At 45.1% G+C, this 143,836-nt stretch overlaps 2 protein-coding genes across 7 annotated transcripts; one reads left to right on the forward strand and one right to left on the reverse strand.

Moving 5' to 3' along the window:
• Positions 1 to 8,630: 8,630 nt before the first annotated feature.
• On the reverse strand, positions 8,631 to 60,213 carry ABCC6 (ATP binding cassette subfamily C member 6). Of its 6 annotated transcripts, none has more exons than XM_075899369.1 (31): positions 60,031 to 60,212; positions 52,835 to 53,011; positions 51,182 to 51,307; positions 48,682 to 48,819; positions 46,656 to 46,781; positions 44,881 to 44,942; positions 43,005 to 43,136; positions 41,308 to 41,520; positions 40,307 to 40,484; positions 37,309 to 37,470; positions 35,005 to 35,097; positions 34,278 to 34,481; positions 33,559 to 33,705; positions 31,214 to 31,301; positions 30,444 to 30,513; positions 28,676 to 28,802; positions 27,983 to 28,159; positions 27,411 to 27,578; positions 24,989 to 25,172; positions 24,452 to 24,515; positions 23,377 to 23,497; positions 22,155 to 22,362; positions 20,617 to 20,927; positions 18,985 to 19,184; positions 17,147 to 17,273; positions 15,514 to 15,615; positions 14,596 to 14,742; positions 12,906 to 13,064; positions 12,465 to 12,631; positions 11,487 to 11,681; positions 8,631 to 10,576 (listed from the first exon to the last, which is right to left on the reverse strand). In XM_075899369.1, exons 1-31 carry the CDS (start codon positions 60,082 to 60,084, stop codon positions 10,435 to 10,437), a joined length of 4,569 nt encoding a protein of 1,522 aa, XP_075755484.1. In that variant the 5' UTR covers positions 60,085 to 60,212; the 3' UTR covers positions 8,631 to 10,434. The 6 variants fall into 6 exon arrangements, with proteins under 6 accessions (XP_075755484.1, XP_075755486.1, XP_075755487.1 ...); XM_075899371.1 differs by having other exon boundaries at positions 52,987 to 53,011; positions 60,031 to 60,147; XM_075899372.1 differs by lacking the exon at positions 60,031 to 60,212 and having other exon boundaries at positions 51,182 to 51,242; positions 52,835 to 52,958.
• Positions 60,214 to 69,009: 8,796 nt separating this feature from the next.
• Positions 69,010 to 106,646, forward strand: NOMO2 (NODAL modulator 2). Its single transcript, XM_075899375.1, has 31 exons — positions 69,010 to 69,226; positions 70,264 to 70,353; positions 71,467 to 71,512; positions 72,501 to 72,601; positions 72,696 to 72,802; positions 72,991 to 73,063; positions 74,142 to 74,294; positions 75,229 to 75,366; positions 78,974 to 79,063; positions 80,277 to 80,382; positions 80,829 to 80,979; positions 81,689 to 81,866; positions 83,281 to 83,422; positions 83,866 to 83,997; positions 84,875 to 85,011; positions 87,675 to 87,762; positions 88,621 to 88,684; positions 89,978 to 90,073; positions 91,896 to 92,105; positions 93,004 to 93,086; positions 95,387 to 95,546; positions 95,696 to 95,822; positions 96,224 to 96,337; positions 97,084 to 97,211; positions 97,722 to 97,863; positions 98,883 to 98,966; positions 101,629 to 101,739; positions 103,801 to 103,902; positions 104,130 to 104,249; positions 105,286 to 105,378; positions 106,164 to 106,646. The coding sequence occupies exons 1-31, from the start codon at positions 69,095 to 69,097 to the stop codon at positions 106,293 to 106,295; spliced, it is 3,630 nt and encodes a 1,209-aa protein (XP_075755490.1). The 5' UTR covers positions 69,010 to 69,094; the 3' UTR covers positions 106,296 to 106,646.
• The last annotated feature ends 37,190 nt before the right edge of the window (positions 106,647 to 143,836 follow it).

Here is a 143,836-nt window from a genome sequence, read left to right on the forward strand (position 1 = left end):
TGATATTTGCTGCACTTTTCAGGTGGCACTGTCACTGCGTAGCTGTTCCATGAAAATAACGTTTGCAAATAAAGGTGATTCTTCTGGTTACCAAGTGCCTACTTTTAGACTAAGGGAAGTGGTTATTCACCACCAGGTATAGTCTCTAAGGTCTTCCCTGGATTTTTATGAGGGTACTTCTCCTGCCGGATTTTGCTGGTGAATTACATTCCAAGCACTCTCTGCAAATCTATAGTCATGGCTAAAATAAGTAGCCCTAATGAAGGGGCCACTGGGCAAAACAGTAGCGGCACTCCCATCCCATGTGCCAAGTCATTACACTACTGGCTAAAATTTGGCCCAGCTACCCATCTGTCATGAGGGAGGAGTGGACATGCCAAACCTGAATGGTGTTGTGACCCTCTGCCATATGGAAATAACATCTGAAGAGTCCAGGAAACCTCCAAATAACTGAAATATCTCAAAAAAGATCAAGAGTGGTAGGGTATGAAAGAGGTGAAGTGTGTCTAGTGGGAGAGGCCCTTTACCTTAATCTTTCTGGTCCCTACTGGTAATTGTTCCTTATCTGCATGAGTTAAAAATCATAGCATATTGCAAGCACCATTCCTTAAGCCACGGCTGGGCAAAATATGACCCGGGGACCACCCTGCCAAGACCCTCAGGCACATAGCTGCTAAGGGATTAAAGTGCAGTTTGGCGGCTCTCTGCTGTGGAGTGGGGAGATGCATTGTGTGACCTCCCCACCACCAGCCCAATCCTTACCTCCTGTTGGCCAGAAGCAACTGGCCAATAGGAATTGACCCCAGCCAATCTCTCAGCTCCTATTCGCTAGAAACAACCAGCCAATAGGAGCTGAGAGATTGGCCTGGGAGATGGGATGGGGGCAGCGTAAGCCTCTTTCCTCTCCCAGAGCTGAGAGCCACATGGAGGGAATAGCCTGCAGCTCTAAGTGATCTGGGGCTGCAGCTTGGCGGGAGCCCAACCTGCCTTGGGAGTGCTGGTCAGGAGATGCTTAGGTAAGCACCTCCTAGACAGAACCTGTCTCTGGCACCCCTGTCCCTCCTGCACCCCAACTCCTTCCCCAGGTCACCATCCAAACCCTCTACACCCCTGTGCCCCAGGTCACCGCTTCCTCCCATGATCTGTATCCCCTCCTACACTCTTCTCCCAGTTCAGAATCCTCTCCTGCACCCAAACACCCTCCCAGACCCTGCACCTCAATCCCCTGACCAGGTCACAACTGCTCCTTCACCCAAACTCCCTCTCAGACCTCACATAGTCTCCTGCACCCCAGTCTCTTGTAGGGTTGCTAGGTGTCTGGTTTTCACCAGGACTGTCTGTTGTTCGGTCCCCTGTCTGGTTTAAAAAAAAAACAAACAAAATACTGGACATATGAAATGTCCAGTATTTCCTGTTTCCCTCGGACGGAAGCCTGGCGGGGACCATTTTCCCCTGCTGCGTCTGGTGGAGACGGGGGAGTGAGGAGCTAGGGATAGGGGGCATTTAAAGGCGCAGTATCCCCACTTTTTTTTTTTTTTGCTTAACCACTTTGGTCATTTACATTCAGTGAAGGTGCAAACAGCTCTTTGTGTAGATTCCTATTATTGCCTTTAATTCTTATCTTCTTAACTACCCAATATTCAGGTGCTTACTATTCCCAGTTCTGTCTTCCTGTTTTTCCCTTTGATATTTCCATACCCTCTGCTCCTTGTTTCCCCACCCCCCTGCGTTCTCCCCTATTTATTTTGGGTCTGCACATCCTAAACTCAAAACTCCGGTCATCTGAAGAAGTGGGCTGTGCCCACGAAAGCTCATGATACCATCTACATGTTTTGTTAGTCTATAAAGTGATATATTAGTCATTTGTTGTTACTTAAGATTTAGTTACCTAATGCTGTGACCTGATCTTAATTATGACTAAAAGGAGTGCTGCATGATTCAACATTTACAACACTGCTTAAAAGTGATTTTAAGAAAGTTGTATTCCATATCATGTCTAGCTTTCTCTTATGTGTGTTTCCCTATTTTGAGTTTGCTGAATGCTTCTAAGTGTTGCATGCCCAAACCTTACCTGGGTGAAAGATGCATTCTCCCACTTCTCCACTTCTTTGTTTTGAAGTTGGTAAAAGAGCACAGACATGGCTTGAGGGTGGGGGATGAATTAGAGCACAGTTTGTTCTGTTCCCTTAATTCCAAACGCCCTCTGCTAACTTTTGTTCCTGTATAATACATATCGTGTTTGGGCACCTCCAGTGGGGCTGTTGCCTTGTAAAAGTCTCATCAAATCTTAACTCTGTTCTCTTCTTGCAGCATATAAATTCCACTACAGCCACTTCTCTTTTAGGCTTGGATTCTGTGCAGAAACAGTTGGCTCCGTGGAGAAAGAGACTATCTTGTATATGCAGTACTAAAAAGGCCCAATCTTGTTGTAAAGCTACTAATGTTAACTTAATGTTCTCCATTTCTAAGAGGGATTTTTCCTATTACTGTGCATGTTCATGGGGCTGGGAGCTCTGAATACTCACCCTTGCTCTGGAGAGCAGAGGGAATCATCTTTTTTAGGCAGAAAAGTGTGAGTCAGAGTGTCGAGAAGTGTGAGGTCTGAGGTGAGTTGCTACCTGAACCTGGAGTGTCATTTGGTGTATTGTACAGTGATAAGACAAATAAAAGACTGACTAAAACAGTTAATATCTTAGAGGTTGGGATTGGTACCTAATGAAGAAACTAAAAGACATGATGTTTCTGCATTGGTTGTTCCAAGAGTGAGACAACCCACATGGAAGTAATGTTTACAGTATACCCAAATTCACAGCATCTGTGCAGTGTAGTAAATCCCATCCCAGTCAGCCTTGGCAAGCCCTTTATAATCTTGCTTTGTAATTCCTTGTTTTATACACACAACTGCAGCAGGATATGGTGGCCTCTTCTGCAGAGCATGGATTGGGCTGCAATGTGTGTGGGGCAGCACTAGAGGCATTTTGTTCGGTGTGCTGTTCGTAAATTCTGCAGCAGTCAAGTACCATTCTTCGCTTTTGCTCTCCCGTACCATGTTAGTTGCACTTATCCGTGATCCACAACATTAAAGCAGTGTTACACACTGTCATCTATAAGGCCTGATCGTTGTATTGCTTGCATCCTGGGCATGAACCACTGTTTGTTCGCTTCTTTAACAGCTGAGATCAAATGGGATTACTTCTGATTTGAAAGTGGAAGCAGGAGTCTTGTCCCCTTGACCTGGCTTCTCATACAGCTCCAAGGAGCTTGTTATCAGACGTTTGAGGTACATGATTCAGACATCTGCTAGAAGGGATTGAGGAGTAATGTGCCAGGTAGGAGGCTTTCTGGTTCTAAACTTTTCTTGTTGGAATGGAGTAATCTGTTTAGTATGGACTCTTGGAACACGTACATCTAGAGGCCAGAGGCATCTGGTCTGATTTCTTGTAATAATGCCAACCATCCATGCTAGCTCTCCAGTCACCTTTAGTATTCCTCCCCAAACATCTCTAATGCAGCTGTGAAATTTGTAGTTTCACCTGCAGTGGGTTTTTTTACAAAAAATTAAAGGAATGCAGTATGCTAATTCAAATGGCCTCTTAAATGCAAGTTTAGAATAAGAACACTACATACTTTTCAGATCCACAGCAATATATAGGAATAATGTGAGATGGGATCATGTCAATGTAGATCTTTTTCTCTTGTTTTTAGAGTTCTTGTTAACCACTAACATGTAAACTGCAGACTAAAGACAAATAAGGCTTCCTTTGAAAAACAATCCTTCCAGATCTTGTCTGTACATGATTCAAAAAGCATTTTGCAAGTAGTGAATGGCAATTACGTTTCTTTTATGATGGCTTTGTAGCTTAAATGATTCAGAAAAAAGTGGGTAAGTCAATTATCTTTGTAGCTTAGTGTTGCCAAACTATGGAATTAATTTTTCCGGTTACTTAACTCTTTCAACAAGTTAGGAGTCTGACAAAGGCCCATAACTGTTTTTCTTCTGCACTGAATCCTTCTTTCTGCATCAGAATAACATGCATTGCTAAAAGAAATCTTTACATATAGTGAGGATTGACTTCATTTACTCTGTATATAGCTCATCCATGTCCGTGTTTCAGAGTTACTTACAGGTGGAATGCCTTGCTCTGTTTTGGTTGTATGTAATACTTTTGTGTACTGCTGAGTAGAGAAAGCAAAGCAGCTTCAGCCTTTCAATATTTTAACTTAAGCCTTATCTGCGTTGCCCCTGGGTCACTACTAGGCGTGTGAATAGAAGTGTGTGTGGAGACTCGATATGAACCAAAAGGTTCTTCGTTCATATTGGCTGCATCAGATCACGCTTCTGTGAATCTTTTAGTTTGTGCCCTGAGCTCAGGCACTTGGATTTGCACTGCATTTCACAGACCTACAGTCTGAACTCCAGGGCAGTGTAAAGCTAACCCTAGAGTGTAAGCTTCTGCTATGGAATGAAGGTGCACTGGGACAGAAGGGGGGGAAATTTCAATTGCATGAGTCTGTGCTGGCTCCCACAGGCCTTGCACACTTCCCAGCCATCCCATACATGTTCTCGTTTGAAAGTGTCCCATTCTGAGGTTTTGGGGTTTTTTTTTAAACATTTAGGTGGACAACTTCCTATCAGCATTTGCTCTTTAGAATTGGTCTTTTACTACTTTCATTCTTCAGTGGCCTGTCTCCAAGACTGACGGGTAAAATGCAAGGCTCTGCTCTTGGACCCACGTGCCTAACTGGGTTGGGGGAATGTAGCTGTTCAGTGCTAATAGGATGCCTGCTGCTACTGTTGTAAGAGTCACTGAAGGCATTTTGATTGATTCTTGCCCTAAAAGGTCAGAATGGGAGCTAATGAATGGTGTCAAGGCCTGTTTTCTGCACTTCCTAAAATACACGCAAGTATTTTATCTATTTCTTCAGAATTGTCCTGGCAGGTCTGAGGGGGTGATCTACATAGAACGTGCTTGGGATGGTTCCTTTCCACACAGGACTGTAAAAATCTGTCTCTGATGGGCCATTAATGAAAGCTAATTCCAGAGATTACTCCACCCCTCCCTTCCTGATTTCCGGTGAGAACACCCATCCTCCCTCTTAGGGATTGTGGACAAGTGAGTGTCCCTAGATCTCTATTCTCAGGATGGAGTGATAAGCATAGAGTTGGTCTCCACTTCAGCTTTGAAGTGATCTCTCTTTGTTTAATTCCCATGCCAAAACCCAGAGGAAGTGTTTTACCATGGCATGCAGGAAAGAAGTGGAGGAAGCACTCTTTCCCCAGCAATGCCAAAGGGTACAGCTGGGTCTGTTTTCACTCTTGCAGGCCCTATGTAGAGTGTTTGAAGCTCAGTATCTGCAGAGCTCGCTCGTTATGACCCAGCACATTGTGCTCACGTTTTGCAGCCTGTATTTGAGGATGTGATTCGCATAGGCCAGCAGACCACAAAAGAAACTCCGCTTTAAGGTAAAGGAAGTAAAAGGGGTTTACTTTTGAGTAAAACTCTCAAGCTTGGAGACACTGACCCCATTTCTCTTTTGTGGGGGGCAAGTATTGGGTCCGAGACGCTAATCCCCACCCTGTGAGGAAATGGGGCCCTATCTGTACAACGAATTCTGATTGTATTATGAAAAACGGTCAATGGAAGAAGTTGACATATGAGTGCCTACATGGATGTGACCTGTAGCATGTAAACTCCAGAGAAATACCAACCCAAAAATTGTACTTAAACTCAGTATATTCTTCGAAATATATTAAGCATAGCCCTTTATCAGTGGCAGCTTGTATTTTCATATGGTTTGGTCATTTTCTTTTGGGAAGTCTGTTCCCAGGCATACAGCATGAGTTCATTAATCCCTGGAAGAATGTCATTGGCCAGGTTGATTATGGCATGTTTTTGTCTCCCCTGTCATTCCTGGTGGCAGAACTCCTATTTCAGAAATAAACTGACCAGGCTGAGTTCTAGTTGTTGATCAATACTAAACTTAACACAGCCATTTAGTACAGCTGCGACTTGAATTAATCTTTCACTCTCAGTTCATATGAAACCCACTGCTAGTTGAAAGATCAACTTTTTACATGTTAAACCCTCTACCTAGCAACCCTTAAAAACTCAGTTGCACGGAGGCCGGAGGAACACACCTCACAAATCAGGCCCCCATGACTAGAGTTAGCCGCCTAAAGGAAATTGATTGTCTTTGCCTGCCGGAGCGCATAGATTGCTGCAGCGCTAATCAGAGGCACCACAAGAATTAATCAGTTTCTGCACAATGGTTTTATCATGTCCCCAGAACGTGGAATCTTTCTTGCAGCTTCTGTAATGACCAAGGACCACAGGAAAACAACTTGAAAGGCAAAGTGTAAAAAACAAAGCAGCAACCCTAAATGTATTCTTCATGCCTCAATCCAGTGCTCTTGTGCACAGGCTACAGAGCTATCCAGTGGATATCCATGGGTCATTCTTTACCCTGAAGGAGGAAGAAGGGTCAGCGAGCTATGCCCCTGCTGATTGGTCCTCCCTAAGCTCCTTAAGCACTTGGTGGGGCAGAGCAAGAGCACCATGGGCTAAGAGGGCAAAGGAACAACCTGTTGAATTTCTTTCTTTGCTGTCTTAGGAGTGCAGGGCAATAGCAGAACAGCATATCGGACACAGAGACGGCCTTCATTAGCCTGCTTGTTTGGTTCCCCCGGCACTTCGCTGCTGTTTACCAAGAGTTCTGTACAGGGGGTGCTGACAGTGTAAGGAATTCCTATTTCCATCATGTAAACTGCAAGCACAATTCTTTTCCCTCCTCAAGTCATTTTGGCTCCCTGATGCATTGGGTTGAATTGTTCTTGCAAGATGAATTATTACTGGATGTGGTGGATAAAGCTTTGATGTGGGCAGTGGGTATCAGAGTTAAATAGGAGGAAAGATGCTGTTTTAACCTTTCTTATTGGCCCGCCAGTCCAGCAAGGGTCTTATGCGCCTGCTTCACATTAAACAGCCCGACTTTTAGCATGTGAGTAGTTCCACTGAACTTAAGCACAGTCTTTGGAGCTTGGTAAGCAAATCTCTGAAAACCTATTTCAGCAGCATAAAAATTTGAGGACAAATACTGGAGAAATAACCGGATGGCACAAAAGGGTGACTGAATCTTGCACAGTTGACATGGAAGATTGTGGAATCTTTCAAAAGACACCTTAAAACAGGCAAGTGCTACTTTTGCATGCCCACAAGATGTTTTGGAAGAATATCCTTTCAACCTAGCATGCTTATTAAACACAAATCTACTTCCCTTGCTCTGCCTTTGAGCTGATGTTCTGCTGAACTTCCCTCGTTCATCCCAAAGATAATACATTTACTTAGTGCCCAGTCCAGTTTCTACCTTGCAATTTACAAGTGTTTTTTATTTTGAGGTAATCCTTCGTAAGGTGTTCGGGATACTGTGAGGTGAAAGGTATTGTATATTCATGTAAAAGCCACACTCAACTGGGAAAATAGCCACACGTGGCTAGCGTGTTGGACACCACGGTTGTTGCGTAAAAACCCACAAAAGACCAGTTTTCACTTGGAGGAGACCAGATTTCATGGTCTGTGATGCATTTTTTGTGGCCAAGATTAAGCAACCACAGCCTCTGTTCCAAATTACTCCACTCCACTTGCAGTAGGCACTGGAAAAGACAAAAGGGTCTGATTCAGGTGACAAGTGAAGGACTAATAAACTGAGTGCAGGTTGAAGAGAGTTGGGCAGCAGCTAAGTCAAATTAAGACTTCCTTGAATGACATCTGTTTTCTTATTAATATAATAATATCAAGCTCTTAATGCCTTTTTTCATATAATCAGATTGCAAAATGCTTTACAAAGGTCGGTATTTTACAGCTGAGGAAATTGAGGTAAAGTGATTTGTCCTGAGATACTCAGCAGGCCAGAGGTAAAGCCAGGAATATAAACCAGGTCTCCTGAATCCTAGTCCATTGTTTTTGCAACAAGGCAACCCTGCCTTCCAATTTAAGTGCATCTGGCTAGCTTGCTATGTAACCCTAAAACACAATGGAAGTTTTCCCCATTATAGAAATACTGTATTATTTAATGGAAAATATTGCTTGGTAATGGTTGGTATTTTTGTTGGGAGGCATGTATTTTATGATTTTGACATGTTGTTGGACTGGAGTGTTTCTTCGCACCATTCCAAGCCAGTGTGTACACTGGCAGATGTAAAGCACTGGCAGTTACAGCGCTGCTCAGAGAGTGAAGCAGTGACAATATTGTTGGGTGTCCATACTGTCAGCTCCTGCACAGTAGTGACATCACACTTGCAGTGCCTTTTGGAGCAGTGCAGTCTTGGGCAGCTATCCCACAATGCACCTCTTCCTTTTCTGTGCAGAGGTTTATGGGAAGGCAGAGGATAGATACGGAGCATCCTGTCCTGAGTGCTCCGTGGTACATCTCTTTGCATCCCAGCAACCTCTGCACTTCTGTCCGCATTTGGTGTCATCCTTCAATGGCTTTTGTGTTATGCACTCTGCCTCGTTGGTCTGTGGGAATGGATCCTCAGTTGCTGACGAAAATGCTGATAGATCTTGCTATACATCACACAAGGCAGTTGAACTATTTCTGAAGCTACAAAATGATGAGGAATTTATACAGCATTTGTTCAACACGAGCTTTCTTGTAGCACTCAGAGTAAAAGGTTAAGCAAAAATAAGCAATGCATTGAATTCAGAGTTTTGTGTGCCTAAGAATTAGGCCAGACTGGGGTTCAGCACAGGAAAACATTTTACTTAATCTTTTTAAAGAACCACTTCATTTGTGAAATCCTGTTGGTAATCCTGGTTAACTTAAGTTATTCTTTTTAGGGATGTTAACAAATGTTTATTTTTTTAAACGTGTAACTGCTGAAATTCAGTATTACCAGCTCCTGCCTGCCCCTCCCCCATGCTGGGTGTGTGTGCATGTAACTGTGTAGGTTAACCAATGAGCCAAGGTTTATCAGTTAACTGTATACACAAGTGCACATTAACATCCCTACTTCTTATTGCAATTTAGCACAGAAATCTGTACTTAAGATGGAAAATAACACTGAAAATTGAGTTGTGCTATATACAGATCTCTCTTAAATGCTTCCCTAAGACCTCTTTCTCAAGAAAAGGATACAGTCACACAACAGTCCTGTCCTCTAACCCTTACCTCCTGCTTTTACACCCAACCTTCAACTCATCATCAAATCTCAGTAGTACATCAGCTGCTTTATACACTGTTTAAATTTTGTATGCAGTAGATTTGACTCCTTTATTTATGCCTTTGGTAGTGATTTTTTTTCACATTATCAGTGGAGTCCTAAAATCACCTATTTATCTAAAAGGTGGTGTTTAATCACCATGATTAATCCTTTCTCCAAGTCCCTTCTTTTTCAGCCTTTCCTTACAACTTGACTTTTGAGACTTGGTGGCATTTTGTCCTGCTGGCCAAACCAGTTTAAAATATCTGTTGTTCTTTCAAAGGTCTGTTTGCCCTGGTGATTCACTGGGCTCCAATCCTGCACAGATGAAAAAATTAAAATAGAAACTAATCTTTCATTATTGTAACTCCTCCATCAGCTAGTTTGGAATCCATGTTCTCCATAAGAGTGCTAGGGGAGCATCTACATACATGAGTAAATACCTTACAGTAAAACGTGCATAGTACTGAAAATACTTGTGTATTCATTTGTTTCAATTTAAAATATTATTCACTTCATTAGAACATTACATATCTAGTATGATTTCTTTGGCATTCTAGAAATTTCCACAACACTCCGATAACTGTTGCACCATGTATTTTACCATTATTTACAGGGCTTGACTAACGGCAGCAAAATCTACTCACCAGCCCTGCATTGTGCATGCGGCATGCGTGTGCCGCTGGTGAACAGGGCGACCGGCTGAAATCTACTCGCCTGTGGCGAGTAGAAACAGCGATTTGTCGAGCCCTGATTATTTATATTCTTTAACAGAGCTCATTGGAAAGCTCAGTTATTTTGCCATAAATGTGTAAGATGTGAGTACATATTTGTATGCCTACTCCAGAATTCTAAGTGGCTCATCTGATTAATTGAATGTAACTGAGTTATTTCATTTTGAAAACTAAGCCAATTAATTTGGAGCTACGTTAAAATATTACACCGTGTTCACTGTCCCCTCGAGAGTGACAACAAACTTGGTAACTAATACACAATTGCAGCCATAGTTTAACATACTCCCATGAGTGTGTGAAAACAGGTCTCATTTTCCAGTCATCATCTCACCTAGCATGTGATAGGCACAGTATACCTGTATTATCTTCCAAGCACACCAATGCAGTTTCCCTTCATGTATCCAGTGTAGTTTGGGGCTCAATTTCAAGTCAGATTTTTTGGTAAATATCAGGCATTTTATAGCAAACCTATGTAGCTGAAGTAAGAACACATCTATTCTTTCAGACGGTGCTGGTACTATGGTATCTTGGGTAACAGACAAGTTCTGATTCTTCAGCCAGTCTATAGAATAGTCCCTTCTGTGCTATTAATTTCTCTGGAGTATCAAATTCAGCAACATGCCCATTTTCCAAGACCAAAATCCTGTGAATAGAGATATAAATATATAAAAGAAATTGAAGCCCTGGGATGCACAGCAGTCACACGAAATGCAAACAATACGAAAACTACCATTATTAGAGCATGCCTCAGTTCTGCACCTCCACCCTCATGGGTGTGTCTTGGAACCATTTGCAGGCTGGTAGTGGTCTGAGGAGAACTACTACTTATAGGATAGTCCCTTGGAGAGACTAGGAGTGGAGTAAATCTTGTCTTTGGTTTAATTCAGAGCCAGAGGTGGCCAACCCATTACAGACAAAGAGCCGAAATAGTGGTGGATACAGCTCAAAGAGCCAAGGGAAAGAAAGTTGAGGGGAAAAAAAAACACACCCAAAAACACTGCCCCTTTAAGAGCTGCATGTGGCACAAGCGGGCTTCTGTCAGCCACAACATCAGATCTCGCTGCCCCAAGCAGCGCCCTGACCAGGCAAGGAAAAAAGGTCAGAGCATGGGAATGCAGAACAGTTGCAGGTGAAGAAGCTGAGCCGTGGGTGCAGGAGCTGCAATTTTTCCTTTGAAGAACCGCATGTGGCTTGCGAGCTACGGGTTGGCCACCCCTGCTCTGAGCTCTATCTTGTTATATCTGAGCAGGGGAGAAGAGCTCCAGTGAGGGGACATGCAGATAAATCAGGACTGCTAAGAGTAAATCAAAAAGGGCAGTAGAGAGCGTGAAATGGACACAGATCTCACTTTCCTGCTGATTCACCCATGGTTAATGGTGAGAAGGCCCCTTCTAAGGCAGAGTGTGAGGTAAACAAGAAATGAGACCTAAGTGGCTCCAAGGAGAGGGCACTCTCTAAACGGCTCCAAGGCCTGTCCAGTTCATCAAGACTGCCTCTGTCTTCCTTGGGCCTTGTGAAAATGAATGTGAGCAAACACACTGGTGAAAGGTTACCTGTCGTAATCTAGGATGGTGTTGATACGGTGAGCGATTGTTAACACGGTCCACTCTTTGAACTGAGTCCTTATGGTCGACTGAATCTGAAGATCAGTTTCCAGATCTACTGCTGCGGTGGCCTCATCTAGCACCAGGATTTGGGCTTTCCGCAGGAGTGCTCTGGCCAGACACATGAGCTGCTTCTGACCAACACTGAAAGCAAGAAGGGCAGATGGCAAATAGGGATGTGAAATCCCATTTGATAAATTAACTGGTTAAAGATTAAGTTAAACTGATCAAATAGGGGTGGGCGGGGGGGCTCCAGCCATAGCTGACCTAGCACGGCCCCCACGCTGCAGGCAGGGGCTGCTCTAGCTGGGCTGCTGGCTCCCAGACTACAAGGTAGCCTTGTGTAGGGCCAAAAGTGGCAGGGGTGCGAAAGCAGCAGCAGGTGAGGCTTACTCAATAACCCCTTACCCATTCATATCCCTAATGGCAAATAAAAGTCAATTCACAGACGTCACTTTTCCTTTAGAAATGCTGAGTCTGGAAATGGCACAGCAGCTGCTTGCTGCCTTGCCCTATTGAGGCAGGAGTCTGGGAATGTTTGGAGAAGGCATCTGATCTGATTCTAGGAAGAAGCTTGAGGGGCCCCGGTGGTTCTGGTAATACTGCAGATGGCAGCATGAAGCATGCCTTTCTCTTTCTGCATTTCTAGTACCTAAAGTTATCCTAGTCATAGGCCAGGATCACATGGTGCTAGGTGCTGTACAAACACACAACAGATGGCCCCTAAGCCTGAAAAAGTGTACAATCTAAGTAATTCCACCGTGCTAAAGATTGCAGGGCTACAAGAAGTTTGTTCTGGGGTGACTATTGCTTTGTGCTTTACCACATTAGAGTGTTCTGTTTACATTTATTAATCTCATTTAAGAATGTTTACTAATTGTGCATCCTCCAAGTGGCACTGCCTTTCTCTTTCTGCATTTCTAGTACCTCAAGTTCTCCCCTCGCTCAGTGCACTCATGGTTTAATTGATCAGGGAGATCCAATACAAAGTTCCTGAGCTGAGTTAGTTCCAAAACTCTCCAGATGACTTCATCCGAGTACTTGTTTAAAGGATCTAGGTTCATTCGTAGAGAACCAGCAAACAAAACTGGATCCTGAGTATAAAGACAGCACAAAAAACTTCAGAACTGAGTGTTACAAAACAACATAGATTCTTAATTTCCTTCCACTGCAGGAATCATAGGGTGAAATGCTATGGCCAGTGTTATGTGGAAGATCAGACAATGTGATTACAGGGATGACTTTTACCTTTAAAATGATGAATTTACTTCTCACTGTGACCTTCTAAGCCTTCCTGCATGTCATGGACACTAATAGAAATACCCTGAATGAAGAACTGATAAATGCCTTTAGATATTAACTTCATACCTGGGGGACAAGAGTTATTTTGGTTCTAAGGTCATGGAGGCCTATTTGGGCAATATTCACTCCATCAATTAAGATCTCGCCTTCTGCAGCTTCTACTAATCTCAGAAGACCCATGGCAAAGGTTGATTTTCCAGCTCCTGTTCTTCCAGCTATGCCAATCTGAAAGATGCAATGAAGGTTTAGGATTTTTTTAACAAAATTTGGCTTACAGTTAAATTTTAGGACCATGGAATTGACAGGTAACACCAAATCACTGGTTCAATTTTTCCAGCCTTGGACTGTAAGTGGCATTAGATCTTAAGCAGCTATTCCTCTATTTCCATGCCTGGGTTCAGTGGTGGTGCTGACACATGGACTGATGCTCTTCATAACTCTCCTTTCCATTTTCAGCTACAGGCTATTCTCCCTTCATCTGCTGCTCTTTTGGGGCCTCTTTGAAAGTCATCCAATATCTTTCTTCAGATTACCAAGAGGAAAACTATTCCTTTGCTTAATGGTGGAGGAGATGAATAGATCTGTGGCTGACAAACAGCCAGTCCTTTGCTGCTCCTGGGTGCGATACTGGCTAGTCATTCATGTCTCAGGTCCCAGGATTTAATTCCTTTTCATTGCAGCTTCATGGGATAGTTGTTGGGGACTGGCATGAAGGGCCTTCCTTTTGGTTGCAGTTTGGTGATGCGCATGATCTGCCATGTGGATTCCAAATTCAATACATAATCATTAGCACCAGGACATGTGGCTTGAAGGGACCTGACTATTTTTTAATACTGCCCAGGAGCTTTAGCCTCACATCATCAAAATATTTCACCTAACAGTCTCAGAGCTGGGTAACAGCCCATAGGGAACTTTTAAATTGTTTTATTGGAGAGGGAACTCATTAAAAGCCTTAGATGGAGACAAACCAGAATAGCTGCCAAATATAAAGGAGCTTTGATATTACATTAGATTAAAACAAACATTAAATTCCTGTAAAGCTGCTCTGCTAACTTCCCATAAAATGACAGGATCTGACTCACTAGAATTCTTCACACAGTATCAGAACTGAAAACAAAGCCATATATTAAGAAGGGTTCCTCAGTGCGCTAGGAGACTATGAAGGCCAAACATGTTGACTGTGTCTACACTGGCATGAATTTCCGGAAATGCTTAAAACGGAATACTATTCCGTTTTCAGTTTTTCCGGAAAAGGAGCGTCTACCTTGGCAGGCTGCTTTTCCGGAAAAGCCCTTTTTCCGGAAAAGCGTCTGTGGCCAATGTAGACGCGCTTTTTCCGGAAAAGAGCCCCGATCGCCATTTTCGCGATCGGGGCTTTTTTCCGGAAAAGACTACTGGGCTATCTACACTGGCCCTTTTTCTGGAACAGTGTTCCGGAATAAGGACTTATGCCCGAGCGGGAGCAGAATAGTTTTTCCGGAATAGCAGCTGATTTTGTACAGTAGAGCATCGTTGCTTTTCCGGAAATTCAAGGGCCAGTGTAGACAGCTTGCAGCTTATTCCGGAAAATCAGCCGCTTTTCCGGAACAAGTGGCCCAGTGTAGACACAGCCCTTGTGTGTTTATCTCCCTGTAGCTTTTGCATCTTCAAACTTCTAGCTCTTTGAGACATGGATTGTTCTCCGTTTAACACCAGGTATCTATAGTAAAGCACTGTTCAAACTTGCCACTCCAAAGAAATAAATGGCCTTGCTTACCTTCTCTTGCCCGTTTATTTTTATATTGATGTTTTTCAGTGCAAATTCTAAATTTGGCCTGTACTGCAATCCAAAATTTCTAAATTCAATTGCTCCTTCAGTTGGCCAAGCCTGACTTGCAGAATTACTGCCTAAAATCCAAGGAGCCTGTGCAAAAAAGAAACAAACAGCACTTCCTTAAGCAGTTTGAAGTCTTCGTGTAACACGGATGTAGTCAAAATGGAAAACTTCTCAAAGCATGTGTGCAAAATTCTCTGTCTCTCTTTTAAAAGCTTCTTTAGAGGCCAAGTTATTCCTCATAAATTAATTTGTGAAGTTGAAATTCATTAAGTCATACAAAGATCTAGATTACTTTATTAAGGGAAGTTTGGGGATAAGCATTAGTATGCTTAATTACATTATCAGAAAACCATTCTGATCTAAATATACTCAGATTAATAGAGCCTCACAAATGCCCCTTTGTGAAAATCTGCTCTGCCACACACAGTTCAATTTATGTTGATATGATAAACATGAAGAGATATTACCTGTTAATCATTTTACTGCTATATAAACATTAAAAATGATGCTGAGATTCTCAGTCTTTAAAAAGCAAGCAACAGTCAACATAACTTCAGAGCTGAGATGCCATAACTAGCCCTGTTCTTAAGCCTGGAGAAAGCCTTTCAGTGCATTCCATGGCTGTGGTAACTGTTATACTCTTTAAAAATAACAACTACAGCTTCACTGTCCAAGGAACTAAACTGAGCAGAAGTTCTAAAGAACGCCTACTTATTTTAAAACAGTTCTTTAAAGTAACCTACCTGGGCCTCTGGAAATTAAAATGGGAAGGTACTGATCCATTTAAAATAGAAAAATTGCTGATCTGGTCTGAGACCTAGTCCAGTTCAAAGGGTGAGAACAATGGTTGTTAGTTACCTCTTTTGGAGTTTTTGAATACTCATTCACTTTCTCCACAGACACAATGTTGGTTTCTATTTCTGTCCAGGAGCGTACCATCCAGTTCAAAACGCCAGTTATCTAGCAAAAGGAGTGGCTAGAAATGAAGTCCAACTTTTGACCTTATTCTTTCAAACACCCTAGCACATAGTACTTTGTAGGATCAGGTCTGGTGTTTGCACAGGGGTATTCCTTGCTAGGGCCATCCTGAGGCATGTACAGCTGCATAGGACGCCACTGAATTTGGGACACTAATGGAGTTCCAAAATCAGTAGTGCCCTGTATGTCTAGGGCCACCACTAGCCGTGGGCAGTACTGGCTTCCTGGGCCCCTCCCTTGCTCTGACTCCCAGCTGAGTTGACACCAGTCCTGCATTTGTCCTCCACTCCACATCCTGGCCCAGTTGGTCCCAATGCCCCAGCCTCCTGCTCCGCATCCTGGCCCTGTTGAACTCAAACCCCTGGCCCCAGGTCTCCCTGCCCTACCTGTCCCGTTCCACTTGCCAGCCACAGTTCTAGCAGGCTGCTCTGTCTACCGGCCTGCAGCTCTAGCCAGCTGTGTCATTGTCTGCCTACTCCGCCACCAGCCTCCTTCCCTTCTTCCTGCTCCTGCTCCTGCCCGCACCCCACAGTTCCTGCTCCCAAAGCCCTGAGCACAGCTCTGCCCCATGGTATGGCCGCCCTACCCCCAGGCTGGGATGGAGGACATAGGTACTTGTGCTGAGTGGGGCACCAAAAATCTTAAGGATGGGCCTGCTCCCTGGCTAAGCTGTTATGAGATTTTCTGAAAATTCTTTTGCAAGACAAAATAAAATAAATCCTGATCCCACCAGGCCTTTCTAGAAAAGAGAGTTTCAAAGTTTGCCAGGCCATATTGGAGGAGCCTTGCCAGCTCACTGGGATACTACCTCAATGCTGATTTATCAAGAATGCTATGTTACTGCTGCCTGTCTCATTTTAAAAGTTCTTAAAAGTAACTCTAATTATTTTCATCTCAATATGCAACTAGGCACGAGAGCATGGGAAACAAATGCTGAAGAAAGCCATTTGGCTGTTAAACTACAGTGACCATGTAAGCTTAAATTTACATGAACAAGATTGATGCTGTATGTATTTGAGCCATTTTCTAATCTAATCCTATATTATATAACAATGATAGAGTTACTTAAGGTTAAAAAAATAAGGAAATCTATAAAAATAGCTTAGTCTAGAAATGAATAGAAATATTTCAAAGACTTTGTTACAAATAGTGGAAGGGCATTTTAATATTTTAAACTCAAATGTTGCATAATTGTGCTGGTACTTGAGAATCTGATATTGCCTACGAAATCATAAAAATAGGAAGCTGGCAAACTTCTTTTCATTGCCTAAAATGAGAAATGTCAAACATAAACAGCACAACTAGTGGAAAGGAAATTAGGATCTTTAAAATTCTATTTTTTTTAAATCAGTGGAGCCTGATGTTAGCAATCTTAGTGCTAAACAAGTGAGTAAGAGATGCAGGATGGCACCCTTAGAGCTATTTGCAACCTATGTAAGGATTAAAAAAATTGTTTGTACTCTCACAATCTTTTCTGATGAGATGGTAAAATCATGCAATGCTGCTTAGTTACCTGAAGAGCATACGAAATGGAAAAGCCAACAATCCCTGGACTAAGATGTGTTTTGCTAATCACAGCAAACAGGGCTGCAAACAACACGATACCATTACCCAGAAACTCTAGGTTTGTAGCAAGCCACCTGCAAGAAAAGGAGAGGATTTAGCCCACTTCCATTCTCTTTGGCTTTGTCTACCCTGCAGAAAATATGCTAATGAAGGACTCGTTAGCATGAGTTGCAATGTCATTAGCATATTTTCTGCCGATTCTTTATGCGCAAGGTTTTGGTGCAAAAAGTAGTGTAGCCGCTTCTGTTTTGCGCAAAAAAATTATTTTGCACAAGATCCTTATGCCACCCCTTGTACAAAAAAAAAATTGGCAGAAAATATGCTAATGACAGCGCAACTCATGCTAATGAGTTCCTCATTAGCATATTTTCTGACACAAAAACTTGCAGTGTAGGCAAAGCCTAAATGTTCTTGCTTCCCTCAATTTCATATACTTCTCTGTAAAAGGTCATTGTGATCATGGTATTGGCTTTTTACATAATCACTAGTAAGCATCTGGAATTGACAGCAGTGCAGTCTGTAAATGGTCCATGCTCTGTGTCACGGCTCTTCCACTGTAGCTGGACTCGATCATTTCCACCAGCAGAGCAGCTTTGGTTCAGAACCTGGAATTGTTGCTCTGAGTGGCTCTTCCCTTGGTAGGGGCTGAAGGAATCTCCCCCAACTCCTGTAAGCAGGGTTTGAAGGAGTTTTCCCCAACATCTAGTGATGCACTGGGGGGAAAGACTTCAAGAGCAGACCATGTTTGCATAGACACGCCTGCTGCTCTGTCTCGGTGCCCATCATGATGGGGCTGCTTTGCCAAAAAGATCAATTTTGGCAAGTTTGGATTACAAATCACTCTACTATTCAGCAGGAGGAATCATGCAATGTTATTATCCTTATTGCATGAGTAAAGGACAGCAGAACTTTTCTCAGTGTGCCTCGCTTGAGGGGGGTCACTCTAAACTGAACCTCTTGCAAAGCAAGGGGGTAGGGATGGACATATCAATGGTGAGTGGATGAGAACAAATGTTCCTAACCGGTAGAGTGACCACTGCTTAAAGAGTCCTAGATACTTTTTGACCATCCTTGTCCAGCATTTAATGATAGAGCTGCTTAGACTCAATTAAGAGGCCTTGGCTCCAGTTGGTGATTCCCAAAGCTGCTGTCATTGCTCAACAGGGCTAAGGTGCTGGATCTGGTGTGGGACTAGGTAAAGGCAACAGCAATGTCAGCAGCACTGAGAGGTGGAAGTGGTGGCAGAGAGACAGCAGTAGCAGAGGGGAGGTGACTAGCAGCGAGTGGTGAACCACACCCTCTCATGAATACACATGTGAACTCTGGGTTTTGGCTCACCGAGGACCACGGCCAGTGAGCGGAGGGAAAGGGCAGTGGGGTGTTCAGGGACATCAAAGGTGAGACATGAAGACAAAGAATGCTGCCCATCCACTTTGAGGTGGGTGTTTGCCTGGGGTCATCTGCTTTTGTATTGTGGTCCTGGTGTTTTCCCAAATTAATGTTGGACTCTTTTTCCCTTTTAATCAAAGTTGTATTTTGTTGTACTCCGATTCAGAGCTGGTGAGAGCAGAAGTACAGCCACTTAGAGGCTCCCAGGGGGAGGGTGTTTAGATTTCCCAGATTACTCACTGGGGCCCCCAGGCAGTTTTATTGTCTGTGAAGAGAAATCCTTAAATATAGAACTCAGCCCTTCTTGCTGCCAACTCCACCTGGCACAAGGGTTGCACTAATCTATAGCTTCATGTGAATAACACGATTGTATCCCCTGCATTTGCGGCTCCATACCGGTCAGCGACAACCCCAGGGAAGCATGTTCTCTGGTTCTCATCCACTTTGGAATCATTCTGTAAAATGAACTTCTGTTGCTCCTTGTAAGCACGAATCACACTGCTCCCTTGGAACGTCTCTGAAATGTGGGAATAGATCGGTGAACGACTAGCAGCTTCCAGGCGTCTCACTTGACAGGAGGTGGCAACATAGAAGTTCTGAGACACAGGGAAATGGAAAGGGTGGATGATTACCAGTATGTTTCCTAGACATGGCTAATTCATCAGGGGAACTGGCCACATTCATAAAATTTGAAATGCTGCAAAAAATACAGCAGTGCACATTAACCTGATGTTGTAAAACCTGGTGTGTGGGCAGCATGTGCTCTAATGCGTACGGGATGAAATAGTGCACCTTTATAAGGCCTGGTATGGAACTTCTAGTCTGGGTAAATGCAGGGCTGGACCGAGCCATTCCAGCACCCCGGCCAGACAGTTTAATTGCGCCTGGGTTGGGGGACGGCGCATGTGCGGCCCCGCCTCTGCGCCGGCAGCAAGGCGCATGCTCAGCCCAGTCCCTGTGATGGCAGCAGGACGCACCTGCCCGGCCCAGCCCAGCCTGGCTACTGCTGCTGGTGCACAGCCTGGGGCTGCCTGGGGCGGGCTGAGCCTGGCCGTGCAGGGCCCCATGGCTGCGGGGGGAAGGGCGAGCCTGGCCGGCACTGCGGAGGTTAATGTGGTCCCCGCCCCAAGCGGCCACTGCAGGGTGGACCTCACCTATCATTTCCATACTTCTCCCCTTTTAAAATCTCTCTCCTGATCTTTTAAACTTTGCCTCTAACTCAGGACTGTAGATTATTAACCTCTGGTCTATCAAACCCATTCACCCAATTCAACAAGCTGTGCTGGAGACCAGGATGTCTTGCTGCAGAACTGAGAACAGAGGGAACAGCTGTGCCAGGTCAAGCAGAGTTCTCCAGAAAGAACAGAGTCTTTGGGACTGGCGCATGGTGCCGTGAGAGGCCAGATTATTTCCTGCCCCATTTCACTGCAACCCATGTAATCAGTCCACTCAGATGGGATTTCACGAAGAATCCCTTGTTTACCTGCCTTACTTATTAAAGCAGCAAAGCAGACTGATCTTAATTTTCTGTAATAAGTAAAAAACCCTTTGATAGTCCCTCTGACCATCCACTTCCTGTGCCCCCAGCCTCACACTGGCAAAGTTATTTTTACTCGGTTATTTTATATTTACAAACCAGACTCGGGGACACAAAAAGTGCATTGAAAAGCACATGTCTCTGTGGTACATGCTGATGCTAAAAGGTAGCACAGGCAGACTGAAGAAGGGAAAAAACACTTTAGGCTTTAATCTGATCTCCTTTACACTGATGTCAATCAGGAGTTGCCACAGATGTGCTGCCATCATGATCTCTCAGGCCTTCTAGGGAGGCTTCGGAGGTAGCTACCGAGAGCCTGGATTCTTAAGATTAGTCACTGGTGGCTTTAGCTCAGGCATGAAATCAGAGGTGAAAAAAACAGTGACTGAAAATCTCAGACCCTGAAAGGTCTGGTTCAGATTAGTGTAAACAATGGGAGCAGGTTCCTGTAGGAGAGGGTGTGGGTTTATCCACGTGTATCAAAATCCTACCTGGAACACGGCATACAGCACTGTCAGTGGTACTATAGCCACTACTGCTACTGGCGTAGCCACTATCACAGCAATGTAGATCTCCAGTAAACTGAACAAGAATCCCAGCAAGGACTTCAGCTTGTCTGGGATGATGGTATCAATGGCATCCGTTTCTTTGGAGAATCGGTTCAGCAAGTTTCCGATGGGCGTCTGCTCAAAGAACATCATTGGGGATCTGGCAACATTCTCCAGTAACTGCCGGAAAAGCTTGTGTGACGCTATTACTCCTCCTAGCAGGACGGCTGCAGTCGACCCGAATTTGCCAATGGCTGCAATGTAAGGGAAGGCAAGTCATGCAGACTTTGATTTCTCAGCTGAAAGGGCGATGGATGTGATCATGGTGCTGGTGAAAGGGGCTGGTCTAATATTATTGCTATTTATTATTTCTGTTGCGCTGGTGCCTCTGAGCCCCAATCGTGAATCAGGAATCCTTTATACATGTGCAAACGCCGAACAAAGATACAAACCCTGCACCAAGGGATTTACAGTCTAATGGTCCAAGTAATCTTCAGAGCTGAGGGCTGTAGCTCCGGAATAGCCACAGAACAGGCATCAGCACATGTAAATGTAAATTTGATCTGACAGTTAATTCTGTCTCCTGCCAAATATTAGAAGCCTATGTTCTCCAATGTATGGGGCACATAAATGGAATTACTCTGAGTAAACTTTCTTGAGTCAGACTCCAGGTACCCAATTACATAATCAGTATTGCAGCAGGAGCTGTGCTATAAGTTAAGGTTGCCTAACAGCTTCCATTGTAAGCCCCTGTTCTAACTGGTTCAAAACTTTCACCATTTTGGTTTGCATTTTTCAGATTTAGTTTGTCTTAAATTGGTTTTTTTTTTCCCCTGGAAAGTTTCAGCAAAAAATTGTAGTTATTTTTTTGATTAGAAGAAGTTATAGAATAGACACATTTTGAATAATACAAATGATTGCAGCCTTTTAAAAACAGATTAAATCTGGCCCTCATTGAGAAATGATTTTAATTTGGTTAAGTTATGAGTTGAGTGAAGAGAGGATGGGAAGAGGGAGAGGGGAAGAGAGATAAATGGGAGTAGTGAATGAAACTGAGATAGAAAAGTGAAACTGAGGGCATCATCTCCCCCAGCCTGTGAAGTTGTCATGGGTACCGTATCATACAGTTCTGACAAAGAAAGGCCAGGGTGGCTAACGGCGGGGGAACTACTCATTAAGCTCTGTGCAATGTACACTAGAGAGAACACCAGTAAGCCAGAGTTGTAGGCAGTAATACTGGGAATATTGTTCAGATATCTTAACAAAAAACACACACCAAAAAATCAGTACACACTGGGCAAGTGTGCGTCAGAAGTTGTTTTTTTAGGACTTGTGCCAAGCCTCTTCAGTTGTTATCAAGAGCTCAGCAGACTAGGACACCAAGGACATGCCAAAGTTTGTATGATGGGAAAATGTCCTGGGAATGGCAAAGAGGGAGGCAAATGACATAGAGAAGAACTAGGTGACTGGGTCAAACAAACCTTGAAGGACTCCAAGAACAGCGAAGACTCCAACTCGCAGCTCTGTGTGCTGCTGCGTTCTGTTATGAACAGGGTCATCTGCCCACAAACTGAGCCAGTAACCACGACAAAACGAGGCAGCTTGCTGACACATGAACAAGAGCACGATGTACAAACAGATCAGAGGCCCTGTGGCCCTCAAGTAGTCCAGATAAATGGAAATATTGATCTGGAGGGAAGCAATCAAAGAGAAGAGAGGAATGGGGGGCAGAAGGGTCAGGCTTGTAAAGCTGTCAGTTCCTAAGCGAAGGAATGCTGCATCGTGTACGTTCTCTTGCACATCGCATGCCAGGAGAGCCTCATTAAACTCCTTTTCCTGTCAGCGAAGGATGAATTAACTACTTGTGTGAGTAACTGCTCACCAGCAGGAGTACATGGATCGCCATCTGGCCCATAATGTGAAACCATCTCTTTAATGTGATTCCCTTGGGCATAACTCTCCTTAAACACAATTGCATCCCCTTTAGGACTATGACTTGCCATTTGTCTCTGTTCTCTGTAACTGGGCTTGTACCTTTGACCTTGACTATTCTTTTCCCTCCCACATCTCCTAAGTCTCCTCATCAGCCTCCTACCCTGTGGCCTCTGTATGCGACACTTTGGCCTCCACTTCTGCTGAAACCCTCATCCATGCCTGCACCCTCTCACCTAGGTTAACGCACATCCCCTTCTCTTGACCACCACATGACCCAACTCCGCCTTCCCCCGCATGGAAGAGTAACATCAGCACTTCCAGCCTTACATTCCAGGATAGGGTCCATCTGCCCTCCACGAAACTTACCTGATCTTACCAGTCACTTGTCTCTGTCCCTTCACATCGCTGTGGCCCAAATGATTCAAAAGACTTTCCTTCTGCAGCACAAGCCACTGAAGCAGCTTTGTATCACTCCACCCATCAGAATGGAAAGACTTTCTTCCTCAGGCCTATAATTTTCTCTCCCTCTGTTGCTGTTTTATTCTAATTTTCTAGCCATGTTAATTCTCTAAAGCATTTTTGGCGAACAAGATGCTACACTAAATAAGGTTGAACAGGACCAGCCCACTCAGCTGGTGCAAATTGGCATCCCTCTGATTTACATGGTGTTATGCTGATTTGTAGCAGCTAAGAATCTTAGTAAGTCCCTGTTGCAATAATAGGGATATTGTACATTTCATTACTCTAACAAGGAATTGCTGTAGTTACCTTGCTGGTTTGAACTTTCTCCCCTTCTGTTAATCTTCCTGAATCTTTTTGGGCTGTAGCAGTTGGGCAGACTTGATTTATGGCTTTGGCATCATCTCTCAGAATAGAAGATCTACCTGATCTGTCAATTTATAAAAGCAAAACAAACACCATGATTTTGTATCTAAGACCATGAAGTTTTTGAGTCTTACTTCAAGGACTGTGGTTCATGAGATTACTTTGAGCATTCTTTGCATTCAGGGCACACCTCCAGCAATAGGAATCCGGATCTGACTGGTGATGAACAAAACTTCTTAGCATCCAACTGCGGATTGGATGAAATGTTTGGTCTCAGTCCATTTCCTGGTGCACAGATGTATAAATTCCCAGAACTGGCAACTATAATGGAATCTCAGCAAAGAGGCCAAGGATTAAATGGGTGCATGGACTAAAATGCCCTCTCGCAGCGGAAGTGCCACATTGGCAGACAGAGAAGTTTCCAGTACAGCTGCCAGTGCTTTTATAATTCTGAGGGTAACCCAACGGCTTTTAATGATGCCAATCCAGCCCCATCCAGAAGCAATGAAGGTTCACACTTAACTATGTGATGTACCACACAAGTGAATGCTTGTGGAATGAATCAAATATCTAAGCAAACTTTATTTATAGCAGTTAACTTGTTAATGGGATCTGAACATGCCTGTCAGTTACTGTGATTGACAATTCATCCATCAAAAATGTCTGTTCCTTGTTTACCTTGCCCTTTCTTATCCATTTTGTCTCTGTCCTGGCAGGATTGCTTACCTCCCTTTAACAGCCACCGGTTGATCTATGGTTTTAATACAAGAGAAGTGGCTCTATCAACATCATGATATCGAAGTGCCTAGCATCTGAACTCTGGTGAGGAAACTTTCAGCTCCTCGGGAAGTATAGAGAAAATATGATTATTAAAAGTGCTTAGATATGGTTGTACCTGTTCAGTCATGCATTTGGCCCATGGATACCACCTATTCATGGTCCAAACTCCACTGATCTCACTAAGCATCTTTCCATTGATCTGAATGGGCTTTGGTACCTAAGGCAGCTGTACACTCACCTGCAGAGCTTTCCTTGGGGCACAGTGTTTCTGGAAGTGATGATATCCTTGGTGCTCCCTGCAGCTGTGGAATAAATATTCTTGTATTACCTTACAGCTGCCGTTGTTCTGCTTAGCCTCTGAGAGACCGAGGGAACTTTGTAAAGAACTCCCTCTAAAGGTACATGTTTGTGAGTCACCTCAGCAAAGCTATGTGATGGCACAAGAACTAAATAACACCGTTAGTAGCTTTATCCTTGTCTACTGCGATAGTAGCATCCATGCATCATGCATAAATAGCTCCATTTATTGGGTGATAATTCAGTTAACTTGGCAGCAAGACCATTTTTTCCCAGGATAAATGGTCTGCTGGAATGCGTCACAGTATGAGACCTCATGGGAAAATGCCTGAGATTTCACGAATAGAAAAAAGCCAGTGGTTATTGATTGGATCTTCCCCTGTGCGAACAGTAGTGGATCCCACTGAGACAACATGCATTAATCAGAAAACAACATGTAACTCATGAAACTGAGAAGAGAGTTACACAGCCAGTGTACCTTGTAAGTCACAGTCCTCCTTTCCTTCTGCATTGTTAGCTGAACGGAGGAAGTCTGCAAAAGCCCCGTTTCTCTGTAAAAGTTCTTGGTAGGAGCCCATTTCAGAAATCTCTCCATCCACCATCAGAACAATATTGTCCACTTGGGGCAAAATGTTGATTGCGTGAGTCACCAGAACACGAGTCTACTTTAAATAAATATTGGTTTGAATAACTCCAACCATCTGCATATTGAAGGGATTGCACAGGTGAGCTCCCCGGTGCTGCTATTGTTCTAGTCAGTTTCACCATTGATATGACCATCACCTCTGAACTTCTCATCCTGGATGGCATTCCTTGGAATCTGTGTCAAATTTATTTGAATGGGCAAATACTGGCCTGCAGGCTGGATACTGTTAGCCAGGGTTAGCCTCAGGCTGGCCATCGCCACTGTATTTACCTGCGCCTCTGCAGGTATGGGCGATTGTAGCACCTGTTGGCCATGAGTCACCATTCCCAGCCAATGGGAGCTGATGGAAAGAGCGTACCCACCCTGTCCACACCACTTTCCATATCTCCCTTTCAGCAGGAACAGCAATCCCTGGCCAACTGGAGCTGTGATCGCCCATACTTGTGGAGGTGCAGATAAATATAGTGGCAGCAGCCCACCAGGGGCTAACCCTGGCGAACCTGTGCTGTTCTATTGCCCACCCCTGTCTTAGAGCCAGATTCATCCCCTTTTGCAACTCCATGAACTTCAGTGAACATACATAACATAAGAACGGCTGTACTGGGTCAGACCAAAGGTCCATCTAGCCCAGTATCCTGTCTGCCGACTGGCCAAAACCAGATGCACCAGAGAGGGTGGACCGAAGACAATGATCAAGCGATTTGTCTCCTGCCATCCCTCTCCAGCCTTTGACAAACAGAGGCCAAGGACACCAAGGCTAATAGCCTTTTATGGACCTAATCTCCATGAAATTATCTAGCTTCTCTTTAAACTCTATTATAGTCCTAGCCTTCACAGCCTCCTCTGGCAAGGAGTTCCACAGGTTGACTACACGCTGTGTGAAGAAGAACTTTCTTTTATTAGTTTTAAACCTGCTCCCCATTAATTTTATTTGGTGTCCTCTAGTTCTTCTATTTAGGGAACTAATAAATAACTTTTCTTTATCGGCCCTCTCCACACCACTCATGATTTTATAGACCTCTATCATATCCCCCCTCAGTTTCCTCTTTTCTAAACTGAAAAGTCCCAGTCACTTTAACCTCTCCTCATATGGGACCCTAATCATTTTAATTGCCCTTTTCTGAATCCTTTCCAAGGCCAAAATATCTTTTTTGAGGTGAGGAGACCACATCTGTACACAGTACTCAAGATGTGGGCGTACCATAGTTTTATACAGGGGCAGTAAGATATTTTGGGTCTTATTTTCTATCCCTTTCTTAATAATTCCTAGCATCCTATTTGCCTTTTTGACTGCCGCTGCACACTGTGTGGAAGTTTTCAGAGAACTATCCACGATAACTCCAAGATCTCTTTCCTGATTTGTCGTAGCCAAATTAGCCCCCATCATACTGTACATATAGTTGGGGTTATATTTCCCGATGTGCATTACTTTACACTTATCCAGGTGGAGTTACACCTGGTATAAAGTTATCTTTTGATTTTAATTTCCAAGGATATTTCCTCACACAATTGTATGTGGGAAAGAAGCCAGTAGAGATTTTTCATAATAAGACTTGAGCTACACAACATTCTGTGGGGGGAGGGGTGCGCCCTGAGCCACCCTCTCTCACCTGCCTGGTGATTGTCTCTTTTCTGTATGCCTTAACTCAAATCATTTGTGTTTCTTCATTTAAAATCATTGTTCTGGGGTGGGGCTGGGAATGAGGGGTTCAGTATGCAGGCTGCCCCATGGAGAGGGGACAACCCTCTTTCACTGCACCAGTCCCCTCTCACTGCAGCAGCTCGGGGCCAGGTGAGAAGCCCCTGTTCATTGCCACTGCAGCAGGCACAGCTGGGGGAGGGATGCATGTCCCCTGGCTGGGGGACAGACAGACATAGAGACAGACAAACTCTTGCAGATATATAGTAGATAAGCTATCCCTTTCTCCACTCCTGGCCCCTGCTGCCCCAATAGGATTATAGCTGTCCCAGTCCGCATTTCTGGTTCCTTGCTGCCCCCTGTGGTTATTATATAGTATAATTCTCCCTGCTAGCAGACCCTTCCCTTTCCATTTTATGAGATACTATCACATTCCAGGCACATCCCATTGTCCTGGCACTACCAACCCTGACCTTGCTTTAAGTTATAAGAGGAAGCTGCATACCAAATTTGGTGGTCCTAGCTTTTTCCATTTAGGAGGAGTTCTTGAATGGACAGGCAAACTCTCTCAAATATACAGTAGATAATGGGAGAAATACTAATTTGCTTACATACCGTGCCCTTCAGTAAACCATTGGGTCCAATGATGTGTTCAAAAATATGCTGTCCAACCTGGGCATCCACAGCTGAAAGGGGGTCATCCAGCAGGTAAACAGCTGCCTTCTTGTACACAGCACGAGCTAGACTCACTCTCTGTTTCTGCCCTCCAGATATGTTTCTTCCCTATTAAAATACAATGATGTATTTCACGTGCTCTGGGATGTGTTTTGACCCTTTTCACTATCTTACAATGAGACTTAATTAGTTTAATGGCATTTTATCATTTACCATGTAGACTATACCCTTTTCTGCCCAGAAGTGCTTTCATTACTAATGGGAGAATCAGCCAGCTCTGCAGCCATGCAGGAAGGGACCCTATAATGGCTTGGAGTTATTGATTTTGGCCTCCATTTTCAACCATTTCTCCTACTTGGGAGGTGCTGTAATTTTCAGGTAGCCAGTATGACTCCTTTAAATCCACTAATTTTTCAGCAAGTGCTGAGCAGCTGTTTCCAGTTAGTAGGCATCCCCAGGTGTTACTAGGCAGGCACAGAAAGCTTCTCTGGAGATAGTAACTCATCAAATACCTTCTCTCCTATTTCACTTTTACTTCCTGCAGGGAAGCTCTTGAGGTCTGGCTGCAGTGCACAAGCATCAATCACTCTGTTATACCAGCTTTCATCCATCTCTTCTCCAAAGACAATATTCTCTTCCACAGAAGCATTTTGTATCCAGTCTTGTTGGGGGACATAAGCTACCGTTCCCTAAATAAATTGGAAATGAGTAAAATCACTAGTAAGCCTGTCTCAGAGATAGGAAAAAAAAAAGGAGTCCCTAGAGCAGAAATCTGGTGTTTTCTGATCACCTCTCTAGATTTACCTTACTGCCATGGTGTAATGCAAAACTATGATCCCAAATAGCAATAAGTGCTATTTCCCCAGAGACCCTCCAAAGCACTTCAGAAAGTAAGGAAAGTGTCATTAGACCCTTTCTACAAATGGGGAAACCAAGGCACAGAAAATTGAAAGGACTCACCCAAGTTTTTACAGAATGTCATGCAGCTCCCCCTCCCCAGTCCCAGGTCATTGCCCAAATCACTGACACAGAACAAGAGATAAACTTGCATCCAGCTCAGAGCTCCTTGCTTAGCTGCCCGTCCTCCCTCAAAGTTTGGCAGAAGTGGGTTTTCACCAAATAGCAGGGACTCAAAGTGCAGTTTTGTCGGCATGGTAATGTCTCATATGCGCTAATCAGAAGCAAACACTCAGGGAGAGTGTTACCTTAATAGCTGCGTAGCCATCCAACTTCTGCAGCTCACCAAGTAACGCAGACAGCAGGGAAGATTTTCCAGCTCCCACCTGGCCAACCACAGCAAACAGGCAGCCTTGGGGTACAGTTAGATTTATCCTGCAAAGAGACAGTCCCATATCTCCCTAAGTTAGCGCCATCGGTACCTTTTTAGATTCAGTGTTTGCAAGAGAAACTAGCACCATTTTTGCTATTAAAGAAAGAAGAAAAAAGTTGCTCCCACTTCCTTCTGTCTGTCGTCTGTTATCCCTGTTATATGGGATAATAAAACTACTTCTTTCTGCTACACTTCCCTTTTTTCTGACAGCTCAAAGCTCATCCCATCAAATCTCCCTCTGCCCAGGACACCATTATCCAGTTCTCCTCCTCACTGTGGCTTTTTATCATCTAGAGGTGGGCTCTTCTAAACAAACCTCCAGATCTAAACCCTGTTCGTGGCTATTTGAAATCTAGATCTGAATGTTGAAACTGGCCCATCTATTTATGTTGGTCTAAGCCAAAGTATTGGATCTTAATATCCTTGGCTTCAGCATGCTCAAAACCAAGATGCTGATCCAAATTTGTGACTTGAGCCCATCACAGTGATTGTCAGATTCCTGTAGCCCCCTCTTCCACTGTGTACTCAACTTTTTGTACATGCGTTTTATAATCTCATCCATTTCTGGAACTGCTGTGGATTGTGAGGTCAGTACATGGAATGGCATAAAATGTAAAGGAAATATAGATTTGTTCCAATTTTCAAAGGAAGCTATCTTATTAAAGAGAAAAGATGATTGAGGAAATATCTTTTATTGGGCCAACTTCTGGTGGTGAGACACACACACACACACACACACACTCTCTCTCTCTCTCTCTCTCTCTCTCTCTCTCTCTCTCTCTCACTTTTTTTCCTCAGGTCTGGGAAAGAGTGCCAGGGCTAAATGCAAGGTGGAACAGATTGTTTAGCATGCAGTTTTATTAAGGCTACATCTAAACTGCAGGCTTCTTTTAGAAAAAGCTTTTCCAGAAGAGATCTTCCCAAAAAACTTCTTCTGAAAAAGAGTGTCCACACTGCCAAAGTGCATCGAAAAAGTGATCTGCTTTTTCGAAAGATAGCGTCCAAACTGAATGGACGCTGTCTCGCATGTAAGCTGTGATTAGTATGGATGGAGTGGCCTACCAGGGCACCTGTGCTTTTTTCTCTTACCTCTTCTTTCAAAAGAACTCCCTCTTCCCTGTCCACACATGCCTTTTTCCAAAACAGCTCTTTCAGAAAAAGGCTTCTTCCTCGTAGAATGAGGATTACCAATGTCGGAAAAACCCCTCTGTTCTTTTGATTGTCTTTCAAAAGAATGTGGTTGCAGTGTGAACATAAGTGAAGTTTTTTTCAGAAACACGGCTGTTTTTCTGAAAAACTCTGCAGTGTAGACATAACCTAAGATACCTGAAGTCAACATTTGGACAAGTGGGTGTTTGGCCAGACTGACGCGCAAATAAGAATCCAAATACAGAACTTGGACATCCTACGAGTGTGCTAACATTTGGATTCGACATGTACAATAAATGCCCTGCACTGTTTGATTTTGTAATTCAATCTGATTTATGTTTAGAAAAAACACAGTGTAGGAAATCTAGCTCAGAAATCCCTCTAACTCTCCTATCCTGATCTCACTGAAATCACTCAGCAGGGTTGCTGATCAGCACTGATAATGAGCTCTGAATCACTGTGAATACTTATCTATTTGAAATAAAAGCCTGTACCTTTTAAGGCAAGGAGATATTCCTCTGCACCAAGTGAATGTGCCATTCCTTACAGTGATACGATCCTGTACTAACACAGAAGGAGACACGAAAGGCACACAAGCTTATTTAGATGAGGACGTAGGTGTACCTTTTTAAAACATTGTGTTGGCAGCATTATTTACTGTAATGCAGTAAATCACTAGTGTTCTCCATGGCTTAAAAAGGATAAATATAATTTAATAACCACGACAATGCATGCACAAAGTAGAATGCATTTACACTAGCTACTAGAGCAGGATCACCAAACCAAAAGAGAAGGTGACTTTTGGCCAAGATCAGCTGGTAGCTAGATTTGTCTTAGTGACTTAAAGACAAGATTTTGTGGCCTGGTCCGAAGCTGGCTAGCTATCCTGATTTACGTTAGCTGAGAATGTGGCCTTCAGGTCCCTCACCAATTACTTGAGTTATTCTGTGATCCTTAGCTAACAGCTGCATTCTAGGAAATTATAATTAAGACTATTTTAATGTTAACACTATCACCTCTTCTCTTGATCTGCCTCTTAGAAATTTAACTGACAGCAGTGGGAGGAAGAAAATACACATGGAGGGTAACAATTTTCATCTGTCTAATCAGAGCCTGATAACCTACAGGTGGGAGAACTTAATGCAACTGGTGGTGATAATGGAAACACAGCTATGTTTCACATGGTGCATCCTCCCTGTGCTCTGTGTAGTTAATGCTAATGGAAGCTGAGTGCTAGGCACGTCTCGCCGAGGTCGATGCTTACAGTGGTCCAAGGTAGCTCTGCTCATGTTATTTGGATCCAATTCTTCAAGACTAAGAAAGGCAGCCAAACGGTTTAAGGAAACCTTGGCCTAAAATTAAAAACACACAAACCAGCCAAAAGATTTAATACAATAAATGGTTACAATTCAGGTAAATGCCTAGCTGAGGTCATCTCTATATAGCAACGGTGTTGACTGGATGTTTGCCGTTTTTGTTGTAAATGAAAGTGACAGACTAGCAATGGGAACTGGTGCCCTTTCCCCATAACGATTGTCTTTGTTTCCCTCCAGTTCCACAAGACCCAATCCTTCCTTCCTCTGAAAGGTGCCTCTATTTCTGTTCAGAGGTCTGCAGTTGGCATTCCCTTCCCAGATAGGCCCAAGAATCCCTTCTTCTTGGCTCTAGCGCTCCTTCAGCGAAGTGCCATGACAGTCTTGTGGGGGGGGGGGGGCAGGAGGAAAGCCCAGCTCCCCCCACTTCTGCTAGAAGCTGCAGATTTTCCCCTTTGTCTCCCTGGGTGAGCAGTGCTCCCTCACAGCTTCCTTCCTCCTCCCATGGGCTAGTACTAAGATCACCCCCCTTCTGTCTCAGTCTGCTTTAATCACCCTTCCTCTCCCGGCATAATGGAGCCTGGGGCAGCTCTGAGGCCTAATGGTGCCTGCTGCACAGAAAGGAGCAGAAATAAGGGAACATTTCTGAAGCAGGAGTTTGCAGCCCACCCTCTTCCTGGCTGAGGAGTGGATTGGAGTTGGCCCACTGCAGAGTCTGACCATTCTGGTGCTATTTCATCATCCAGTTACATGGGCTTCCTGGAGGATATGATCCCATCTTCTGAGATGGGATAGGTAGCAGCCTGCTTAACCTATCCCTAGGACTGCCATGATCTCAAACATAGAATCATAGAATAATAGGACTGGAAGGGACCTCAAGAGGTCATCGAGTCCAGCCCCCCGTCCTCAAGGCAGGACCAAGCTCCGTCTACACCATCCCTGACCGATGTCTATCTAACCTGTTCTTAAATATCTCCAGAGAGGGAGATTCTACCACCTTCCTTGGCAATTTATTCCAATATTTGACCACCCTGACAGTTAGGAATTTTTTCCTAATGTCCAATCTAAACCTCCCCTGCTGCACTTTAAGCCCATTACTCCTTGTCCTGTCCTCAGAAACCAAGAGGAACAAATTTTCTCCTTCCTCCTTGTGACACCCTTTTAGATATTTGAAAACCGCTATCATGTCCCCCCTTAATCTTCTTTTTTCCAAACTAAACAAGCCCAGTTCATGAAGCCTGGCTTCATAGGTCATGTTCTCTAGACCTTTAATCATTCTTGTCGCTCTTCTCTGTACCCTTTCCAATTTCTCCACATCTTTCTTGAAATGTGGTGCCCAGAACTGGACACAGTACTCCAGCTGAGGCCTAACTAGTGCAGAGTAGAGCGGCAGAATGACTTCACGAGTTTTGCTTACAACACACCTGTTGATACAACCTAGAATCATATTTGCTTTTTTTGCAACAGCATCAGACTGTTGACTCATATTCAACTTGTGGTCCACTATGACCCCTAGATTCCTTTCCGCCATGCTCCTTCCTAGACAGTCGCTTCCCATCTTGTATGTATGGAACTGATTGTTCCTTCCTAAGTGGAGCACTTTGCATTTCTCTTTATTAAACCTCATCCTGTTTACCTCTGACCATTTCTCTAACTTGCTAAGGTCATTTTGAATTATGTCCCTATCCTCCAAAGAAGTTGCAACCCCACCCAGTTTGGTGTCATCTGCAAACTTAATAAGCGTACTCTCTATCCCAATATCTACATCATTGATGAAGATATTGAACAGTACGGGTCCCAAAACAGACCCTTGCGGAACTCCACTTGTTATCCCTTTCCAGCAGGAGTTAGCACATCCTTGTTGTGCCATGTGGATGAATATTTGTTTGCAGAGTTGTTATCCCCAGCAGGGAGGAATGAAGACAAAGATATTGGGACTAAAAAGAGAGAGAATGTGATGTAGCCTCTCCATGCTGATCCCAACTCTGATGCCTCAGATCAAGGGAGGTTAACTTGGCCTATAACCTAAATCAGTAACAACCCAAACAGGCTGAAAAAACTGCTCTTACTAACCCATTCAATGCTCTATGGAACAGACTGCACAGCAGGACCCAGAAAGCTCCATGCACCTGGATGGCTGCATGCCCTATTGCTCCATTCCCCAATTCTCAATGTCTTCCCACATGAGCTAATCTAGGATCTTGCAGGTCCTTAAGAAACCCAACTTTCACCTTGGAACAGTGAGGTGCAAAAGAAAGTAATGACCAAGCAAATGAGAGCAAAGTCTGCAACTAACCTGTATAGCAGCATTGATGGAAAATGGCAGGAAAGAGTGAGCAGTGTTGAGAATGTTGATTAGTGTCAAAGAAACAAAGGCTTTCTGAGCATCTAGGACATGCTGCTCGTTCACCAGGGTGTAGACTGCAAACATAACAAATGAAATCTGCAAGGGAGAAAAGGGAAAGCAAATTATTGTTTATAGGCAGGCAAAGTGATGCTCAGATTGTGCATCATTTGACCAGGACTCATTTTGAAAAACCCCAGTAGAATCAGCCAAATCCATTTACACTATCCTGTGAGTTCTAGAAACAAAGCTTTTATAATCTGGTGACAATGCAGGTGCTCTGATTATATGCCACTTACAGTGCTTTTGAGATCATTACAGTAGTGTAAATACTATGAGACAATAATATGAACATTCCCCTTGAGAGAGGAGGCTGCTATAGATCATGTATGTTGCTGGGCATCAGCAAATGCAACAGTGCATTATCAAAATACAGAGGCCTTGATACTGCAGTGAGCTCCACATGGGTGGACCCCTGGACTTCCACAAAGCCTCATGCCCTCGTGAGTGCTGTGTGGGGATAGGAATCTTCCTGCAAGGAACTCATTGCCAAATCAGGTGAATAGATGATAAGCCTCTGTCTATTGGATTTGTCTATAGAGCACCATGCCCGGCTATGGTATTGAGAGAAGAACAGGCTGTGTGTGGGGGAAAAAGGGTGAACTGCTCACCAGGAATGTAGACGAGTGGAAGGAAGACAGTGACAACGAGAAGAGGATCTGAGAGTTTTTTAAAGCTTGAAGCTCTTGCTTTCGGATACCAAGCACTTTCTCCATAAAGCCTTTCTCCCAGGCATAGAGTTTGATGATCTTAATGTCACTGAGGATGGCATTGGTCAGTCTGGCTCGATTATCTTTATGGTTCATCTGGTCCTCCTATAAAAACAGCCCATCAAGGCTGTCATTAGGAATGCTGAAAATGTTACTATTCCATTTTTGTGAACACCTACCTGGAAATTTGGAATGGATTTCTAGGTAATTAAGTAACATGCAGGCCCTTTGCTTGTAGCACTGGAATGCTGGATATTTACTTTTGTAGCTTTAGGCAATTCAATTGTTTAGTAGAAGAAAAACATTAAAATGTTGGTCTATGAACCTGTCAAAAATAATCCCATTAGAGAGAGCTCATTCTGAATCTATAAGCAATCTCCACAGGCTTTGAATGTCTGTGACTCTTTCAAGCAGCAGTGATCAGCATGGCTAACACACACTGCACTAGCCTGTAGTCACATCTCCGTGTAATGCATTTTATTACAATATATCTACATGTAATCACTTGTTTTTGTTTTGTTCTTTATCCTTGGGCTCTCTGGGTGAGTATGATGGGATGCAAGACCTGGAATCACAGAAATCCACATGCCAATGATAACATTTGGCATTTTTAGGAGGCAAAAAGTACCTGAGAGTGACTCCTCTTCTTGGTGATCACAAAATTCAAAGGCAAAAGGATTAAAAATACAGCAATTGCAGTCAAGGCAGATGGTCCCAGGAGCTGCCAGGAAAGAATATGTGAGATTGCCGTAGAAACACAAGAAGCATTGATGAAATATTTGTAGAGATGCTCGTTTTTCCTGGTCACTTGTGAATTGCTTGTTTTCCCATGTAAGACTTGTGTCTCTAAGACCCCTTTGGATAATCCTACATCTTTTATACGACTCTGCCTTCAGGAGTATCCTGATGAAGACAGTGAGACAAATAAATCTTTCTGCTTCCTCAAACTTCCATGAGAATCCTGGAGCGACCATTGTCTTTACTGAACTGTGCTGCAAAACACCTGAGTACTGAATCAGAGGCAAATCCCCCTCTCCTTTCCCCTGGGATAAGCCCACTGAAGCCAATATGTGGGTGGAGATCTGGCCCACTGAGTTTATTTTCATAGACTGCCTCATAACTTGATGCTTTTCACTTTGTTGAATTGTTTTTATTTCCCTTCAGGAACAAAGTCACGTTTGTGAGAGATCCAGGAACATGTGTAAGAGCTAAGGCTTCAGTGCTATTTCCTCTAGCAGGTTTTGGATGAATTAATGAGGACATCTAATGGCCGGCTTAGGAAAGTCACATGGGCCAATGTGAAATAGGTCCTGCTGCATGGTCATAGCAATGTTTTATCGCACTAGCTTTGGATTGCTGCAAATATGGGTACACATTTGACTTAAATAGCAAATTATAAATGAATTTGGTATTCTTAGCATTTAATTTCTGCTCCCTTTACAAATTACCTCAGGCTACGTCTATATTGCAGCCTTCTTCCACGAAAGTTTATGCGAATGACGCATGGAGTACAATATGGCCGTGCTTCATTTGCATAATTAATTAGCAGCCATTTTTGCACAAGAGGCTTTTGCACAAAAAGGAGCTGTGCAGACAGCAACTTTTTGCACAAAACCCAAAACTTGCACAAGAGCCGTTCTTCTTGGAAAAAATGAAGAACAGCTCTTACGTAAGAGGGGGTTTTTGCGCAAAAAGGAGCCATCAACACAGCTCCTTTTTGCGCAAAAGCCTCTTGTGCAAAAACGGCTGCTAATTAGTTATGCAAATGAAGTGCGTCAATATTATTCTCTGCACTTTATTTGCATAAGCTTTTGTGGAAGATGGCTGCAGTATAGATGTAGCCTCAGTGTGCTAGAGAGGCCCGTGCTGAGATAATCAGTGTTACAGCCTGGGGCAGAGGTGTGGTGGTAGAATTGCACAATACCTACTTGCGTTACTCCTGTCTCTAGCTGTTTATTCCAACCTCTTGTGATCATGTGAGTTCTAATTACTCCCAAATGAAGAAATGAACCAGAGTCTCTATCTCAGGTATCTGCAGGTAACCCCCAAGTAACTCCATGTGCCCTGAACCAGAACAATAGCCGCACCATCTCCAGAAAGGTGGTAAAGCCCAATGTGATATACAGTAGTTGCTAATTCACTTTCCAATGCTGTAATGTCTTTCCAGGTGCTTACAAGAACACCTTGTCAGCAGTGAGGCATACAGAAAACCTCTCAAGACCCTCGTCTTCAAAGCTATCTGACTTTTTACAAGTATGATCATCCCACTTCACAGGGTGCATTATTTCATCTAGCAGTGAGCCCAACAGGCTGAAACTAAAAAGCTCATGATTCAAAACTGGGGGCTTTATTTTGCAGAAATCTAGTATGTTCTTTGTTAAATTTAGGAATGGAAAGGTCCACTTGTGTGTTCTAACTCACCTCTGTCTTGCACTAATTCAGGATTGTTTATATCCTAACATTGGCATGTAGTAAATCTAGTTTACTAAGTAAGCTTTACAATGAACACGTCTCATACCAGTACCTCAATGACCTCTATCATGAAATTGCCTCTCTGTCTCCCTGACTTCCTGGTAATCAGCTTTCAGGACAAAGTATAGGAAAGTTCACATGTCAGGTTAAATGCATGGTTATGTTTTAAGGCTGTGCCGAATTAAAATTAAGCCAAATACTGTGTGTTGTGTGAGTGGAAGTATGAATCAAAGCAAGACAGACATTGAAGAATAACAAACAATGAAAAGAGTTTCCCAACATATCCTGGTATATAAATTATTCTACTAACAAGTCTGTGTTTATACAACAGAGCTCAAGGATGGGTGGGAAAGGAGACAGATGGACATTTTAGGTTGTTCTGGGCAGCAAAGCTTCAAATCTGACTCTAGACAACTCCTCTTTACCCTAGAGCTCGTGAACAGGAGCTAACAGCCCTTACCTGCCACAGGAAGACAAAGCAGATGATGATCCGAATGGGAGCAAGCCAGGTCCCATTAAAATATATAATGAGATCCATTAACCGTTGCACATCGACACATACCAGATTGATAATTTCTCCTACTGTTGCTTCTCTTCTTGCTGCATTTGACATGACCAAGATCTTGGAGGAGGAGAGGGAGGAAGAGGTGGGAGAAGACAGAGCACAAACAGTTAAAATCTGCTTTTGTTCAGAAAATAAATCATAGAATCATAGAATCATAGGACTGGAAGGGACCTCGAGAGGTCATCGAGTCCAGCCCCCTGCCCTCAAGGCAGGATCAAGCTCCGTCTACACCATCCCTGACAGATGTCTATCTAACCTGTTCTTAAATATCTCCAGAGAGGGAGATTCCACCACCTCCCTTGGCAATTTATTCCAATATTTGACCACCCTGACAGTTAGGAATTTTTTCCTAATGTCCAATCTAAACCTCCCCTGCTGCACTTTAAGCCCATTACTCCTTGTCCTGTCCTCAGAAACCAAGAGGAACAAATTTTCTCCTTCCTCCTTGTGACACCCTTTTAGATATTTGAAAGCCGCTATCATGTCCCCCCTTAATCTTCTTTTTTCCAAACTAAACAAGCCCAGTTCATGAAGCCTGGCTTCATAGGTCATGTTCTCTAAACCTTTAATCATTCTTGTCGCTCTTCTCTGTACCCTTTCCAATTTCTCCACATCTTTCTTGAAATGTGGCGCCCAGAACTGGACACAGTACTCCAGCTGAGGCCTAACTAGTGCAGAGTAGAGCGGCAGAATGACTTCACGAGTTTTGCTTACAACACACCTGTTAATACAACCTAGAATCATATTTGCTTTTTTTGCAACAGCATCACACTGTTGACTCATATTCAACTTGTGGTCCACTATGACCCCTAGATCCCTTTCTGCCATGCTCCTTCCTAGACAGTCGCTTCCCATCTTGTATGTATGGAACTGATTGTTCCTTCCTAAGTGGAGCACTTTGCATTTCTCTCTATTAAACCTCATCCTGTTTACCTCCGACCATTTCTCTAACTTGCTAAGGTCATTCTGAATTATGTCCCTATCCTCCAAAGAAGTCGCAACCCCACCCAGTTTGGTATCATCTGCAAACTTAATAAGCGTACTCTCTATCCCAATATCTACATCATTGATGAAGATATTGAACAGTATGGGTCCCAAAACAGACCCTTGAGGAACTCCACTTGTTATCCCTTTCCAGCAGGATTTAGAACCGTTAACAACCACTCTCTGACTACGGTTATCCAGCCAATTATGCACCCACCTTATCGTGGCCCTATCTAAGTTATATTTGCCTAGTTTATCAATAAGAATATCATGCGAGACCGTATCAAATGCCTTACTAAAGTCTAGGTATATGACATCCACCGCTTCTCCCTTATCCACAAGGCTCGTTATCTTATCAAAGAAAGCTATCAGATTAGTTTGGCATGACTTGTTCTTCACAAACCCATGCTGGCTATTCCCTATCACTTTATTACCTTCCAAGTGTTTGCATATGATTTCCTTAATTACCTGCTCCATTATCTTCCCTGGGACAGACGTTAAACTGACCGGTCTATAGTTTCCTGGGTTGTTCTTATTCCCCTTTTTATAGATGGGCACAATATTTGCCCTTTTCCAGTCTTCTGGAATCTCCCCTGTCTGCCATGATTTTTCAAAGATCATAGCTAAAGGCTCAGATACCTCCTCTATCAGCTCCTTGAGTATCCTGGGATGCATTTCATCAGGACCTGGTGACTTGCTGACATCTAACTTTCCTAAGTGATTTTTAACTTGTTCTTTGTGTATCCTATCTTCTAAACTTACCCTCTCTCTGCTTGTATTCACTATGTTAGGCACACCTCCAGACTTCTCGGTGAAGACCGAAACAAAGAAGTCATTGAGCATCTCCGCCATTTCCAAGTTTCCTGTTACTGCTTCTCCCTCCTCACTGAGCAGTGGGCCTACCCTGTCCTTGGTCTTCCTCTTGCTTTTAATGTATTTATAAAAGGTCTTCTTGTTTCCCTTTATGCCTGTAGCTAATTTGATCTCATTTTGTGCCTTTGCCTTTCTAATCTTGCCCCTGCATTCCCGTGTTGCTTGCCTATATTCAAGGGCCATGCTGAGGTCAAAGGGAAGAAGAATCAGGCCCCTAAAGAGGCTAACTCCTAGTCTCTAGTATCAAGAATGAAAACATAATTGAGGGTGTGTCTAGACTACATGGCTCCATCGACGGAGCCATGTAAACTAGTTTACCTGGCATAGGCAAAGAAGTGGGGATTTAAATAATCCCCGCTTCATTAAAATAAACATGGCCGCCTCGCTGTGCCAACGATCAGCTGATCCGGCACAGTGTGGCAGTCTCGACGCAGATCTGTCGGCTGGGGAAGCCTTTGCCGACCGATTCTGTATACCTTTGCCGATCGATCCCCAGCCAACAGATCCGTGTCTAGACTGCCACGCTGTTCCGGATCAGCTGATCATCGGCACAGCGCGGCGGCCATGTTTATTTTAATGAAGCAGGGATTATTTAAATCCCCGCTTCTTTGCCTATGCCGGGTAAACTAGTTTACATGGTTCTGTCGACAGAGCCATGTAGTCTAGACATACCCTGAGAGTCGTGTGACTTCACCCTACAGATGAGTCTAGTCACTGCCCAGCAACAAGTGAAATAATGTCTCACTTGCTCAGGAAAGCACAGCTTTCAGCTCCTGCTCTTAAGGCCTTTTATTAGATGTAAGAGCAGCTCCACGAACCACACAACAGCAAATAGGATAATACCTTCCCCACCCCTCATGGACATTTATGCAGCTGCTTTTCACCTACAGCATAACCTCGGAATTATTTGCTAAGAATAGGTCTTTAATAACTCTTATCCCCAAATATGAATAATAGTTAATTCCATCTCACCAGCAATGTTAGTGGTTGATAAGAGGGGGAAAAAAGCAACTCCCAAAGAGAAAAGCTGGCTTACCTTTCTATATACTAGGCCTGTGACTGCAGTCTTCAGCCTCATTCCCAATATTAGGCACACGTACATGTATCGTTGTTCAAACAGAGTCTGGAGGCAAGCTAATAGGAACAGTAACATTGCATAGAAATAACCTTTCCAGCTGGGAGCTTCTTGGTCTGCGATGAACTCCAGGAAAAGACTATAAGAGAATGGTGAGCAGATGGATGCAAACTGAGATGACAAAATATATGTTCTTATATCAAGGAAGCATTTTTAGAGAGGCCTACTGGGGATTGTTTTGGTCTTGTTAACGGCAAGGCTACAGGCTTTGTAACCCTCCCTGATAACAGCAGAAGGCTCCGAAAACAGCTCAGTGTCTAGTATGTAAAATGGCAGCACCCAATCTAATTTTTGGTTTGTTTTATTGCAGCTCAGAACATTCAACTGCTCCTTCTCATGCTGGGGCACAGCTGTCCTAGCTTAGCACTTTCCCAGCAAAGTACGGTGCATTTCCAGTGTAACATGATCTATTCCCTTAGCAGGACCATGGGTATTGCTGGACCGGCAAGCCCCAACTGGCCAGGTTCAGAAGCTCAGCCTGGGCCAGGCTGACAGTGGAGAAGTGCAGCCCCAGCTGGGGCTGGCAGAGGGGAGTGCAGCCCGAGCTGGGGTAGGAGGCAGTGGGCCAGCAGCCAGGAGCGCAACCCTGGGCAGAACTGGTGCAGTGGGGAGTGCAGCACCGGCTGGGGCGGATGGTGGAGAATGCAACCTTTGGCCAGGATTAGAGGCAGTGGGACTGGCGGCTGGGCATGCAGCCCAGGCCGGCGTCATGGGCAGCACAGCCCCAACCAGAGCTGGCAGCAGGGAGTGCAATCCCAGCTGGGAGCAGAGCCTACAGCTGGGTGGGGAGCCTTGACCTCCTCTGGTCCAGCAAACTTTGTGGTTCAGGTCCTGAGGGTGCCAAACCAGGGAGGTCCCACCTGTAAATCCTTCTAGACAGTCATTCCTGATTGTGCATGTACCTCAGTATCTTGGGGACAGAAAACAAGAAGACATCACAGATGATTAAGCTGAGGGTACCAAGAAGGAAGTAGGTTCCAAACATGCTCCAAAATGCTTTCAACAGTGGCTCACTCTGACTTTGTTCTGGCTGCAGAAGAACCTGCACCTCTTCTGTCTTGGCCAGACCAGTTCTGCTTTGTTGATCCTTCTTATATTTGATGGATTCTGTGTTTCTAAAGAAATAAACACAAAGAAAATTGCCTGCAAGCTAGAGAAGGCCTGAAGGGTTGGACTTGTGCATCCAACAGCACTATAAATATCCCACACTTGGGATTGGGGCTTTACAAGGGGCCTGAATGATGAGTTATTTATTTGTAGTGCAGAAGCACCTAAAAGCCCCAGACATGGAACAGGAGCCCTGTAAAAACATAGAACAAAAAGATAGTCGATGCCCCAAAGCAGTTCTGGATATTTGGACATTAACACACATTCTGCACTGGATTTCAATACAGGTAAGGGCAGTTTTAGGACCTAAATAATAAATAGCCAGCAGCACACCCTGCAGCGGAGAGCCCATAGGAAGGGAAACTCCATTAAGTTCTCCTTGCTGAGTGTTCCATCTGCAGCATACCCCTCCCACTAGTTGAATGAGATGAGGGTTGAATGACTGACTCCACTGGCCAGTCTCCTGTGCAGATAGGGATCACGATGGCCCAGGGCTGCTTCAGCTCCGCAGCTGCAGAAACAGCAGCAATGCAGCTTCCTTAATGCCTGGTTGGGAGAATTCAGCCCCCATGGTGATCTCCAGCGCACAGTCCCTCACGTAGGCTGAGCCCAGACATCGAGGATATGGCCCTATCAATCCCAGGATCTGAGAACCAGATGGTGTCAAAAGGGGCTGTGTTAGCCTGGGCTGCGGAACATGTTAGCTCTGCACTGGCTAGAAGAGACTCTCCCATCCTCTGGAACAGGGACTTACTCAGCAGAGCCAACAGCCTCGCCGGGCGCCTGGGTAAGGTAGGGGGTAGGTCCTGCTTTGCACCCACAGAAGGGACGGAGTGGGGCTGCAGTGCTACCCAGAGAGCACATGGCTCCCCTGGGTAGCCCTCAGTGCTGCCTGGGGCTTGGGCAGCCATTTAAAAGGCCCAGGGCAGTAGGTGCTTTGGGCAGGGCTGGATTACCCAATAGGCAAACTAAGCACATGCTTAGGGCACCAGCAAAGCAGGGGCACCAAAAACAGAGATTTTTTTTTAAAAAAATGTGATATTTGATATTTCAAAAAAAGCATTGAAGTAGACATCATGGGAAAAATCAGAACTCTGCAGAACGCTCTTTTTCTCAGCTGAAAAGAATAAAAAACCCTCAGAGAACAACAATATGTCAGGACAGACTTGATTCATTTTCCCTATTGTGTATTGAAGCGGACATGCTTTGTCGAGTCTGCTTTGATGAACTTATCCAGAATTTTGCAATCAGAAAATCTAGAAAGAAGCTATTTTAATTTCAGCATACATGTACGTTTTGTGTCATTTCGAAAAATAAAATTTTATTTTACGGTATAGTATTGTTTTTATTTTCAATTACATATTACACCATAATCTTTTCAGTGCTTAGGGCCTCTAAAGGTCAGAATCCAGTCCTGGCTCTGGGCCCTTTTATATCACTGGGGCAGACGCACCCTTTCCTTCCCTCCCCCCGTTGGAAGGCCTGTACTTACTGCTTGGTTCTGTTACAGTATTTATTCCATTCTCTTTCAAACTGTGAAACAATTTCCTCAGAGGAATTTTCTTTCATCAGTGACCATAAGTCATCTGCTTCTAATGGCTGCCAATAGCCTTTCCAAACTAGCCTGTAAAACAAACAAACAACTAACACACAAGCACAGAGGGATCTGTGGCCAAGAAAAATGTTCCAACTTGATAGGCCTTAAATTAGTCCTACATGTTGAGCCTAATTCTCAGTTACTCCACTCCTGTGCTTGAGACAGGGATAGAAAGATGGGGAAGGGTGCCTTGCCCCTCCATCGTAAATTAGAACAGCACTGAGGTTGTTCAAACTTGCATTCTTCCTATAACTCCTGTGAAACAGAGACAGGGCTTTGGCACAACTGAGAGTCAGCCCCATTGTATGCATGCACCAGGCACCATCCTTCCATTCTGCCTGTGTTGCTTGCTGCCTTCCCCACAAAACAGGCCAAGAGTTAACATTTATAAAGATATCTGAAAATCTCAGGAACCACTTTGCTCATAGGGTTGCCAGGTGTCTGGTTTTCTACCGGACAGTCTGGTTTTTGGGCCCTCTGCCCGGTAAAAAAAAAAACCAGAAAATACCGGACATGTGCAATGTCCGGTATTTCCTGGTTTCCCGGCTGGGCGCTGGATGGAAGCCTGGCAGGGGCGGGAGGAGGGACTGGGAGGTGGGGCGCGATCGACTCTGGGAGCCCTGGTTGCGTGTGAGGAGAAGGGGCAGCCCGGTCCATGCTCCTGCACCCTGGTCAAGTGCATGGTGGAGCCGCAGCCAGACTGACTCGCATGGGATGGGAGCGCCCTGAGATCTGCACAGCCCCGGTCAGTCCTGCTCCCCGCCAGCTGATTCCCTCCCCCGCCCCTCCTAGCCAGCCAGTTGGTTGATTCTCCCCGACTTCTCCTCCCGGTCTTCCCTGGCCAGTCCCTCCTTCCCCCCTTCCCCCAGCTTTGCCTCCCCCTGGCTGGTTCCTGCTACGGATCTTCCCTGGCCAGCCCCACTGCACACTCCACCACCCTGCTTCCAGTGGCCAGTTCTCACCTCCTCCTCCTCCTCCTGAGCTCCCCCGGCCAGCTCCACCCCCCACCGGTCCCTCTCCTCACTGCTGATATCCCCCGGCCAGCTCCGTTCCACCCCATCCCCCCTCCCCCGCACCGACCAGCCCTGCTTCCCGTCGGCCCCCCCATCTCCACCAGCCAGCCCCATTCTGACCCCCACCCCATTAGCTATGTTTTCCTGTCGCCCCCTTCTCCTCCCAGCCAGCACCGCTCCCGTCTTGGCTGGTCCCTCCCCCTCCCCGCCCATGAAGCGTGTCCGGTATTTTTTTTGTGACTACCTGGTAACCCTATTTGCTCATGAAAACTAAGCAGCAGGTGCAACTTCATGATCTCCAGCAACCTTGGTACCCTGTAGAGATTGTAAAAGGTTCTCCTCCTGGCAGAAGGCAGAGATGTGAGCAGGGTTGCAGTGATCATTTTGAAGACTGGCTGGATTTTCCAAGTGTCAAAAAAACCCCAAAATTACATGGCCTTATTCTACACTCAAGTCCTTTTCAAATCTGGATGTGAAACAGGCCTCTACTGCGCTAGTGTAACTCAGAGAACACTTGAGCCACAGGGAGTAGCATGCAGGTGTCTGAGGAAAGAACTGGACTCGTTGCTAGGAGCTCTAAGCTTATCAGCTTTGCCAGTGTCTCTTACACCTCATCTCCTCAAGTATATTTAGACCACTGTCTCCTGTTCAATTCAAAAGGAGCTAGTTGCCTAGAAAGAGAGAGGCCCTTCTGCCTTAGGCTGATGGAGCTTATCTGATATTTTGGAGTAAATGTCTCTTCCTGCTTGTTTTCTTACCCAGAGAACCACCAGAAAGTGATTTTGGAAACAAAAGAGGCACCAAGTTCTGGACACGGATTCTGCAAGAGGAAAAACAGACAAGTTTCATATGTAGAAATAGCCATGTACTGCTTACACGCAATACCCTGGTTCCCCTCCCACCCAAGAAATGACATGCAATTTGCTTATGTTAACAAACTAAGACCACAACTGCTATAAGCAGCAGATCTTTACTAATCCAAATCTGAATAGGGCCTGATCTGAGAGCACAGGGTGCCCTTTACTTCCTACTATGACCTCCAAACACTTATTTCATGTAGGAGTTGGGCTGAGACTTGTTTGAATGCAAGTTGCAAATGTCAGCATTGTATGGTAACTGCAATGAAAATGGAAGTAATGTGTGTGGATTGGGATAGGTCAAACGTTTTCCAGAATGTACCTAGAAAGCATCAATATGCCCAGTTCAACACAGGCAGAGACATGGTTCTATGGTACTGTTTATATATTCTGTCTGCTCATTTGCACTACAAATTCTTTTCTCAGATTTTTTTTCTGTACTAGGCAAAATGTGAGAAAGTTAAATAAATACACTTGATTCTTAGGACCAATTATTTCAGGGAGTGACTTTCTGTATTCTCCCTTTGGAGAGAGCCACTTACATCTCTCCCTTTCATCTCAGATCTTCCTGAGCAAGGCAGTGAAAATAACATGGAGTATGCCTCAATTTGCCATTTAAATCTAATTTTGCACGTTAAGTGACAGCTGTTATTTCTAGATGACTGCCTCTATTCTGATCCATTCACCTCATATGTGGGACTGTAGGATTGGTCAATGCCACTTAGTTTTCACTGTCAAACATCCTTATTTTTGTGTGTGTATGTGTTTCTCTACAGTACATAAAATATGGTGCTAGAAGGAATAACACTTTGAGGCCCATTTCTATTAAAGAAGGCTTCCAAGGGACCTTTTTATATCAAATAATGTTTTTAATTGCCTCACTAACTGGTCTCAGAGTGGCAGAGCACCTGCAATGCCAGTTGAAGACAGTGGGAGCTAGAGCTGTCCAAGGCTGGAAGTTCAAGCTAGACAAATCTAGACTAGATCTGAGGTATAGATTTTTAACTGAGAGGGTAATTAACCAGTGGGACTAATAACCAAGGGTGGTGGTGGATGCTCCATCAATGGAAATTTTAAAACGAAGGTTGGATGTTTCTCTAAATGATACATTCTTGTTCAAACAGGCATTAATTTAGGGAGGTCCTTTTCTTAGTGCAATATAAGAGGTTATACTAGATCAGTGGTCCCCAACCTTTAGAGGCTCCTGGGCGCCTGGGGGCGGGGCCACTCACGCGCCGGGCGCCCGGGGGCAGGGCCGCGCGTCCTGGGGCACGCCAGGGGCGGGGATGCCCTTGCATCTGGCGCCGGCATGTGCCCCAGGTCCGGGGCTGCCCAAGCGCGTTGTGCCATGGGCCTGGGGCTGGCGCCACCGCCCGAGCCGCGCGCCTGGGGCTGGCACCGGCGCCGCGCGCCCGCATGTGCCCCGGGGCTGGTGCCCGCGGGCACCGCTTTGGGGACCACTGTACTAGATGATCATAGGTTCCCTAATCTAGGAAACAATGAAAATCAAGATGGGGCCCAGAAACCCAGGTATACCAAATTGCTAATCACTGTATAAGATGCTGGCCTGTATGTAGGCTGCCATGTTTTCATCTCAGACATTGATCTTCACTGCCCATTTCTAGTGGGTTTCAGACAAAGGATGCATGAACTTTTAAGAAGTTAAACATACTTACAGAGTCCTTGACAACTTTTGAGAAGAAGGGAGGCCAATCTGTAAAGAAGAACAGTACGACCTCTACTAGCAGCAGGATAAAATAAATGTAAGAGGTGACATGACGGAAGGGGTCCTCTGGGAAGCCCTGCAAAAACAGAGACTTGCTAAAGTTGAGGTAAAACACTTCATCTGAAATTACGAAAGAAATGAGGATTCATACACTGTATAAGCCGTAAGCTCTGAGTGTTGCTGTGGATGTGTGCCAAGTGCATTTCTTGCATCAACTTCTTAGAGAGTGTGCTATATAGGAGTTAAATTACTGGTGCTGATATAGAAATCTCAAGCTATATGAAAATCACAACACATGCACTAATAAACCACTGGGGGGAGCCAGAGCGCAACTAGTTTAGAGCAGGGGTTCTCAAACTTCATTGCATAGTGACCCTGTCTCACAACAAAAATTACTATACGACCCAAGAGGAGGGACCGTAGTCTGAGGCAGCCTGACCCCACCTACCCCAGCCCTAACTGAGCCCTGCCAGCTGGGGCTGAAGCCCTCTTTTGCTTTGGTACTGGGCCCCGGCAAGTCTATGCTTGGCAACCCCGTTAACTGGGAGTTAAAAATTTCAGTTTCTGCAGTATTTCTTCACACAATACAGAGTCAACCTGTGAAACTCCTTGCCAGAGGATGTTGTGATGACCAGGACTTTAACAGAGTTCAAAAAAAGAAGTAGGTAAATTCATGGAGGATAGGTCCATCAATGGCTATTAGTCAGGAGGGCAGAAATGGTGCCCTTAGCCTCTGTTTGTCAGAGTTTTGGAATGGGTGATGGGGAGGAATCACTTGATGATTACTGCTCTGTTCATTTCCTCTAGAGCATTTGGCATTGGCCACTCTCAGAGGTCAGGATGCTGGGCTAGATGGACCTTTGGTCTGACCCAGTATGGTTGTTCTTATGGGATTTTCCAAAGATCCTAAAAGAGCTAGATGCTGAAATCTACACACACAAGTGAGAAACAAACAAAAAAAGCCAAACCCTCACTGATGTGGCACCGACTGAGAAGAAGAAAGACACTCCTCACATTCCCCTAGGGGGGCTCAGCCTAGTAGACTTTATGAATTCCAGACTCATGGTGGGGTGCTGTGGGGGCTGGAGCCCCAGCGTGAGCTCCCCAATGTTGGGGCCCCCTGAGCCTCGGGGGCCAGATCCAGGCAAGCCAGGGGCCGCATCCAGTCCCCGGGCCTCAGGTTCCTCACCTCTGAAGCAATACATTTAACTAGTTAACCAATTCAATGGGATTTTACATCCCTAATTCCTATATGGGAAAGGGAATAAGCGTTAACAGCATAACGCACTTTTATACTAGTAAAACTGTCCACCCTACAGCTATACAGGAATTACTATGCTGGTAAAAATCCATGCCCCAATTAACAGTTATAATGGTACAAAATTTATGTGCAGACCAGGCCTTAGTAACAGCACTAAAATTAAAACAGCACTCCCCCCCCACCACCACTTTTGTATGAATTGGGTGCTCAGAAAAGCTATGGGTCCTGGAGATTCAAGGGCTCTTTTTACCTAGGGTGCGTATCTTATTTCGATGTTATCTCAAAACAGCTTATTTTGAAATTTGGCACTGTCTTCACAATACTTATTTTGAAATAAATCGCTATTCCAAAATGTCTCTTACTTCTCCTGGAGTGAGGTTTACAGGGATGTCGTTATTTTGCAATAATAGGCGCGCTCAAAAGACGAGCTATAGCTATTGCACTGCAGTGTAGGCGTAGCGCTATAGAACCGATGCAGCATGGGTAGCAGCCGTCAACATTTCTTTCAAATTGCCTGGCCAATGCTCCTCCACCCTAATTCAGCGCAGCAACTTGGAGAGGGCAATTCATCCTACTGCCTCTTTCGTTCTTGACAAAGCCTCTCACTGGGGATGGCTTTATTTTTCTAGCAGGAGAGCTCTCTTCTGCTGGCAAAGCCTGACTACACAGGAGACCTTACCAGTGGCACATGCTCACATTAGTACGTTCTGCTTACCCCTGCCAGGGCTTGTTGAATTTTAGAACTAAGAGTCACAGCAGCAGCAAGGAACGACAGCAGCCAATAAATCATCAAGATGCCTGAAGACTGGACACCCTTCAGCCTCTCAAACTGGGTGAGAAACACTGCAGGGATCTGGGAAGAAGAGAGAAATAACTAATAGTTCCAAGTTAATGGTCAATACAGTTTTTCATCCAGTGTCAGATCAGTTAATGAGCCTACCTAGTGTTCCCGTTAAGGTGAAATTTAATTCTACCATGTGTAGGCTGTGAGAAATGGAATCCTCTCTCCTGTTTGCATGAGGCCACACTGCGGTCATTACTGTAGTCCCACCGGGTTTCATAGCCTCTGCTGCATCCATTCCCGCATCGTGTTTTGGGTCAGTGGATCCATACAGGTGCAAACTGAGTGGCCACACCACTGTGCCAGCTCAGGCCTGCTACCCCTTCATGCAGCACCACGGATGAAGTCTCACAGAGCGCAGCTCCACAGCGAACAGGTTTTTACAGACACAGACTCACCGGTAGAACCCCATCAGTTCTGCTGTCTACAGCAGTGGTCTCTAAACTTTTTACGCCCAAGGTCACTTTTTAAATGTCAGAACAAGCCAAGATCTACTGCCCCATCCTTCTCCCAAGAACCCACCCCCTGAAGTCCCGCACTCTCTGTTCTCCTTCTCTCCATCACTTGCTATCCCCAGCTCTTATACACTCTCAGTGTACTGCTACATTGCCGCTTTTGTTCTGATTCTTTGTAGGAAGAGATTTTTCCAACATTTGGCCTGTTTCTCCATGTTTTTCCATTCCATTTGGCCAACATTTTTCCAACATCTGGGCCAAATGTCAGAAAAACCCCTTCTTTCAGAAGCCCCCTTATTCCTTGTGAAATGGGGAATACAGCGGTTGCCGAAAGAGCGAGTTTGCTCTTCCGCTAAAAAAAGCAGACGCAGAAGCGTTTTTCCAGGATACCTCTGAAATCCCGGGAAAACTCCTGTAGTCTAGCCATACCCTCACTGGGTTGAGACAGGATGTGTGGGCTCTGGAGTGGGAATGAGGGATTTGGGTGTGGGAAGGGGTGTGCGGTGCAAGCTCTGGGAGGGAATTTGGATGCAGGAGGATGTGGAAAAGGTGATGCTGGCTTGGGGAGGGAGCTCCAGGTTGGGGAGTGTTGGGGTCAGGTGTAGGGTTGGGGTAATGAGCAAGCCACAGACTTGTGGATATGAGGGTGCAGGAGTTTGGGTTGGGGTATGTGAAGGGCTCAGGGCAGGGAGGTTGGGAGTATGATGGGCTCAGGACACAGATTTGTGATGTATGGAGGGTGCAGAAGTGTTGTGGCAGAAGACTGAGGATGTGGGGGTGCAGGAGTTTGGGGATGTGAGAGGGTCAGGACAGGGGGTTCCAGTGTATGATAGGCTCAGATTTGGGGTTGAAGGGCGGTACAGGAGTGTTATGATGCTGTGGCAAGATGGGAGCTTGGCCCCAATTAGGTGTTTGTTGCCCAGGCTTCATTTTTAAATAAAATACTATGTCAAACACAAAAAGTTTCAGCATTCTCTTTATTTATGAGAAGGGCGGGGAACCTGTTTTGAGTTGGGGTCATTGACCCACAGAGAAGTCAGTTGGGGCCACACAAGTGAGGTACAAAAAAATAACTCCTCCAAAACCCTCCAAGCCTCACTGTGGCCCCAACTGTGCTGGTGGATGATTGGGACATGGTAGTGGGGAAGGGTGCTAGTGGGTGTTGTGGCAGGGGACAGGGTGCTGTGGCAGAGGACAGGGTGCTATTGGGGGCAGGATACAGGGTGCCAGTCGGGGCAGAGGACAGGGTGCTGTGACAGGGACAGGGTGTTGGTGGGGGCAGGGCACAGGGAGTCCCCAGCATGCACCTCCTCCCAGGACTCCTACCCCCTGCCTCCCCACAGGGGAAGGACGTCCAGGCATGCACCTCCTCTGGGGACTCCTCCCACCTCCCCCCATGTAGGAAGTCCCTAGCGTGTACTTCCTCCAGGGACTCCTCCCCACCATTCTCCACCCTCCCCCCCAGCAGAGGAGGGAAGCCCCGGCGCGTGCCATTTCTGGGGATTCCCACCTTCTCCTCCTGCACAGCAAGTCCCCGGCACAACACAGACCTGGGTTCTGGTACCGTGCCGGCTGTTTGGGAGAGGGGGAGCAGCCAGTGCACTTCCTGAAACCCCAGAAGTGGCACGCAGCTGCCAGACTTCCTTCCACCCCACAGGAAGCAGGCACTACCTCCATTGTCGCTGGAGGTAGGTAATGGGGCTTCTTGGGGAAGTGAGGGGAAATGGTGGGGGGGCCTGAATGCCTCGCGATCAACTGTTCGAGCCCTCCTGATTGGCCAGTCAATCGCGATTGATGGGTTGGTGACCATGGGTCTACAGAGTCATCTGCACCCACAGATGATGAGGGGAAAGAGGGCTAAGATTAACACTGCCCCATAATAGTGAACTTGAAACTTATATTTTAATAAAAGGAATTACCATTGTGATCCCCACAATTGCTGGGCTAATGAAGAACACTGGAGCTCGCAGGATTCCTTGACTGATTTCCCAAAAAGTATAGAAGAGGTTAGAAAAACACAGTAATATCAATATGAATCCAAGTACCTGGAACAGGAGAACAAACATGTTGGAATAGATTGTTTAAGGACAAGTACGATAACAGTAGTGTATGTACTGTAAGGTATCTGAGTGGTTAAAGGGGCGGTTTGGGACATAGTGGCTACATCTAGACTGCACACTTCCTTTGGAAGAAGCTTTTCCAGAAGAGATCTCCCAAAAAACGTGTTCCAAAAGAGAGCGTCCACACTGCCAAAGCACATCGAAAAAGCAATCTTCGAAAGACAGCATTCACGTTAAATAGACATTATCTCACATTTAAGCTGTGATTGCTATGGATGGAGTGGCCACCAAGGCACCTGTGCTTTTTCCTCTTTCCTCTTCTTCGTCCACATACACCTTTTTCCGAAAAAGCTCTCTTGAAAAAAGGCTTCTTTCTGATAGAAAGAGGTTTACCAATGTCAGAAAAAAACCCTTTGTTCTTTCTATTTTTTTTTGAAAGTATGCAACTGCAGTGTGGATGTTAGTTTTTTTCAGAAAACAGATATTTTTATGAAAAAAGTCTGTAGTGTAGACATAGCGGCTACGTCTACACTGGCCCCTTTTCCGGAAGGGGCATGTAAATTTCACTAGTCGTCGTAGGGAAATCCGCGGGGGATTTAAATATCCCCCGCGGCATTTAAATAAAAATGTCCGCCGCTTTTTTCCGGCTTTTAAAAAAGCCGGAAAAGAGCGTCTAGACTGGCCCCGATCCTCCGGAAAAAGTGCCCTTTTCCGGAGGCTCTTATTCCTACTTTGAAGTAGGAATAAGACCCTCCGGAAAAGGGCACTTTTTCCGGAGGATCGGGGCCAGTCTAGACGCTCTTTTCCGGCTTTTTTAAAAGCCGGAAAAAAGCGGCGGACATTTTTATTTAAATGCCGCGGGGGATATTTAAATCCCCCGCGGATTTCCCTACGACGACTAGTGAAATTTACATGCCCCTTCCGGAAAAGGGGCCAGTGTAGACGTAGCCAGCCAGTGTGATTAGGAGTTCAGGAAGTAGGGGCAGGTTAAGATAGAGTGTGCTCTAAAGACTGTAATTCCATTTAAGCCAGATCCTGAAATCCTTACTCACTCCTTGGCCAGAAGTGAGCTTACCCAATTAAGAAGTGATCTGGCACTTAATACGGGAGATCCACATTCAGACAAAAGCAATGTACCCTACGCAGACATGTGTTACTAACCTCCAAGCAGAAGGAAGACTGGGGGGATTCAAAGGAGATTATCAAGACAGTTTTAAGAATTAAAAAAAATAAATTTCTTCATCCTAGTCATGATAAACTTAGCATCAAAACCCAGGCTCCCATACTAGCCAGCGTGACCCTAGTGGAGTAAACACCAGACAGGGGCTCAGGAGATCTGACTTTGCACTGGCTTACTTAATGAGCTAGGTCAATTTCCTTTACCATTCTGTACCTTAGTTTCCCCATCTGTAAAATGGAAATTACGATATTGCCCCCTTTGCAAAGTGCTTTGAGAGCTACTGATGAAAAGTACTAGAATTCATAGTTAGGTATTATTTCTATGAGCATTACCATTTTAGTTTTGAAGAGGTGCGACATTCTGATATATCCTCTGCTGTGGTGCTCAAGATACAGGTAATAGAATGGAAAACAGATCCAAAGATAGGCACAGGGTATCCAGGCAATGACTGTACTCTGGAAGCACTGTGTAAAGTGTGGGTTACCTGTATACCACGTCTGATTCCAATGCTGCAACAAGAGAAACAGAGAAATGGTTTGCCACAGCCTACTATGGGTCTTACCCATATCTTGGACCATATGGAAAGACAGAGAGAATGGACCAAATCATCCAGGTAAAAGAGGAGTAAAAACGGGACCCTTGTGGTAAGTGGCTGTCTGGAATGTGTGTTTGTGTGTGGGGGAGTTATTTGCAGTGTGCTGAGCTTGTGTTTCTGTTTGGTTTGTTTGTTTGTTTGCTTTGTTTGTTTGAAGGAGCTTCTAAAAGGTTTGAAATCTAGAAGCCTCTGTTAATTGGCTGAGCCTCAGTCAGGGGGAGGGGCTACCAGAGCTATATAAGCCTGTGACTCAGCAACCAGGGAGAGCGTGACCAGGAACAGCTAACAGGAGAGTTTGGAGAGGTAGTTTAGAGGGCACTAGTGACTTCTGACCTTCTTTAAAACATAACTCTTAAAATAATCTCTACTCCAGAGGTTTAAAAAGAATCCCAGTTTATACTTAAACTTATTCATTAGAAAAATGGAGACAGAAGCCCAGCAGCAGAGTGGGTGGGGGCTATCCTGTTTATTGCGTCGAGTGTAACATGTATGATTACCTGCCCTGTGGGAGGGTAGCGTATGTGTGCACCTGTTGCAAGGAGCTCCTGACCCTCAGAGACCGAGTTCGGGCTTTGGAGGCCAGGGTGGCTGAACTGGAGGAGCTAAGGGAGGTAGAGAGCTATGCTGATGAGACTTTCCGGGACACTGTAGTACTGTCCCACCTCCAGTCTGAGAGCCCCAGTGCTCTTAAGGAGGATGAGAGTCTCAAGGGAACAGAGCATTCAATGGGAGCAGAGGGGAACCATCCCGTAGTTGGGACCCTCCTCCCAGAGGATGTTGCGGTATCCTCTCGCACTGAGGATACCTCTGAGGGGGAGGGAACATCAGTTAGGAAGAGGCAGGTGTTAGTAGTGGGTGATTCGATCGTTAGAAACATAGATAGCTGGGTTTGTGATGACCGGGAGAACCATATGGTCACTTGCCTGCCTGGTGCGAAGGTTGCGGATCTCTTGAGGCATCTAGACAGACTTATGTGTAGTGCTGGGGAGGAGCCAGTGGTCGTGGTACATGTAGATACCAATGACATAGGGAAGGGTAGGAGAGATGTCCTGGAGGCCAAATTTAGGCTGCTAGGAAAGAGACTGAAATCCAGGACCTCTATGGTGGCATTCTTGGAAATGCTTCCAGTTCCACGCGCAGGGCCAGGTAGGCAAGCAGAGCTTCAGAGTCTCAATGCGTGGATGAGACGATGGTGTAGGGAAGAGGGGTTTAGATTTATTAGGAACTGGTGACACTTTTGGGAGAGGGGGAGCTTATACAGGAAGGATGGGCTCCACCTAAACCAGGGTGGAACCAGACTGCTGGCACTAAACATTAAAAAGGCCGTAGAGCAGTTTTTAAACTAAGAGATGGGGGAAAGCCGATTGGTGCGGAGATGCACGTAAATCGGAGGGAGACTTCTCTTAGAAGAGAATCCATTGATAGAGATTCTCTAAGCTGTAGTCGGAAAAAGAGGAGGGGAGAGGGCAAACCATTGGCCAGAGCAGACAAACAACCGCATACAAAGGAATCCAATGCATCAGGGAAGGGCAGACAAATAACCAGTGGCAAATTTCTAAAGTGCTTGTACACAAATGCTAGGAGTCTGACTAATAAGATGGGTGAACTAGAGTACCTCGTATTAAATTAGGAGATTGACATAATAGGCATCACTGAAACCTGGTGGAATGAGGAAAATCTGTGGGACACAATCATACCAGGATATAAAATATATAGAAAGGATTGAGCAGGCCGGGTGGGTGGCGGAGTGGCACTGTATGTGAAAGATAATGTAGAATCAAATGAAATAAAAATAGTAAATGAATCAACATGTTCAATAGAATCGCTATGGATAGTAATTCCATGCTCCAATAATAAGAAATTAGCAGTAGGGATATATTACCGACCACCTGACCAGGACAGCGATACTGACATTGAAATGCTGAGGGAGATTAGAGAGGCTACCAAAATAAAGAACTCTATAATAATGGGGGATTTTAATTACCCCCATATTGACTGGATACATGTCACCTCAGGAAGAGAAGCGGAGATAAAATTTCTCAATGGCTTAAATGACTGCTTCTTGGAGCAGCTAGTGCAGGAACCCACAAGGGGAGAGGCAATTCTTGATTTAGTCCTGAGTGGAGTGCGGCCAAGTCCGCCTATAGCCACGGGGTGCCCCTGCAGGTTAGAGTCAAAGATTGTTCCAAGCATGTGGACCAGGGAGACAGGAAGGCTAGTTAAGGGTTGTCAACAGATAAGATAGGGTAAAGAGAAGGATTAGGAAGAAAGATAAAGCCTCTTAAATTAAGTATATAAACTGCATTCTGTTATTTCCTTTTGTACCTGACATCTTTAATATATCTCATGGAATGTATTTAAAAAATACCACGACCAGATAGTTGGAGGTAAGGTGTTAGAATAATAAAACTAACAGTACAACAGTTACAAGATTCAGAGAGGTAGTCGTGTTTGTCTGTTTCAGCAAAAATAACAAGGAGTCCTGTGGCAATTTAAAGATTAACACATTTATTAAGGCATAAACTTTCGTGGGCTGCAGCTCACTCTGTCAGATGCATGAAGTGAAAGGATCAGATGGAAGGGATATATACATACATACGCTACAGCTACACTGCAGTGCTAACCCACGTTTTAACAGCAAGCGCATTCTTTTGAAATATAACAGGCTCTCTATTCCGACATCCCTGTAAACCTTATTCCACAAGGCTCTGTGTAGACTAGGGATGTTAAATATTGGTTAATTGAATAGTTGAGTAACCTCATGCATTTTTATCAGTGTTGACTATTCTATAGTCCCCAGGGGCGGGGGCCGGCAGCCACTGTATCAGAGGCAGCAGTGCAGGGTGCCACGTGGGAGCTGGTCTACTAGGAGAGCCAGTTTAAAAACCAGCTCTCCTTCTGGATCAGCTGCCTGTCGCCCAGTGCTGCTGCCTCTGATAAAGGCAGCAGTGTGGGGTGGCAGCAGCCCCTGTCTAAGGTAGGGTTGCCAGATGGCTGAAACAAAAATACCGAACACCCCACCCCCCCAAAAAAAAAACCACTGGGAAAAAATGTTGTTGAAGGAAAAAAAAGGGGGCAGGTCCAAAGTTGTTGAGCAAGGGGGAAAAAAAAGACTCCAAAAACCTGGATCACTGCTAGGGGTTACCAGGTAGTCATTAAAAAAAAAAAAACGGACACACTTCATGGGTGGGGAGGAGGAGGACCGGACAGGAAGGGAGTGGTGCTGGCCGGGAAGGGGGGGCCTGGAAACAGCTAATGGGGGGGGCAATGGGGCTGGATGGGGGAGATGGGAGGGCCAACAGGAAGCAGGTCTGGTCGTGGGGAGGGGTCAGGCGGAACGGTGCTGGCCGCGGGATATTGGGGGGGGACCGGCCGGCAGGGGGCGGGGCTGGCCGGGAGTAAGTGGGGGAGGCGGGAAGCACAGCTGGGGGGAATCAGGGGCCAGGAGGGTGGCCGGGAGGAAGGGGGGGCGGGAAGCAGAGCTGGCGGGGGGGGGGGTGCAGGGGAATGGCTGGGGAAGATCAGGAGGGGAAGTGGGGGAGAACCGGCTGGCCGTGGGGGGGGTGAGCAAATTGGCCGGCGGGGAGCGGGACTGACCCAGGCAGTTGCTGCCTGTCCCACGCAGGCTACCAGCGACGCACGAGCGAGGAGGAGGCTTCCCCTCCTCCTCACACTCAACCGACTGAGGGCTCCCAGCGGAAATCACAGCCCCGCCTCCCAGCTGGGACTCCCAACCGCTCCCCCCACCCGCGCCATGCTTCCGTCCAGTGCGCAGCCAGAAAAATCAGAAAATACCAGACATTGCACATGTCCGGTATTTTCTGACTTTTTTTACCAGACAGAGCGCGCAAATATTGGACTGTCCGGTACAATACCGGACACTTGGCAACCCTAGTCTAAGGGGGGTCTGAGCTCCTGCACTCAGCACGAGCCGGAACTGAGACGGGCTGCTGGCCAGCCTGCTAAAAAATTTACTGACAAGGGTGAAGGGAGGGAAATGCGTGTAGTCTATAGCATTAACGTATAAGCTTTTGCTTATTGGTTAATCGACTACACTATTACATCCCTAGTGTAAACAATGCCAAATGACAAAATAAGCTATTTTGAAATTGACTCGAAATAAGCTATGCAATTTGCACAGCTTATTTCGAGCTACAGGTGCAGTATAGACACACCCATACAGAGATTGAATATTACACCAGTGTTAATGAAGCTAATTCAATCCAGGTGGATATGGCCCACTTCCAACAGTGATATATGTACAATCGTATTTATATTTGAAAAATGTTAAGTAAATATTTGAATTACAGAATAACAGGAAAAGTTCCTTCCTAACAAGAGCTGAAGAGGAAAAGAACTACCAGGCACAAGTGTGAGCATGTGGTATCTGAAAGCAGGTAATTACTTATTAGTCAGATGTTTACAGTGGACAATGGTTTGGTCCTTACTTTCATGAGCCCTACAGTTTGTGCAAAAATGGGGCCTGTAGGTGGGAGGAAGACTTTACACAGAAACATAAAACTAAAGCTTTCATATCTCAGTGACTGAAGTGAGGCTCCCAAATCAGTATTTAGGCAGCGGAATAAAAGTGGCCTGATTTTCAAACTGCTGAACACCTGCCAGTTAGGGCTGCCAGATTTGTTTGGATGTTTTCCTGGAGGTTTTATCACATGACACAATCTTTAATTAAAGATTAACCTTTCATTCCTGGAGAGATTTCAGGACAATATGAGAGGGTTGGCAACCTTCTGAAGCTCCCATTGATTTCAGAGAGATTTACTGGCATTCAGCACCTCTGAGAATTAGGTCCCTTTTATGAAGATATCTAAAGATGGATTTAGGAGCTTCATTTTAGGCAGCCATGTTTGAAAATCTTGGCTTACATCTGAACTCTTCCTTATGGTTATTGCCTGGATAGAGCAGATAGAAGTGGGTGGATATTTTTGGCTCTCCTTTTACCCCTTTTTAGTGAATAATGACTAAGAAGGATAGTTATGGCTGATTCCAGGATGGTCCTCAAGTAACGGAAGGCTTTAATGCTGAAGCTTCTGCAGCCACATATGTCTCTGGGATTGATAATCTAGCAATTGCCTGCATTATTCAGATCAGTAAATTGGTTCCAGGTTGCTGCTCTATGATTCCACAAGCCCCTTGGTCATGGTCTTGATCCTACATTGTGACATGCCTACCCAGATGGCCAGGTCTGCACAGAGGCCCATTGACTTGACTGGGAATCCATGTGAGCCCAAGCAATTAGTTGTTGTAGTGACAGTGCACAACTGGGAATTAACTATTAAAAGCAGCCATTTGCATTGATGACTTGGTCCTGTGCTTGGATTACTTTCAAAAGACCTGTGCTAGGATCATTGTCACGGGATTAGAGAGACAGGCGCATATATAGCTGGGAAATCACAGGAATGGGGTCAGTGGGGGCTGCTGGCTCTGCTCCTGAGGAGGCTGCTTCAGAGTTTATCTGATAACATTAACCAATAAGCAACAACTTATCAGTTAACCGGTTAATTGATTAAACTTTAACATCCCTAACTGAAACCACTTCAAGCCAGGGGGTATGGCAGCATCTAGGAATACAAGTGATCTGGGTGAGGATGTTTGCCACTGACATATGGAGCCAAGCCTGCACGCTTCAAATGATTTAATAACTGCAGTGACTGTATGCTGATGTAAGTTGAGACATGTCTGTGGTGTAGACATGGCCTTATTCATTAGAAGAGTTGCAAATTAGGGATGTGAATGGTTAACCAGTGAGTTGCAGTAGTGCAAGGGGCTGTTCCAACCCTGCAAGGCCCACCATGGGTGAGGGGCATGCCAGTCTGGCCAAAGCAACCCCTGCTTATGCTGCTCCTAGCCTGGCTAGAGTAGACCCCACCAGTAGCAGAGGGGGCCACTTCAGCCCACCCCCATTTAATCAGTTATCTTAGGGGTTCTCAAACTTTGTGATATCCCCTAGGGGCGGATGAGGGTTTTGCGGGGCCCAGAGCGTGGGGCCTATTGAAGCACAGGGCCCAGGAAAGCACAATTTTGCACATGTGCCATGGCCACAGCCGACAAGTAGTAGTGCGTGCGAGGGGCCTATTGAAGTGTGGGGACCGGGGCAGCCACCCTGCTTGTCCTGCCCTATATTTGCTGCTGATCCCCTTCTACGTTGCTCGTGACCCCCCTCTAAGTTGCTCGTGACCCCCTGGGGGGTTGGGATCCACAGTTTCAGCAATGCAGTTAACTGATTAACCAGGATTTTTACATCCCTATTTCAAATATTCTCGCCCCAGATAACAGGTGGAGACAATGTCTGATGTGAAAGCATCACAGCCAGCATAGCAATTTATTAGAGATTTCGACTGCACTTTCTTTCCGCCCATGTCCTTGCAGCTTACATTTTCAAATATGAAAGTCCACGATGGTGTATTAGCTTTGGGCTGTGCTAAAAGATAAGGGCTCTTGGGAAAGAGTTTCGACTTCCACGCAAGTCCAAAGTTTCTTGAAGCAAAGGAATGAATGGGGGGAGGGGGAAGCCCTAACGCACTGCTGGGCAGATGCAGGCTTGCTCGTTTCTCGGCTCCCTCCCTTTGTTGGGCCGCTGCTGCACACGCCAGCAGAGCTGGACTCTTCCCCCATGCACTGTACTCGGCTCCCCCGCAGGAGGGGCGAGGAACCATTTGTCTGCAAGGACTGAGAGGAGCAGTGGCTGGGGCTTTAACCCCCTGTAGACACCCCTATGCCAAGGGCCGACTAGCGAACCTCCTGCGGGGACCCGGGGACCCGACACCAAAGCCCGGCTCCCAGGCACAGAGCAGGCGGGAGCAGCAGCAAGATCCGAAGCGGGCCCGGCTTTCGGCTCCAGCTTAGCGACTGCGGGGCCGGGGGCAGAGGGGTTTGAGGAAACGCCTCGGGCGGGGACGCGCGGCGCTCACTCACCCAGAGGCCCGCGGAGCCCCCTCGGGAGCCGCACAGCCAGCCGACCCCAGCCATGCTGCGTGCCCGGAGCGCGGCCGGGGCTGCTGCTGGCTCCCCCCGCCCCGGCCGCCCAAATCCGCTGCGTGGGCGGCTTCCCGGCCGGGTGGTTAATGTGTCACGTTCCCGGGGCGCTGCCGAAAGCCTGGGCCTGGACTGGTCATCTCCCCGCCTCCGCAAGGTTTGGAGCTGAGGCCGCCTCCCGACGGGAACGTGCCAGCGAGTCCCCGAGAGACTAATAAGGTCCCCAAAGGCACGAACAAGTCCGGACTGGGGAGCTGAGTGGGGGGGTCAGACTCCAGTCTCCCCCCCCCCCATCACACCAGTGTGACCCCCAAGTAACTGCTGACTGCAGGGGCGTGAGAGGCCCCAAAGCTGCCTAGGCTTGCCCCACAAGGTCAGATTTCCAAGAGCTTAGCTCACCTTAAGGGCCAGAGAAAGTTGTGTCAGTTTCCTCAATTAACACTAGTGAATCATAGAACTGGAAGGGGCCTGGAGAAGTCATCGAATCCCGTCCCCTGCCCTGATGGCAGGACCCACTACCAGCTAGACCAGGATTTCCCAACTTATCAGTCGGGACCCAAATATGGGTCACCATTACATTTCAAAAGGGTTACCAAGTGTCTCCCCAGGTGCCCCGTCCCTTCTCCTTCCTCCTGTTTTTGAATTGCCTTGGGTCACCAAGTCTTCCTGAATTGTCAGAATGGGTCCCCATCTGGAAAAGGTTGGGAACTGCTGATCTAGTAGACATCTATCCAACTTGCTCTTAAATAGCTCCAGAGATGGAGATTCCACAACCTCCCTAGGCAACTTGTTCCAGTGTTTAACCACCCTGACAGTTAGGAAGTTTTTCCTAATGTCCAACCTAAACCTCCCTGGCTGCAGTTTAAGCCCATTGCTGCTTGTCCTATCCTCAGAGGCTAAGGAGAATAATTTTTCTCCCTCCTCCTTGTGACACCCTTTTCGATACCTGAAAACTGCTATCATGTCCCCTCTCAGTCTTCTCCTTTCCAAACTAAACAAGCCCAGTTCTTTCAGTTTTCCTTCATAGGGCATGTTCTCTAGACCTTTAATCATTCTTGTTGCTCTTCTCTAGACCTTCTCCAGTTTCTCTACATCTTTCTTGAAATGTGGTGCCCAGAACTGAACAAAATACTCCAGCTGAGGCCTAATCAGTGCAGAATGAACCCATTAAGCCTGGTGTGCAGTGGGATGCTACAGCACAGTTCTCTCCAAACCTTTTAACCACAAGATCACGCTTTCAATTTAAGTGCAATGTAAGATATACCTCAAACCCAAATACTTGGAGTGTGGGAGGGGATGCCCACGAGGTGGGATGGGTTCTGGTGTGGACTAGGGGATTTGCCTGGGGAGCACAGGGTTGGGGGTTCAAGCCCCTCCCACTATCTGTTCATAGTGTTTCCAGATGGTTTCACAAAAAATACTGAACATGGCAGGGAAAAAAATTGGTTGAGCAAAAAAAAGAACCAAAAGTTGTTGAGCTAAAAAAACACAGCCCCTTTAAGGTCCAGGCTTTATGGTCCCAAGCAGCCTTCCATTTGAGAAAAACAGAAAATACCAGGTATTTTATATGTCCGGTATTTTCTGAGGTTTTTTTGGTTTTTTGTTTTTTTTTACTGGACACATGCCACAAATACCAGGCTGCCCAGTCTAATACCAGATACCTGGCAACCCTATCTGCCCACCCTGGGAGCAGCTGAACAGCCAGCTCCCATAGTAGGAAAGCAAGAGAAGGGACCCACTGAAGGGAGGGAGGGAGGTAAGCTGAGGTGGACTGGGTTCTTGAATGGATTAGGGGATAGGGCATTCCCCTGGGGTGCACAGGGTGGTGGGCTTGAGTCCTGTCATACCTTGGCAGCTCAAGCCATGCCCCCACCCTGGGAGTGACCAGAGAGACAACACAAGATAAGGGACCCGGGGGGTTCTTGAGTGGGCTAGGGTGATGTGGCATTTGCCTTGGGAGCACAAGGGGCTTGAGTCCTGTTCTTTCCTCCCTGCCCATCCTGGGAGCAGGCAGACATTTAACACAGGCTGTCCCAGTGATGGACCTGGCTCCCACACGAGGAAGGCAAGATAAGGGACCTGCTGAAGGTGGGGTGGGTTCTTGAGTGGACTAGTGGATAGGGTGGGGAGTACAGGGTGGTGGGTTTAAGTCCTACCCTGGGAGTGACCAGACAGGATAATGGACCCTCTAGAGGGAGGGAAGTGGGGGTGGGCAAGTGCCCTAGGGGATATAGCATCTGGAGCACCGGGTGGTGGTATGGAGTTCCCCCACTACAACACCAATTATCCCAGGGATGGAGCTGGCTCCCATATTAGGAAGGCAGGATCAGGATAAAGGACCTTGAGGAGATAAGGTTGGCTTCTTGAGCAGAGTAGGGGATAGGGTATTAGCGTGGAGAGAGCAGGGGCTGTGGGTTCAAGTCCCAGCCACCCACCCTGGGAGTGGCCAGACAGCTGCCCCAGGGTTGGAGCAGTGGAGTTAAGGCACAGAAACTCCCATCCTGGCCCTGCACCATCACCACCCCCAAAAGCAGCTGGCATGTACAACAATGGCTCCCTGTGCTGCCTCTCATATACAGGCACTGACCCCACAGCTTCCACTGGCCACAGTTCCCCATCGCTGATTAATGGGAGCTGCAGCAGTGGTGTCCACAAGCAAGGACAGCATGGGGAGAGCCCATGTTCAGACTGCAGGGACATGCCAGCCCCTTCCAGAAGCACAATTACCATAGGGATAATTACTTCAGACATGAAAGGTTAGACAATTTACAACTCACTACTCAAAGAATTAAATTAAATTTAAGTATAAGAGAGAAATGAAAGCTATGAAATGCAATGCACAGACCAGTCAAAACCCCAAAAGAACCCTCCTTGCAAACAGTAAAAATAGTAACAACCCCCATGTATATGTTGGGTCAGGAGCTCAGAGTGAAGGACAGTGTGTGTTGTGAGAATGATAGACACACACAAAGTGACAGAGATTTGCATTGTCAAGCTCCCTCCATCCCCTTTTCTCTGTGTGGAGATGGGGTACAGAAGTGGGAGAGGAGAGAGACCTTGAAATCAGCCCCCCTCTTCTCCCTCCCACACCTTGCACAGCAAGCACGAGACTCCCAAGGGGCAGTTCCAAGGCAGAGGATAGGAGCAGCATGACAGTAGGTAGAGGGGCAACTGAAGTGCCATCACTTGATATCTTCCCAGCCAAACCAGTCAGGATCACCTCTCGGAGGCTCCAAGATCTACTGGTACATTCCGATCTACTGGTTGGCAACCACAGCCATAACAGCATAGCGCTGTGGGTTGGAGCATGAAAAACCCAGAACCTTGATTAAATAATCTTGCTAGGCTGCATTAACACTCCCCCCAGACACAACTACAACTATGTCAATGCAAGGGATGACTAGCTAACTTCATTCTGTTACTTGGGGTTGCTACACCAAAACCCCCTTCTGGTGATGTGGGGTCTGTGCTACTAGTCACCTGTACAGCCATAATCTCTGCAGTATAGACATACCCTTAATTAACTTAGGAAGAAACCAAAACTAACTTGATATAAGGCACTGTTAATCCAATATCCATAGAGGCTGTACTTATTAAACAATATGGCTGTGTCTAGACTGCATCCCTTGTCCATAAAAGGGATGCAAATAAGACAGATCGCAATTGCAAATGAAGCGGGGATTTAAATCCCCCCTGCTTCATTTGCATAAACATGGCTGCCGTTTTTTTCTGGCTCGGAGCTTTGCCAGTAAAAAGCGCCAGTCTAGACGGGGATCTTTCGGAAAATAAAACCTTTTCCGAAAGGTCCCTTATTCCTTATTTTAGTCTAGACAAGGCCTATTAGTTTCTAACTGATTGTCTACACTTATGCTACAGGTGTGCCACTGTAGCACTTCAGTGTAGAAATTGCTACACTGAGAAAAGGCATTTCTCCAGCCAGAATAAATTATCCAACTCCCTGACTGGCAGAATCTAAGATGATGGAAGAATTATTTTGTTGACTGTGTACCTGGGGAATTGGGTTGCTTAACTATGTTGTTCTGTGCTCAGAAATGTGGATTTTTCACGTATCTGGCCTATGTAGTTAAAAAACAACCTAATTTTCCAGTGTAGTTCAGGCCTGTGTAAGTTCAGTTAAACATATGGGGCTCGTCTACATTGGCCCCTTTTCCGGAAGGGGCATGTTAATTTCAGCCATCGTAGTAGGGAATAAGACCCTCCGGAAAAGGGCGCTTTTTCTGGAGGATCGGGGCCAGTGTAGACGCTCTTTTCCGGCTTTTCTAAAAGCCGGAAAAAAGCGGCGGACATTTTTATTTAAATGCCGCGGGGGATATTTAAATCCCCCGCGCATTTCCCTACTACGATGGCTGAAATTAACATGCCCCTTCCGGAAAAGGGGCCAGTGTAGACGTAGCCGTACAGTTTTCTTGTGTAGACAAGATCTTAGACACCTACGTGAACTGACCTGATTTTCAAGAGCTTAGGAAGAACAATGAGAGCTACTAGGTGCAGAGCTCTTGAAAATTTGCCTTTACTGTAAGCCATAGAAAATACCAATGTAGAAGCTGAAGAGGGAAATGCAGTCCCTAGCTGGAAAACCACTGAGGGCCTGTAGCCCTAACTAAATTCATTGGGAAGGGTAGAAGAAAATTGGACACCTTGGAATCTACACCTAAGAAAATTGGACCTTCACTATTGTTATGATTATTAATAAATAATAATTTAATGTATTTGTATTAGAGTAACTGATAGGGGCTAGTGAATCAGGGTCCTATTATGTTGAGCATTATACCAACACAAAGAGAAAGTTGGTGCCTGCCTAATGAGCTTTCAAGTACTTAAATCCAGTGAATAGAATTCTTGAGATAGATCTTGTAGACTTTCTCTTACAGCAAACCCCTGGCTTTTGTACATCTTCTCATGCCTTTTTTTAGTTGGAAGATTTCTGCAGTGTCAGTGACTAAATCTGGATCAGGTTGCAAGAGGTTATTCAGAACAAAGTGTAGAGCTCTAACAAAATAACTATCAATAGTTACAAAATAACTATAAATGACCTGGGCTGGTAAATTATTTTTTTAGGGCAGAGGTGGGCAGAAGGGTCTCTGTGGGCTGCATCCGGCCTGCCAAGCAGGTTGATCAGGCCTGCAGAGGTCCTGCCATTCCCCCTACCTCCAGGACAATCAGGGCTTAGAGACCAGGGAGTGCGCTGTGCTTAGTCAACCCTGGCAGTTGACTCTAAGCACCATGAGCCTGAGCGCAGGGAGCGAGCGAATTTTCACCCCCCCACACACACCAGGCCAATCAGAGTTTGGGGGCGGAGGGAGTATGCAAAGTCTCCTTCTACCCTGCTCCCATCCTGCAGGGAGCGCACAGTGCTTAGAAGCGCATTCCTTTCAAGACAGGGGCAGGGCGGGAGGAGACTTTGTGGGAGGAGACTTCGCATGCTTCCCTCCACTCCACTAGCCCTGGTTGGCTTGGGGGTGGGGGTGCGTGCGAAGTCTCCGCCCACCACCACAGGCACTTAGAGGGAACTACCAGCTGTTCAGAACAGCTGGGGTTCTCTCTGGGAGGAAGCGGAGGCAAAGACTTCATGTGCTCCCCCACCCCCAGACCAATCTTGGTTTGTGGGCAGGGAAGCATGGAAGTGTCCTGGCCTTGCTCCTTCTGCCTGAGGCCTGCCCTTTCCAGGGTCCCCCAAGCCACTTACAAAATTTCTGAATTTGGCCCCTGGTCAAAAATTATTACCCACCCCTGTTCTAGGGGTTACAGGAGTCAGGGTAAGAAGTCCTCCAGCTTGCCATTATTTTGAAATAATGGCTTGCAGTGTAGACACACTCTTTATTTTGGAATACCATCAATTATTCTGAAATAATGCTGCTGTGTAGATGTACCCCTAGATGATTATGTTCTAGTATGAACATAGGAAATGAGGTTTTAAAATGATCTTAGAAAAGTGCTACTTGTGTTATTGTCCAGTATTTGAATTTCATTAGTTTGTAGCAAGTATATACTTATATGACAAGACCATAGGATGGGAGCAGTGAGTCAGCACTGGGGATATAGGAACCAAGGGGAGAAGACAATAGGAACTAGGGGTTAGGGATGTGAATGAGTAGTCGACTAGTTGATTAGCCAATAAGACTAGACTTATCAGTTAATCTAGTTGACTACTTGCATTTCCATACCCCACTTTCTGCCTCTGATACAGGGGCAGCAGGGGGAGAAGAGGAAGGAGCTAGTGCTGGGGGGAGCTGGCTTAAAAGCCAGTTCCTCCTGGCACCATCTCCGCAGTACTGCCTGCCCTTCCACGCTGCTTTCCCCCCGCCCACGCTGTTGCCTGGGTCTGCCGCAGGCAGAGGCTGATTTGCAGCAGTAGACCCTGTCCGAGTGGGCCAGCACTAGCACCGCTGCAGACAGAGGTTGCTTCATGGGAACATCCCATGTCCACGGGGAGCCCAGCCTCCTTGCCTCCACCCCCCCAGCAGCCTTTGTCCATGGGGAGCACATACCTGCCACAGACGGGCTGCTGCCACCCTGTATCAGAAGCAGCAGAACAGAGCAGCAGGCAGCCAGTCTGCAAGGGAAGCTGGGTTTTAAACTGGCTCTCCTTGCAGACCAGCTCCCGCCTGGTACCCCATGCGGCTGCCACTGTCCCTGACCCCAGGGACTATAGATTTGTCGACTAACCGCTAAGAATTCATGCAGTTAGTTGACTATTCAATCAACTGATAGCTAACATCCCTAATAGGGATTAGGATTTGGAACAGGAACCCTGTGCCAGGGCCAATATGAAGAGAGATTTAAAAGACTTGAACTGTTTAGCTTAGAAAACAGGAGACTAAGGGGGGATATGATAGTGGTCCATAAAATCATGACTGGTATGGAAAAAGTGAATAAGGAAAAGTTATTTACTTATTCCCACAATATAAGAACTAGGGGGTCACCAAATGAAATTCATAGGTAGCAGGTTTAAAACAAACAAAAGGAAGTTTTTCTTCACTCAGCACACAGTCAACCTGTGAAACTCCTTGCTAGAGGATGCAGTGAAAGCTAGAACTTTAACAGGGTTCAAAAAAGAGCTAGATAGATTCATGGAGTTTAGGTCCATGAATGGCTATTAGCCAGGATGGGTAGGAATGGTGTCCCTAACCTGTTTCTCTGGAAGTGGGAGGCAGGGGAGGATCACATGAGGATTACCTGTTGTGATCCCTCCTTCTGGGGTATCTGATATTGGCCACTGTCAGCAGATAGGATACTGGGCTAGATGGACCTTTGGTCTGACCCAGTATGGCCGTTCTTATGTTCTTATGCTAGGCTATAGGAACAGGGAGTGGAGCAGCTGTGGGTAGGTTATCTGATTGTGACATATAGGATCTAGGAGTGGAGAGGTATGAGGAAGCTTTTCAAGGCTGGGATGGGGCAAAGTATAGGAACTGGGACTATAGGAATCTGGGATCAAGGGGTTTGGGGCAGGTTATAGGATGGGGCAGGGTTAGGAATGCAGGAGGGTGGGGGACAGAGGGATGGCGCAGAATATTGGATGGGGGGTGGGGCTGGCTGGTTATCAGATCTCAAGTGGAGATGGGGCCAGGTATAAGATCACATTGGGGGATGGGGCAGAGCATGGGATAGGAAGGAGGGGGCTGTGTATAGGATAGTAGTCTCCAAACTTTTTAAGCACAAGATCACTTTTTTTGAATTTTACTGCAATCCAGGATCTACCTCAAACCCAAATACTCTTGCACTACCTCCTTTGTGTCCCTTCCCTGAGGCTCTCCCCTGCTCACTCCATCCTTCCTCCCTTTCATCAGGCAAGGGCAGTGGGTTGGGGTGCAGTCTTTGGTCTTGGGTTAAGGGATTTGAAGTGTGAGAGGGGAGCTGAGCCTGGGGCAGAGGCTGTGGTGTGGGGGGGGGTCAGGATACAGAGTCTAAAAGGGAGTTTGGGTTTAGGGAGGTCTCGGGGCTAGGGCAGGGGCTTGGGGCAGGAGGGGGTTTATGAGTGGGGCGGGGGTTCAGGCTTCGGGCTCCAGCTGGACAGTGCTTACCACATGTGGCTCCTGGGTGGTGGTGAAGTGGAACAGAGGGTATGTCTACACTACCCCGCTAGTTCGAACTAGCGGGGGTAATGTAGTCATCCGCAGTTGCAAATGAAGCCCGGGATTTGAATTTCCCGGGCTTCATTTGCATGAAGCCGGCCAGCGCCATTTTTAAATGCCAGCTAGTTCGAACCCCGTGCCGCGTGGCTACACGCGCCACGGAGTAGCTAGTTCGGATTAGACTTCCTAATCCGAACTAGCTGTACTCCTCGTTCCACGTGTAGCCACGCAGCACGGGGTTCCAACTAGCCGGCATTTAAAAATGGCACCGGCCAGCTTCATGCAAATGAAGCCCGGGAAATTCAAATCCTGGGCTTCATTTGCAACTGCGGATGACTACATTACCCCCGCTAGTTTGAACTAGCGTAGACATACCCTAAGGCAGGCTCACCTGGCCCTGCACCACTCTCAAAAGCAGTCAGCAAACTCCCTCCATCCCAAGCCCTGCTGTGCCCCCAGCCCTGCTCTGTGGAGATGGGGCACCTTGAGCTCAGCACGCCCTCCTCTCCCTTCCCTGCCCACCAAGCAGGGAGGTGGGGAGGGGAACAGCTCCAAGGCAAATGGCAGAGGCACAGCAGTGCAGGGAGGGGCAGCTGAAGTGCTGGCATTTGACAGGCTCTTGGCCAAACCAGGCAGGATCACCTGTGAGGGGCCCCAAGGACTACCAGCATATCCCAAGCCGCTGGCTGGTGACCACTGGTACAGGATATCATGGGGGATTGGGGCCGAACCTGGGCGCTCAGGTGCAGGAGCCCGCCAGGCCACTAGATGGCAGCAGGCTGCGGTTTCAGCGTCTACTCGCGGCCCTCCTGGCCAGGCCGCTTGTCGCCGGGCGGGCAGAGCCGGCCGAGGTGCGGAGCGTGACTCAGCGCCGCCCCGCTCCGGTCCCGCGCGGGCAGGCGGCAGGGATGCGGCGCGGCTGGGCGGCCGCCCTCTGCTGGGCCCTCTGCTGGGCCCTGGCGCGGGGCTCCGAGGACATCGTGGTGGGCTGCGGGGGCTTCGTCAAGTCCGACGTGGAGATCAGCTACTCCCTGATCGAGGTGAGCCGGGACTTCGCCCCGCAGCTGGGACCCTCCCCGAGGGGACTCGTGCCCCCCGCGCTCCGCTGGCCTCACCCCGGGCGGGGCCGGTTCTCGCTGCCCGGCTCTGCCTGGCGGGCCGCCGCCACGTGCCCCCCTCGCCGGAGCCGCGGTGGGGCCGCCCGTTGGCTCGCGCGTCAGGCAGCCCAGGGCGCGAGGGTCTGTGGCGCGGGGCCTTGCCTCGGGCTGTCTCTGGTTTGAGTGCGGGGCGCTCGCCGCCCGCCCGGCTTTCTGACAAGGCCGCGCTCCGGGGCTTGGCGAAGTGTGAGGCGGCTGCTGTGTTTGCAAGGGGCGTTACTGCTGCCCTTGAAATGCACTTGGTTGTCTTGGCATTCCCGGAGTTTCTGCCGCCTTTAAGGTCCAGCTTATGTGGCAGAGAATTAGGGCGGTTTAAATGCCCCATTGAAGGGAGCGCCCATGCCTCTTAAAAGCAAACGTTGCCTGAATGTGTTTGCCTGCCAACGTTAGTAGCAGCGAATCTTACTTGAACTGGCAGACTACACAGAGAATTTTTGCCCATTGTGCGTATTTGACAGCTTTTGGGGGGGGGGGTTCTTCCATTTTTTTAATCGTTTTTCTCTGACTCCTCAGTTAACTAATTTTCATTTTGTTTGTCAGTTTTGTATCAGAATGAGAGAGAACACAATTAAAAACCTAGGGAAATGTAATTGTAAAGTCACAAAAGAGATTGGGTGGGGAATTGGGGATTTGCATGACATTACATTAACTATTTTTTTATGTTGACTAGATTTCAAGTTGAGCATCCCTTTAATGTCTTTTTATTTTAAGTTTTGTGCCTTTTAAAACATTCATCTATGTTTTCTCAAATCTGATACATTTGTATGGATTTTTTTTTGCCTGACAAATTTTCTTCTCTTCACCATGTAGAAGAGTGTGATGGTTTTGTGGCACACAATTCACTGGGAATTCCTCTTTCAGACTTCACTTGCATGTGAATTTTTCAAGGAGACACCTTTTCATCTTTCTGTTTCTTGTAGATTAAATTATATACAAAGCATGGAACTCTAAAATACCAAACAGATTGTGCCCCAAATAATGGCTACTTCATGATTCCCTTGTATGATAAGGTAAGAAGCCAAAACTGTTGTGCTCTCCATCATGCCATAATATAATGGACCAATTTAAAATTCAGTCCTGTTTGCAGAATGAAACGTCTCATTAGAGTGTGAGGCAAAGTTATACTGGGAAAGATGATATTTATATGGGGGGGGGGATCTGCTTCAAATGTTCTAATAGCTCAGTGTTTTTGTTTTTTTAAATTGGTTAAATTATCTGAATTAACATAACATTTATTCCCCCCTTCTCTTCATAACTTGGAGGCTTTCACATTTCCATTGCTTAGGCCCCAATACTATAATGAGCACTGCATAGGCGGACCATTGGGTGCCTGAGTGGAGTCTTTAATGCATGTATCGGTCTATCTGCATAGAGTTCAAGGAAGGGCAGTATGCCTCCTGAAGGTAGGGTCACTGATATATAGGGTCACTGAAATGGAAGACACTGTTGAGGAGAGGTCCCAGACCAATGTTCCTCTAATCCAGTGTTTCCCAATTGGTGCTCCATGGAACCCCAGGGTTCCGCAAAGCGAAAGTAAGGGTTCCGCGAGAACGCGGCATTGCCCTGCCCCCTCTTAAAGAGACAGTATTTTGCAGGTTTTTATGCTCAACCAATTCTGGCGGGGCTTTTATTTATTTATTTATTTATTTTTGCTTGCCAAATTTTACTCTGGGAACCCTAGGGGTTCCTTAAAATTATTTTAAGCTGAAAAGGGTTCCGTGGCCAAATAAAATCAGGAAACACTGCTCTAATCTTTTCCATCCACTTGTAGACTTTTTCAATCCATGTGCAGAATCAATTTTATGTACACCGAGGCACATGCAAATGTGCACCACCAGTAAACACAAAAAACCTAGCTATAGGCGCTCCAATCATCTGGGCGGCATTTTAATCTCTCCTGAGTGGCTGCTAAAGTGCACAACTTAGAGGGAATACTGCCCCCTGACCTATTTCCTGAATGGAGATATTCAGGCAGTCCTGGGGATTTTGAAAATAATGCTTTGGATTTTTTTAATGTGTTCTTATATATTGTCTGAAACACTGAAGCGATGTGCTGAATATCTTTCTTTATGCTACTTTTCCAATTAAATCAACCGATCCTCATTATGCTTTTTTTTTTTAAGGGTGATTTTGTTCTTAAGATTGAGCCTCCTCTTGGATGGAGTTTTGGTGAGTACTTGATTTGTTGTAGAAATGGTGCAATTGCACATGCAACTGTTCCACTGCCTCCTTGAGACTGGCTATGATTTGTGAGCAGGAAAAGCAATTGTTTCAAATGAGCTAAGCGGTACTTAGGTATGTCCTAGTTATGTTTTAAATGTCTAACATGCACCTTTCTGTGAAAATGAGTTTAGTCTAATCCTTATTGTGCATATAACAAAAAACACTGACTGTACAGTTTGGTCCCCTGTTTTGGTTAAGCCTAGGAGAGTTGATTTAGGAGAGTGGGGGGTAATAGATGGAAATTAGAATGGTCTTCAGGAATACTGTATTTTTATTTTTGACTTGTGTGGCTTGCCGGGCGAAGGGTTAGGCTGCTGGATTTGTTATATTTTGCGTTGGTTGAATTATAGGCCTAATTTTCGGAAATGCCCAGTGCTCATCAATTAGCTGAAGTCAGTAGGAGCTGTGGAAACTGTGTACTTTTGAAAATCAGACCTTGTCTGTTTTAAATGTCAGAAATATCTAGAGGTTGTGATAGGAGCTTCTTATTTATATATGCAGTAAATAAATAGTAGGGTCGTTGTGGGTACGCTTGTAGAAACAGTGACCATTTTAGAGTGTTCGTTGTATCTTGAACATGCTCAGTGAGTTCTGAAGCTCTTTTAAAGCCTAACTGTAGATAGAGGGGGTTACAGAACTACACATCACCTGCTTTATAGTTCTAGCTTGTAAAGATGTTACTCTTCCTGTTTCTGGGAAGAAATTTCACAAGACACCAAGATCTTTATTTTTGTAGGATTAAAGTGCATGGAGTTTTGGATCATGTAATAGTTAATGAGCTGTGGGTGGAGGAAGGGGCTCACAAGGCTCTTACCATGGGTCATGCTCTAGTATGGTTACTGCTACAGACCTTTGCCGATGAATTCTGGTTGCAGCCAGCTGTGCTGGACCAGAGCAGCACTAATGTAGTTTGCAATTTCATTTTTTTTTCCAGAGCCAACTAGTGTGGACATCCATGTGGATGGTGTTAATGACATTTGCACAAAAGGAGGAGATATTAACTTTGTGTTTACAGGGTTTTCTGTGACTGGAAAGGTTAGACTCTTATTATTTTGACATTCCTGTCTTTAACAGTGTATATCTATTTCATAGTAGCAGTACATGCTTTATTTTTCGTTCATCCTGACAGGTTCTCAGTAAGGGTCAAACATTAGGTCCGGCTGGAGTCCAGGTTGTACTGAGAAATCCTGGTACTGAAGTAAATATACAAACTACTGTGACCCAAGCTGGAGGAAAGTGAGTTTTGTGTGCTCATACCATTGATTGATTTACAGCATTAGTAGATTTGGGAAGAAAATATTTTAAATTATTTGGGATTATTACTAATGTTTTAGTTTTTTGCTTACATATTTTTAAACAAATCTTCTGTTAATGTGAATATACTGGAAATACTGAGGGGAAAAAATACATTTTGTATTGCTCAGGTTTGCTTTTTTCAAAGTGCTTCCCGGAGAATATGAAATCTTTGCATCTCATCCCACCTGGATGTTGAAAGAGGTTAGTGCTCAGAAAATATTGGTAAAAGGGAGGTGACTTTGTTTATTGTGAGTGTTTATTAATTAGTACAATCCAGGGGGGGCTGAGAGATTCGCGGAGCCCCCGGGGAAGGTGGAGGAGACGCTGTCCTGGGCGGGTTGGGGGCAACCAGCCCTCAGCACCACCCAGAGCATGCTGCACTGCCCCCCTAGTTTTCTGTAACTGTCACTTCAGGTGGAGGATAGAAATTGCTTTGTCACGCTGGGCTTGAAAGGTACAGGGATAGCAAACTAAATGACTACATAGTCAAAAATGCATGTGCAGAGGCTGTACCTTCCTGCTTGTATTGTAAACAGAGCATTTGCAGTCCAGCCTCTCATTGGAATGACCAGTGAGTGACCAGGCCTTTATTGTAGTGGCTTACTTCCTGTGAACTTCTTTTGGTCCCAGTCTCTTATTAAAGCAACTTAATGGTGCTCTTTCGGGGGAGGGAGGATCCTCTGTCTGACACGTTGCCTGTTGCTAGGGATGTTAACTAATGTGTATTTGTGTAAATGTATAACCACTGGATTTTTTTAGTGGTTACTTGTTTACACATGGGTGGGGGCAGGTGGGAGCTGGTGTTTGTGGCTTAAAAGCCAGCTCCCCAAGTGTACTGGCTCCCACCTGTCCCTCCATTCCCTTTGCTTCTGTGTCTCTATTAGAAGCAGCAGTGTGGGGTGGGGCATGTGGTTCCCTGGGAGTCGGCACTCACAGGAAGCCAACTCCCCACGGCACTGGCTCCTGCCTTTCCCCCTCCCTTGCTGCCTCTAATAGAGAGGCAGCAAGGGCTAGGGGGCATGTAACTGTTATGATTAACTGATAAGCCTGGGTTCATTGGTTAATCATGTAAATGGCTACCCGCTAACATCCCTACCTTTTGCTGCGTTGAATCATCCTCATTCTGAATTATGTTGTGGATTATAAATCCATTTTTAATATTATGTATGTAATTGCATCGTTGTTCAGCTATCTTGCTTTTGTTTAATGTTTTTGTGCCTTTGTGGTAGTTAAAAAAGGCATCCTATTGTTTTGAAATGTATCTGCTTCAACTTTCCAGGCAAACACAGTGGTGCGAGTGACCAATTCCAATGCCTATGCTGCTGGCCCTCTCCTCGTTGCTGGCTACAATGTTTCAGGCTCTGTGCGGAGTGATGGGGAACCCATGAAAGGAGTCATGTTTCTTCTTTTCTCTTCCTCAGTCACCAAGGAGGTAGTGGAAGATTGGAGACAGTTAATTAGTAATTAGGATGTAAATGAGAACATTTGTAGTTGAATAATGAATGATGCACCTTTGATTTTTCTTTTTCAAAAAGGCCCTGATTTTATGAACACATCTGCATTTGCTTTACTCACATGGACTCAGTGAGATTAAGCATGTGCATGAGATCTTATTTGTAGTACATGACAAACCAAGTGGGCATATTTATGCCTGAATCAAGATTTTTTTTTTTTTTTTTTTTGGAAGGGTGAGGAGGGGGATTTAATCCCCTACATTTTTTTTCAAGTCTTATTTGTCCAGTTACCTGTCTCTGCATGCTAAATGAAGAACTTCTGGTGTAGCATTGTGCAGCGATAGGGTTTTTGATCTTCATGTAAAGCATCAGATTCTCACCTCAATTGGAGGCAGGATATCACACCTGATGGACCTTGATCTTACCTGGTATGGCAAGTCCAACTGTAGTGTAGGCCTAGGAAAACAAATGTTCTGGTTCATAACTCATTTTTTCTCAAGTGCTTTATTTTTAGGTGCTTACCCCTCTTTTGGGGGAGGGGGAGGAACCCAAAACACTACTCTAGCCTAAGCTACTAATCCTGCCTACAGTTTTATAAATATTACATTACAGACCTAGAGTGTGACTGTTAGATGTTGAATTGCTTGATTCTCGTGCCTTTTAAACTGGTGACCGTAACATTGCATTCATTTCATTTTCTCGTGTGTGTGTATACACTTTCAGAATATGCATTGAAAGCCACACACAATTCTTTGGGCACACCTAAACATTTGCCTCCAAAAAAGTGCACACGAGAACTTGGATGTGTAATTTGCAGATTTAATTTTAGAGGCTGCTTTTGAAAATCTGTTGCTTTGTGTGAATACAGACCAAATGGGGGAAAGATGTAATATTGCTTTGTAATTTGCACAGGATATTATGGGCTGCAACACTTCTCCAGTTGATGGGTTCCAAGTAAAAGATGAGTCTCTTTTGTACCTGTGCAATGTTATATCAAAAGAGGATGGATCTTTCACCTTCTTGTCCTTGCCAAGTGGGGAATACACTGTGGTAGGTAGCTAGAAAATCTATTGTTTGTTTGTACACTAGATCAGCGTTTCCCAAACTATGGGACGCGGCCTAGTATCGGGCCACGGGAGAAAAATACCGGGCCTCAGCATAGCTGCCGGGAGGGGAGCAGAGCGGGCTGGGAGGAGGTGTGTGTGTGTGTGTGTGTGTGTGTGTGTGTGTGTGTGTGTGTGTGTTGGGGGGGGGGGGTGGGACTGGCTGCCGGGAAGCAGAGTTGGGGGCAGCAGGGCTGTCCTGCAGAGATGGGGGGAGGCGAGCAGCCGGCAGAAGCAGCGTTGGGGGCAGCGGTGCTGTCCCGCAGAGATGCGGGGAGGCGAGCGGCTGGCGGAAGCAGGGTTGGGGGCAGCAGAGCTGTCCCACGGAGATGCGGGCAGCTGGCGGAAGCAGGGGTGGGGGCAGTGGGACTGTCCCACGGAGATCGGGGAGGGCAGGCGGCAGAACCAGAGCTGGACAGGAGCCAGGGGGCTTGCCAGGGGAGATCAGGAGGAGAACGGGAGAACAAGCTGCCGGAAGCAGGGCTGGATGGGGGCAGTGGGGCTGGTCGGGGGGGAGGGGGTTGTCTGGGGGAGATTGGTGGGGGGGCAGGGGGAACCAGAAGCCGGGCTGGACGGGGGCAGCAGGGCTGGACTGGGGAGATTGGGAGGAGAAGGGAGGGGGAGAGCGGGACTGACCCGGGCACATGCAGACCCTGGCAGACGAGTGAGTCTGTCCCTGGTGGATTCCATTTTCCGCCTCCCTTCCCCTCCCTCCCCTCCCCCCCCCCCGAGTAGTTGCGAACTGCCTGGCAGGTAGACACACTCAGGCAGCGTGAGCACATCTACCAGCCAGGCAGTTCGCAGCTAAGGACTGATGCACCTAATTATAATAAAACTTAACTAATTAGAAAATATCGGACATTTTATATGTCTGGTAATTTCTCAATTTGTTTCCCGGACAAAACCCTCAAATACCAGATTTTCTGGTTCAAAACCGGACACCTGGCAACCCTACCCTTCCTTGCACCCTCCCTCCTAGCCAGATACCCTACCCCCAATCTGCTCCTGCTCCCGCCTCCTGGAGTGCCCATGCAGCGCCGGGTCCCCTAAGCCCTCGCCCAGGCCGGGCGGAGGGTGCAGCCGGGTGAAACACTAAAAATGTATTCGGGCTGCAAAAAACAGTCCTGGAAAAAAAAAAACAGGTTCCAACTAAAGTAAAAAGTTTGGGAAACCCTGGTCTAACCAGCTTTCTATCCATCTTACAGTCCATTTATCCAATCCATATTCCCTTAATTTGCTGGCATGAATATTGTGGCTGACCGTATCAAAAGCTTTGCTAACGCTGGCACTGGGGGCTTTGGGAGGACGAGAAACAACTCATTTGAATATTAATCATTTGCTTAATGAATATGCAAATGAATGTTAACAGTCCTCCAAAAGCTCGTGAATGGATTTACTGGTCCCCGTGTCAAAAAGTTTGGGAACCCCTGCACTAGATTGCTGTGGATTTCTTGTTTTTTATAAATCATAATTCATTATTTTCTCTCTGCCAAAATACACTAACGAACGCTTCCTGAATGAGATGGAATAGCTGAAAAATATTTGTGCAGTGTAAAATGTTGGTGCTAAAGTAAGTTGGTGTGAGAAAGCTGTGTCCTGTGGTTTCTTAGGCAGTGCCTATAAAACAAATCAAGCTCTCATCTCAGCCAGAGACTGACTGGGCTGCAAAGCTTCAAGTAGATCAGGCTTGGGCAAAATATGGCCCGCAGGCTGAATCCGGCCTGCCAAGCCACCAGATCTGGCTTGCAGAGGCAGCAGGGTGTCATAGGCAGGCTCCTCAGCATGGCCCTGAGCCCTGTGCACCATGCAGAAATCTGGCTGCAGGGCTCAGTTTCTGTTTTAAAACTACGGGGAGGCGGGAAGTTTTAGGAGCCACCCCCTCAGCACATTCCCATTGGTCGGTTTCTGGCAGAAACCAGCCAATGGGAGCTGCTTGTTAGAATAAAAGCAGCTAAGAAGAATCATGTCCCCTCTCCTGAGTTCAGTTATTCCTGAAGCACGTGGCCAGTCAGGCTGGCTAGCTGGGAAACATTTTAAGTCGGCAGGCAGGCAGGCTAGTTTGGCAGCTGACAAGTAAGTCTCTTGGCCACAGCCTGCTTCTGGCACTCCAGCTCTTTCCTCCCCCAACTCTCTTCCCCCCCCCCCCCAACATACCCAAATCCTCTGTCCCCCATTTACATCCATACCCCTTCCCAGATCTGGCACCCTAATCTCCTGCCCCAGATCACAATCCCCTCCTAACCTAGGTCACATCCCAAACCTCTGCACTCCAGTCCCCTGCCATAAGTCACAACCACTTGCTTCATCCCAACTCCCTCCCAGTCTCCCTTCTGCACCCAACCTCCATTCCAGACCCAGCATCTCCTCCATTAATATGGAAGAGTGCGGCCCTTGACCACTTTCCAAAATCTTGAAGTGGCCCCCATCAAATATTATTGCCCACCCCTGAAGTAGATGCTGCTGGATTCCTCTTCTTTCACCACTCCTCTTTAGTTCACTCGCTACTCTTAATAAACATATTTACTTTCAGCCAGTGTGTGCAGTGGTGTTGAGGCACTCTCAGTTCTGATTGCACTAACATTGTACTTCCCTGTCTTTGCATATAAGTGAAGCAACTGCACACTTGATCTTCCCGTTGCAATACCGAAGTGTTCCTGCTCATTGACAGGAATGATTGTTCTGACAAGCATGTCACCTGCCATATCCTCTGCTACCCTCCCCCTGCAGTATTCCGTTCCTTTCACAGATGGGTGAACTAAGACATAACTAGTTAAGAGACTTGATGAGGTATTCAGGGAGTCAGTGGGAGAGTTGAAAAAGATGATGCAAAGGGCCTGATTATTTTCCTCTTCTCACCTCTGGAAATTGCATAAATCTATTCTTAGTATAAAAGCTTGGAAATCTTCAGAATACATGTGATTGTTGTTCACCCAAATAATTTCTAGAAAATATGTAGGATGGAGTTCTAGGGAAGACTCATCTTAACCTGAGGGCACACAGTGGGGAAATGGCCCCCTTCTGTATTTCCTCTTTATAATGGCTGCTTGCTTTTGTAGCTGGGTGTGTTAGCAGGAAATTGCAAGCTGTTGCATTGAGGCAATCTTCTCAGTGTGTGCTGTAAATTCTCATCTGTACTAGATGCTAGGACTACCAGTGAAAATATTTTGCCATGAATGCTAGGTTTTAAATGACTAAGAACAGAGCATAATGTTTATATTCGCTGTTCTTGACTGTGGACAGCACTTACCAGTTCCCTTTTATGTGTGATTGTGTGGGCTCTTATAATGCAGCTTGAGTTGTCTGATTTAATTTCTCCTCTGTTATGGTTAAATAAGTCTGCCAAACCAAAACATTTCTGAAAGGTTAACTTCTTCCATGCTGCCATCCCTCTGAATTACTTTTCCAGAAAATTTTCAACTCCATTTCAGAAAGGCAGCAAGAACGGGAGCTTTGTGGTTGCTGGCAGTATAACTTTGTCTGATATACCACATAGGATACAACACACTGATTATACCATAGCTGTTTAGGAATCAAAGAAATGCATCTTCTTCCAGATACCATTCTACAGGGGAGAGCGAATTACCTTTGATGTTGCTCCATCTAGACTGGACTTCTTGGTAGAGCACGACAGTCTGAAAATTGAGGTGAGGGGTTAACTGCAGCTATTTACAGAGGAAAACTTTTGCTGTAAATGTGTACCTGTAACAATTGAATTTATTTTGGTAGAGGGCAGATTTGTTCCTCCAGAGTTTTCTTAATTATCAATGCTAAGCAAATTCCTGATCAATGCTTGGTATGAAGCAAACCTTACAGCACGTAATCTCCTGATATTGGGGAGGGATCAGGCGCTAATGGTGCTTTGAGAGTTGAGATTTAAAGAAAGAGCAAAATTCGAAAAATAATCCAGCAGATGAATGAACTTTTCCTTTCCTTAGTGCAAGTGGACAGTAACCTTTTAACTCGGTTATGTGAGCTCTTTGGTTTATAAACACTTTGGGCAGGGACTGTCATTTTGTTTGGTGTTTGTAAAGAGCCCAGCACAATGGATCCTGCTGCATGACTGAGACACTACTGAGATACAAAGAATGAGCTCAAAGTCAACCTGCTTCTGCAGCTTTTGCTATAAGCTGCTTTTAATTTTGATCTGAAGTTATAGCAAACACCTCAGGGAGATATAGTTCTAACAGTGAAAAGAAAGTTTTCTTTGTTTTTAAAACAGAAAATTTGCAGTCTTATTCAGTGGTTTTCAAAATATAGGCCTGTTGTGGACTGTCAGGCACTGGATCTCATTACTGAAGGGTGATCAGGTGACCAGTGGATGTGCTGAGGCAGGCTACCTGCCTGTCCTGGCACCGCAGACTGTTATGCCCCAGTAGTGGCCAGCAGTAGGCTGGCCCCCAGGCAGAGGGGAGGAGGGTGAGAGCTCACAGAGCTCCACATGCTGCCCTGGCCCTGAGCTCTTAGTTCTATGCTTCCATTGGCTGGGAACCTGCTTCTAGCTGCTTCGGGGGCGGAGCATGGTCTGCAGTGCTAGGAGAAGCAGGAAACTTACCTTAGCACTCCTGCTGTATTGTTGTCTGGGGAGCATATCAAAGTAAGCCCCTCCTGTCCCAGCCCTGACTTCTCCCCCCCCCCCATCCCTAAAAGTCGGAGCTCCCTCCAACACCCCAATGCTCTCATCCTCAGTCCCACCTTGGAGTCCACACTCCAGTCAAATTATGTTGGCTTGTAGGCATCAACAATTATCTTCAACAGGGTCATGAGAAAAAAGTTTGAAAACCACTGCTCTAGTTGCAAATGTACAGCCAAACACTGTTATGGTGGACACAAATGTTAAACTATTTTTTTCTCCAACAGCCTGTTTTCCATGTAATGGGCTTCTCAGTCACTGGCCGGGTGTTGAATGGCCCTGAAGGAGAAGGTGTTGCTGATGCTACTGTTACACTGAATGACCAAATTAAAGGTGTGCAATTGTCTTGGCCTGTGGTGCTGTGGGGAAGTCCATAGTCAGACTGAACTATGGGAATTGGGCCTAATATTGAATTAAAGACTAGAGAGCAGTAAGATATTTTCATTGTGGCGTATTTGACAAGTTAAAGGGTTTTTTTTTTGAGTTACTGGATTGGTTTTCCATTTGTAGTTTGTTAGAACAGTAGTCCTGTAATTTTTGTAATAATATTTCACTTTTCTACAGGTTTGTCATAATTTCTCTTAAAACGCTTGAAAAATCAGTAAGAAACAGAAACAAAAGCAGTGTTAGTAAGAAAGCCTTTGACGATTTCTTGCCACATGATGCTCATTAAAAGTAACCTGGAGCTTTTTGAAGGCTCTTTCAGAATTTTTTCCTAACCCTGACAAAAATATGCACTTCAAATCCCTTTTCCTCACTGTCTTCTCTTTTTGTTACAGTAAAAACAAAAACCGATGGCTCTTTCCGCCTTGAAAACATAACAACAGGCACGTACATCATTCATGCCCAAAAAGAGCACCTTTTCTTTGATACCATTACAGTAAAAATTGCACCGAACACACCTCAGCTGGCTGACATCATAGCAACAGGGTGAGTATGATAAGAGCAGAAATGTGAATCAATGTAAAAAAATGAATAGGCAAGTTTAGATTTTCAGTGTTTCAAGTGCATGATCTGTAGTACCAGCGGCATAGGTACTATTTTGCATTGTGCTAACAATGACCTGTTGTAACCATAGAAAAATGCATATGGTGTTTAGTTTTGAAAAATGCTTAGTTTAATTTGGGATGCTGCAGGTCGATTTAAAACCCACCTGTTAGCCAGAAACTGCATGATGATACCAGTAAGTTGATTGTATAGTAACTTGTATTAATGCTACTGGTTTATTTTGGAGTAACTAAGAGATGTGCACTGCATTAAACATATTTGTCTCCAAGGGTATGTCTACACTGCCACCCTAGTTCGAACTAGGGTGGCTAATGTAGGCATTTGAAGTTGCAAATGAAGCCCGGGATTTAAATATCCCGGGCTTCATTTGCATCTTGCCGGGCGCCGCCATTTTTAAATCCCCGTTAGAATTAGGCTCTCTAATTCGAACTAACGGGGATTTAAAAACGGCGGCGCCCGGCAAGATGCAAATGAAGCCCGGAATATTTAAATCCCGGGCTTCATTTGCAACTTCGAATGCCTACATTAGCCACTCGAGTTCGAACTAGGGTGGCAGTGTAGACATACCCCAACAGAGTGATATTTCTTTTCATGGGATTTGAATGCTAATGGATGGCAATCTCATTTGTAGATTCAGTGTGTGTGGCCAGATTTCGGTAACTCACTTCCCTGATACAATCAAACAGTTCAATAAATACAAGGTAATAATGATGCCACAAGACAAGGACAAAGCATCTTTGGTTACATCAGAGACTGACCCTCATGGAGCATTTTGTTTTAAGGCAAAATCGGGTTCATATAGCATCCAGGTGAGAGTAAGCTTGAGTTATCTCCTTCTGCAATGGAAAGTGCAGTAATTTATTTTCTAGATACTGAAATATTGGTTTTCTTGAATGTTTTACTTTCTGTTTAAGAAGCTGAAAAGATGTTTTCCCCAGTCCTTTTAGTCCCTTTACACTGGACAGAGTAATCTTTGCTGTGTTCTAATGGAGTTGAAGTTCCTGTTAGGGATGTGAATGTTTAACCAGGGCTTGGGCACCTTGCAGGCATGGGCTGCTCTGGCCAATATGCTGGAGCAGCCCCTGTCTATGGGACACCCTGGCCTGCTGCAGTCAGGGGCTGCTCCAGTCCAGTCAGTGCAGCCCCCATCTATAGCCCCCCTTAATTGGTTAACTGATTAAACAATATGTTTAACTGATTAAACAATTAAATGGGATTTTACATTCCTAGTTCTTGCACACCTTTCTGTTCAGATCTGGCAAAAGTAATAGATCAGTCTATAGAGTTGTTTTTATTTGTGTCTTTGGTTTGAAACCCTGTCTGCCATTCCTTCTTGTATTGCTGTGTGAGTGAGACTCATCCATATAGCATGTTGCAGTCTGCCTCTTCCTGGTCTCCATGGCCTTGTCTGCACTGATAATGATGTGTAGGGTATGTGTAGCTATATGCAGCAATGAAAGACTGGCAGTTCTCTGCTTTGACTTGGCCAGGGAAAAGCTCCAGCAATAGGGAGGCAGTAGGACAGTATACTGCTAAAAATAGCAGTATAGTTGAGAGAGGGACAGCTTGGGTGTGCAAAGAGCTGGGTAGGGTGCATACCCTTAGGTTCTGGATGGCTTTAGTTGCCTAAGCAGTACCTCACATTCTGCATAGCTATACTTGAACTAGGAGAGAGTAATGTTTATACACCATATAAGTATAGACACAGCCTAAATATTTGCTTGCAATTCAAGGAGCAACTAAATCCAACAAGGGTCGCCTTCCAGCTGAGAGCTTAGGAACTCACAGTTGATTCCTGCTGGAAGAGGATTAGGAAGCATGCTGTTAGGAAGTGGTTGAAGACTCCTAAATACAGACTGCCCTGGCCTTCACAGAGTTAATCCCAAAGTAGTGTTTCCTATCGGTTGCAACTGGTGGGACTGGCAGGTTATCATTGGAAGGTTAGGAGGGTTCCTGGTGCACAGATATTATAGAAATTTTTAGGAGGAAACTGCAGTTTAGATGGAAACCCTCACATCTGGCTCATGCACTGTCTTGGTAGAACTATATTTTTGTAGTAGTGACCAGATAATTCTGAAAAGCAAATGCTCCCAAGGTTAAGTTCTGTTTTCTCTAAGATATACAGTAAATTTTCAGCTCCTAATCCCTGATAAATTAATTGTTTGTAGTACAGTTATTGTAGCATTTAAATAAAAGCCTCTGGTGATGTGATATACCCTGCAGGTAATGGTTCCAGAGGCTGAAAGCAGAGCAGGACTTGCTTTGAAACCCAAAACGTTCCCTGTTGTTGTTGCAGACAGGCCAGTGATGGATGTGACCTTTTCTCAATTTCTAGCCTCCGTTTCAGGGAAAATCTCCTGTTTGGGTAAGTCCTGCCTTGAAAGTAAAAGCGTAGAGGTGGTGACTTCTTAGCAGTGTATGCAATCCGTGGGATATTGCTGCACCTGAGCAGAATGTGCCTGCCTACTTCAGTAGAAAGCACTGGGGTCAGAACACTGTGGAATTGGTCATAATTACACCCAGATTGTTCCCCATGGGCCTTCCCTGCAAGGTGCAGAGTAGATGAACCCAGGAGACTAATCTGGGCCTCTGTTTCTAAGCTCCCAGACAACCCCAGTTAGTCTCTAAGAATATATTGTGATTAATGAACAAAAATGTGCTAAAATACAAAAAGCTCTTGTAAATAGGTGCCTAATAAATAACCCCTTTAAAAGATTAATTCCCTGTCACCAGAAAAGGGAAAAATGGGTTTGGTTTGCAAACTGAAAGTCTTTGTAATTCTTTTGTCTGTCTTGCTTGTTTTTACAGATTCTTGTGGTGACCTAATGGTGGCTCTGCAGTCTGTGAGCCGCCAGGGAGAAAAGCGCAACCTGCAGCTCTCTGCAAAGCTGGATTCTATGGCTTTCACATTTGAAAATGTGCTACCTGGCAAATACAAAAGTAGGGATTAAAAAAAATTTCTTGATACGCTAGTTCAGTTACTAAATTTGTAATCTTCCTCTTTTCCTTAAAATGGCTTTTGTCCTGTTTACTCCAGAACTTGCCTCGAGTTGCATCAACTAAAGATCCAGGTCTGCATGTATAACTCCCACAGTCTAAGGGGGATTAGCCTGATGTTTGAGAGTAGTTAGAAGATATTACAAATGAATATCTTCTACTCTTCTTATTGTTTGTACCCAGCTCTGAAATCAATCTACAGTCAAAGTCTCCATAGGTTCTGGGAATTATACATGCAGGCCTGGATCTTTAGCTGATGTAAATCAAAGGGCCATTGACTTAAATGTAGCTATGCCAGAACTGACAGCATTGATCAGGCCCTACCTAATTCTTCCCCCGTCACTCAACTCCTGTGGTAATTGTGTGACTGCTATTAACAATGTTTTAGAAACTGTTAACCGCTCACCATAAAGTGTTTGCTGAATGAGGAAAGGGGGACACAGATTTTCCTCATCAACCTGATGTTCCATAGGGCAGTGCAATGTAATCTTATAAAGAGAGATTTTCAAAGGACCTCATCTACTCTAGTTACGTTTCACTGTGTCACACCTACAATGAGATCAGGACATGCGAACAACTTGAAAGGTTTTGCTATTCAGCTTTTCGGTTGCGAAATATGGTTGAATTAGCAGTAATGTTGCATGGCTGTTTGCTGTTGCCCCATAGCTGAGTTTGATGGGTTTAAGATTAAGTAGTTGGGGGTGGGAAATGTTTCATCAGGGAGCAATCAGAGTTATACAAGACATCCATGCAACAAGGATAACATTTGCTTCCCCAATAATAAATCACAAAGAGTTGCTCCATTGTGCATGTTTTCTAGTTAGCATTATACATGAAGACTGGTGCTGGAAGAATAAATCTTTGGAGCTGGAAGTTATGGAGGAAGACGTGTCTGGAATAGAATTCAGGCAGACTGGGTATATGCTGAGGTGTTCTCTTTCCCATGCAATTACACTGGTATGTATGTGACACATCATCTTATGTTTTTTTACAAGTACAGTTCAGCACAGTACAATAGGTATGCAGTTTGGAATCTCTGCAGTTATTCTTCTGTTGGAAAGCTCTCTCCAATACATTTCAGAGATGAAAGAGTATTATGTAGACTTGGGTGAGAATCATTGTGGAAGTGAAGTGATTCCAGTCTCTGTTGATGTTGAAGGATGCCAGTATCGTACTAGGAATGGTTATCTGTAGGCTAAGATGCTAGAGTTCCCTTAACTAAGCAGTGTGTGGAAGGAAATGTAGGATGGTAGGCCGGCTGATTTTAGGTAGGCAGAGATTATGGCTTGCAAAGAATGGCCATACTGGGAAAAACCATAGGTCCATTTAGCCTAATATCCTGTCTTCTGACAGTGGCCAATGCCAGATGCCCTAGAGGGAGTAAAAAGAACAGGGAATCCATTAAGTGATCCCTCCCCTGTCACCCATTTCCAGCTTTTGACAAGCAGAGGCTAGGGACACTATTCCTACCCATCCTGGCTAATATGTATTGGTGGACCTAACCTCTATGAATTTATCTAGTTCATTTTTGAATCCTGTTAAAATCCTGGTCTTCACAACATCCTCTAGCAAGGAGTTCCATAGGTTGACTGTGCGCTGCATGAAGAAAACTTCCTTTTGTTTGTTTTAAACCTGCTACCTATGAATTTCATTTGGTGACCCCTAGTTCTTATGTTATGGGAACAAGTACAGGTTGAATCTCCCTGTTTCAGCACCCTCAGGACTTGATTGGTCCCAGATGAGGGATTTTTCCAGACCAGGGGAGATCATTTCAGGCTCCCTGCTGCTGGTTTCCCCCTTTCCAGTTACCCCCCTCCCCCCCCAACAGACTTCCTGGCTCCTCCTGCAGCCCAGCTGAGCTGTGCATCAGCTCCCAGGCCCTTCCCAGCTCAGCTGAGCTGTGTGCCAGCTCCTGGTGCCTGTTTCTGTCCTCCTTTTGCTACCCAGCTGAGCCACACACTGGCTTCCTGCCCAGCTGTCTCCCAGCACAGCTGAGCAGTGCACCAGCTTCTGGCTCCTCCCTTACTGGCCAGCTGAACTGCATGCTGACTTCTGTCCCCCCACACTCCTGCAATGCCCTGGAACACTTTGATCCTGGAACATCTGTGGTCATGCTGGACCAGAGAACCCAGGTTTTTAGATGTGCAACCTATAAATAACTTTTCCTTATTCACTTTTTCCATACTTGTCATGATTTTACAGACCTCTATCATATCCGCCCTTAGTCTCCTCCCTTTTTTAAGATAGAAAGTCCCAATCTTTTTTAATCTCTCTTCATATGTTATCCATTCCAGACCCCAATCATTTTTGTTGCCCTTTGCCGATACCGATATATCTTTTTTGAGATACGCAGTATTCAAGATGTGGGCATACCATTAATTTATATAGAGACAATAAGACATTCTCTGTCTTATTCTCTATCCCATTAATGATTCCTAACATTGTTTGCTTTTTTGACTGCTGCTGTACTTTGCTGCTCTGTCTCTGATGCTTCTTTCTGTGATGCTTCTTACTGTAGTATCTTACCACCTTGCAAACATTGATTTAATCCCCCTGTCATCCCTGGAAAGCAGAGAATTGTTGTCCTTCCCATTTTACACAAGGAGAGTAAGTGACTTTTCTACATTTATATAGGAAGCTTTGTGGCAGACCTTGAAAAAAAAAAAAAGCCAGGTCTCTTGGTTTCCAGTCCGTGTGCCAAACCACAAGACCATCCTTCCTCTCTCTCTGAAAACAAGAGACCTGTTAAACTATTACTACGTTGTTTTAGAAACTAGCAAATGTCTGGTCAAAGTGTAAGATGGCGAATGTAATCTACGGAAATGTACTTCAGAAAGTTCAATCTAGTGCAGTAAAGGAAGGGTTATGGAAAGGAAACCTGTCTGAATTACAGCGGTGTGAACTGGGTCATTCCTGATTGAAATTGTGTGTGCTGATTTTTTTCGGTACCTCATTGAGCTCATTTGTTCCTACCAAGTCTGGTCAATGCTAGGGATGTTAAATATTGGTTAATTGAATAGTTGATTAACCTCATGAATTACTATGGGCTAGTCAACTATTCTATAGTTCCTAGACAGGCGGGTCTGAGCTCCCGGACCCCGCACGAGTTGGAACTAAGCCGGGCTGCATGCCCACCTGGCTCCTAATACACTTTAAATGCAAAGATCTCTAAGCCCTTTACAAATTCTGAAACAAAAGACAGGACTATGCAGCACTTTAAAGACTAACAAGATGGTTTATTAAGTGATGAGCTTCCCCAATTATCACCCCTAATATCATTATCTCATAGACACTAACCTCCCCCCATACTCTCCCTTTGTTCTAAAGTCTGATTTGTCAATTTTATGTGTGTTCACTTTTTTTGATTATATCCCTTTGGTATATATGGTCATGCCAATTTTCTTCCACAGTTTGATCTGAGAAAGTGAGTCTGTCCCACGAAAGCTCATTACTTAATAAACCATCTTGTTAGTCTTTAAAGTGCTGCATAGTCCTGTATTTTGTTTCAGAATTTGTAAAGGGCTTAGAGATCTTTGGTTGCTGTAATTAGTATTTGCCATGTAAATAATGTTGTGTTGGTAGCTGCTAATAATCTTTTGTGTTGGGGGTCCCTCATTCAGGAATTTTACCAGGATGGAAATGGACCAGAGAATGTTGGCATTTATAATCTGTCCAAAGGAGTTAACCGTTTCTGTCTTTCAAAGCCAGGTAGCTTCTTTTTAATGTTGATTTAAAACAAATTGCTGGAAGTTTAGCAGTTTTTAGAGTAAATGATCTTTCGTGGCCTCTTAAATCTCTGAGGGGTTATTGCTATAGTTTTGTTCATATAGAGAAATACCTTACTCTTCAGTTTTTGATGTATTCACAAACAAATTGAAGTCAGAAACTTTCATTGAATTGGGTGTGAGGCACTCCTCTTTGACCACTTATATGAACATTTGCCTGCTAAATTTATTTTGTTCATAAATGGGCTCTCCATTACTAGAATGTGACCTCAGAAATCCCATAGATCTCATTGTAACCCAGAGTTCCTTCCAGGATAGGTTGGGAAAAGGTACCAAAGATTTGTCCAAGCAGGGAAAAGGAACTTCAGAAAGTTTGATTTAAAGCTTTTCTGTACTGAATGCCCCTCACAGCCTGATTAGGAGAAACATCAATACACAACTCTGTGTTTTACTAAGTGTTAGGATTTTATCTTCAGTTCATTGTTAAATTGTTGCCATATTGATACTGCATCGGTCAGCAAGCAGTTGGAGACTGGTCATCTTAATGGATTACAAGTAACCCTGTTCAGTTTGTATCCACACAAGTATGTCCGCACCTGCCATGCTGCCTCATTTTGTTTGTATCAGTATAGTCTGGGAAATGAGCCCATAGTGTGTCTCTAGTGAATGGTACTCAAGTGAAATAAAACAATGCGTTAGTGCCCACAGAAGGGGTAGCATTGATTTAAGTAAACTGCTTTTTAAATGGCACAATTTGGTGATAAGCTGTCCTTAGAATTTCACTGACTGTTATAAAAAATTTCAATCTTTTCAGTTCATCTGTCTTTAACTCTTTCTTCAGGTGTGTATGAAGTAACCCCACGTTCCTGTCACCGGTTTGAGCATGAATACTACATTTATGACACGTAAGAACATTGTGTAACATTTATATTTAACATGTACCTGCTGCCATAATATGCTTTTAAGGTGCCTTCAACCCCTGAGACTTCAGTAACATCAAACTTAAAATGTTGACAGTCATTTTAACCAGTAGAGGGAGCGCGTATCACAACAATGTTAGAAAGTGATCACAACCATTCATGTTGATTAGACATGGCGAAAAGTTTGCCTCATTCATATTTTAAAACTAGTAAGATTTCAGAATGTTTTTATCAGTTTAAATTGATATTTTTGATAATTTGTTTCTCTGAATAATGATTTTTTTTCCTTTGTAAAAAACATTAAAATGGCTTTTACATAGAACTTTGGTCATTTGTCAACATCAGCCTGCAAAAGACAAGTAACAAAACATACAAGAAGATGAATTGCGCTCTGTGTATCTACCCATGGTGTTTTACCTGCCTTGTTTTTCCCTGCTGAATAAAGTATTCACCATAGACTCTTGGGCTGTCTCTACACTGGGCCACTTATTCCAGAAAATCAGCCGCTTTTCCGGAATAAGCTGCAAGCTGTCTACACTGGCCCTTGAATTTCTGGAAAAGCAACGATGCTCTACTGTACAAAATCAGCCGCTATTCCGGAAAAACTATTCTGCTCCCGCTCGGGCATAAGTCCTTATTCCGGAACACTGTTCCGGAAAAGGGCCAGTATAGACAGCCCAGTAGTCTTTTCCGGAAAAAAGCCCCGATCGCGAAAATGACGCTTGGGGCTCTTTTCCGGAAAAGCGCGTCTACATTGGCCACGGACGCTTTTCCGGAAAAGCAGCCTGCCAATGTAGACGCTCCTTTTCCGGAAAAACTTAAAACGGAATACTATTCCGTTTTAAGCAGTTCCAGAAATTCATGCCAGTGTAGACACAGCCTTGTTGTGTAGTGGTGAGCTGCCTGGCTAATGTGTGAAGTAGTTTTAATCTTGTATTCCAGTACTATCCAGAGATATCAACCAAGAATGGGACTCTGGTTTGAATGCATAGTGGGAGACTTTGATCCCAAGTGTATTGCAGTTGAAATAGACAAGATTGACAGATAAATAGGAGGAACCAGAGGCTAAGAGTGAGGCAGTGACTTGCCCATGATCATAGAACTGATCAGTGATACGCTGTGAATAGATTTCCAGTCTATTGCCCTATTGGCTAGACCACACTATCAGTTTGAAAAGTGCCTGGGGTGTCTTGGGGCAAATTCAGTTGAACAAGATACTTTTGTGTTGATATTTAAGGGAAGATACTTAGTTCACCCCTTTGCTTCTTTGATTTTCAGTTCCTCTCCGAGTATCCTAACGCTCACTGCAGTTCGACACCATGTCCTGGGAACAATAACAACAGATAAACTGATGGAGGTGACTGTTATGATTAAGTAAGAACAAAGAACTCTTGGGGTTAAAAAAAGAAAGTATGTCTATTGCATAGTTTTATTCAGCTTATTAATACTTCAGTCTTTTAGCACAGCTGGTGACTACTTCTTAAGTGATTCCACTTTTCGTCTCAAGATTCCTGAGTAGCAGGCTGTGCTGTGGGCTTAGGATTCTCTATGGATGTATAAGTACTTCTTGATTATTATTTTGAACATTGTCTGCTAACTTCCAGTTAGTCTCTATATTTATTTGTAACAGGGTAAAAAAAAATCCTGCTTTTTTCCCCTAAGAATTCATATTTTTAGTGACTTGCCCCTAAGCTGGCGTCTAAAGAGAAGTCGACAGGAGGTTAGCCTGTTCTGAACTCTTTAATCCTGGGATCTGTTTTTCTCTTTTAGTACTTCAAAGAGAGAGGTTTTTTTTGTTTTAGAGGCCTGTTACTGATGTAAAGAGAGCTATAAAAAGAGAACCATGCAGAGTGATTACATACTAATGTGCCAGTTTATGTTCAGCTAAACACACAGCACACAAGGGAGCACTGATTTGTGAACACTTGTAATTGTTTGAGGTGCCAAATCTGGCTGTATGAGGCTGCTAATGATCAGAGCTTTACTGATATTCACGTTCTAGACTGGGTTTCTTAGGCTGTCTTATATTATGGAAATCCTCTAAACAGAGTGTTTTTTCCTGCAGGGCCCCACCTTTTTTAGTATAACAAGCCTGTGGCAGCTGTAGCAATTACTAACATGGAAAAATAGCAGCAAAGAATTGTTAGCTTTTTAAAATACAGTTCTTAACCAGTCACAAACAAGGAGATAGAATATCATGCAACAGCCAGCTCTCCATAGACCACTTGCAAGTGCTCTGCAGGCTGCTGATGGTCCACAGACCACATCAACTGTAGCCAGCTCTAAGTTTTCTGGTGAAAAAGCCTTTTATGAAATGAAAGAAAACATCTCAGACCTTAAATTGACAGTTCTTAGGTTAAAAACCATCTATTTGTTTTAAAAATTCCTGCTTCATAGGATCTAAAGCATGGGTAAGACTTACAATGGGTGGGTAAGACTTACAATGGGGGAAAAAAGCAATTGACTTGTTCAGTTACTGTTCATTCTTTTTCATATGTAAATTTTCTTAAGCTTGAAAAAGAAAAGTAGATTGGTCCAGTTCAGCTTTCAGATTCTTGCTCATTTTCCCCCAAGGGAAGGGTCACATAGTATAGTGTTGTGTAAAAGTTAGTGCTACAGCAGTGTATGTGTGCGTGTGTGCGCGCGTGTGTGCGCGCGTGTGTGTGTGGGAGAGGGAGAGGGACTGGTTACATGAAGTTATGTTCCTTTAGCATTACCACTTGGTCCTTTGATTTTATTTTTGTGGCTAATCTGGCCATCCATTCTTTGCACCTAAATTTCAAAGCTCTGGCAAATGAAATGAGTTCTCATAGGCTTGCATTTGTTCTGTGTACCTGAGCTGCTGTGCTCAAGTAGCTTCAAAATACGAAGCCTTGATTCCCATCCCTCCATTCTAAAGTAAACCAAGCAATTACTTCTCTAGCTAAGTTGTTGGTAGGCTTTCTTGTCTTCTGTGAACATGTGTTTCTATCATTAACTGGCTGGTACACAAAAGTTTGTTTGCTTTTGAAGTTGCTTTAGTTTTTCTTGCACTTGGAATAGGTAGTAGCATGAACGAAGGGTGGCTAAAGAAAATGAGGGAACTGGAGAGATTTGGGCAATATGGAACAAGAGTTGAGGATTATGTTGTTGCAGATGTATTGACCATGTGGCTTCAAATCCAAAGAGACTTTTGTTTTTCCATTTCCACTTTTAGGTCTTCAATTGACAGCGAACCTGCCTTAGTTCTAGGACCCCTGAAGTCATTGCAAGAGTTGCGTAGAGAGCAACAGCTGGCAGAAATTGAGGCTCGCAGACAGGAGAGAGAAAAGAAGGGTCAGGAAGAGGAAGGAACAAAGCCACCAGTACAAGAAATGGTGGAGGAACTTCAAGGGCCATTCTCATATGAATTTTCATATTGGGCAAGGTACTATGGCACCACCACTCTTTTGGTGCTTTTGTCTATTGTTATCCAGTTTGTGTTCCCCCATGCTGTGAGGCCACCAATAACATCTGGGTGGAATATGTACAAGTTATTTTAGCACCTGTGGTAATGTTCTGTGGCTGCAACCTGAAGAGGAAATTATAGTACAGGTTGGACCTACCTGTACCGGCATCTTCAGGACCTGACTGGTCTTGAACCAGGGAATTTGCTAAACCAGGGAAGGTTCCCTTTCACAGCCCCCAGCCACCAACTCTCTGCTCTGCCAGCTCTGGCGGGACACCCTACTACCTCCGGCCCTGGCTGGGCTGCTTGCTAGATTGCTGGCCCTGCTGCCCTGGCTGGACTGCCTGCTGGGCTCCAGCAGCCTGCACTACCGTGGCTGCCACAGGCTCTGGCTCTGGTTCTGCACTGCTGCAGTCTGGCTCAGATCCTGGTTGGGCTGCCGCCAGCTCTGCGCCCGATCCCTCTGCCGCAGATTGCCAAGGGTTTGGGCTTCTGCCTTGTGGCAGTTCACAGGCTCTGGCACTGCTTCACAGTCTGCACAGGTCTCTGGCCCCGGCCTCGTGCTACCACAAGCTGTTGCTGCCCAGTCCTGCACTGTCAAGGGGGCTCCCCCAGACCGGTCCCAGTGCTACAGGTTGTCAGGGGCTGCTGCCACCCTGTCCCACTGCTTCAGCCTGGTCCTGGTCTGGGACTGCCCTTCTGCCACTAGGCTACTGGGGTTCTGTGATCCTGGACTTCTGGTTTTGGGAAGTGCAACCTGTACAGAATGTTTGTGTTGAATAGCTTACTGTTGCTTTTTCTAAAGTCACTGGATGGGCGCTAATTACTAATCAGTGTTACTAGAGCTGCAAATCTTGGTCTTGTTTGAGTTTTCTAGGTCTGGAGAACTAATCACTGTGACGCCTTCATCAAAAGAGCTGCTTTTCTATCCACCCTCTGTGGAAACAATTGTCAGTGGAGGTAAATATGTATAAGATAGTAAAATATAGAGAATATAGCCAAATTACATTCCCACAAATCAATTTATAAACTGTTCTTCTAAAGTTGTTTTGACAGTACATAGCCACTTTCAATTGCAGCTCCATTTCTATAGGGTCTAATATTGTCTGAGTTGAAAGTGGGCCGGCACAGTGTACTGGCAAGAAGTTGCCACTGGAACTGGCCTGTTTATGGCCATTTCTACATTGCTGCTTCTTTTGCGCGGACCCCTCTTCCACCCCTTCTCCCCCCCCCCCCCGCATCAGCACGTTGCCGGACCCTATAGGCAGGGGTGCTAACAGGGGGAAGCAAAAGAGGCAGCTGTCTTGGGTCCAGTGATTTGAAAGGGCTTTGGGCAACCAGAGCCCTGGTGGGAGCCCCAGGCCATTCAAATTGCCGCCAGGGTCCTGGGGTACCCTACTGCTGTTACTGTAGCCCCTGGCTGCTGCAGCAGTAGCAGCCATGAAGGGCTGACTTAGGGTGGGCCTGGGGAGCAGATTCCTCTTCTGCCAAGGGCTCTGCCTCTTCTAGGGGCCAGTGCTGCCACCTCAGGCTGCATACTAGTCAGTCCCAGTACTTACTTTCACCTCTCCTTAGTGTCACTTACTAAACACTGAACGTGTTACCGTTTGAACTACATGATGATAAGAGATGTGTTTTCCCTCAATGAATATGGACAAGGATGCCTAGGCACTATAATAGTATCAATAATGACTAGGGATAGTTGAGTTTAATAATCGATTTAACTGTTGAACTGATAAGCTGATGTTTATCGGTTAATAGTATCAGTTAAACTCAGTCAGGTCCCAGGAGTAGGCTTCGCTGTGGATTCTTCAATATAAAACTAAGCTTTATGCTGCAGAGCCTGCAGCATGCGTAACTGCTAAGATTTTTAGTAGTTACATGGTTACTGTGTTACATGATTTTTAACATCCCTAATAATGACAAATTGAAAGTGTGCCAATGGGATTTCCATTGACTATTCGATTAGTCTATAAGGGCAATTCTGCCTTTGAACTGTAGCAAGAGCCCTGCCAGGTTCTTGCTACATTTCAAAGGCAGAAGCCTGCAGGGAATGCAGGGCCAGCGGGGACCCCACACTCCCTGCAGTGCCTCAGCCTTTGCAATGTATAAGAGCCCTGGCAGGGCTTTTGTACATTTCAAAAGCAGAGTCGCAGCAGAATCGGCACAAGCGGAGACTGCTTCAGTCCCCACTCGTGCCATTTCTGCTGTGCCTCTGCCTCCCCTGCCCTCCATGAAGATGGTGCTGGGGGAACCTGTTTTAAGCTGTAGCTCCTGCTCCCTCCCCTTTCTGCCGCTAACAGAGAGAGGCAGCAAAGGGGAGGGAAGCTTCTGCTTATCGGATAGTCGACTAGTCTCTTACATCCCTAGTGCAAGATATGTTGAAAAGTAGGGTTATTAAAGCTATAGCTGTATGGCCAAGTCTTTAGTATATAGATGAGGGAGAGAATACATCTTTAGTGGAATGGACTTTAGCTTTTGATCATGATTAGATCTGTCGATTAGGAATTAGATAGATTTTTGTTTGTGTTTATTTTTCTGTTTTCCTTCATCTTAGAGTTGACCTGGTGAATTGAAGTTTCTATTGCTAGTGATCTTTTTATAATGAATTTTAGTAAAAAAGTCAGCATGAATCAAATCAGTTTATAATATTGCCACTTATTCACAATACAGTTACACATTCTCTGTCTGTGACCAGCATGCCATAGGTTCTTAGGTGAATGGCTTCAGGTATTTGATAACCTGCAAAAAAGTGTTGGGTTGTCTGTGTGTCTCATACACATTTGAATGGTCTACCAAGCTGTCCTGTTTTAAACTCTGGCACACAAGTGGATTTAGGGTTTCTTTTTTGGATAATGTTCTTAATGTGGCATGAGGTACCTCCCTTTTAGACCTGCTCCATCCCCCCAAATTGCTGCCAAGCTTTGAAATCCTGATTTCACTTGAAATCCTAATGTCACTTTTGATTCCTCTGCAATACTGTGTAATACACAGTGTTTTATCTGTGAGTTAACCTAGTAAATGTAGAACTTCACTGTATTAGGTACATGGGATTTGTTTTGAAATCCAGTTGACTGATTTGAGCATGGGCAATGTTAATAGCTTCTAAGACCAGAATGGACATTATCATGTGATTTGACCTGCATAAATCAGGCTAAAGAAAGGGCCTGAATCAGTCTGTGATTTCTGATGATGTTGAGATATTGCTGTGGAGCACAGGATGGGTGCATTGTTACTGTCTGTTTTCTTTTCTTTCTAAGAAAGCTGCCCTGGGAAGCTGATAGAGATTCATGGAAAGGCAGGCTTATTTCTGGAAGGGCAGATTCATCCTGAGTTGGAGGGTGTTGAGATTATCATTGGTGAAAAGGGAGCAACTTCACCGCTCATCACAGTTTTCACTGATAACAGAGGTGCCTATAGGTAAACAGCACAATCGTTTCTGTCTTTTGGGTTGCCTTAATTTGAATGCTGTGTTGACTATAAAATTGACACTGCCTACGTACTATTTGAATGCTTCTTGGTAGGTTTGTTTTTCCTTTTACCTGGTTTTTGTTTCTTTTTATTTGCAGTGTTGGCCCACTCCACAGTGACTTGGAATATACTGTTACTGCACAGAAAGAAGGGTTTGTTTTGACTGAAGTAGAGGGAACAGTTGGGGATTTCAAAGCTTTTGCTCTTGCTGGAGTGACTTTTGAGGTAATGTTCTTCATGCTTCAGGTTCCTCATAAGAAGGTATCCAATCAGTGCCTCGAGTAAAAAACCCAAATGCATATGGAATACAGATGCAGAGAAATAATTGTGGGATATGGGGGATTTTTTCTGCGATTGATTTTGGTGTCAACAATGGGTGGAACAAATCTCCTTGGCTAATGAGCTTAGTGGTGGACTGTGACTTGACATGCAGAAATTATCTTGCATATATTACAATGAAGGTGTTAGAATCTTACAAAATGTTGGCTTTGTTTCTAATTTAGGCTGTTGGTATCAAAGTAGTTATGAAAACTTCAGTAATTTCCTGGGGATGATAATGCCTTATAAATTGCATGGTTCAATAGTATTGCTAGTGCTAGCTGATCACCGTTGCTTTTTAAAAACAGATTAAAGCTGAAGATGATCAGCCTCTTGCTGGAGTTCTCTTATCCCTCAGTGGAGGGGTATTCCGGTCTAATCTCCTTACACAGGACAATGGCATGCTGACCTTTTCCAACCTGGTAATGTTTGCTCAGTTATGTCTATATTCAGTTTAATCTTGCCCTTCAAAATGGAAATGTTAGCAGTACTTTTCAATAATGGAAGCCCACATTCTCTGTCCTCTTGTCTTACCCATCCATGATAGCTATGAGTTCGACAGCAGGTAGTGAGTTACAGTTCTCTAAGCAACACCCCAAATTCAGTGAGTGGAAATGTAAGATGGAAAAACTAGAAAAAACTGCTTCTCACTCCTGTTCTGACCTGACCCTCCTCACACAGCTGACAGACTAGGCTGGCCTGCATTTCTACAAACAAAACACATTAGCTTATAATACTTTAGTATTCCTTATCTGTTGTTGAGGTCATGTAATGAATGTGATACTGCAGGTCCCTGTCCCATTGTCTTCACACTTTTTCCCAGCAGAGCTGCATTGGTTTATGATCCTATATGTTCCCTGTTTTTTCTCAAGTATGTCTCATCTGGTTTTTTAGTTCTGAAAGATAGCATAGCATGTGGTGGTTGAAGGAAACCTCAGCCCCATGGTGTCCAACCAGTTCTCAAGCAGTTGCCGCTATAGTCACTACTGATATAGTGAACTAGCCACTCTCAACCGGCCAAATAGCCACATGTGGCTAGCGTGTTGGACAAAACAGCCTTAGCCTACATAGCCTGCAGCTCTTTAGGAAATGCAAATTGTAGGAGGCGAGTGAATTATTATGGGTATATTAATGGCAACTAAACAAATTTCTTGATGCCTCTTTGCAGAGCCCAGGACAGTATTACTTTAAACCCATGATGAAAGAGTTCCGCTTTGAACCGTCATCTCAAATGATCGAAGTGCAGGAAGGACAAAATCTTAAAATTACAATAACTGGTTACAGAACAGCTTATAGGTGAGTAGAGCTGAAATACAAAAAAGCTAAGCAGGACAATAAGGTATCCAAAACTGCACCCTGGTCTGCCTGGATGGGCATTAAGCCAAACTACCATTTTTCCTAACATACCTCTATACCAGTTGCTAATGGAGGCTTTTCATCATGTGCACTTAATTTACGCAGTGCATCATAAAAACGTTCTTCATTTAAAAATGTATATTCCATGGTTGTGGTTTTATGGTTGAATGAGCAGGGGTTGAAGCATATCTAGGAAGAACATTGCTTTGAAAGAGCTTTGGCTACTGCACCGAGTCTGGTTTGTGCCACAGCCAGTGAGAGACAGAGATTTGTGTGGGGAAACCCTTTCCTTTTAAGATGTGATTTCCATGAAGAAGTTTGGGACCAGCCAAAATAAATCATACGCTATTTCTTTTGGATCTTTGTATTTGTGGTGATAGTGGAGTGTCTTAATGGGTGTTGCAGCAGCAACACACTTGTGGTAATGGATCCACCTTTTTCTACTCCTAGCTGCTACGGTACAGTTTCTTCTTTAAATGGGGAACCAGAACAAGGGGTTTCAGTGGAAGCTGTAGGGCAGAAAGACTGTAATATCTATGGAGAAGACACAGTTACAGATGAAGAGGGTAAATTCCGACTTCGTGGACTTCTGGTAAGAATTGTAATATATCCAGTGTTGTTTGTTTTTATAGCGTTGTATATATTACTGGAATTATAAAATACATTTTGTAGTTAGTCACAGCATAGTATTTTCTCATCACAATTGTCTGATCACATTCCCTGGGGTCTGCCGTGAGGAGTGTTGAGGTATAGTAATCATTAACTCTAGTGAAAAAGAAACATTCATTAGTACACATCCTACAGTATCCTGTCAGTATTGTGGCAAGGGCCTTGGGAGAATCCTTTTGCACTTCCCTCGTTCCGTTAGAATAACACAATATGTGTGATCTATCTAATGGGTCTGAATAGACACATGAATAATACTAGTGTCCTAGGCAAAGAGTAGTGTGGAGAGTGTTGACTATCTATGTGAAATTACTACCATTGTAACACATCTGTCTGATGAAGCAGTTGTACATTCAAATTTTAGATGCAGTAAATAATTCTGTATGAAGACCTGAAAGCAGAAGTTTTGGACTTGTATGTCTAGGATAAGCTATTGACTGCTTGATCATAAGTAGAATCCTTGCTTCCTGCGTTTGTCATGCTCTGCACAGCTATAGTTTCCTGCCTCAGGGTGCTGCCCTTATTTCAGTGACGGTAGCTTAAATTAACATGACATAATTACACCTTTTTAAAAAATGCAAATTGCAGAGTGTTTATTGAACACAGAAAATAACTATTTGATCTGTTTAATTTTCTTTAAGTAAAATTTTGCATAGCTGAAAACATATTGTACTTCTAATAAACCAATGGAAGTACAGTCCTAACACAGACTCCTCTTGTCTCTGCAGGAAGCGAGCCTCTTGTTTTAGATAGTGTTATTCAGTGACATTTTTGTTGAGGGGTTGGAGAACCTTTTAGTGGATAGGGCTGCATCCATTTATGGTGGTAAAAAATAAATTGAAATGTGTTCGACTTTTTAAAGCCTTTTGAGTATCTCAGTTCTGTTAATGATAAATATTTTAATGTAACTGAATCATGGGATTTGTCTGAATTTTTTGTTTTTAGCCTGGTTGTGTGTATCATATCCAGCTCAAAGCTGAAGGCAATGATCATATTGAAAGAGCCTTACCACAGCATCGTGCAGTTGAGGTAATTTTTTCTGTCATTTTAAACTTGAATCTTTTATTAAAAAGCATCAGAGTTGCTGGTTACCTCTGCTAGGTTTCAGTTACTATTCGGCTATTTCAACGGGAGCTATAGTCTTACCCTTTGGGTGCATTTGAAAATTCCAATTGGTGCCTATCTCTGTCTTTAGGCACCTAATTAATTTTGAGAATCTGGCCATCGGCCTGAATTTTAAGATGGAACATTGACTGAAATCTGGGTAGGCAGCAAGGGATTATATTCAAAGTAACACGATTTATAAGCTGAAATAAACAAGGTAACACATACAAACCGTACCTGGAGACTCTCCCATCGATCAAGTTGAATGCACCCCTATCACTTCGAATGTGGAACGCAACCTTCTCAAAGGATCTGTCTCCCCTCTGAATCCTCTATAACTGTGGTGTCCAAATGGTTCTGAAGCAGTAGCCACTATAGTGCTATAGTGAACTAGCCACAGTCAACCAGCCAAATAGCCACGTGTGGCTAGTGGGTAGCCATGGCTCCATGGTGTCCAACCAGTTCTGCCCTGTGCATTTGTATAAGGAAATGAGCCAAAATCAACCTTTTGTTCATCAAGGATCAGGTAGTACCTTGCTCTTGGTTAGACTAGAATAACAACAGAGCCAGGAGAATTCTTGGCTAGTTCTGCATACTGATCTGGAATCCTGGGTCTGTCCGGATTTATCTCTGAGCTGTCCATCTTGAGTTTGTTTTGGTATTTGGCATGTCCCCCATCAGGGGAGTAGCTGAGTGGATTCTGTTTTGAACTAGAGGGTTAAAACAAGGAACCCTCGCCAAATCTTGTCTTAATTCTGGATGTTAGCACTGAAGCTTAAACTAAATGTGACCCCAATAGGAATCAAGCTTGAAATAAGTAATCTTCAGTCACCAAGTACCTGAGTATAGGGAATTAACACAGGATGCTCCTTCTAGGTTTCCTTTATCACGGGCAATGAAACATTAGCCAGCAACTCTGAAGGATTTTGTTTCTTAGCATATGCAATTCTTTGCATTATTTATAGCATGCTTATATTTTACACTTAATTACATATGGTAGATATCTTCTGTTTTTATTTCCTAATATGGTCCAAATCATGAAGTCTTTGAGCAGGCAAAAGTACTTGTTCATCTCTGTAGATCTCCATACAATTTAATTGAAATCTCCCTGAACTTAAAACTTACCAGATTTCATGAATATTCCTCTATTGTTGGAGATTCTGATTAGTTGCCTCTCATTTATCTCTCAACAGCTAGCAAAGGTTAATTAGCCTGCCATTAGTTGTTTAAAATTCTGCTGTGGAAATGGTCATTACTCAAGCTAAAATGGATGCCTGACCAGGCTTTCCTTCACTACAGTGAAAGAAAGGAACTGAATTCTTTCAACATTTGGACTCTTCATGCTAATTATGCCCATTCCTCTAGGTGGGAGGGAAGTGGCCACCCAAGTTACAGAAAACAAACAGCCTGTGTGCTGTGAATGATATCCTGTGTACACTAAGCCAGTTCTCCCTAGCACCGTCTCTGCCACCCCTCCCCCTGCTGCTGCCTCTGTCAGCATGCATAGAGGCAGTAGTGGGGTGAGGGAGCAGGGGAAGTTGGAACCCCACTGTGGACAGGGGCTCCTACTAGACAGGCAGCCTGGCTCAGTTCCGGCTCACGGCCAGGACCAAACCCCACTGTGGCTCTGCATTTTAAAAGGCAATAGGAGCTTGAGGGCCAGTGTGAGCTGGGACTGAGTGGGGCTGCCTGCCTCCGACTAAATTTAGGAGGCAGGCTGGTAGGCAGCCTGGCTCAGTTCCTGCTTGCACTGGGTTAGATACCAAACCCTGCTACAGCTCTGCAATTTAAAACAGAGCAGGAGCCGGGACAGGCTGCCTGGCTCTTACTGTCTTTTAAATTGGAGAGCCACAGCGGGGTTTAGTCCTCAACCTGGCACAAGCTGGAACTGGGCTGGCTGCCTTCCCATATTGAGTGATTGAGTAGTCGATATAATTTTTATCAACTAATCAATTACTAAAATAACCTAATTTTAACATCCCTGAAATAAGACCCCCTGGATTCAGCCTACTGGTGATAGAGCCAGTTCTTAGATTTACTATCCCTTGACCATGTCCCTTTTTGCTACTGAAAACTAAGAAGTACCCATTCTAACTGCAGTCACTTTCAGTGAAGTTATTTAGAAAAATATTCTTGTCTGACACTACTCGGCATCTGGTGTGAAGAGCACATAGTATTTAAATTTTAATTGTGCTAAAAGGCCTGATAGGAGAGGTCATGTCACATGTTGCTTCGCTGTCCCTCTCAGCACTCCAGGTTGGACTGCTTCTGAGAATGGTGGTCTGACAGTTTAGCCTACATGTTCTACACTTCTCAAATGTGTGTACTGGTCCTAGCTAAGTAATATAGTGCTGTCACCATGGCGCCAGGCAGCCTTACGCTGATCATGCATGGCCTTGAATTTACAAATGAGCATGCTCTGTTCAAGTAGTGCAGGAAAAACCAGCTGTGATTGGAAACAGATTTCATGTTTCCATGGGACTGATAGTAGGAAACCAATGTTTGTTTAAAACTATGAGCAGTATCTGTGTGTTCTGTTAATTTTCTCTCCTCACAGTATAAATATTCCAGTGTTTGTATACTTTAGGTTGGTAACAGTGACATCGGTGATGTGAATATTATAGCATTTCGACAAATTAACCAATTCGATTTAAGTGGAAATGTGATCACTTCTTCAGAGTATCTCTCTACATTATGGGTAAGTGTAAAGCCAGCCCTTTGATCTTATTCCAGTGTATTCTCCTTCAACTCTAAGATAACTGTGTCATTATCAGTTGGTCAGTAGCCACACTATAGATTACATTCAGATGAGTAGTATCTTTAACTACTTACCAGAGGTGAATTTGCATTTTAGTTACAGTTAAACTTTCAGTGACTGGAGACACTGAAAGTAGTATTTTCAGTGGAATTGTCCAGAGCTAAGGAGCAGTATCTTTTGGATTAGCCCAGTGGGTCTCGGATCTAATAGTTTGCTCTCCCCCTAGGAGAGCAGATCATTAGAGTTGAGATCTGTCTGAATCAGCTTGCTGCTCTGGTTGGAGCCAAAATCTCAGAGATACAGGGCAGAATTGACAAGAATTAGCAATTTGGGTGGACAGTGAAAATAGTATTTATTCCTATATGAACCTCGAGGAGTTAATATTTATTTCTAGTACTCTGTCCAGTCTCATTGTCCTTACCACCTATATCCTTGATGGGGTGTCTGTGCCATCCACCAATTCACACCCACTCAACTCTGCCAGCCCAACCCATCCCAGCTGAGAACAAAGTTCCTTTTGTCCCTATGTCCTCCTATCCTCGCAGAAAGCTCTTTCCATTTGAGCCCCACATCCTAGGCTCATTCCTAACTATTCCTACCTAAGCTAAACAGGTTTAGAATTCCCTCCCCTCTATCAGCTCAAAAATATTCCCCTTCTTCTAGGATCCATCCTTCTTCCCACCCCAAAAATATCCTTCCTACCTAGACTGCCCATAGCTTCTCTTCCCAAATGCTCCTTCACCCTGGCTCAGAACTCCTACTGTTGCAACTCGGTCCTGCTCACACAACCCCTGCTTGCAATATTTTGCTGCCTTAGATAAACTATGCTAGCTGTGTGGCCTCATGCAGTCTGTTTTATCCCATAGTTTACTTTTTATTGCTATTCAGTCTCACATTAGGTACTAAAGCAGCTTTATATTAAGTATCCACCATATCTGCATTATGTTAATTCTGCTCTTTCTTTCCATCTTTTCTTCACCTGCGACATACATCATTTTTGGTGTAATTTTTCTAATAATCTTTGGTTTCCCTTTTTCCTCACTTTCTTATCCCACTTCTTCCTCTTTTTCTAATTCAGGCTGAGTCTAGACTGCATCCCTCTGCCGACAGAGGGATACAAATCAAGCACTTTGGAAGTGCAAGTGAACCCGGGATTTAAATATCCCAGGCTTAATTTGCATACTCATATTCCGACACTGTGCCAATCAGGCTCAGTGTCGAAAGTGAAAGTAAAGTGTAGCCGTAGCTCTGCCAACAGCGGGAAGCTTTTTTGGCAGATCTTGTATGCCTCAAAAAATGAGATTTTTATGCTCTCATTCTCCCCTCCATCCTTTTCTTATTTTTTTCCTCTTCTGCACTTTCCATTTTTAACTTATTCTTGTCTAATTTTTGTCCTCATTGCATGCCAACTTTCTCCCTACCTGAACTTTCTTCATATTATTAATATGAAGGGTTTGATTGACACAGGATAGTGGAAAGGGGATTCAAATCTTATCTGACAGTTTATTTTAGGCTTGGTTTTACAAGGAGAAAAGGTTATCTGTCTAGTCTGGCACATACTGAGATATATTTAGGCATTATGTTTTTATGTAAATTACTGGATCTCCATTTTCATGAATCTTAATATTCTCCCATAACATTTTATATACATGATATTTGTTAATAACTTGGGTGCTGGCCAAAGTGGTACACATGCAAACAAACGCACATGACTATGATATTGGTGCACAAGACAAAACTCACTCCAAGGGAACACTGCTTAGGAGCAGATGAATTTATACTGGTGCAGAGAGACCTCAGGTTACGAGACACTAAGCTAGTTTGTGGGATTTTAAACTTCAGAGTTTGACAGTGCCAGTGTTCTAAATTGCCAAGTTGACTTCAGTAATCTTCTTTTAAAATCGGTGCACTGTACTTTGGGGTGCTTTTCTCCCTTAATATAGGTATGTCTACAATATTTATCATGGTACACTCTTTTATACTTTTTTTTCTCTCTCCCAGGTGAAGCTTTATAAAAGTGAAAATCTTGACAACCCAATCCAAACAGTCTCCTTAGGCCAGTCCCTGTTTTTCCATTTTCCACCTCTGCTCCGAGATGGAGAGGTAATATTATTGTTTGTTGGTTTCATTTATTTCAGTTTTTTAAAAAGATGTTAGCATTATTTCCTGAGTTCTTGTGGCACAGTCGGGATCTGTATGTGCCTTGGAGCAACTGGTGTCTCAGCAGGCTTGGTACATGTTAAACTGACTCTGTTGTTTGAATGTTCTCGTACCTGTGAATCTGATATTTTCTACTGTAGCTGGCAATTGATTTTATTTTTTATACCCAGAATTACGTGGTGCTCTTGGATTCCACAGTGTCCAAATCCCAGTATGATTACACCTTACCACAAGTTTCATTCACTGCCACTGGATACCATAAACATATCACTTTAGTCTTCAGTCCCACCGTAAGTATCGAGTTCCCTAACTTTCATTTTCAATATTGAACTTGGAGAAATATGCCTACATATTGTAGCTTCTATGCTTTTCCTAGGCTTCTATTGAAACCTATGTCAAGACTTTCATTAACCATTGTCTCCCATGGAAGTCTTGTCATTGATTTCAGTGCAAATTGGATTTGGCATACAGAGGAACTTACATACATGGCTATCTAAGGAGTGTCACTGATGAGCTGAAAAATAAGAGTTCTTAGTTACCACCAGTAAAGAATGACTTTTGGAACCAAAAGACAGAACTATGTAGCACTTTAAAGACTAACAAGATGGTTTATTAGGTGATGATCTTTCGTGGGCCAGACCCACTTCCTCAGATCAATATGACATATTGATCTGAGGAAGTGGGTCTGGCCCACGAAAGATCATCACCTAATAAACCATCTTGTTAGTCTTTAAAGTGCTACATAGTTCTGTCTTTTGTTTCAGCTATACCAGACTAACATGACTGCATCTCTATCACTATTCTTGGAACCAAGACTGTCGTTGAAAGCAGGGGGATTCTCCAGACTAACATGGAGTAAAACTTCCACCCTTTCTGTGTGAGAGAGATCTTAAAATGTGTGGTCATGCTCTGCCTCTACTAGTTTGGCCATTCTTTCTGTGTGTAGACCCCAGTGGAATAGGAGGGAAACATGAAATGGCAGTTTTGGCTGCAGGTTGTATATGTGCCTGAGTGCTCCTTTAGTAATGTAGATGCTGTAAAATAATCCATGTGACTGGTGATATTTAGGCACTCAGTGTCAGGTAAATCACGACATACCTCGTTAAAAGCTGTGTAGTGATTTGCCTTAATGCATGAGCTTTAAAACAAACTCCTCAGCTGACAGGTGTTTCTCCAGAGGAGGACCTAATCCTCCCCTAGTACCACTTGAACAGGAACATGCTATACAACTCTTGTCAATCTGTGTTTAGTCATTTAAAGTTGAAAGGTTTAGTAAGTAATACAGTAAGAAACATTTTGAAAACCAATGGCCATTGGTGTTTGCAGAGAAAGTTGCCTGAACAAGATATTCCCCAAGGATCCTACATTGCATTGCCTCTGACACTGCTCCTGCTGTTAGCCGGTTACAACCATGATAAGGTACTAAATGTTCTGCTTTACTGTTCTAATACTTCTCACACCATTTTGTACTATGGTGAAAAGAATGAGGATACACTGATGTGGCATTCTAGTTAGAAGTAAGAAAAGAGTTTTGTGGTTTGTGGTTCACTTGAACCCCTTTAATCCAGCAATCCTGGAAAACAGTGTATGTCAGATTAAAGAAGTTTTGCGGACCATGGAAGGCCTGGGGGTGGGGTCTTGGAAGGTGTGTGAGGGTAATGGGGGGGATGCTTAACTGGCAGCCCACTCCAGGGTACATGTAGCTCTGTGCTCCCTGCTGCCATGGGAGCGGCAGGGGAAAAGCCTCTGGCAAAGCACTTCATTGAGCTGCCATTCCCCCAGCTGGGGAGGAGGAGAATAGAGGCAGCACATAGTGCTGCTTCCTCTGCTCCCTGCCAGGGTCTGTGCCACAGATTTTCCCAGATTAGGGACACCCGGAGTACAGAGGTTCAAGTGTACTTCTTTCATAGGGACCCAAACACAGTACCATTATATGTTTTGCCTGCTGGAATTCAGAGTAGGCATTAATTAATTTAAATTACACAGAAACAATATATGAACATTTAGGGTTTTCAGGAGGTTTGGATTAGGTCACTTCCCACTCAGAAGCCACCATGGTCCAGGCTTTGAACCTATTTCACAAAGGGCATGTCTACAATCGGTTTGTAAAAATAGGGTTGCATGCTTGGCTGAGAATTACTATTGTGGTTGTTCTAAATACAGGTACCATCATAATTATATGCTGCTTCCCCTTTCTTTCCCAGCTTATTCCTTTGCTGTTGCAGCTGACAAGTCGACTGCAAGGAGTGAGGGCACTTGGACAGACAGGTTCAGACGTGGGTGGCCCAGAGGATGCAAAAAGACAACTGAAAAAACAGAAGACAAGACGGACGTGAAGTGAAAGGATTGATTGTAGGAAGTGACACTTCTGTTAGAGTGGAGCCCAAGGAGTTTAAGCATGGCCACTAAACCATAATTTTGATGAATCTGTGGGTTTTATTGACTTCAAATTTTTATTGTACTGTATGATCCCTTTGTCAGAGTCACTACATTTTGGTTGCAAATTTTCAATGGCGTCTGCAGATTCTTGTTTGTTTGAATGCCTCTGTTGTCACTCTGAACAGCTCTTCCATGCCAAAGACAATATTTGTCTCCTTATTGGAAGCTTCCCGGTGATCTAAAAATGTAACATTCATCTTCATGGATAACTTTCCAGGGACAGGTCTAATAAAAATGGTTTTGATTTACCTCTCAGATTTTATTACTGGAAAAGGGGGGAGTCCGCTTTCTTATCTTTTCAATCATCCACTTAATTTAGTTGGATCAGTCATCTTGAGAGTTCCTTGATATCAGTCTCTCCATGAAGTCTGCAGTATACGTGTGTCTACATGAATTGGAGAACTATAGTATGTAAATAGTTCAAGAACTTAATTTAAGGGTAGGGTAGCTATCATTTGCACAACAATGATCAATGCTTGCCTAGTGTGTAAATTATCTTTAGTTAAATGCCAAATATTTGCCTGGCAAAGATGAAGATGGTCTTTAGCTTGAAGACTAGTGTTAATTTCTGATATATATATGCCCATGTTCACACTGCAAAAGTTGTGTAAATCTCAAGTTTATGTACATAATATGAACTCGGCAGATCTCTAGCTTTCATGAAGTGGATGGAGAGGAGAGTTGTATCTTCCTTTCTGAAGTTAAAATGCATCATAACTTCAATATGTATAGAATATAGTTCTGCCTTTCCTGAAACTTGCATGCCATATGTGACCATTTTGCCAGGTGGATGGCTGCCTTTAAACTATTGTAATTTTTTTTTAAATGAGTCAAAATTTGAACTGTTGGAATACTCAGACATAAGCAGTACTAGTAAGACATCACAATAATTAACCCAACTTCAAATAAGAATCACAAGAGACAATCATTGAGATGTGGACAGTTAGGCATATGGAGTTACCATGTTAATGGGTTTTTTTTAGTGATGGAGTTCCATAATGGTTTAGAGATTTTGAAAGATGCACATAAACATATCTGAATTGTGCACTGACGTTGATGCTGCCAGTGAGTGGCAATGTTCCTCTTTACAGGATCTGAAAGGAAGTGAGGTTACATTAAACATTTAAGCCCATAAGACACTACCATTGTCAGAAGAAAAGACCTGGATGCTAAAGATTCCATGATAATTTTGTTAATAGTTTTTACATTAGTGTGGGCCTAGGTAATTAAAGTTCAGTACATTCAGAGAACATTCTCCATCAGCTCCTGTCATTGAAGGACACACAAAACCTGTCCTTTGGAGAGAATCTTTAAGAATATAAAAATGAAAAGTGTTGGAAATGCAATGGGAAAGTGTTTTCAGCATTTGAATTTTTGGGATGCTCTTGCAATAAATTTGAAGTGCTTTGGAATAGAAGGTGCAGCACAAGTGTAAAAAAATTATTTCAATGAGGATTTAGCTCTTTTCAGGTTGGCAGAAAAGTCTGAACACATTTGTGGAACGGGGAAAATTATGGCCCTTTGCTTAATGACTCTCTGTATAGCTCTCATTTACATTGTATGTATATATTACGAGGCTTTTCAGAGATTCACAGTTCAAAGCAGAGACCAGAGCTTCATCATCTCAGTGCTTATATAGAATTCAGTGGTACAAGGTCTGTCTCTTTTTGTCGACTTAAATAGGAGGTTGGATTGGACCTTTGCCTTTTCATCTATTGAAAATACCAGTATTGCACATGAGTTCAAGTTCCCATGTGAATGGCAGTTATGTCACTTTGCATGTAGCAAATGTCTCAGATTGATGGGTGGGTTGTGTACTTAATTGTCAGTATGATTGTCAAAGGACTTTTTTGAAGAATTGTTTCCATGTACATGGGAACAGACCATGCAGACTTGAAGATCTTGGATTCCTCCTCTCTCGACCAAGGAGATGACTATACAAATGCACTGATATCATATGCCTCTAATCCATTTTACATTAACATAAGGAATTAAAAACAACACTGACAATAACATATCGAAAGTACATCTTACTAGGAAAAAGTCATCTTTTTCACATACCCAATAATCTAAGAACAGCTAATTAATTCACTCTGATTACTTGACATATGACAAATGTCTAATAACTTTTTTTCAAATGCAGCATTGGTTTCTGTATACTGTTTGTATGATTCTTCAACAGTGTAGTACACATGCTTAAGGATGTTTTAAAAATGAAAAGGATCATTTAATATTGAATGTTTCCAGCCTATTGTATCAATTATTCAGTTTAAATAATAAAACAGCCTTTTGATTACAGATGACAAATCCAGGCATATTCCAAAACCAAAAATACTTTTTTTCAAAAATAGTTAATGATGTTAAGTAAGATCTGTGTAATTGTGATAGGGAAATTTCCTGTAATATCCTTGAAAAAGCTTATTGCATTTAATTTATGTATTATGGGGGCCAGGATTGTTTGTAACTACTCTAAGTGGGACATGTTGAAACCTGGGAGTTGAAAAAAACTTAAATTGAGAATGTGTTAGACAAGTATGGACTTTGGGGATAATAAATAGCAAGTTAATTTCCTGGGAGAGCCTCAGGGAGAGATTAATACAAATCCCCAACTTGATTTATGCAAAAATCCAGTCCTTCGAAGGCTGAGGACAGAGTAGTTGGCTGCTGATTTACTTGTTGCAGATGACCAGGATCAAAGACCTGAGCTTATAAAGAAATGGATGATCTGCCCAGCCTTTGTTCTGGTTCTGGATCTAAGAGGGATGAACTTGTAACCACAGGGAAAACTCAGTTGTGGGTTTGAAGGCCTAACAGCTACCAGAGCCAGAGATTGGAGTTAAGGGTTGACTTGTTGGTAAGGGTTTTCTTTTTTTAGACTGCCTGTAAGTTTCTGTTGTTTTTAATGTTTTCTCTGTAATACTTTTACCTTTAGAATAAATGTCCTTAGCTGTATGGGAATATCACTGTGGGTACCATACTGGTCAGACCTCAGAGAGAAAGCAAATCACAGATGCTGCCTTTTAACTCCATCCCATGGATTTCATTGTACTCTTTCAATATCAGAATGTTTTCTAAATGAGTTCCCACTGACTAGGAGATAAGTACACTTTTCAGGTGACTGCCTTATTTGGATAGCAATTTCTTGATTATATATGAAGGTCAGGTGGGAAAGTAAGATAATTTATGCTTAAATTGATTATTCTGAAATACAGACTAAAGAGGTGGTTGTAGTGACTGATACATCATAGGACTTGCCAGCTTTACCCAGACTCTGGAATCCCACAGCAGGAAATGAGGGATCTATGCTAACCTGCCAAAACAAGAGAAAAATGTCAGCCCAGGCTGACAGCAGATGCCAAATGTGACATTTGACATGATAGGATAGCCTGTTGTTCTTCAGTGTTTTGATTTCTGCTGGCATTATGTGAACACAAAGGCTAGTGGTGTAAGTGCAACACTCTCCTCCTTTTATCTGGCACTGCCATTTGAATCCTGGTTTACTTCTTTCATTGCATAAATCATGTACTCTGCATAGTCTCTGTAGCTAGAAAAATGGCACAGAGAAATTAAAAAGCCCCCTTCTCAACTCCAACCTACTGAATTCAGGACTAAGTCCTGTACTACTGGTATTACAAATTCTACAGACCCTATAAGAAATTAGAATTAGATACTTGCGCAGTTTGGTAAATCCCATTAGGCACTGATTGACATTTTTGGGGCCTAAATACATTTAAAAATCCAGGCCTAACTGATTTACTGAAGATCAAAGAGAGTCTGGGGCAGAACAGAGAATGGAATCTAACTAGTGAGCCATCCTCCCTCCATCAGTGGGGGGAGTGTTCCTTACACTGTGTTTTGTCTGTACATTTTCCATTAAGTAATATGAATTGGGTGAAATTTTGTCTCTTCAGGAGATCAGTTTAGAAGATCTGGTGGTTCCTTTTGGCCTTAAACTCTGACTTACTGAGGCTATGTCTACACTACATACTGGAGGTATCCTGGAAAAACTCTGCTGTATTCAGGGAACACATCTGGTCTTCCGTTTTTTTTGCAGAAGAGCAGATGTGCTCTGTCGGAAGCCCTGTCTTCCTCCCATGAGGAGGAAGGGCTCTTACGAAAGAAGGCTTTTTCAAAATTGGGCCTGTGTAGACGGGCCAAATTTTGGAAAAACGTCGAGTGGTGTCCCCATGGCTCCACTGTAGAGGTCGGGTCCCATCCCAGCTACAGCTCAGAGATTTTTGGTAGCCGTAGTCAGCTGGATTGCACATGCATGAAGTGTATCTTGTGCTGTTTGCTCCCTTTTGCCTCATGCACAATCTGGCTCCTGCCAGTTCCTCTCAACCGCTGGTGGGTTGCAGATGGAGCTCCCTTTGACAGGAAGGTGTATTCATCAGCTATGCTTCTCCTACCCATTGCAAATTATGCCGCCCTATTATCAAATCACAACTTTAATAACTACTCCAAAGTTGCAGGTCTCCTGCAATATCTCCCTGATTCAAAGAAGCCACTTTTAAAATCTGTGGTGCATCATTGTGAGCAGGATTGCAGATTGCCCTGAATGTGGCGGACACAGCTGTACGAATAACCGCAACGGCGATTGCGATGAGAAGATCATCCTGGCTTGCTTCAGCTGCAGTCCCTAAAGAGCTCCAGAACAAGGTGGTGGATCTCCCGTTTGAAAAGAAAAAGCCCTTCACGGACAAAATGGATGAGGTCCTCCATTCGGGGAAAGATTCTCAGACGATACTTTGTATCCTTGGGATGTACATGCCTCCCTTTAGGTGCAAGAGATACTACCCATATCAAAGAAGGTACGATTGCCCTTTTCAGAGACAGCAACATTGAGTCTCAGATCGATTCCATTCAAGGCAACGCCCACAAAGCAGGCACCCCCAGGCTCCCCGTGAGACCAGTCCGGTGACCACAAAGCAACAGGTTTGACTTCTCAGTCGAGGGTATGCAACCAGTCCTTCCTATAGAGGTGAAGCATCATGTCACCTACCTCTTCCACCACAGCCTACGACCATTCCAAGCTCAAGGGACAGCTATAACATCAGACCAATGGGTGTTGCCACTTGTGTCATCGTGAAGAGAGATGTCCATTCCACCCATGATCCCACCTACCCCGTCTCACTTCAGGGACCCATCTCATGAGGACCTTTTGAAACAGGAGATCCGTTGTCTCCTGTACATTGGGGCTATAGAGGTCATTCCAATGCAATTCTGAGGAAGAGGGGATGTCGGTATTTGCTCATCTGCTTACTAAGAGGCTACTAAAAGGCTTGACGACCCTCAAACCCCCACATAGACCAGCACCTCCCTCTTGGAGCTTGGATTTTGTGTTAGATACCTTGATGTACCCACCCTTTGAGCCAATGGCCATGGCGTCTCTCCACCTGATCACCATGAAGGTTGTCTTTCTGTTGGCAATTATATCGGCGCGCAGGGTTAGTGAATTGGCAGCACTGATGGCAATGCCACCTTTCACCGTCTTCAGTAGAAATTCAGTGACATTATGTGCCCATCCTACCTTCATCCCTAAAGTTTGTTCTCAATTTCACGTAAATGAACTGATTGTTCTCCATTCATTCTACCTGAAACCGCATGCCTCTGTGTGAGAGGCATTGCTCCACACCCTCTATTTATGTTGAACAGTCACTTTCTACACTGACAGAACGCGAGACTGGAGTAAAATGGATCATTTATTAGTATCCATAGCAGACTGTTCTAAAGGCAACTTCTTGTCATCTCAGCGTATCTCAAGGCTAATAGTAATATGCATTACTACCTGTTACTCCATTCACAACAAAACTCTTCAGGACTTGCCGAGGGCACATTCTACCAGGGCTGTGGCCACATCAACGGCCTTCATATGAGGAGTCTCATTACCTGATATCTGTTGAGTGGCCACATGGTCATCCAATGCCACATTTATAAGCCATTACGCAATAGTTCAACGATGGGCCACTGACTCCATGGTGGCTTCAGCACTACTTTCAGTCTCTGATAAACCTTTACTCGGGAGCGCATGCTGAGTACTGCTATGTAGTCACCTACACTGGAGCACCCACGGGGATCACTTGAAGAAGAAGAAGTTACTCACCTTTGTGCAGTAATGATGGTTCTTCGAGATGTGTCCCCATGGGTGCTCTGTCGCATCCTCTTCCCTGCTCCGGAGCCTTGTTCTTTCTCGTTGTAGATAACCGGGCACAACAATCAAAGGGTGTGAGACGCTAACTGCGCATGCACAGCCTGGCTGATTACAGCTATTGAAAGCCTCTGATCTACGGTGCCGGGACAAGCCCAACACCTACAGTGGAGCACCCAACGGAGACACATCTCAAAGAACCATCGTTACTGTACGAAGGTGAGTAACTTCTTCTTCCTTAAATCCTTTACTACCACAGTTGGGACTCACAATCGCTTCCATCAATGTATGTCTAGCAGCTAACTTGGCCTTTCATCACCAGATAGATGGCACATTGGTGTTTGCCCATCCTATTATGAAGAGGTTCCTGGCAGGTTCCCTCCTCCATCGTAGAATCTAGGCCTAGTCTTAGACACACTTACCCAACCCCCCTTTGAATTCTTGGCCACCATCTCTCTTCGCATGTTGACGCTTAAGCTGGCTTTCCTCCTCACCATAACATTGTCGTGCAGTTAGCAAGCTAGCAGCTCTGTGTAGACGTACCCCTATAATTGGGAGGCTTGGGTGTGAACTTTCTTAGAAGATCTTAACAGGGCTTCACATAGGCACAAGGGATGGCCTCTGCACATCTCTTTGTATGATCAGGGCCTACGTTTCTTTATGTTGTGCAGATACATTGACAAATGTAAATCAAAAGTCAACTGGCTGCAGCCAGTCTAGCACAACACTGTCATTAGATGAAGTGAGACCATTTACGTGCAAACTTTATTAAGCAAAGGCAAGTGCTCCTTTTAAGAAAAAAGGAAATCAAATAAAAGTTAATGTCAGAAAGTGTTCCCATTCTGCCCATGGCTAGAGATTGAACCTCTCTAGACTTCCACTCTCTGGTCCGGCAATATCCATGTTCCAGCATGATTTCAGTTAGCCCAGGGGAGAGCAATAATTTTTTAAGGGGGGGCCACTATATGAATTTTGGAATGGTCACAGACCGCCCCCAAGGTGGGGCCTCAGCTGGAAGGGGGTTGTTCCTTGTAGGTATGGCCCACTCCTGGTGGGGGGAGGAGACTTCATGAGCTCTCTTCATGAGAAAAAAAAAAAAAGATCGGGGGAAGTTATTGAGAAAAAAGTCGCCTGCCCCTTTAAGGGTGGCCATTTTAAATTCTGTTGTTCTCAGCGGCACACCCACAACAACTTTTTTCCCCTCAATAACTTTTCCCCCTGACTTATTTTTTGTTGAGCAAAAAAAAAAAAACTTTGGTGTTCCTCAGTCTTAGGAAACACTGTCCTACATCTATGTGCTCTACTTCTGTGCAGCTGGTTATTTCCACTGTCCACATCTTCTGCTATGCCTCATCCACAGGGACTTGTCATTCATCTCTGCAACCTTGTTGAACAGGTTAAGAGCCTCCACTTATGGCTGCCGGTAACTCTCAATGTCATTCTTTATTATTTTCTATTTAGATACCGACATGTTATTTTTATTTTATGGAGGTGATGGTTTGATGAGACCGCCCACAATGGCATGCAGCAAATCTGAGACTTCTGGTAGCACGTATCTCTATTGGCCAATGATGGGACACTACATGGGGAGGGCTCTGAGTTAGGACAGAGAATTCTTTCTCAGGTGTCTTTTTACTTTTATTATTTTTTGTTCTACCTGAAACATTTGCCTTAAGCTGCTCCCTCTGCATCACCTTGTCTGTCATTACATGTATGGCATAAAGCACTGCTCTGCCTGTGGAGTGGAAGGTTGAGAGTTCAAGATCTGCCTGCCTTGGGAAAACCCAGCACCAGCTTCCTAAGGGATAGAGTTGCCACCCCTGGAAGGAAAGGATAAAAAGGTCCTGGGAGGTTGGGGGGATCCTCCAGTGGCACAGTGGATAAGGTACCTGCCTCTGGAATGGGAGATTGAGGGTTGCCCTTGTGGTCAGGATCTGACTATGTCCTATAGGAGAATGAACAAATTTTCTCCCCAGCTGAGATTGGCAGAGAATCTGGGGTTTTCCCCCTTTCCTTTGCAGCATGGAGCCTGGGCCACTTGCAGATTTAAACTACTGTAAATGGAAGATTGTCTGTAACTTGAATCGCGATTTGAGAATTTCAGTAATTCAGCCAGTGGTTCTGGTACTATTAAAGGAGGGGGTGGGCAAGGTTCTGTGTCCAGCAATGTGCAGGAAGTCAGACCTAGTGTAATACAGAAGGGTTCTGCAGGCACTGAGGAGGGGGTCAATTAAGGGTGAATTGCTTAGGGACAGGGCAACTTGCAGCCCAAGAGCACTTCTGTTTACCACACTAACTAGCAAGAAGTCAGACAAGCAGTCATACCTTCAGACACTCCAGTTTTCCTGTGCCACCACCAATACCACTCAGATATATGAGAGGTTATGAAAACGAATCCTACCAAATCAAAACAGGTTCTTTTGATCCTAAAGGATTAGTCACATTCCCTGGCCAATTTATAACTCAGAGCTTACCCAAAAAGCAGGCAATGGGCCATCCTTTAGAATCTAAAACCAAAAAGGTTTATAGAAAGAAAAAAAGAAAGATGAGAGCTAAAATTGTTAAAGGGATCAAATATATACACCAATTGCAAATTTTTGGTGCAGGCTTGTAGCAAAGGTGGAATAGTTTGCTGGCTTAGATCAAGACTCTGGAATACATCCACTATTGGGATGAGTCATCAGTCCTTTAACGCTTCAGTGCATAGCAAAGATCCTTCAGAGGTGATGAGCACTGTTCCCTGTTATCTGAGCTCTTGGGCACTCGACTGTTTGCCAGAGCACCCACAGCTGCCCAAAGCTGTCAGCATGTGTTTCTATTGGTGGTGCACATCTGCATCGGTGTTGGTGTTCATAAAATTTATTCTGCACATGGATGGAAAAATTAGAGGGAATGCTGGCGATGAGCCGGGTTGAAGACAAATGGAGGCGTCTGCAGACCCCTTTTTATAACCTTGTCCGTGTTGAGGACTCCCATTGTTCTCACTGTGTAAAAGTGTGTCCCAAGATGGAATCTGTCACGTAAGAAAGTCACTTGTCCATATATGACTTGGTCCTTTTTAGGTAGCAGCCATTGCTCCCATGCTGGTCTGAACGTTCACGGAGGAGCTCATCAGATGTAGACTGGCACCTCTCTAGGCCCATTGTCAGCCAAGTACTTCTGTTCACTTGACTAACAGTCCTCTCACAATAGGCTGGCCAAGCCTCTTACTGATATTTCCCGAAAGCCACCATTTGAAATACAAGTACAGAGTCAATACTTATAACTTCAAATACAGAAAAAACACATGCATATTCTAGTATAAACAGTATCAGCGAATCATAAGCTTTTCATAGACATCTTACTTGGCACACTTTGTACAAGATTTGATGCAAACATATGAACATGCACATTATTGTGGCAACCACTGTTATATTACAATTCAGCAATGTCATATCAAGATAATCATGGCAGTCCCTTTTGATCCTGAAGTCTCAGAGAAGTTGCTGTCTCATTTGCATTTCTATGTATACCGACAACCTGAGCACTCTAATTATTTTGAATTAACATGGTTATCCTTTTCCTGATGTACTTTATCATCCCATCAAATAATTCACAGTTTCTCAGTTGGCAAAATGGTTTGGCTACAGGTAATAGCAGAGACTATAGCTGCCACATTCAATGGCATTCCACTGTGAGCCTTCTTACTTTTATTATTTCTGTTCTACCTGAACCATTTGCCTTAGGCTGCCCCCTCTGCATCACCCTGTCTGTCATGACATCTATGGCATAGAGCACTGCTCTGTTTTCACTGAGCCTCAAGTCACTCCAGAAAGGCTTTTGTTCCTGATAAGAGCCAACTGACTGAGTGGACAAGAAATTGTCTATGCAACAGGACCATTCATCTATCAAAAGAGGGACACAAATGAGGTGTCAGCATAGAAAGAACAAGTGAACTAAGCATGGCAAGAAAGAAGTGACTGGCAGTCCCCGAAATAAACAGCCCCTAAAAAGCTCAGAGATGGTAATTGATTCCAACTAGAGCCATTCTGTTGACCTTGCTTATGGGATAAGGCCATGTTTCAGCAAGGTACATAGCCATGTTCATGATGTTAAGCATGTGAATAAGCTTACTGAAATCAAGAGGATTATTCATATCATTAAAACTAGGCACAGTTTATGTACGTTGCTGACTCAGGACTTAGTAAGGAGGCAGCTGCTATTTTTTGCAGGATTGCACATGTTTTGGAAATGGTACCTATTTAGAGAAGGCACAAAGAAACATCAGTCAAATTAGTTTGATAAACTATTTGAGGCTGACATTTAAGGATAAGAGTCTCAAAAGAACCCAAATGATTCAAGAATATAGGTTGTATTGGTTTTCAGTAGTGCTTGTGCATCAAAATTTCTTAGGCTATGTCTACAGTATGGAGTTTTTCTGGGATACTCGAGGTATTCTGGAAAAACTCCACTGTGTCCAGGGAATGCATCTGGTCTTCCAAAAAATTTTTCGGAAGCGCAGACACGCTCTTTTGGAAGCCCTGTATTCCTCATTTTATGAGGAATAAGGGCTCTTCTTAAGAGGTGTTTTTTCCAACATTTGGGCCCATGTAGATGAGCCAAATGTTGGAAAAGCCTCTTCTGAAAAAAGAATTGGAAAAAGGTATGCAAATTGCAGTTCACAATGTGTATATCTTTTTCCAAAAAAACCCAACAGTATAGACATAGCATATGATGCTTAAGGAAAAAATCACCCTAACCCATTAAATAAATAGGATTCAGACTCTTTTGTGGGTACTGTGAGCTGTTGGGTGGTGTCTTGATCGTTTAGAATGGGGGATATCAGCTGTTGGATTGAAAGCTGACAGTGAATTTTATTTTTATTGGTTGTAGGATCTCTTGAAGAGATAGTTTGTCTTTCCATGAATACCCTTGCTTTTCTGTAAATCCCAGTGTAAAGAGAGCCACAGTTAATCTGTCTGATACTATTTGTGCTTTGGGAATAATGTCTTTATATTTATCTCTGTCATTTCTGAACTGTATGGCCTCCAGACAATGAGTCCATGACCTTACTATACTCATAGAAGGGTGGCATATGAAAACAACTTTGTAGGATTGGGCCCCGTGCTCAAAAACCATTGAAGAATTGCAAGGAAGAAGAAAGACATTTCATTCACTCACTTCTACATTGTCAACATTTCAAAGAGGAGCAGCAACAATGAATAAGTTTATAATAATATGTAAATAATATGTGAAACAATAATAAGCACCAGCAATTGTCAAGGTATAATAGGGTAATATTTTCAATGAGTCATCATGAATTTGATTTACATGTATAAAAAAAATCCAGTGTAATAAGAGCTGAAGGAATTGCTCTGTGCGTCTCCAAAATGAGTTTCATACAATTTTAACCATGAAGTCTGGGATTTCCAAAGGAGTCTAAAGGAAATAGAGCCCAGATAGAACTGAATTTCAATGGGTCTTGGGCACCTCTTTTCTGATGGTTCTTCTGAGAATCCCAACCTTCTTTGTCCAGATTTTCCACCCACACATCATTAAAAAGGAGAGGCTCATTGAGGAACTGGCTAACCAGCTAGTGGATGCTAGAGGATCATACACTGGTTCTTTCTTAGCCTGGCTGTTTATTTAAAATGAGAACTAAGAGTAGACTCTTTACCTTTACTATAGGAAGGCTTCCTGGAGCACCGAGGGTCAGTTTGTAAAAAGTATTTAGGTACCCAAAGATGCAGCTAGGTACTTAGTGAAATGTTCACAATGCTTCAACAGCTTAAGAACGGGAATAACTCCCATCTATAATATATATTTGAGACAGTTTGTCTGTGTATCTGTTCTTCTGTTTGTTTGTTTGTGTGTCTGTCTGTTTATCCAAGAACTCTCCTTAAACAATAAGAGCTAGGACCACCAAATTCAGTGTACAGCTTCCTCTTGCCATAACGTAAAGCAAGGTAAGGATTTGGTTGTGCCAGGAGAATGGGATGTGCCTGGAATAGGAAAAGAGACAGAATTATAAGGCAGGTGAAAGAGGCTGCCTGTGGTTCAGTGTCCCAGGAGTCAGGAAACCAGACTCTGCTACAGACTTGCTGCACTATTTTGGATACTCTGCCTCAGTTTCCCCATAAGTGAAATGGGCTTAACATCACTCCTTCGTAAACTGCAGTGAGACTTAGGATGGAAAAATGCTATGAGAGCCTGCTCCTGCTGCTATTGCAGTCAATGGCTAAATTCTCATTGATTTCAATGGCACAGGATCAAACCTTATGAGTGCTAAGTATTATTAATAACTAGACAGTTTACCCAGCGTTGCTTGAGCCCTTAATTCATTTTTGGTGTTTGGAAAATAAAATGAAAATGTACATGCCTGTCCCCTCCAAGACTGTTCCAGCCCCAAGCTTCCCACCCGCAGGTGGTGTTCTTTAGGGAGGGGAAGGGTAAAGTGCACAATTTGCTCCATTCCTCACTGTGTCTGGGAAGAACAGGAGCCAGACAAACCTGGTCCTGCCCCAACCATGGAATCTGCACCCCTTCCCCGGTTGGCCCACTGGAGTTGCAGCAGCCATGGAGAGGTGTGTCTCACCTGGCTTCAAGCTGCTTCTGTGAGAGAGGGCTCAGGTTGTCTTCTCTTCTTGGGCAGTCTGCACTCAACCCCTCATCCCCAGCCCCACCCCGGACCAATGATTCAAATGAAGTGTGTACATTTTCATTTTCGTTTCCCTCAGAGCACTTTTCCATCCTAAGTCTCATAGCAGTTCTCAAAGGGGTTGTCAGGGCTGTTCCCCACTCTGGCACTCTGAGTGCAGAAGGAGAGGACCCACAAAGACTTTAAATATACATTGCCACTACAGGCACTGGTTCCAAAAACTTCCCCCAGAATCACAATACACAGATTTTGGTGGGTCGCTGCCACCATCAAGTGATTTTTATCCCTAAAACCAGGGGCGAACACTTGAACCTACCCCTTGGGTACCCCAAGCTCTTCTGATACAAGAGAGTTTGAAAAAAGAAAAGAGAAAAACAAGCTGCAGTCTCTAGTACAGTGGTCCCCAATGTGGTGCCCGCGGGCGCCATGGCCCCGGGCGCGTGGCACATGCTGGTGCCGGCCCTGGCCCCGGGTGTGCTGCACATGCCGGTCCCGGCCCCAGGAACGTGGTGCATGCCGGTGCCGGCCCTGGCCCCGGGTGCGCAGCACATGCCGGTGCCGGCCCTGGGTGTGCGGCGCATGCTTGGTCCCGCCCCCAGTCATGTGGCCTGTGAGCGGCCCCACCCCCGTACTCCCAGCGCGTGAACGGCCCCGCCCCCAGGCGCTCGGCAGCCCCAAAACATTGGGGACCACTGCTCTAGTAGCTGACCCCTCAGTCTGAGACATGCAGACAAACACACAGACACAGAGACAGACTTACCTCCAGTACCTCTCTGGACATAGGAATCAAATCATCACCTTAAAAAAGTAATTTTTATCACAAAAAAGAGACATATTTGATAGTGTTGCTAGATGTTACAGAGCGACTTAAGAAAACGAATTAAAACAGAGAAAATCTCTGGAAAAAATGCTTAGATGGTGAATGGGGAGCGAAGGCATAGATCCACACAGAGCAATTCAAATCAAACCACAAAATAAAGAAAATACCATGATCGTGACTAGATTCACTTTTCCCTTTACTTCCAATCTTTTCTTGGTTCAGTCCACTTCCATGCCCCAAGTTCCCTGGAGGTATGGTAGTCCTGCCTGGGTTCAAATCATTCTGGGTATGTCTACACTACAAAGTTAATTCGAATTAACAGCCACTTTGATAGGCGCTACACATGGAAACCGCTAGTTCGAACTTAATTCGAACTAGCGGAGCGCTTAATTTGAACTAGGTAAACCTCATTCTACGAGGACTAGCGCCTAGTTTGAATTAACTAGTTCGAATTAAGGGCTGTGTAGCCACTTAATTCGAACTAGTGGGAGGTTAGCCCTTCCCAGCTTGCCCTGGTGGCCACTCTGGCCAACACCAGGGAAACTCTTCTGCCCCCCTCCCGGTCCCAGAGCCCTTAAAGGGGCACGGTCTGGCTACGGTGCCCATGCCAGTTGCAAGCCTGCCAGCACCCAGCCAGCAGACCCTGCACCTGTCCCGAGATTAGCCAGCCACCCGCTGCCACCCAGCCCTCTGCCTCTTCCCATGACCAGGCTGGCGGCTCCCAGGAGCCTGCCCGGGTCCACAAGAGGTGGGCGCCCGCCTGGTCAGGTGTGGAGATCGTGGACCTCATCAAGGTTTGGGGGGAAACCTCCAATGTCCACGATCTCCGCACTAGCCACAGGAACGCGGCCGTCTACAGCTGCATGGCTGACAGCCTGGCCGCCAGAGGCCACATGCGGACCTGGGAGCAGGTCCGCTGCAAGATCAAGGACCTGCGGCAGGCCTACTCCCGGGCCTGCCAGCCAGGGGCCGACTGTGACCGACCGGGCCGTGTCTGGGCACAGCTGAGTGCGTCCGCTCAGGGCGAATTGCTCAAATCCGGGGCTCCTTACAGCCCCCGACTGGCGACCTCTCCACACAGGCCAAAAACCAGTCTCACAGAGCGCTTCAGCAACCTGCCTGAAGCCTCCCGAGCAAAACCCCTCCGACACCCTAGCAATATCCGTGCCCCAGATGGCCCCGGACCTCATACACAGGTGGGGGGTCCTAGCACCCAATCCCACCTACCCCGAACAAGTTCTGTCCGGTTCCAAGAAACCAGCCACAGATCCCTGGTCAATTTACCCTCTGGACCTTACCCACAAATCACGCTGGGCCAATCCTTTAGAATCTATATCTAAAGGTTTATTATCACAAGAAAGAAAAGCATGAGAGTAAGGTTATTAAAGTACAGTACGTTACATGCACCGAATCTCCCAGTCCTCGATGCAGGCTCTAGCAGAGATGTTGCAGCTGCTGGTTTAAAAGTCCTTATTGCACATCCTACGATCAGGATGGGTTCACAGGTCTTCCAGGCACTTCAATCCCTGCAGTGCTGCCTCTGGGATGAAGTGCTGAGCTGAGAACAAAATGGCATCGACCACATGGCCTCTTTTATCCCCTTCCTGGCCTCTTCTTGTATGCAGCAAGTCACCTGGTCAGAGGCCAAATCTCTATGTTCCCTGCTGGCTGCCCTCAGGTGACAAATCCCATTCTTTGGGTGTGTCCATAGCCTATTGAGAGTCATTGTTCCACAGGGCTTTGCTACTCAGCCTGTCCATAGCCATGCTTAACCACATTCACAGAAATATTCAGCTTCCACACAGATTACAGATTCCTACCTACACACATAGACATTATACACTCACATAAATAGCGTACATAAGATCAACAAACAATAATCTCCCATTCAATACCCCACATGGCTCCCCCCACACCAATTTCTGGGGCCAACACCCCCACCTAGGGGTGCAGCAGCGATCTGGCTGCTTCCCTCCAATTCAGCAACGTGACACCGACCCAGAGGCCTGCCCCCACTTTGAGGCCCTGGACCACATCCATGCCCCCCGGGTGGTGATCGACCCCGGGGCAGAGGGCCCTGTCCCGGACAACGAGGAGGAGGAGCAGGAGGACGCCGAGAGCCAGGAGCCTGCAGAGAGCCCGCCCAGGACACAGGACCTCCGAGGCATCCCACAGAGCACATCGCCTGTGTCGTCCGAGGCCGGGGAGGCCTCCACATGTGAGTACCATCATGCGCCCCTTATGTGTACGGGGGGCTGGGGGGAGAGGGAGCCCAGGGACCGTGCGCCTGGGCCTTGCCCACCATGGAGCAGCAGCTGGGTGTCATGCAGGGGCCCTGGCCTTGCAGAGGGGGGCTGAGTTTCACCCACCTTGTCCCCAGGGAGAACTGACCGCTGCTCTTGTTTCATCACAGCCGCAGCACCTGGGACTGCAGGGCGCACCACCCCGCTTGCAACAGCCACCCGCGCCTGGGCCAGCAGGAGAGCAAGGAACGAGGAGGACTACCAGCGGTGGCACCTGCGGTTCCTGGATCACCATCTCCGCACCCACAGTGCTGCGAGACGGGAGAGCCAGCAGGACTCCCAAGCCTGAGCTTTCCCTTCCCTTCCTCCCCTTCCTCCCGCTTCTAGCTCCCTCCTCCCAGGTTTTCCCTCCCCTCTCCCACCCTCACTCCTCTCTCCCCTCACCTCAGTTTTGTAAAATAAAAAAATGAGATTTTTGTTGGCAAAACAGGTGTCTTTATTTGACATTACAAAAAGGGGGCTAGGGAGGGGAAGAGGGGGAGGGTGGATGAAGGCTCCAGTGGGACATGCAGGGAGAGTTCAGTCCTCCTCCTCCTCCACCTGGAAGCTCTTCCGCAGGGCTTCCCGGATCCGGACGGCCCCCCGCTGGGTTTCCCGGATGGCGGCGGTACGGGGTTGAGCATAGTGGCCAGCCATGCGCTCAGCCTCAGCCATCCAGGCTGGCAGGAAAGCCTCCCCCTTTCTCTCACACAAATTGTGCAGCACGCAACATGCTGCCACCACGGGAGGGATATTGTGCACGGCAAGGTCGAGGCGGGTGAGGAGACACCTAAATCTGGCTTTCACTCGTCCAAAGGCCGCCTCCACCAAGATGCGGGCCCTGGTGAGCCTGGCATTGAAGGCCTGGCGGGAGGGATTGAGGTGCCCCATGTGCGGCTTCATGAGCCAGGGCTGTAGGGGGTAGGCCGCATCCCCTACCAGGCACACGGACATGTCCATGTTCCCGACCCTGACGTGGTGGTCGGGGAAGAAGGTCCTGGCCTGCAGCCTCTGGCACACGGAGGAGTTGCGGTACACCCGTGTGTCATGTGCTTTGCCGGACCAGCCCACATTAATGTCCGTGAACTGGCCCCGGTGGTCACACACGGCCTGCAGGAGCATGGAGAAGTACCCCTTTCTGTTGATGTACTGGGAGGCCTGGTGTTCCGGGTCACAGATGGGGATGTGCATCCCATCGATGGCCCCCCTGCAGCTGGGGAAGCCAAGGGCACTGAATCCCCAGATGACGGCGTCTGGGTCAGTGAGGCGGACCACCCTGCGGAGCAGCACCCGGTTGATGGCCTTGACCACCTGCAGAGAGACACAGCAAACCGTGAATCACTGGGGTGCCCGGGTGGCTGGGAGCGTTCGTGCCCTGGCACTGGCCCACGCCCCACTCCCGGAAGCAACCCCTGGGTCGGCGTGTAGTACGGCCGGGACAGACCGAACCCTCCGGTGCGGGGCACTTTCGCCACCTCCCCTGCCCATTTTTCCTGGGGCGGCCCATCCCCTCCTTGCAGCTCTCCTCCCCTCCGGCCCAGTGGCCAGTGAGTGCCATACCTGCATGAGCACTGCTTCGACGATGGATCTCCCCACGCCGAACTGGTTCCTGACGGATCGGTAGCTGTCCAGCGTGGAGAGCTTCCAGAGGGCGATGGCCACATGCTGGAAGGGGATGGCGGCCCTCATGCGAGTGTCCCGTCGCCGCAGAGCATGAGCGAGCCACTCGCAGAGCTCCAGGAAGGTGTCTCTCTTCATTCTGAAGTTCTGGGTTCATTGTCTGTCTCCCCAGCGCTCCAGGACGATGCGGTCCCACCAGTCGCTGCTGGTGTCCAGATGCCAGATGCGGCGGGGCACGCTGCCATCCAGGCGCTGCTGCGGCTCCTCCACGGCCCCCAGGGAGGCCAGGCACAGAGGCAGGGGGCTGACATGCACCAGGTGGTGCCAGGCAGCCTCCAACCATTGCTGGCAGGCTTGCAGCAGCAAGTCCAAAAACTGCACCAGAAAGCCCAGGGCGAGCTCTGGCTCCATGTTGCCAACTGCGGCGGCGTCCCCAAAGGGAAGCACCAACACAAACAGGCGCAGAGAAAAACGCTTTGCTGTCCCTCGGCGAGGTATGCAAGCAAGCGGAAAAGCTGAGAACCAGCTGTCCAGGGGGGTCCCTTTAAGCACGAGCCTCAGATAGCCTCAGACAGCAGCCACACAAAGCAACTACTGACCTGATGCCCTGCCAGAACCGGTTTCAGCTGCCCTTAAGTGCGCCCCAGCGTCCAAGCGGTGTGGACGCGCTAGTTCGAATTAGCAAAACGCTAATTTGAACTAGTTTTTAAGTCTAGCTGCGCTAATTCGAATTAGCTTAGTTCGAATTAGCGCTGTAGTGTAGACATACCCTCTGTCTCTCTCGACTCCTGTTTTAACTCTCCCACACAAAAAAAGCAGGCAAGGAATCTTAGAATCATAGAATCATAGAACTGGAAGAGACCTCAAAAGGTCATCAAGTCTTATAAAATTCAAATTTCAGCACCACATGCCCATTGGTTCTTCTGGTTACCTGAGTTTAACCCCTTAGTCACTGGGTGCTTCGGCACCCCTCCTTTCTATTACAGGGATGATGTTAAGCTCAAGCCACATATGGGGAAACTGAGGCAGAGGATCCACGATAGGGGTGCAGACTTGCTGCACTGGTGCCTTCTCTGGAGGGCTTCCAGAAGCTTTAAATGTGATACAGGCTCCAATCAGTTTTGAAATAATTCTGAGCTATTTCTATGCTGCTTTGTAGTGCGGACACACTATTTTGAAATAGTTGTTTCAGGAGTTATTTCAAAATAATTTCCTAGTGTAGATATTCCCTGAGAGGAGAGTCCCCCTTTAATCTAGTTCTGTCTACACCAGTGGTTAGATTGGATTAATGGCATCACTTAGGGGTGTAGATTTTTCACAGCTCTGAGCAATGTCATTATGCCAACCTAATTTTGTAACATAGGCCAGGTCTGAGAGTAAAAGTTTCTGATAGAACTTGACCTCCTCGTTGAAAATCATTTCAGTGGGAACAATTCTGATTCCTCAACTCATATTGCCTGGGTGCTGGTGCAATATCTCCCAGTCACTCAGGACTTGCCTACACAGGGTCAACCAGGACAGTTGATACAAATGAACCAAAGGTGTGAATTTGAAGTGGTTTATTTAAACCAGTGGCAAAATAGTCTACTGTGTCCCTTTCAGGAATCTAATTTGTCTCGCATGCCTCAAATTTCACCTCACTTAAACTATCTGCTTCCAAAATCAGACTTAAAAATACAAGTGTCATGGCACACCATTATTGACAAATTGCTGACTTTCTCATTTTTAACCATATAATTATAAAACAAATCAATTGGAATATAAATATTGTACTTATATTTCAGTGTACATAGATCAATATTAACAAAGCTTTGTATGAGATTTTAGTTTTTACTATCTTTGTGCTTTTCATGTAGCTTGTTTGTAAAGATAGGAAAGTATCTAGATGAGTTAATGTACCTACCGGAAGCTTGAGTTACCACAGATAATTCTTTCCCAGAATTCTCTGATGGGTTTTGCCAAAATACTCATGGTTTGACTGACCTCATGTTTTGATTTGGGAAGGAATTTTCAATGCGTCAGATTTGCAGAGACCTTCGGGGTTGGGTGGGCAAGGTTACCTTGTTCTGCAGCATGGGTCAATTGATGGTTTCAGCTAGTATAAATGGTGGAATCTCCATAACTTAACATCTTAACATCATGATTTGAGGACTTGGGTAACTTGGTCAGAGACTCTAGGTCTATTACAGGAGTGGATGGATGAGGTTCTGTGGCCTGCACTGTGTAATAATTCAGATGATCATAATGGTTCCTTATGCCTTTAAAGTCTTAAGTCAATGATACATGCCTTTTGGTTTGTTCTCAGACTCCTAAGCCCATCTCTGATTGATGTCTCTGAATCCTGGTCTCTGACTGTTACTGCTTTCACTGTTAGGCATTACTGATTAAGCTGAGTCTTTGTTTGGGGAGGTGTTATTGTTATGCCAACACTAAAATAGAATAGAACAGATGCAGGAGCACAAAATGATAGGTGCCTCTCTTACGCAGCCTCAGAAGTCGGTGAAGTGGAGTGAATGGCAGACGAGTTGTTCTTGCCCAGGCGGGATGGGCATGACTTCAGCTAGTTAAAGAATGTCTCACAGTACACCCCTCACATGCAGTTTTGATGCCACAGAGGCTTTGAACAGATTGATTGTTTAAGGAGACGTTCACAGTGTCAATTCAGTGACTGATGGGAGTCTTTGTTTCTTTGGAAGTGGAGATTTAATTTCTCCAGTGGCTGAAACGCCAGCCCTCCCTGAAAGCCCCTGCCTGCGTTATCAGAGAGCTGCATAGTTTTTGACTGAATGCCATTGAACTTGCCTGAGTACGAGTAATTTTACCAGGTGTCCTGTATTCAGCATAGGGAAATATGGTCACGCTATTTCTGTGTCCCCAAGGAATACACATACTCCTGGTTGAAAACTACTGAGTTAAACCATATTAAACTTCTATGTGAACAACCTCATTCAAAATCAAAGGGGTCATGGGTAATGGGTGAAAGTAGGGCTGGAGGAGGCAACCCCTGACCCCGCCCCAGTTCTGCCCCTTCTGCCCAGGCCCCACACCCTGGAAGCCAAGCCACCCCCCTACTAGCACCATGATGGTGTGGACAGTGCATGGCCCCAGCCTCCCTGGCCCCAGCACAATGAGGAGGGCAGGTTGTGTGTGGCCCCAGCATGTGCGGCCCCAGAGCACATAAAGGGCGGGCACTCAGTTGCAGCTACACTCCACCCCCCCGTGCACCTACTGTAGGTGTTCTAGTGGCGGAGTATGGGTGGGGGGTCTAACTGGCAGTTTGGGAAAGCAATGTCTTCCCCTACCTATTATACCCACCACCCCTGAATTTGGTTTGGTTTAATTCCAAGTGAATTCACATAAGTTGAATTAAAGTCACTTTAATATATATTAACTCATCCACTTAAAATGGACACTTTTAATTAATTTGGATTAATTTTCCTGGATGTCCCCATGTACACAATCTTTGAGACGCTGATCCAGGACTTGAGCAAAAGCTTTAAACTTGTGTTTAAGTATTTTGCTGTATTGGGGCCCAAGCTATGGCCACTTGCAGCTAAATAGGATGCCAGTCTCCAAGGTTATTGGGTAGGTATTTTTCATTAGCATGTAGACAGCTCTGCCACTACAGAAAATACAAAAACTTGATGCAGTCCTGTTTTATTATAGACTGGGATATGCAATCAGAAACATCCCCTTTTGTTTGCTGTCTTCATTCATTCTAGCAGTGAGCAAAAAATGGAGAAGAGACATGCAAGTTAGAAAGGCAGAAAGGACAGAAGTGCTCTTGGTTATTAGTTTTTTATTCTGTAGTGTTCCATGTGACATTTTTCTTCCCTTCAAACTAATTAGCAAGAAACTCCATCCATAAAAAAATGCCTGAGCCTTTTGCTAGGTCACTGACTACATGTTCTTTCTAGTAGCAAATGCTGTCTGTGATTATTGTGTTCATTAATTTTAATAATGGAAATAAGATCCTTGCATTAGTATTTATTAGCATGTCAATTTCTGTCCCAAATTTTTCTCCTCTGTGCTGGGGCAACACGAGCTAATGCAATGTCAAATCAGCCTTAAAAATGTAATTTTATTTTAACTGAACAATAAGTTAGTGTCCCTTGGGTTATTCTGGCTAAACTCTGGTAGGAATGGGGTCCTGTTTGTTTTGGACGTGATTTTAAGGAACACAACACATTTAAAAAAAAAAGAAAATAATAAGAAAAAAACCCAGATTAGGCTCTGAAAGCAAGATATTGCATGTGTAACTTTTTAAAGACATTTAGGGGTAAATGAAAGCTAAAAAACAGCACAGAACACTGAGAGCCAGCACCTGCAGCTGTAAACAAACTTTATGGGACCGCAGGAAACTTGGCCACACCCATAAGTGGATATCTGGCTAACTAAAATCACGCCAGACCATGGATGTTGCTGGGCCAGAGAGTGCCGGACTAGAGAGGTTCAACCTGTGCTGGGTTTGCTCTGCTTACGTGAAGCACCACTGTGAGAGGCTGTGGAATCTAGCTGCATGGGCTCTGGAACTTTTTCATCCTCAGGGATGAAAGCACTTGTCCTTTCCCCTCCCCCCCTTGCCTGCTATTGTGTCTGCCGGTACTGTCTGCAGACCTAAATACTGCACCAGCAGAAAAATCTTACTATAAGCTACCCCATTTGACTGAATCCTGCAGCATATTTTCTTTTCAAGAGAAAAGGTAACTGAGTTTGTGACCATACTAGGGTTGAGATGCAAATCACATCAGTCACTAGAGGATGTAGTTTATGAGCATTCTTGCTGTTGCCGTCCTTTAGATTGCTTTGGTACCAGTTTCATTTTGCTATACAACCATTAGAGACTTCCTCTGAACTATACATGGCAAGCTTCCTTTGCTCTGAGAGAGATATCCTTAAAAGATGCTCTTCCATCCTCTTTCAGGCTTTGTCTACACTGCAGGGTTTTTGCGCAAGAAACTTTTTGCAGAAAAGATCTTCTGCAAAAACTTCTTGTGCAAAAGTGTGTTCATACCTCAAAAGCACATCGCAAAAGCGGTGTGCTTTTGTGCAAGAGAGCATCCTCACTGCATGGATGCTCTTACACAAGAAAGCTCTGATAGCCATTAACAGAATGGCCATCAGAGCACCTGTGCTTTTTCTCATAGGCTCTTTTTGCCCAAGAAACCCCTGCGGAGCATCCACACATGCCTTTTTGTGCAAGAGCTGTAGTGCAAAAAGGTGTTATTCCTCGTGGGGAGAGGAATAACTGTACCAGCAAAAGCCCTCTGTCCTGTTGATTTATTTGAGGTGTGGACACTCTGCCGGTTTTTGCTCAAAACCGGCTGCTTTTGCGCAAAAACCTTGTAGTGTAGACATAGTCTTTGTGTATTTGTTTTTAATTGTTGAAGTCTACGATTGACTTCATCGTACAGCTAGCAAGACTTCTGCTGCTGATTCTAGTGATCAGAATCTATATCTGCAACTGAAATAATTGTTTGCTTAACAAAGTTCATTAAGCAAATTGGAAATTATTGTGCCATACTAATCTTATTAGTTTGAACAATGTCTTCAATAATTGTATTGTCAGTCAAAAATTCTACATCCAGTAAATTAAAATGGCTTTGCATATTCTACGCGCCCTGAGAATTGCCTGCATTCATTTGCCCTGTACCCTCATATATTTAAGGAATAATATTGTCATTGGCTATGGAAAGGCTACAGTTTTAGGAAGGTTCCTTGACATCACATTTGAGGACAAGGTCCAGACATTCTCAGGAGGGGATAAGAGGGATCACTTTGCTTTTTCAGATATGTTCTTTTGAAAGACATAGGCCCAGATTTTAAAGCTATTTAAGTTTTTCTGTGCTCAGTTTTGCAACATGTAAGGCACCTGTATTGTTTTCAAAAAAGAGTTAGGAGCCAAACATCCCATTGAGGGTTTATGAGATTTAAACTGCTAAGTCTCTAACTCAGTTTTGAAAATGAAATTTAGGCTTCCAAATCCGTTGTGTATTGCAAAGCTAAGCACAGCAATGCCTAAATACCTTATCCATTGGGACATAGGACTTATAAAAATTAGATTTGTCTTTTAAAATATTGAGTTGCATTTACTTAAGCTAGCAGGGAGCTGAGAACCCTAGGATAAATAGTTTTCCATTATTATTGTTTGGTATTTGCAGTGGCACCTAACAGCCCCATCTAAGATGACGATCCTTTGTGCTAGTCTGGCACTGCAAGGTCTGAAAAGATTTGTTGACACAGTAATAAGCCATCCATGGGCCTCAAACTCATTACACCCAACACTCTGATTTCATAGTATTTATCTAAAATAATGTCTTTTTAGATATCTAGTGAAAGCTAGTAGCACATGGGTCATTAGTATCACTGTACAGTGTATGCATTATATAAGAAATAAGAACCACCATACTGGGTCAGACCAAAGGTCCATCTAGACCAGTATCCTGTCTTCTGACAGTGACCAATAGCTGGTGCACAGAGGGAATGAATAGAACAGTAATCATCAAGTGATCCACCCCCTGTCACCTATTCCCAGCTTCTGACAAACAGGCTAGGGGCATCATTCCTACCCATCCTGGCTAATAGCCATTGATATAGCTATCATCCATGAATTTATCTAGTTATTTTTAGCCCTGTTAAAGTCCTACGTTCCTCCGCATTTATCAATATTAAAATTCGTTTGCCATTTTCTTGTCTAGTCACCTAGTTTTGTGAGTGCATTGCCGTGGGCGGTGCCGGCTGCTTAGCAATCATAGAATCATAGAATCATAGGACTGGAAGGGACCTCGAGAGGTCATCGAGTCCAGCCCCCCGCCCTCAAGGCAGGACCAAGCTCTGTCTAGACCATCCCTGACAGATATCTATCTAACCTGTTCTTAAATATCTCCAGAGAGGGAGATTCCACCACCTCCCTTGGCAATTTATTCCAATATTTGACCACCCTGACAGTTAGGAATTTTTTCCTAATGTCCAATCTAAACCTCCCCTGCTGCACTTTAAGCCCATTACTCCTTGTCCTGTCCTCAGAAACCAAGAGGAACAAATTTTCTCCTTCCTCCTTGTGACACCCTTTTAGATATTTGAAAACCGCTATCATGTCCCCCCTTAATCTTCTTTTTTCCAAACTAAACAAGCCCAGTTCATGAAGCCTGGCTTCATAGGTCATGTTCTCTAAACCTTTAATCATTCTTGTCTGGTATTTTCTGAATTTCCGGCGGGGAGCTGGATGGAAGCCTGGCGGGGGCAGGGGAGCGACTGGGAGGCGGGCTGCGATTGGCGCTGGGAGCCCTGTGGTCACGTGCAAAGGTGTGGCGTGGCAGGGGCACTGGCCGGGACTCCCAGCCACTCCCCCTGCCCAGCTTCTGCACACAACCAGAGGCTCCCAGTGCCAATCGTGGCCCTGCCTCCGAGCTGGGAGACTCTGGTTGTGTGCAGAAGCTGGGCGGGGAGAATGGCTCCCAGCCACTCCCCCCGCCCCTGCCCGGCTTCTACGAGCAACTAGAGGGAGTGCCTGCCGGGGGCGCGGCCTGTTAGACTCCGGCTGTGGCCAGTGGCTGCACCCTCCCCCCCGGCCAACTCTGCTTCCCGCCCCCTTCCTCCAGCCCCCCCACCCGTCCAGCCCCCCCCCGATCGTCCCCCAGCTCTGCTTCCCGCCCCACCTTCCTCACGGCCAGCCCTGTGGCCCCCGAACCCTCCCTCCACCAGCTCCGCCTTCCGCCCCCCTTCCTCCCAGCCAGCCCCGCGGCCCCCCGCCAGCCCTGCCTCCTGCCCCCCTTCCTCCCGGCCGGTCTCTCCCCTGCTGCCCATGATCAAGTGTGTCCGGTATTTTGGGGGGGTCTACTGTAACCCTAGCTGCGCAGCTGCGGCATCTCCCATGGCCCTTTAAAATCAGTGGGGCGGGGCTGGGCATTGTCATGGGCAGTGCCGACTGCTTAGCAACCGCAGGGGAGGAGCAGGAGAGGAGACAGGGGCAGCCAGCAGGCTCCGGGCGTGCATTGGTGCCAGCTGGCTGCGCAGCCACAGCGTTTCCTGGGACACGGCCCTTTAAAATTGGCGGGGTGGGGCTAGGCGTTGCCGGGGGCAGCACCAGCTGCTTACTTGAAATGCCATCCCTGGCAAAGTGCCGCCCAAGGCACCTGCCTGATTTGCTAGTGCCTAGAGGGCTGTATCCCCCTTGTCCACATGCCAGTTGACGCCCTCAGAGAACTCTAATAGATTAGTAAGGCATGATTTCCCTTGACAGAAACCACGTTGACTTCGCCAAAAAATTATGTTCATCTATATGTCTGATAATTCCGTTATTTCTATAGTTTCATTCAATAGGCCCATGTGACAGGGCGTTTGTCCTGCACTGGCCCTTTAAGGGCAAACCACTAGCTCTGAGTGAGGGCTGAGAGCCAAGCCCTAGCCCAGGCAGCTCTTCCTAATGAGGGCCCAGCTGGGGAGTATATAAAGGACTCCTGGAAGGCAAGCAGGAGAAGTGACTGCTGCTCTGGAGAGAGAGAGAGTGAGTTTTATAGGGACTTGATTACCAGGGAAGCAGGAGGCTTCCTGGAGGTAGAGCAGTGCTGGGGAAGGAAGGCAGGGCTGCGGAAGATCTGGCCAAGCAGGCTGCAGGGCCTGAAGCACCCAGGTTAGGCAAAGGCAGCAGGTCCATGCCCCTTTGCCAGCAATGAGTGGCCATTACAGACTGCAGTTTGCTCCTGAGGCAAAGGCTTGATAAAGACTGGCAGTGGGTCACTAAGGCAAGGTGGGTACAGGGGAACTAGCTGTTCCCTGGGAGAAGAACTGGGTGCCTCTTAGGAGGGGAGGACCCTGGAGTGTGCAGTTGGGTAAACAACACCCCCTCACCTCTGGAAGGGGGCTCAGAGGGGCTGGAGTGGGCACTGCTGGAGGGCAATGTCGTGAAGAAGACGCTGTGGTCAAAGAGGTACGTGGGAGACACCAGCTAGAGGGAGGTGGCCAGCGAGTCAAGCTAATTCCCAGAGCAACTAGCTGGAGGTGAGTCTGCCCTGGGACAACCCAGTACTGAGGTTAGAGTTCCAGGTATTCACTGCCAGGGTCACCTCTGTCCTGTACACATGAGGGCTTCCACCCCCAAATCCTTGTTTTTATTTAACACCAAGCACACATTTAAATTAGCAATTGATCTAGAGCAGCCCCAAAGAAATGTAGTTACCCAAAGTCTACAGCGATGATGAATGACCGCACAGGATTCCGGAGGCCAGCCTTCTTCTGGCTGCTATGGAATTTTTGTGTCCGGGATGCTGCTTTGTAGAAAAATCCAGACTTTTCCAAAGGGCACTTTCTAACTAAACTCCTGATGTGCTTTGTCTGGAAAAAAACCTCTGTAACTCATAATTGCTCCTAATAGGCTAACAATGTCCTTAGCAACACCCAGTAATAATCCATTATTCTACTTAACAGCAAAGCAGCTTCAGGAACACCCCCACCCAACATCAACAAAAAATACTTAAAAACACAGACAACCAGAATCAAGATGAGTTTTCTTCCTCCTCCCCCACTGCCAGCTCCTTCTCATGAATCTGTCCTTTCACTTCATCTATTCCAGTGAGTAAATTCCAGCTTGCAAGTGTTTGCATTCTGCCTCTCTGAGCCAAGGTCAGATTATTCTTATGTGCATAGATGCTAGAACTAGGGTTAGTGTCATACCCCTAACTTGAAGTAGTAATAACATATATACGTGAGTTCTGTCTTCAGCCCCCACCCCTCCTGTAAGCCGTGTGCTTGTGCAGCTGCTCAAGAGTGAATCCAATGTTACCTCTGATTAGCAGAGCACCCACAGCTTAGGTTTGTCTTTCTCCTGGTGGTGCACATTTGCACATGTATTCCACACATAGATGGAAAGAAACCCACATGTGGCTGGACAAAATTAGAAGGAACATTGGCTCCCTCTTCCACTATAAAATTGTTTTAGCACCACTGTCTATGCAGTGTTCTGGCTTCCAGCCCATGGGGGCTAAGTGCACAAGATGGCTGTAAGTTGTGCCATTTCTAGTTCAACAGGATACACCAAGGCTGTGTCTACATTGGCACCTCTTTCTGGAAAAGGGATGCTAATGTAGACTTCGGAATTACAAATTCCGCGGGGGATTTAAATATCCCCCGTGGCATTTGCATTTACATAGCTGCCGCTTTTTTCCGACTTGGGGATAAGTAGGAATAAGAGATCCTCCGGAAAAGGGTTTATTTTCTGGAGAATCACGTCTAGACTGGCGCTTTTCTCTGGCTTATCCCCAAGCCGGAAAAAAGCGGCAGCCATGTAAATGCAAATGCCGCAGGGGATATTTAAATCCCCTGCGGAATTTGCAATTCTGAAGTCTACATTAGCATCCCTTTTCCGGAAAGGGGTGCCAATGTAGACACAGCCCAAGTGTTACCTGCAATGTGAAGTAAAGGCTTGGCAGGGCTTCGGGGGAGATTGTTTGGGCAGCTACAGACAGGGGTGATGAGAAGCTGATACCTGGCTTAACCCCAGCAAGTCTCTCACTCCCTGAGGCAAGGAGTTAACAAACTGGCACTCAGACATGTCCTGAGAAAATGTCACAGCTAGGCACTTTACATAAACATTATGAGACAAAAACACCACTCAAAAGAGTTTATAATCTATTCACAGAATGGAGAACAGAAGTAATATTGTTTCCATTGGACAGCTGGGGACCTGAGGTACAACAAGATTAAGTATCTTGTCCAAGGTCACAGAGCTAAAAACCAAACCCAAATTTCCTGAGACAGCATCCACAGCTTTAACCACAGACTCACCCGTCCTATGCTGTAGTGGATTGTTACCTAATGGGTTGAAAAATTAAATGGAAATCCATTTTTTTCTGGATTTGCCTCTGGTCATATGCCTTTAGCCAAGTGCCTTAATTCACTGTTTCCAGACATGGCTTGTGACTTTGGCTGCTTGACCTGAAGCACATCGGGCTTGAATTTTAGAGATGTTGAGTACCCTAAATGCCAACTGAAATTACTAGGAATTGCAGGATTACAGCTTGTTTGACAATCAGATCCAAGGCGTTGCAAGTTGGAGTCTCAAAAAAATGAGGCACCAAAAATCTGGGTCCAGTTTTTAAAATGAGGCCTATACTACTCCGTACCTCAGTTTCCCTTTATGGAGCCTCAGCTGGTGTGCATGTGTGTAACTTCCAGGGAAACGAAGGGGATTTGTGTGGGCAAATTGGAATGCCATTCTTGGCTCTTTATGTAACTCTGTTTGATTCTCAGGTGACTGGTGCTCAGTAAGTTAAGTGTTTTTGTAATAACAAACACATTAATGTCATAATCACCTAGCAAAGGTACTTCTGACCACTATAAATGACAGTTAGAAAGAAACCAATTTACAATGAATTACCCTGTGATGGAAAAATGAAGCAGGAAAGAATTAACAAGACTTGGGAAAGAACATTTGATTTATATTAAAAGCTATGATGAGGAAAATCCTTCAGATGATAAATATATAGGGCCTGATGTGGAGAGGGGAAGTGAGGATAGCAGCATCTTTCATTGACTGTGGAACTCAGGTTCTTAGAAAATTAGAACTTTAATATTTTAAAAAAATCAATGTTGTCATCTAGAAATTTCACAATTTACTGTGAAACAAGAAGGTGCTAAGAACGAGGCTGTTCTGAGTCCTGTGTGCCTGACTGCATTTCCTCTGCATAATAGAAGTGTTGTAGATGGCTTCTTAGCTCTCAGAATTTGATCATCAGCTTAGTTTCCTAAAGCAGAATTTTAAATGTTTCCCTTCCTGCTCCCCTTTCCCTTTTCAGCTGTGCTGGCTCCATCCTTCATATCACAAGAGGAGAACAGCAGCAGATGAATATCCTGCAAATGTGCCTTTCCATTTTCCTTTGGGGCTTCTCATAACTCTTGCCAGAGGGCTGTTGGCTCATCTCTGTTTTCTTCTAATTTCCTTCTATTTGACAGTAAAGGGTGTAATAGGAAGGGTCATCTGCACATGTGTACCCCTCTGCTGAGGATTATTTGGTTTGTGGGACGTTCAGTGGAATTCTGAAAAATCAAATCTGTTTTTCATTGTAGGAAATGGGCTTACATTTCTGCTTTAAAAATCCAAGCAGAAAACAATATCTAACTAGTGTGCTCAAATGTCTGCCCACTCCCAGGAAGAATGCATTGCTGTGAGAAAACAGATCGCAAAATGATGGCTTTAGTGATTATAATGGAAAGGAAAGAATCCATTTGAACTACCACTGTGTTCTCTAGCACAGGGGTTCCCAAAGTTTTTGACACGGGGGCCAGTAAATCCATTCACGAGCTTTTGGAGGACTGGTAACATATATTTGCTTATTCATTAAGCAAATGATGAATATGCAAATAAGTTGTTTCTGGTCCTCCCAAAGCCCCCAGTGCCAGCTTTAGCAAAGCTTTTGATACGGTCAGCCACAATATTCTTGACAGCAAGTTAAGAGAATGTGGATTGGATAAATGGACTGTAAGATGGATAGAAAGCTGGCTAGATCAGGGTTCCCCAAACTTTTTACTTTAATTAGAACCTCTTTTTTCAGTACTGTTTTTTGCAGCCCCGAAATATAAACGCATATAAAAAAATGAATAAATGTTCACAGTTTCACCCGGCTGCATCCTCCACCCAGCCCGGGCCAGGACTTGGGAGACCCGGCGCTGCATGGGCACTCTGGGAGGCGGGAGCAGGAGCAGATTGGGGGTAGAGTATCTGGCTAGGAGGGAAGGTGCAAGGAGGGCATTTGGGTAGGAGTTGGACCTCCCTGGTCTGGCTCCCTCTGGACCTGACTGGTCCCAGATGGGGGATTTTTTGGACCAGGGGAGGTCATTTCAGGGCTCCTGGTTCCCTCCTTCCCCACTAGGCTTCTTTGCACCTCCCTCCCCTGAGCTGCCCACCCCCGCTGGTTCCCTGCACCTCCCCCAAAACCATCCCCTACAATCCAAGGGAGTACAGCATCAGTTCCCTGCAGCCCCTCACAGCCCAGCTGAGCTGCCCTTCTGTTCTCTAGGCCTTCTCCCATCCGCCTCAGCCCAGTTGAGCCCCGCACTGGTTCCCTGCATGCCTCCCTCACAGCACAGCTGAGCCCCATTTCCCTGCACCTCCCCCCAAGCCCTGCAGAACTGCTGAGCCCAGCTCTGATTGCCTGTCCCTCCCTCTCCTTGAGTCTAGCCCCCGTTCCCGGCACTTCCCTTCTCCTGCAGCCAAACTGAGCTCTGAGCTCCACACCTCCCTCCCCTCCCGTAGCCCAGCCCAGCCCAGCACCCCGCACCTCCCCACTCCCGCAGCCCAGCAGCCAGCACCTCTTCACTCTTGCAGCTCAGCTGAGCTCCGTTTCCCTGTACCTCCCCCCAAACCACGCAGACATGCTGAGCCCAGCACTGATTCCCTGCCCCTCTCTCCCTCCCCTTGAGTCCAGTGCCGGGTTCCCAGCACCTCCCTCCTCCTGCAGCCCAGGTGAGCCCAGCGCCCCGCACCTCCCCGCAGCCCAGCCCGGTGCCCCCCTAGCGTGGCGCCCAGGGGCAGCTGCCCTCCGCCTGCTCCCCCCGCACTACGCCTCTGCCGAGAGCCCGGAATATCCGGCTGCATCCTCTGCCCAGCCCAGCCCAGGGCTTGGGGGACCCAGCGCGGCTTGGGGGACCCAGCGCTGCATGGGCACTCCGGGAGCTCAGAACACCCCGGTAGCCATGCTGAGGCCCGGTACTTTTTTCCTCGCAGACCGGTACTGGGCTGCGGCCCACAGTTTGGGAAACACTGCTCTAGCAGATGTGAATATGTCTTTCGTTAAGATGCCTCTGTTGGGAAAGGTTTACTTCATTTATACTTTAGATTAAAATATTTTCTAGCTTTATAGCATGTAATCACCATACTACATAAGTGGCTGGAAGCTGTGGCTAGATAATTTCAAGTTGGAAATAAGGGGTACTTTTTTAACAATGAGAATCATTAATCAGTGGAACAATTTACCAGGGGTCAAGGAGATTTTCATTATCAGCAATTTTAAAATCACAATTGGAAGCTTTTCTAGAAGATCTGTCCTGCAATTATTTGGGTGGCAGTTCTATGGCCTCTGTTATAGTAGCTCATACTAGATCAGTGTTTCTTAAACTTTTTAAGACCGAGGAACACCAAACAATCATTTTTTTGGAGGAACACCAAGGATTTTTTGTTGAGCCAAAAAATAGTCGCCTGCCCCTTTAAGCAAATTCTGTTCTTCTCCGCAGCACAGCTCTGACTGCCTCAAGGCACACCGGTGTGCTGTGGACCACAGTTTAAGAAAAATGGTACTAGATTATCCTAATGACCCTTCTGGCTTGGAATCTATGAAAACAATTAGAGCAGTTTGGTTCAGGGGCCGCTGACCCCCAGGAAAATCAGTTGGGGGCCACACAGAAGTAAGAAGCAAAATAACCCCCCTCACTGATGTGGGCCCCGACTGAAGTGGAAAGACTCCCAACATTCCCCTGGCACATCAGTGCCTATGGGGGCTCAGGCTAGTAGGTTTTGTGTGGAGAGCCTTGAGGCTTGGGGGCTGGATCCAGGCAAGCAGGGCCTTAGGTTCTCCACCCCGAATCAGAGCCTTTGGCCCATATAGCAGAAGCCCAAAACTTGTTAAAGAGAGAAACTCAGCTACCTCTCTGAAGATTAAGAAGGACAGCCATAAAAGCTGAGAGATTCAGCTGGCTATCTGATGTATTTGGCATGCATGGCCTTCATTGGTAGGTGATGGATTCCATAAATATCCCTTTCACCATAATTTTATATACAAATACACTCCATTCCCTGCAAAGGCCTGAAGTCTTACTCTCAACCAGAATGGGGGGCAGGAGGAGAGGAAAAAGCAGACAGCTGCACACATCTCAAGGCAAGCCAATCCAAACCCAGGACTTGCCAGGGCTAAGGCCCAGCACCTCTAGGTTTGGCAATTCAGAGCCCTGGCAGCTATGGGTTTGCTACATCAATTAGGAAAGTAAAAAATTGTGTGAGACACAGTATCTTTTGGTACAGATCAAGAGCTGGGGGCCCTATTCAGAGACCAGACAGACTGATTGAGCACGCTGCTTCCCAGACCTGTGGAGGGGAGGCATTATAGGGAAATACCTCAGAGAGTTTTGCTTCCGCAAATTCACCAAAAGCTCCAAATTTACAATGTCCCCCTTGAACCAATCTGTTTTCAGATAATTTGGCAAAAGGCAGAAAGCTGCTTTTTTGTAAAGGCCATATTGCAAGCTGAAATCGCTTTAGTTTCTCTTAGTTCTGGGCTCCCAAATGCTAAATGTTATCTGAGGCTTTATCTAAATTGCAGAGCTTTTCCAGGATACCGGAGGTATGCATTTTTTCGGCATCCTTGTAAACCTCATTCTACAAGGAAGAGGGGATGTTCCGAAAGAGGCTTTTTCCCCCCTGACATTTGGCCCCGTGTAGATGGGCCAAATGTCGGGAAAGCCTTTTCGGAAGAAAAGTGGAAAAAGATACACAAATTGTGGTTCATAATTTGCGTATCTTTTTCCAACTTTTCCCTGCAGTGTAGACATAGCCTGAGTTGGACTGACATGATTCTTCGGATCTGACATAGAGAAGTAATTGAGTTGCTTACTATGCAGTCTAGTGGCTCCAGCTCTGGCGTGACTAAGGTTTGGGTTCTGGTCCCACCTCCGCCATGGTCGCCTGGAACACATTGGGAAAATTACTTCCCCTCTCTCTACCTCACATTTGCCATCTGTAAAAGGGAATGACACTGACTTCTTATGGAAAGTTACTGATGAAAAATACTGTGTGTTGTTATTAAAGTACTCTCCTGGGGTTACACATTGGGCCACATTCTGTAATCTTGGAAGTAAATATATGTTTGACACAGAATTGAAGTATTTTGCATTTTATCCTCATTATTTCCCCCCTATTTCAACTTCTTTTTGTCCTTGCCTAGCTTCCTGTCAGCCTTAAATCTCCTTTTAAAAGTACACTTGAACCTCAGTAATCTGGGTGTACGTGATCTTGGACCACCCATGTTTGGACCCTGGCAGGGGGAGGAGGAAGCAGCTTTGCACAGTGTCACTCTCCCTTCTCTGTAGCTGGGTGAAATGCTGATCTGAAGGCTTCTCCCCCATTGCTTCCATAACAGCGGGGAACGCAGATATATGAGGAACAGCGCTGAAATACCCGCCTCCCCCCCCCACACATATTCCCCAATCCAGTGAGCTGGTACAGAGGATATGTTTCATAAAGGACAGCAAAAGTACAGGCCAGGAAATGAACAATGCCAGGGACAATTAAACCGACATGGGAATTTGGATAGAATTTAGGATTAAAATTTCCAAAAAGTGCATTGTATACGTTAATGAGCATAAAGTAGCCAGACCTTTTGATATTTCATCTTCCCTAAGAGCTACTATTTTCAAGAACAGTGTCGCATTTCTCTGTGTGGTCATTGACTCAATGTTTCTCGGGGCACGTCTACACTGCAGGGCAAAAGTCTATTTAAGACACATTCTTCCTTTGACTTCCCTTATTCCTCATAAAATGAGGGTTACAGGACTCCAAGTAAGAAGTCTTCCATCTTGACATTCTTTCTAAATAATGGCTTACTGTGGAAATGCGCAATATGTTATTCCAAATAACACTGTTGTGTAGACGTACCTTCGGAGGAGAGAGTACCATGTATTCATAGCTTCTTGTTGCTCAGTTGATCATAGACCCAACAAGGTGTTGCTCAGCTTGCTATCTGTAACAGGATCTCAGTCTGAGATGACATGATTGTAAGTGCTTTAAGGAACAGTACATGGAAAAACAAGCTCCTACCCACAAATAGACTCAAGTATCTGAATACTTTATTTTATACACAGTTGTGGGGACTGTGGTTTGCAAGTACCTGAGGCTTCTTAAGGTGATGAGAGGAATCTGGCAAAATTTTAAAAGCAAGCATTGTGGAGCACAGAAGAGCACTGTCATCCTATATTAATTTCAGAAAATCAGAACACTCTGAGGATCCTTTGCCTTTTTTAAACTGGAAAGCTGTGCAGCAGTATGGAGATCCCTCTTCTGTGTATGTCCTGGGGATAGGCCAAAGATTTTCTCTGACTCAGTTCTCTGTGAAAACACAAAGAAAACTTGTATAAATCAAACACTAGAACAGAGATATTTCCACTGGCCGGTCGCTCATGTAGTTATGAATATGATAAACCTCAAACTACAGCAGCTTCAGTATGAAGTAAATTATCTCTGTGTAGCAAATTAAAATTAGACCTATTCTCAAGGCTGGGAATGTATCCAGATAGAGAATGAAATTTGCTTCCTATCAAAGTACAGTTATACTCTCTTGGGTTTAGAATTGGCTCTCCTCTGTTCTGGAGAAGCATTGATTTGACAACCGTAGAAAAGCATTGAATTCTCATTCCTTAGTCCAGCTACAGAGCTGTTTTGCTGAAATGAGAGCAACTGAGAAGACACTTGTTCTGTTAATAAAAATATCAGGTGAAATTCTGACCTCATCCCACTGATGCTGGGGGGATTTTTCCATTGTTTTCAGTGGGGTCAGAATTTCACCCATTACCATCAGTCCGTAGGAATTTGTACAAATGATACATTAAAACTCATTTGCATTCTGGGGAGTCTGAGTTGTTGTTTTTTCTCAATTTCCTTTTAATAGTCAAACCAAATAAGAATAGGAATAGTTGAAGTGGAAAGCATGAGTGAAATCAATAGGTGTAAATTTGAAAAAGGAGAGACTCTGTCCTTTTCAGTAGGTTGTGTATGTTATCTAAAATTATAGGTTGTTCTGATGACTTTCAGAAATAACTTTATCTACAATATTCTAGACAATGGAGCTAGATGCTGGCAGAAGGAGGAGGCAGTCTGGCCTAATGTCTCGAATACTGGACTAGGAATTGAGAGACTTGGGTTCTTATCCTTAATTTTCTTTTTCATCTTTGTGCTTATGTGTTCCTTCCTTCCCTTTGCCTGTTTTGTGCATTCAGGCTATAAACTTTTTGGAGCAGGAACTATCTCACTGTTTGTAAAGTGCTGGCATTATAAGGTCTGGTCTTGGTTGGGGGTACGGGGCTAGACACTACTAGAATATAAATCACCATAGCATGCATCAACCATTAATGTGTCTAGAAAGATACACTGTGAAAACAGTTTTAATGATGATGGGAAGTGATGCACAGAAACCTGCAAACTGGGACTGGGTTTTCTCATTATATTTCTGTGGGATTTTTGTCCTTTCAGATCATACTCTTCAGGGAATAATGTATGAACTATTCAAGGAGTAAAAGGTTTCACCACATCCTGTGTGGATCAGATCCCCCAGGGCTTACTCCCTGTCACTCATAAATGTATAGATTGTGTTTCCAATGGCTTTAACAAAATATGCAAAAGTTGTCAGAACTTCCAGTTTCAATTCTGAGGGAAGAATTTTGGGCCCATAATGCTATAGGCAGAACTTAAGTTACTTTCTGATATTGCACCAATTGTATTTTAACCTACTCAGACACTGGTCGTTCATTCACCTCTAATAATTTTTGTCACCCACTTCTGAAATGTTTCCAATGCCAAGATCTTTTTTGAGACGAGGCAACCATATCTTCATGTAGTGTTCAAGATGTGGGCATACCATGGATTTATATAGAAACAATATGATACTTTCTGACTTGCGTATCCATTTCTTAATGATTCCTAACACTGTTTGACTGTAGCTGTCCTCTGAGTGGGTGTTTTTCAGAGAACTAATTACAATGACTCCAAGATCTCTCTCTTGAGTGGTAATAACTAATTTAGTCCTCATCATTTTATACATATAGTTGGGATTACGTTTTCCAATATGCATTCCTTTTCATTTGTCAACATTAAAATACATTTGCCATTTTGTTGCCCAGTCACCTAGTTTTGGGAAAAATAACTGTTTCGAAATTAGCATTATTTCCCGAGGAAAGCAGGAGTTCAGATTTCGAAATAACCAGCCCCTTATTTCGAAATAACCGGCTTGGTGGGTTATTTCAAAATAACACCCTAGCATAGACCAGGGCCTGATGTCCTACACTGCCCAAACACCCTGAAATCCCCCCACAGAGGGGCACTGCTCTGTGGGGCGTGGGAACCATTCTGTGGGGGGTTGCTGCAGGGGGCTGGAGCAGAGTAGGTAGGCTGAAAGAGCAGGTGGGATTTGAGGGTACATCGTGAAATATCCAATATTGCATGTCTCTGGAAACGGCTGTGTAAGTGAAACAGGAAGACTGGGAAAGATCTGCAGCTCTTCCCAACCCGAGGCTGTCTACACTACAGAGTTTTTCTCAGAAAAACAGCCATTTTTTCGAAACAACTCGTGGAGTGTCCACACCTCAAATGAGTTTTTGCACAAAACCCCAAAGAATAGAGGGTTTTTTCCGGCGTAGGTATTCCTCATTCTATGAGGAAGAATACCTTTTTGCCAAAGAGCTCTTTCGCAAAAGGGTGGGTGGGGATGGGGAAGAGGGTTATTTTGCACAAAAAGAGGAAAAAGCACAGGTGCCCTGGTGGCCATTCTGTGCATAGCAATCAGAGCTTACTTTCGAGAGAGCATCCATACAATCTGGACTCTCTCGTTTGCAAAAGCACATCACTTTTTCGATGCGCTTTTGCGCAAGAAGGTTTTGTGGAAGATCTCTTCCGATAAAAGCTACGTGTGCAAGAAGCCTGCAGTCTAGATGTAGCCTGAGTAATTCAAGTTCTGTGCAAGAGAAGCATGGTGACTGAAGTTGAAATTGACCCTCTAACTTTGGGGCATCACTATTTGCTGAGAAAGCAGCTATGGCTCCTCCCTGCCAGTTGTTGGTTGAAAATGCACGTTCATTCTCCTGTGTTGTCTTATGATGAAGCCTTTCAAGAGAAGAGATGAAGTTGCATTCTTTTTATGTCCCTGCCGATAGGAGACTAGTGAGATTTGTAGTGTCAT

This window comes from Pelodiscus sinensis, chromosome 16, assembly GCF_049634645.1.
Source record: "Pelodiscus sinensis isolate JC-2024 chromosome 16, ASM4963464v1, whole genome shotgun sequence".
NCBI classification, from domain to species: Eukaryota; Metazoa; Chordata; order Testudines; family Trionychidae; genus Pelodiscus; species Pelodiscus sinensis.

Excerpts from the sequence above, each read along its gene's own strand:
- NOMO2 (XM_075899375.1), top strand. The coding sequence starts at position 69,095 with ATGCGGCGCGGCTGGGCGGCCGCCCTCTGCTGGGCCCTCTGCTGGGCC. Across the intron at positions 83,998-84,874 it reads GCTACCTGGCAAATACAAAA|TTAGCATTATACATGAAGAC; the intron begins GTAGGGATTAAA and ends CATGTTTTCTAG. Across the intron at positions 85,012-87,674 it reads TTTCCCATGCAATTACACTG|GAATTTTACCAGGATGGAAA; the intron begins GTATGTATGTGA and ends TCCCTCATTCAG.
- ABCC6 (XM_075899369.1), bottom strand. The coding sequence starts at position 60,084 with ATGGCTGGGGTCGGCTGGCTGTGCGGCTCCCGAGGGGGCTCCGCGGGC. Across the intron at positions 28,160-28,675 it reads ATGGCTACGCAGCTATTAAG|GGAACGGTAGCTTATGTCCC; the intron begins GTAACACTCTCC and ends CAATTTATTTAG. Across the intron at positions 13,065-14,595 it reads AAATAAACGGGCAAGAGAAG|ATTGGCATAGCTGGAAGAAC; the intron begins GTAAGCAAGGCC and ends TGCATCTTTCAG.